Raw genomic sequence first — 116,854 nt, 5'->3', positions numbered from 1 at the left:
CATTATCCTATGGCTGTTCAATGTCCATCTCAAACCCTGACCCCTTGGCCCTCTCCTATCTCATATTTCTTATTGTCCATGGAAGATCTCTATTTGTTTGACCTTCCAACCCCTGCAACAAAACTTGTCTAAAGCAGAGCTTGTTATCTTTCCTTCCAAACCAGAGCCCCTTTCCACTTTCCCTATTACTGCTGGCAGCTCAATTAGCCTTAAGACGGCACAGTCATCGCTCTTCATTTTTCTCTTTTCTTGGCATTTACTCCCTCTTTGGGTCCTGCCTGTTCTTTCTCAGCAAGGACTCCAGATTCCGAGTTCTCTGTTCTCACACACCACTCCTGATCCAGGAGCACCGTCTGTGCTGGGAGCCCCAGAAGGTTTCCTTCACGACACCATCAGGCATCTCCATTGCCAGTTCCCTGATACAGATGTGTTCCAAAGTGAGTGTTGGGTGCTGGATGGATGGCCCCCACACTGGCTTCTCCTTGGGGAGAGGGGTCTTCTCTGTCCTATCTTCCCAAGGTGGACACAGTAATTTCGAGGTTCTTCTTGATTCTTCAAGTTTCTTTCATCCTCAAAACCAATCTGAAAACATATCCCTACTCCCCTACCTACACACCATCCACTCTCTGTCCCTTTCTCCTGATTCTGGACCACTGTCCTTCACTGAGTGGCATCCACATGACAGGTGCGGAAGGGGCCGTGATGGGGAATCACTGGTGATCTCAACAGCCTGCTTGTGGGAACAGATGGTCCGGTTCATTCACCTTCTCCTGCTGCTGGACTTCCCAGCCTTTTTCTTCACCTCTGTCTAGAAAACACTTCAGAGTTCCTATTCCCTTCAGTGTTCATCCTATGATGCTATCTTCCAAATAAATAAACAAAAAGAAAGAAAAATTTCTCCCCAGAGGCAAGGCCAGCTCATTTTCCTCACCACCCACCCGCAAACTCCAACCCGAAACCTATCTAAAAGTGCTCCTCACACGAAGAATGGGGGAGAGGACTTTTGCCCACTTTAGCATGCTTTTTGGGTATAACTGTACATCCAGGATGAGGCTTTGGGGTCCCTGCACTCTCCCCTTCCACACTGCTCAGAGTCTATCTATGTTGACTGATGTATGCAGGGCTAAGACTCTTCCTGAGAAAACAATTTGGGATTTGGACGTACACAGGTGACACTGATGGGGTCTTCATGGAAGCCAGATTGTGGTGAGGAACTCCAGTCACCATTGAATCAATCTGGACATGGGACCTGAGCAGCTGATGGAAAGGACTCTACACAGGGCGAGACCTCCACTGTGTGCACTCAGTCTGCCCAGCCTTGCTGGTGGCTGGGATGTTCTTCCACAGAGAAAAGGCTGTGTATATGCACAGTTAAATGAGCTGCAAAGTCTTAGGGTTCAAGCAATTCTGCTCCAACATGCTGTAAGGGAATCACAGAAGAGAGGAGCCTTTTCCTCTCCTGTTTTGCAGATGCTCAGCAAAGAGCCATCCAGAGCAACAGGTGGTGGCCACACTTCAACAAGCCACCTGAGCAGAGTGACAGTGGGAGCACCGCCAAGAAGCAAGCAGCCTCAGCAGATGAGGAGAGCAAAGAGATTCATGAGAGCATCATGACACCCCAGGCACTGCCTGAGATGGATGGGAGGAGCCATGGGAAGGCGAGGGGGTGGGGGAGGGGGGGATGATGGCCTCAAGTTCCCAGAAGTGATCTCTCCAGTACCAGGAACCAGGCACACAGATCACTGTGACCTCGTTGCACCCACAGGCAGTGAGGTGAAGGAGCATTCAGATTACATAAGGACTCCTCCAGGTCAAAGTACATCAAACAAGTCCGAAGAATGAAGTAGGGAGAAAAGAAAAACAAGACGACAGGGCTTCCAAAGCATTGAGCACATTTGAGACAGCTGAGTACAGACAGTGCTTGGTCAGAGGCTCAGTTTGGTTGGGGTTGGATGGGAGAGGAAGGATGCAGCAGGAAGTCAGTCCCTGGTTCTCCCCCAGCCCACCTGGAGCCATCACTGTGCTCAGAGTCGTGGGGAGCTCAGGGCGGTCCAAAAACAGTGAACGCCTTGGAGACTGGTGACTCCAGTTCCTCCTTTTCATCGATGGGCAAATGGGCTTTGCACAAAAGGAAATAATTAAAAGTAGCATTTGGATAGCACATCACACAAGGCCCCCACTAGTCCACGTAATTCTCACAATATCCTCAAGAGATATGGCTGTCATCGCTTTAAAGCTAAGAAATAAAGGTTCAGCAACATTAAGTAATACCCAAGGTGCCTTGGCTTCCCTGCACACCTGTTAAAGGACAATGGAATATTACTCAGCCATAAAAAGAAACGAAATTGAGTTATTTGTAGTGAGGTGGATGGAGTTACAGTCTGTCATACAGAGTGAAGTAAGTCAGAAAGAGAAAAACAAATACCGTATGCTAACACATATATATGGAATCTAAGGAAAAAAAAAAAAAGGTCATGAAGAACCTAGTGGCAAGACGGGAATAAAGACACAGACCTACTAGAGAGTGGACTTGAGGATATGGGGAGGGGGAAGGGTAAGATGTGACAAAGTGAGAGAGTGGCATGGACATATATACACTACCAAACGTAAAATAGATAGCTAGTGTGAAGCAACCGCATAGCACAGGGAGATCAGCTCCGTGCTCTGTGACCACCTAGAGGGGTGGGATAGGGAGGGTGGGAGGGAGGGAGATGCAAGAGGGAGGAGATATGGGAACATATGTATATGTATAACTGATTCACTTTGTTATAAAGCAGAAACTAACACATCATTGTAAAGCAATTATACTCCAATAAAGATGTTAAAAAAAACGGGGGGGGAACTTGGTGGGGGTGGGGAGTGGTGGTTATGAGAACTTGGTGAAATACTGAGCCAGCCCCTTTATCAGTAAATATGATGCATATGAAAACATGTTCAATATTTTAAAAAATTATCAAACACAAATTGGGCAGATTTTTAAGAACTGGAAAGTGCCATAAAATAGTGAGAAAATATGAGATTCAGAACAATTCAGGAAATACCTGGTCCAGTGTTTGGTGTGCATGAGAATTCATTTAAAAATATATACATGGGACTTCCCTGGTGGCACAGTGGTTAAGAATGCATCTGCTAATGCAGGGGACATAGGTTGGATCTCTGGTCCAGGAAGATCTCACGTGCTGCGGAGCAACTAAGCCCGTGCACCACAACTACTGAGCCTGTGCTCTAGAGCCAGTGAGCCACAGCTACTGAGCCTGCGTACCACAACTACTGAAGCCCACACGCTTAGAGCTCATGCTCCGCAATAGGAGAAGCCACCACAATGAGAAGCCCACGCACCACAACGAAGAGTAGCCCCCGCTCGCCACAACTAGAGAAAGCCCGCGCACAGCAACGAAGACCCAATGCAGCCAAAAATAAATAAATAAAATAAATAAATTTATAAAATATATATATATATATACATGTGTGGGCCCCATCCATAAACTACTGAATGGGGATTTCTCGGGGCGCCTCCCTATACCCACCAAGCTGCCCAAGTGACTCTGCTGTACGTGGAAGTCTGAGAACTAATGATCTAGGTTATAGTTTACCTTAGTTTATAATTATCAAGACAAATAATTAACTAGTTTGTAAAAGTCACGTTTCTTGATTTCTGTCAAGTTTCTCTCTGATAATAATAGTGGATCTTCATGAGGACTTACTCTCTGCCATATATGTATATTCTGATTTCGTTTTCATAAAGAACTCTGCAGGGTGAGTAGTATTATCCTCACTTTATAAAGGTAGGACCTGAAGTTCAGGGAGATGGAGTGATTTGGTTGTTATCAGGCATCCTGTTAATATGTGGCAAAGCTGGGCTCTGCCTCCAAGCCCGGGTTAGTTCCATTGTACCCAAGACATCCCTCCTCCTTTGCCAGAGGCTAGGTTGGGAAGAGCAGGAAGAGTGTCACGTGACTCCAAAAAGAAACTGATGAGTTCTATTCTCAGCACAGGTGCGGACATTTCTCACAGCCACAGATAAAGTCTTTTGAGAAGAAGCTGGTGAGGAAAGATGAGGAGCGTGGATGGCCTCAATAATGTCCAGAAGGAACAGGGAGCTTGTCTGCAAAAGAATGATGAGAGATTCGAGAGGGAGTTTGAGGTGAAGGAGATAAGAGCGGAGGGAGAAAGGGAGGCAAGCTTGAGGAATGTAAGTAGTTTGGACCTGGAATCTGGGGAAAGTGAAGGAGTGAGGTGCTGTGAAAGGGAAATTGGGTAGAAGGGAGAGGAACAAACTTCCAGAAGGAGGGGAGGGGTTCAAGGATAGGGCTGCTGTGAATGAAGGGGGTGGAGTATGAGAGCAAGAGAGGGGTGAGGGGGTAGGGAAGGGGGAGTAAAGGAGTGGGCTCAGTATTTCTAAGCCAAATTCAATCAAACGTATAAGTAATAAATTTCAGAGACACGCTCTGGTCCCACAGTTCTCAAAAGTTTGCTCTCAGGGTTTCTTTACACTCTAAAAAATTACTGAGCAGCCCAAGAGCATTGTTTATGTGGGTTACAGGTATCAATATTTGTTGTCTTATAAATCAAAACTGGCACATTTTTAAAAGATATATTTATTAATTCATTTTAAAGTAATAATAAGCTCATTCATGTTAATATAGGTAATATATTTTTATGGAAAATATATTTTGAAAACCGAGTGAGCCAAAGGTCATTAGTATCCACGTTTGCACATCTCTTTAGTGTTTGACTTAATAGGAGATGGCTGTCTCCTCACACCTGCTTTGACGTTCAGTGTTGCCATATGTTGTTTTGGCTGAAGTGTATCAAACAAACTCTGGCCTCACACAGACATGTAGTTGAAAACTGGGGGAGTATTTATTAACTCCTTTTCAGATAATTGTGGGCATTCTTCTTTGACACGACCTCACAATTCAACAAATGGCAGTTTCTTAAAGGTTATTTGCGATGTGGAATCTGAAACTCTATCAACGAGGTTTTTGTTCCCTCCTACTTTTAAATGCATTGATCTGATTTGCATCCTGAGTGGATGTTTCACCCAAGCGTGATTTGTAACATCACGCATTGGTCACTTGGAAAATGTTAGCTCACTGATCTCTGCAGATCTTCCAAATGTACAATAGAAAACTCATTGTACACTCGGGAACAAGTGAGCAAGGCAGAAGCAAATGATTTTGAAGTAGTGTGGACCTCACAGGCCCCCTGAGAGGGTCTCAGGTAGCCCTGGAGTCCCAGACCACACTTTGAGAATCACTGCTGTTGTATATTGAAAAGTGTCCTGAACTGGGGATCAGACAACCCCAGGTACTAGATCATACTCTACTTCTCATTAGCTTGGACATACCCCTGAACTCCTCTGAGCCCCTTCAACCAAACTGGGTGACTCACTATCTCTTAAAAATTCCCCATGAATCCCTCCCACCAAGTCTTTCTTCACTCTGTCTGAAATATACTCTTCTCCACCAAGTTCTCCAATCGCCACCTGTCACCCTCCTCCCCTCTGGAGGCCCAGCTGCTTAGCCAACCCTTCTGTGACGTATTTCTGATTTTCCCTCCTTAGGTCCTCTGCTGCTTTTGTTTGGACCTCTCTTGGGGATCTTACCTCATTTTGCTCCAAAGGAGACTGTCATATTGAGTAAAGTAGTCAGAGAAAGACAAATATCATATGATATCACTTATATGTGGAATCTTAAAAAATGGTACAAATGAACCTATTTCCAAAACAGAAATTGTCACAGATGCAGAAAACAAACTTACAGTTACCAAGGGGGTAAGGGGGGGGTGATTCATTGGGAGACTGGAATTGACATATGCACACTATATATAAAATAGATAACTAATAAGGACCTACTGTAGAGCACAGGGCACTCTATTTGGTGCTCTGGTAATGACCTATACGGGAATGGAGTCTAGACGAGAGTAGATATATGTGTATGTATGACTGATTCACTTTGCTGCGCAGCAGAAACTAACACAACATTGTAGATCAAGAATAAAAAATTTTAATTAAAAAAGAATGAAAATGACCAGAGTGCTTGTCTGGCCCCTCCAGCCCCCCTCCCAACCGCACTGTGTGTCCCTGGAGAGCGGAGACCACCAGTCATTCATGTTTGTGTCTCCTTCAGCTACAAGCCCAGTGCCTGATGTGGAGTAGGTGCCCTGTGGAAGTGAAATTAATTGGGTAGCATGTTTCAGAAAGATCTATCTGTAAGGCTGAATGGATATTTATGGGCGAAGAGGCAGGGACGAGGTGACTGGGAGGTGAAGGAAGAGGAATGACAGTAAATGGAAATAATGAGAAGACTGATGGAAGGAGACAGAGAAAAGAGGTCAAAGTACGCACCTAGAAGCTAGCTGAGGAGAGGGGATGGCACCAGGGCCTGGTGAGAAGATAAGAAGAGCATTTTAGGGTGGATTTAGACGATTGAGGCGGGTGGGATGCTTGGGAAATGGCATTCCACTGGATTAAGAAAACCAAAGGATGCCTGGAATGACAATCTTGAGAGGCCGGTGGGCAGAGAGGGCTGAGTCCCGAGCAGCCCTGGGATGGATGCCTGCGTGAGAGAGGGGCGTGAACAGCGGGTGTGGGAAGCCGGTCCACGTGGCCATGTTTCTAATTCTCTCTGCTAACAATTTCAAGGATGTTGTTGGCTCCCAGGCACCCAGAAACCCCTGCCAGCTCCCACACATCTGGTGAGGAATGAGCCCACGCGAGGCAGAAGTGGAAAAGAGCAAGACACTCAAAAACTCTATTTTTTTCTCTTCAAATATTTGCAGAGAGGGAGTATGGCGTAGGCACGGGAAATACGGTGCTTGTGGCTCACACTACATTAAAATTCAGATTGGCTTGTGCACTATCCCCGGCATAACCGCTCTGCACTGATATTTTTATAACTCTTAATATCAAACAAATTGCCTCTTCAATGAGACAGTTTAATGTGACAGGGGCTGTGCCCACCACCTTCCTCACGCCGGCCCCATAAAGATCACCGTTCTGTTACTGGGGACAGAGGAGCCATGAATTTCTTATCAAATATATGGCTGGATTATGCAGAGTAAATCTTGGACAGTATTAAAGGGAACACGTTGTTTTAATTTCTTTTCTCTCCCCCACCCCCATATCCCCCATTGCATCTCTTCCTACTAATAAAATCAAATGAGGGGCCTCCAGATTGAATCCGCCATGAATCATCTGTTTTGGCTGAGGTCCCTAGTTTTGTCACATTCATGCCTCTTCCCCAGTCATCAGTGGATGCTTTCCGCCCCGCCCACCCTCCATAGATGTCATCTCTCTCTTTCATGATCTGAGAGAAAGAGATTTGAATGGATTTTCCCACCATGCTGTCAACTGCAGGGTCAAGAGTGTCCTCTTGTTTGGGCAGGTTTTGCCTCAATGGCAGTGGCACAGAGAACCACAGATGACATTCTACTCTGCATCCCAAGCTCGTTCCCTCAGAGACCCCCTTTACTACACCGTGAACTCCTACGTGATTAGGGAAAACAGACTGAGTTTATTAAACAATTGGCTTTCCCTTCCATGTATTAATCAAAGACCTAGAAAAATGTCAATCAGAGCAATCCATTTGAGATAATACGTAGAAGTATCATAAGTTGGTAGAAATCAACCCAAAGCAAAGAAATTGACATTGTATTAGCCCAAGATGCTTTACAGTGAGTAATCCACATATTTTTTCAAATATCGAAAATAGTTCATGGACTCCTCCCTCCTCACATTACTGCCTCAGAGAGCCACTCCGGACACTGAAGTTTATAACAAGTGATGTAAAGTGTCCTCAAAGGCCCCAAGAAGTAGACTGATTGGAAGTGTTGCATCCGTAGAGATCTCACTGCAGTACACGTAAATTTTTATTTGTTTATAGTAAAAGTGCTGATGACAGCACGAACTCAAAGAGCAAATGATCAGATTGTTTTGCCTCATCTTTCAGCCTTCCACGCTCCAGGCTGACAGACAGACGTAAAGATGGACACCTTGTTTTCCAAGGAAAGGTGATGAACCTTCACCTCAAAAGTGCCTATCACTTGGGTTACCTGTGTGGGGTCACTGAATTCCAAATTTTTCTGCAACATCTTTACACCTCAAATTCCTTTCTTCTTCTCCACTCATATGCTACTAGACCCTCATCATACTAGACTCTTAGGATGATCCCACCATTTTCAAGTTTTACATTTTAGGACACTTTGAAATTAGTAGGTTTTTAAATTATGTAATTAATTGGGCTCACATTTTGTTTGCAAATGTCTTACAAAGATTCAAGCTAAACAACACGTTTTCTTCAAATACTGTGTCTTTGTTGGTTCTTAGAGAAGCTGGAGACTTGTTTGCCTGTCTTGCTGGCAGAACATTCTCAGATCGCCCTGGTTTGTAGATTCCGGTGGTCTTTGAAACCCTATAAAGTTCTAGAAGAGCCGATCCAGGGTGAACTCTCAGATCAGGCCCACTGGAGTTGTCAACTTTTAAAATATGTCACATCTTATTCTTATGAAGCCAGGAAGGAGCAGAGATCATTGCTTTTATCACTGACTATGATAAAAATAGGATAATTTGGATCATGCCAAGGTTGGCATATCTTTATAATAGCAAAAATTTAGAAATAATCGAACAAAAACGCGTGCCTTAAAGAAGTCGTACACAGAACATACAAACGTAAAATCAATAAACTGTATCCATTTAAAATTATATCTTAGGAGAATATTTAGTATCATAAAAAGGTAGGTATGTGCAATATTCAGTGGATAAAGAAGATCCAAAACAATGTGTACAACACGACCTTTCTTTTCAAACTAGGATAGATACCAAACGATAGAATTAAAAAGTGATTTTTATTTTCTTGCTCCTGCTTATCTCTATTTTCTTAATGTTTGACAGACTAATAAGTGTATTGTTTTTAAAATAATGGAAAACATCGTCTGAAAAACTGGCACCAGTGCACATCCCATGGGAGTTGAAAATGGAGGCTTGAGTTTGCGAGACATTCTTGCCTTGGTGCAATCACTTCCTCCATAGATAGTACTTAGGGACTAACATGAGCCAGCCCTAAGGTAGGGCAGGAAAACCCAGGACCTACCACCTGCCCTCAGGGATCTTACAGTCGGCTACGCAGACAACTAGAGGAGTTAACCCCCTGCCTTGGAGGTGAAGCCTCGGGCTTGTCGCAGCCAAAACCCCCCACTGCCTCCCATCCTGTCCTGAGTCGTGCCTGTGACCCTGTGACCAGGACGTGAAGCTGTTTGAGCTCCCATGGGATCTGGGTATGACTGAAGTAGCCCGGACCTCAGAGGCGGGTGCCCACGTGCACCCACCCATCCAAGGCCGCCCGTGCCCTCGAACAGCCACCTGCCCACCCACGCTCTTCCGTCTCCTCCCCACCCCTTCCGCCTTTGTCTGGTTTCTTCCCAGGCACCCCCAGAGACCTGCTGCTCCAGCCCCAATCTGTTGCTTGTGCCCTTCTAGGAAGGTTTCTGCCCTTTTCAGCGCCACATCCTGGGGGAGAGAGAAAGGCACCCCGAGGCTGGAAGTTCTTCTGGGGGAGGGAGTTCCCTGGAGTCTGCGACAGATGGGGGAGGCCCCAGTGGGGCGCACGTGGATGAATTTCTGGGAGGAAACCGTGTACCATCCGCTCTCGCTCGCTGCCATCCAGTGTTTTCTTCCCCCAGTGAGTCTCTTAATTTTGCTCATTTATCTTAAAGAGCTCCGTAAGCGCCGTGGGCTCCGGTGGGGGGCCCCGCACGGGGGCTCCGACACCCGACCCCCACGCCTGCCTTCCAGAGGAGCCATCCAGCGCGGACCGAATCTCATTTTCCTACAAATAGTTTGTCAGAAGCAGCAGGGCAAGTAATAAATCACCGAGAGCGGGAGCGGTGAGGGAAGGGGGGAGGCTGGGCGAGGGGAGGGCGGGGCCGGGGGCGGAGGGAGGGCTGCGGGCGCAGATGCAGGCAGCCTGGCGGGAGGGGGCCAGAGGGAGGGGTGGGTGGGGATGGGGGCACCCAGGGAAGAAAAACAAACAGAAAAGGAGGGAAGGAGATAGAGAGAGACAAAGAGTAGAAAACGAGGGAGGATGAGGAACGGAGAAGGAGCGAGGAAGTCGAGGGAAGGGAAGTGGGGGGGGTGGGGGGAAGGGAGGGAAGGAAAAGAGAGAGCAAGGGATGAATCAGGAAGAGGGAGCGATGAAAGTAAACGAGACGAGAAAATGAATTTCCAAAGGGGTCGTGAGATGTCTGGTCAAGAGGTAGACCAGAAAAAGGGTGGTGAACAGAGGCGCCCCTTGCCCTCCTCCACCTTCTGTGTCCTGCGCTGTTGGGGAACCTGCGGTCTGCCTCCTTGGCCTTCTCCCCACCTCTGTCGCTGCTGCCTGCTCCAGGTGGACAGATGCAGGATGGAGGTCAAGTGGGGTCATCCTGGTCCACTATGTTAGCCAGCCTAGAGAGAAAGTCTCCAGTCACTGCATTGAGAGTGTGTGTGTGTGTGTGTGTGTGTGTGTGTGTGTGTGTGTGTGTGTTATAGAGAGGAGAGGGGAACCTGCATCCCGGCTATTATGATGATGCTATGTGGCCTTAAGCAAGCCGCTTGACTCCTATGTGCCTCGGTTTCCAAATCTAGAAAATGGGAACGATAATCCCTATTTCCAGGCTTGGGAGGACTGGAAAAAGTCACCCACATGGAAAGGCATCTAGCACAGAGTGCAGGCTGTTGATTAGGAAAAGGAGCCTCCCTGGAGTGTCTGTGGTCGGTGAACTTGGCCTGGTGGGGCCTTCAGACTCTGCAGTGCCTTGCCACCCCCGCAGTCTGTGATCCCCAGCCAGGCACTCCGATCCTTCAGCTGTCAACACAAGCACACTCCAGTGCTTTCTGCTTTGCCTTTGGTCTCCCCTGGGAAGCTTTGAACACTAGTGAGATCATCATTGTCAGGCTCTCTGTGCTTCTGGTGCAAGGGCAGCCAGATAAGGAAGACCACGGAGCTGCCTGCCCTCCACTCCATCCCCAACACCAGTTTCTGCTTCTCCTCCCATTCACCTCCTCCTCCTCCCTGGCTGCTGGGATGGAGCCAGCGACCTCGGGGAGAGCTCTCCGGGTACCTTTACAGACGGGAAGAGGGAAGTGGTACCTGTGGGGGTCCCCACTGTGAAGGCTGGGCTCTTGTCTGTGTGGATCACAGAACTACTATCCCCAGCCCCTAGCACAGCAGCGGCACATAGTAGGCTCATAAAATGAATGAAATTCATCTAATATCATGAATATGTATTCACTCATTCACGCTTTATGGCAGTAAAGAAGCTGTTGTTATCACATTTTATGGAAAGGGCAACTAAGACCCAAAATCACCTGTCCAGGAAGGGACAGAGCTGGGGTTTGACCCCCAAGCAGTCTGTCTCCAAAGCATGCATTCCTTCCACTGCAGCCCAGGGCTGGGCATTCTGCCCATCAACATTACTCTTCAAACAGCTTATGTTGATCAAGGGCCTCCTGATACCCAAGGTCAGAGATGGCAGAGAGCCGCAAACCTGCGGTGCCTGCCTTGCCTTCTCCTTACCCTTGGGATCCTGGAGACGGGACCCCACAGGGAACTCCATTTGGGGATGAATCTTTCCTTTCTGGATCCTGTGCCATTGGTGTCGTCTTCTAGCCCTGGGCATCAGGCTATGCCACTCTCACACAGACACTGAGACCCCAGGCCTCTGCCCAGCTTGGAGCTTTGAGGATGAGGTCATGTAATCCAGAACCTCTCTGCCCTCAGCTCTTAGGACCTGGGTCACGGTTGCTCTGCTCTCGTGCCCTCTAACCCTCCAGCAAAGTGAGCGTCCTCTGGGGACCTCACGTCCAACCCCGACAAGGAGCACAGCCCGGGGAAAAGAGAACCGGGGTCTGCCGTCTGCCATTTACCAGCTAGATGACCCTGGTCAATTATTTTCACCTCTCCAGGACTCAGGTTCCTCAACTGGAAAATGGGGATTGAAAAAAAAATCCATGCCTAACTCCCAGAGCTGTCATGAGAATCCCTTAAGGCAAAAGCTGGAAAGCACTTTACAAATGAGAAGCCCTCTTACTCTCCACTTCCTCCTGATGGCAGATCCCCAGCTCTCCTTCCTGACGGCCCTGCCCTCCCAGCCCGATGTGCACACGATCCTCAGTTCCATGGTCTGAACCCTGAGGACCACAATGTCTCCCAGCCTGCCCCTCATGAGGAATCATGGCACAACACCATTTAAAAACCCAGATGAAGCCTCATACGTGAATCAACTTAAAGAAGGCAGATTAAAGCAGTGGCTAAGAGCTCTGCTAGGATTAAAAAACCAAGCTTTAAAATTCCAGCTCTACCGCTTATTAACAGTGTTAACCTTAGACAATCATTTTCCCTCTCTAAGCCTCAGTTTCCCCATCTATAAAATGGGATAATAATAATAACCATCTTATAAGGTAGATAATGTATATTAAGCACCCAGTAAATGGCTACGATTGTCATTTCCCCTTATTTTTGTCTTGACTCCTCAACAATAAATCAGTTGCCAAACTTTGTAGCCTCTGGCCTCTTTCTCAGTTTTTCCAGTGCTGGTGCCTTAGTCCACATCCTTCTTCTCTCCTCCTTCAGCTGTGCCTCTCCTCTCAGCCTGCAAACCACCCACTCAACTTTGGTCTGGCCTCATGACCAAGGTGAAAACCACCTTGGGTTCCCAGGGTGCCCGACAACAAAAAAGGGGGAGGTGAACACAGCAGCCATCCACAATGATGAGGTGGTGAACAAGGTGGGAGAGGAGAGGTGACCTGCCCAAGGTCATGGGGGTGCTACCATCAGAGCCACTGCTAGACTCCCGGACTCCTGGGGCCCATCCTTTCCATTATCCCCACCCAAAGCCCTGGTAGGCTATTAAATTCCTCACAGCCCAGAACTGGCTTCCCATCTTATAGAACCCTCTGCCTCAAAGCTCTTAGCAAGGTGCCCCCAAAGCCTGACTCTATCCCAGACCATCTTCTCAGCCCCTTTCACTCACCCTCACTCTCGGCTTCCTCTAATGTGCTGCCCAGCTTTCACCTGTCACCCACACAATTAGTTCATGGTTCATTCACGACTGTGCCGGGCCTCCCACTGGCTGCAGGAACCAGGAATGTGTGCGTGGTCTCTGCCCTCCAGGAGCCCCGGTGTAGTGCGTGAGCACCCAGCCTTCCAGCCCAAACCCGCTCCTTCAGTCCCTAAAGCCCGCTTCCTCCAGGAAGCTCTCCCACTGATGGAAGACTGCTTCCTAAATCCTCCCAAATGGTGCTGTTCCTATCTGGAAATTCTCTACGTGTGAGATATTTTTATCTCCTGTTTAAAATCGGACTTTTCTCCCTGTTACTATGGCTCACATTTTTTATTAAATTAAAGTTTTTTTCTGTGTCAGTATTTTAATTGCATTTGATAGGATGTCTTTCTTTATAAAAGCCAAACAAACATTTGTAATAAAACTTTTATTATCTAAAAAACAAAATTAAAGTTCTTAAAATGCTGTCTTGTCTATGTTTCCTTAATATATAGAAGTCCACATCACTGTCGGACTGCATTTTAAGCACTGAGGCACACCTCAGTTCCCTGTGACTCGTGGGGAATCAAGACTCAGAAGGCCACCGGTGACAGGGGCAGAGGTGGGCAGTCAGACCTGCCTCGGGGAGAAGGGGAAAGGTACCCACAGAGCCGGCTCCAGAATCTCGCTGATGCCATCAGAGAGAGGGGACAAAGCGCAGTGGAGAAGGAAAAGACCATTTCTGGAATATTACTCAGCCATAAAAAAAGGAATGAAATAATGCCATTTGCAGCAACATGGATGGACCTAAAGATGATCATACTAAGTGAAGTAAGTCAGACAGAGAAACACAAACGTCCTCTGATATCACTTATATGTGGAATCTAAAAAAATGATACAAATGAACTTATTTACAAAACAGAAATAGACCCACAGACATAGAAAACAAACTTATGGTTACCAAAGGGGAAAGGGGGGTGGGAGGGATGAATTAGGAGCTTGGGATTAACAGACACACACTACTACTATATATAAAATAGATAAACAACAAGGTCCTGCTGTATAGCACAGGGAACTATACTCGATATCTTGTAGCAACTTTTAATGGAAAAGAATCTGAAAAAGAATATATATATATATATATGTATGCATGTGTGTGTGTGTAACTGAATAATTTTGCTGTACACCAGAAACTAACACAACATTGTAAATCAACTATACTTCAGTTTTTTTAAAAAGGCAATTTCTGGATGTGGAGAATCCGGAGAGAAACCACCGTCAATTCTGCTCACCTTCAACGTGACCGTCCTTGGAGGAGCAGCTAAAATGCCATGCCCCGCCCAATAGCTGCTCTGATCCCCACCTGCACTGGCTCTCCTCCTACGGAAACACCCCACTCTGTGTACACCTGCCAGGGGTGCTTTGTGGATTCTCTGCCAGAGTTTTGCACACTTAACATCTGTGCACAGCTTTGCTTTCTCTCTGCAGTTCAGTTGTGCAAATTCTTCCCGAAGAGAGGCCAGGGTCTATCAACCTTTGTAGCCCCTCTCTGCACAACATCCACCTTGACTTAACCCCTGGTACTTAGTAGGTGCTCCGTAAATGTTTGTTGAAGGGAAGCAAGGGAGAAGGGAAAGAGAGAAAGGAAGAAGGAAGAGAGAAGAGAGAGAGGGAAGGAGGAGAGAGGGAGGAGCAGGAAGGGAAGGAGGGAAGGAAGGAGGATTTGGATACGTTCTCGGGTGGAAACAATACTCTATCAACAAAGCCGGGGGCTCTCTGTACCTCACCTCTCCCTCCCAAGTGCCGACAAGGGGACCTGGGGAACAGATTGAATTTTCGATTGTCACCCTTGGGGTATAGATCCCCTGTCTCCCAGCACCCTGTGTGGAACCCAACACTTTATGGATAGCGCTAAATATGTGTTTCTGATGAGAAGTAACAGCTGCAAACTCATTTGGATGATTAAGATTCTCAGATCAGCAACCTTGAACAGGATCCAATGAGATAGAAGAAATCCATCAGCACAACCTCCTTCGGGAACAGGAGGTTGCTGGGCAGAGGGGGACGGCCAGCGGCCAAGGTCCTCTGGCCAAGAGGCCAGTGGGGCTTCCAGGCAAGGACAGAGCCAGGTGATGGCTGGAAGGTGGGGCCTCTGAGTCTAGAGCGAGAGGTATTAAGAATGGAGTCTGCTGAAGTGCAATTGAATGGAAATGTACTCCCACATTTCTCTTTTTGTTTCTGAGAACTGGGGGACCTCACATTGCCATGGTCGTTTCTCCCAAGCAGAGGAGGAATTCACTGCACCATGCAGAGGTGAGTGGAAGCCCAGGAAGGGGCAGCAGACTTTGCCAGAGCCTTGGATTCTAGTGCCAGAGATGCTAAGAGCTGGCAGCATGGCCTTGGACCACTTAGTTAGCCAACCTTGTCCTCATCCGGAAAACCTGTTTTCCCACTCAAGGTGGTCCCATGTCCCATCTTCGGTCTTTACAGACTCTGTGAGCCAAGAAGCTTCAGTGGGATTTGGAAAGATGTGTTTTTTTTCTTTTTTTTGCAGAAAAACCTTAGGCTGCACCCCTTATTTAAATTCAGAACTAATTCCACTTCCACTCCACATACTTCTGGTCTTTCCTCAAGTGTTGCCAATCGAATGAGAATATACTCTGCTCTCAAACTCACTCAAGAACCTGGTTACTCTTTGTCACACGTTCAAAATGTCTTCACCCATTCATTCGTTCATCAAATGTCTTATTGAGCACATACTGTAAGCAAGACTACAAGGGAAACAAAGATGGGTGACATAGCCCTGTCTTTAAGAAGCTTCTTTACGGGAGAAAGAACTTAAGCAAATAAATCAATTATTGTATATATAGCATCATGCATTCCATACAAAATAATGCCCTCTAATGTCAGAGTTGATCAAAATCTTAGAGGTCACCTAGCCTTTAAAATACACAGTTCCTCATGTATCAGCCTTACAAATACGATCACATCATCATCTTTGCATCCAGCATTTGGAAGGCCTAAGTTCTGTGATCATAAGAAAGAGATCAGAGCTTCTTTATCAAATCATCTAAGAGAAATGCCTGCCCTTCCTGGTGCTTCCACTACTCTCTCTATCTGGCTGGCCTTTTAAATCCAGAGTTTAACCTCTCCAGGCCTCACTTCCTTCCCCTGCTAAATGAGAGGGCTGAACTACATGACTTCTGAGACCCTTCCAGCTCTAACATTTTACGATCTACGATTAAGACTGAGATGACATTGCTCAACCGGCTGTCCAGAGGGTGACCCACCACCTTTCATAAAAACAATCATCATTAACCTATCTTAATTGGTCAATAAAACCATCACAGTTTTATAGCATGAAACTTGGGAACTGCCGAGGCCAATGCTACTGAGGAGACAAGTGGAAGTTCAGTCTTAGAAACAAAAAGAGCCAACGAATAACTGCCAGAGCCGTACTAGTCAAAGTGACACAGATTCAAACTTATTTGGGCTGAAATGAGAACAGCTAAGGGAGAAACTGAGTGACACATGAAACGATCTCAGGGTTGGAAGAACCTGGGCCAATCAGATGGCGGAGGGGGCTTTGTGGGATAGGGTTGGTACCCAAAGAGGAATCCAGAGGGCTTTTCCCCCCAACACTACACAGAAGTCACGCCTTCGTCATGAACCCAGTGACCAACTCCTTCCCAAGCCTCTGTATTCAAAAAAATATTAGGACTCACTGAGGGTTTTTTTGCTGTTGTTTTGTTTTGTTTTTTAATTTAGCCCCTGCCCCAAGACTGCTGGGGGTAGCTTTTTAAATAGAAGATGATTTTTAGCTTGTCGTAGAACTTCCCTAGCAGGGAAGGAACATTGTAAATGAATTAAATCACCGAAGCGTGTTCCTGTCTGGCTACTCCTGGGTCCTTAAAAGACCACCACTGTCACCCCTGGGGCCAGGCAGTCTGTGGTCAGTGAATAGGGGCTGAGGTCTGCCTTTCAGCCTCATCTGAAACCGCTCCCCACCCTTCCTCAAGCAGCATAATCTGCTCAGTATCTGCCTCACTTAGATTTGAGGACCATCTCTCAGCTCTGACTCTTCATTTGCCCCTTGGACTTGACAAATGTCCAGAATTCTGCTGAACTCTCAGCTCACCCTCCAAATTGTCCTATTGTGTGCCACCCTGATCATAATAAAATGAGAGTTATCATGCGTTACCACCCACCTACTATGGATTTACATACTATATCTTGCTAAATCCTGACAACACACCCCTGTGAGATCAGAATTGTCCTCACCGTTTTATAGCTAAGGAAACTGAGGCTCGGAGAAATGAAATAACTTGCCAAGGTCATATACAGGTAATGGGTGGAGCCAAGATTCAAACCCAGGTGGGCTTGCTTCCAAAGTGCTTTCTCCATCATCTTGACCCCGCCCCATTCACACCCTGGCCCTCCCTCAAGGAGAAATGCGATAGGTACATTCCTTGTAAATTATCAACAACTTCACCTTGTCCACGGGGAGAGACGAAATGGTGACAAGAGGAAAGTGGAGGTCGATTGCTGTGAGAGACTGACCCAGTGGTGAGTCAAAGGGCCCAGAAAAAACCCACAAGGGGACAGCAATGGGTTTGGAGTTCACGGAGGTAAGGAGCCAGAGCAGTGCATATGAAACCAAGTGCAAGACACTGGAAGCTGCGCTGAGAGGTGGTTTTAGCACAAGGCACATCCTGCCAGGGGGAGGGCAGTTCATTACAGATGCTGCGTGTGGCTGGACAGGAGGAGACCTTGCAGGTCAGACACCCAGCTTCCATCATCCCATGTTAGCTCTGCCAAGAAGCCTCCCAGCTTAGCACAGGACGCCAAAGTCACTCCATTCGTATAGATCATTAGATAGAGACCCTATATGGTAACTACCAGGTTAAAAAAGAAAAATATATACTAGTGGGGAGAGGTGGGGGAGGGAGAATACAGGGGTAGGGGAGGGGGAGGTACAAATTATTGGGTGTAATATAGGCTACAAGGATGTACTGTACAGCACAGGGAATATGGCCAATATTTTGTAATAACTGTAAATGGAGTGTAACCTTTAACAATTGTATAAACTTTTTTTAAATAAAAAAAGAAATTGAAAAAGGAAAATATATAATTTAGACCTGCAATCTATACACCTACCATCTTCTCACATAAAGACAGTAAAAGTGTTGTTATAATGTTCAACAATCAGCCCTGGAATACTCCAGGTAGGTCCCGCTTTAAGAAAACTTGTCATACAAAAAAAAGAAAAAAGAAAGAAGCGTGTCATACAAACGTGTAAAAGCATGAAGCTTGGTTCTGGAAGAAGGGATTCTTCAGGCTTCCTGCAGGTTTTGAGTTGCCTGAGTTCAACTTAGAGCTGAGTCTTCCAGAACACATCTACTGTGTAGAGTGAGGAGGTCTGCAAATGTCCAACCCTACAAAGCGTGGCAGGCAGTGGCTGTGATCTTCTGCCCATGCCCCTGGGGGTGTGCTTTTCCACTTAACAGAGCCCTGCTTATCCTTCTGTTGTGGTATCATTAACCAGAAAGGTTCCAGTAACTTACATTCGAACGTTAAGTGAGGATTTGACTGTTTATATGTACATTTGTAATCAATGCTCATGTTAGTATAAGACATTACAACACTGTGTTGTATGTGGATTCTAGATGCTTGATTAGCAATATATAATACTGTTAACGTTTTAATGAGGGATAATAAGATAGATGGTCTTCCCCAAGTCCTCACATTGAACAAAGTACCGAATATGTGAAAACATTCGCCAAAGAGCACTGACTTTCCAAGCCATGAGGATGGAATCCCAGGTCTGGTTCTTATGAGTTGTGACAGTGTTCAAACCGCTTACCCTCTCTGAGCCTCAGTTTCATCCCCTGTAGCTCCTGCAAGGGGCCCGCCTCCTAAGCTCCGTCCTCCCCACACTCTCCTCCTGCCCAACCCCAGCGGAGCTGACCTTCTTGGGGAGCCACGTCCCCCGCCCCGGGCTTCTTCCCACCACGCGTCTGCAGTGCCTGCTGCCCACTCTGCCCGCTCACTTTTTCTCAATTCTCAGCCCACTTGGCATCCGTCGTCCTGCAGATCTCAGTTCAAGCATCATTTCCTTAGAGAAGCCTCACTGCAGAAACAGCCGGGTCCAATGCTTCCGTTAAAGACCATACAGCACCGCATTTATCACTCATGCAGATGTATGTGCATCTGCGTGACGCTTTCATTCGTGTTCCTCTCCTCCACTGGACTATAAGCTCCTGAGAAGAGAGGCTGTCTGTTTGTACTCATCACTGAACCCCAAGAAGTAGAATGTAGGGAAGGCTCAATTAATATGTGTGGCGGGAAGGACTAAAGCCAATCAACTGATATAAAATGGGATGACACCACCTAATCATCATCATCATAATAATAATAGAAGAACAGCTTATGCCCACCACCATATGCCCTTTCCCAACATATGACCCTTATTTTCAGGTAATATAAACTCATTATAAACACCTGACCTTACAAATATTTCATTCCTTCTGCCAGCTGCCCACTGCCCGCCACTGATCTACCCAACCAGGGTGTCCTGTGTGAACAGCACCCTAATGTCAGGCATGAACAATTGTCCACCTCCTGCTGTTTCTCCACCATGTCTTTTCTCTTCCTGAGCATGTTGTTTTCCTTACCTCTTTGCCCGTCTCCTTCAGGAGCTAGTGCGGAAGACCCTAAACCATTTGATCAAATCAGCAATGGTTTAGCGTCTTTAAAGAAATCTGCGTGTTTCCCTCCTTCCCTCTCTCGTCTGCCTTTCCTCCTCCTCAAACCTCCCTTTCTTATCCCCTTCTTCCTCTAGTCATTCTATTTCTGAGCCAAAAATTGACCTTAATCATGACTGATAAATGTAAGAGCAGTGCGCAAGTGAACCATCTGAATCACTGAAAAGGAGAGTGGAATTAGATGCCATAAAGAAACCAACCTGAAAAAGTGCTTGAATATTCTCGCCTACTTCCCCAGAGTTCGTACAAAAGTTTACACCTTCTGCTTTCCCCAGGCAATTCTATTTCTTTCCGAGTTAAGTATTCAGGGCAAATGCAGATACAGTATATTCAACTTTCAGACGCATTGTTTAGTTACTAACATGCCAATCATATTATATGATAGCTCCTTTCCTTGTAGATGCGCAGGATCTCAGCTACACTGTGATTGACTGATGCGGGAATTCTAAAGATTAATAATATTTCTTCTATGCAAAACGTCCAGATTCCTGAAATCCTTCATAACTTTCATCCTCCCTTCTGAGAAGTTGGAAGCAATCTGGTGATCATGGGGAAGATTTGTTGAAGGTAAGACCACCCAAATTTTAAATTTTATTTATTTATTTATTTATTTATTTATTTATTTACTTATTTATTTATTTATTTATGGCTGTGTTGGGTCTTCGTTTCTGTGCGAGGGCTTTCTCTAGTTGCGGCAAGCGGGGGCCACTCTTCATCGCAGTGCACGGGCCTCTCACTATCGCGGCCTCTCTTGTTGCGGAGCACAGGCTCCAGACGCGCAGGCTCAGTAATTGTGGCTCACGGGCCCAGCTGCTCCGTGGCATGTGAGATCTTCCCAGACCAGGGCTCGAACCCGTGTCCCCTGCATTGGCAGGCATATTCTCAACCACTGCGCCACCAGGGAAGGCCCCAAATTTTAAGAGTGCTGGTAATGTCGGGTCTCTGGTCTGGGATCTACACAGAGCTCCCAGCTGTGCAGGGCCTGAGGTCCATGACAAATAATGTTCATGAAAAGCCTCCGGGAGCAGCAACAATGATACTTCCAGAACTCTGTCTCCACCCCACTGAGGGCACCCCTGTCCCTGAGCCTTCTGTCTGCCTGTCTCTTGGGTAGAGGTGACTTCTCCTCTCTCACCACCTCTCCTTACCACCACTCAGTCCTCAAGGGAGCGGTCACAGTTTAATAAAAATCACAAGGCAATGCAGCAACGGCAGCCATCTTTCATTAAGCATCTCCAAAGCATGTGCCACATCTTTTGCAAACACTGTCAAGCAATCCATAAGGTAGGAATGACTGTCCGCACTTTGCAAATGAGGAAACTCAAGTTAAATGACAGAGGCTGGGTAGGGCAGCTGAGGTCCCAATGTCTCCCCCATCCCTCTTCCCTCTAGGCCCCTGCACCTCCTGTCTCTCCCAGTCCTGGGGGCTGAGGTGCACATTTTTGGGTTCCTTATCCAAGGGGGTACTTTACAACAGAGTCCAGAGTAGACAAAGCCCAAATGGCGAGCACGGCACGCATACAGAAGGGAAGCCAAGGTGAGCCCTAGAGAAAAACTATCAGGGGTCCAGTCACAGGGGTGACAGCCCATAGCCAGAAAGCCAGCCAATAGATCTGGAGCTAGAAGGCAGGGAAAGGTGAGAAGTAAGGAGCAGGCATCTCCAGGTGCAAGAATCAGGATGGGGCTGAGAAGCTTGGATCTCTAGCGGCACACACTTACTCGGTCATGTCACAGATTTCAGGGCAACTGGGACACCCAAGGAGGCAGAGTCCACGGCCCCTCCCAGGAAGGAGCAGCCAACTTCTGAGCATGGAGGCACACACACCTTTATACAGTTGTGAGGGCTCTGAGATGTTATATCAATGACCCAAGTCCAATTTTAAATGCACCGGGGAGATTCACTTGTTAAAGTTCCATGAGTGGAATAAAGGAATTTAAGACGACTAAATAACCAGCCACCCCCAGGCATTCTGGACTGCAAGCTTGTGTTCTGGCAAAGCAAGCCTTCTGGAAGTGGGATGCCTGGGCTGACCCCAGTCGATATTTTAATCAGCCCACCCTGGTTTCTGATGAGCAGCGAACCACTGATTATTGCCACCGATGGCTGCTGTGGCCTATTTGTCATGGTCTCCGGGGAAGGAGAGCCACAATCTTCTTTACAAACTCATTTCAGCTCCTAAACTTTTTCTCCTCTGCCCCCAATCCCACACCCTCACTTCAGGAGGTGGGTGGTCACCATCCCCTAGAGTCTCTTTGTGGGCTGACAAGCCATTTTAACTTTTCACAATCCTGCTTTTTCTTTTTCCACAGGATGCCCAGATGCACCTTCTTTTCCCCCCAAAATAGGGAACCTCTGGCTAAAGAGGCGTTGGAGCACAGTGATGGCCCGAGGCTAGATGGGGGTCCCAGCTCTGCCACTTATGAGCTGGGTCAGCGTGGTCTTGTGGCTTGACCTCTCTGAGCCGCAGCTTCCTGATCTGCATAAGGCAGATAGAAACAGCACCCACCATGTAAGGTTCTCAGGATTGAGGAAAATCAAATGCATTGTACCTGGCAAGGTAGCTGTGACCATCACTACATCAACCGCAGTCCCCCTCCACCGACTATAATAACGTCTTCCATGTGGTTTGTACTTCACAATTGTCCGAGGACTTTCAGGAGCCTCTTCATGGGGGCTGCACTGAGCCCCTCAGCTTGCACAATGCTTACATATGTGTGGCCACATTGAGGTCTTATAATACCTGTGCGGTTGGATACTGTAGCCCTCAATCTACCATTTAAATCCCTTTCTCTTAAATATGTATGCGGTATAGCATGTTTTGAAGCAGATAAACAAAAAAGAGATTTAAATCTTGTTTACAAATATCCACTGGGACCTGCAACAGTAAGCTAAGGAATTACTTGGGAGAGGAGCATGAAATAATAGAAATGGTTCCTGTCCTGGGAGCTTATAGGTAATTTGGCAGAGATGCCCAGACACCAGACACACACGTACACACACACACACACACACACGTGTACACACATGCACACCCTTCCATGCCCCACAGCAAGTAGTCCAGACCAGGTTGTTGAATGGAAGTAGGTTCTCCAGGGAGGTGTCTGCCCTCTGGTTCTCTGAGGTCTCTGTGAGGTCTGTGGATTCTGCCCCCTGTAGATTTAGCTGGAAGACAGGCAGAGGGTTTGTAACCAAGCAAAAGAGGTTGGAGAAGGAGAAAGTACCTGATGTCAAACGGACACTTCCATTCTCACCCCTGTGCCACATGTATATTCCCATTATTTTGTTTAGTCCTAGAACAGCACAGCAAAGTATTGCCTCACCCTGATCCCCCTTCAAGAGTGAAGGGCTCATGTGCCAGCTCTCAGATCTCTCTGGAATTACATTTGGCTGAAGAAAGCCAAATTCACCCAAGGTCAAGCCCCACATCCCATGAGTGGTCAATATGGGGCTTTAAAGCCCTGGACCCTTCACCCCAACTCAGGACAACTCTGCAGGGCTATCCCAGCGTTAGAGCTCTGCGTGCAATATACCACAGTCAGCTTCTGTCTCTGCCTAATCCTGCTTCCTTCCCTTCCTCCTAAGGTGCTGGTCCCAGAAACTCTCCACAATAAACTTCCAACATGCTAGTTTCTATATGAAGAAATAGAGGCTCGGAGAGGTTTAATAACTTTCCCCAGGTCACACAGCTTTTAAGTGGCAGAGCTGGTCTCAAGCCCAAGTTAGTATGACAGTAAGACTCTTATTTTCAGTGCATAAGATGAAATGTCCCCCATCAGTCCTTGAACTCTAAAGCTCCCTGAAAGAAACAGGATGTCTACTTCAGGCCATGAGAAGTCCAAATGAGATCAGGTCTTAAGGTTTAAAACAGATTATAACCCTTATCCCCTGACCCCATGGAGAAGCCATCATTGACCATCTATATAGGAAGGCTCATGCAACTGACAAGTGCAGGGGGACCTAGCAGGATGCCCTGCAAGAGAGGAACAAGGCCCCAGGGCTGGTTCCCACCTAGCTGCTCACTATTTGTGTGACTTTGAACAAGTTCCCATCTTTGGGCTTCAATTTTCTCATCTACAAAGTAGAAGAAATAGCTCTGCCCTAAAATTGTTTGAGGGATTAAATGACATGATAAATATTTGTAAACTATTTTGAAATGCACGATATTTTCCAGTTCAGTAGGAATGCAAAGCCTTGAAAAAGTGACGATAAAGGGCGTTTACCCAGAAACCCAAGGCCAATTCCAACAGTCTCACAGTTTGCCTGGCCCAACCTGAGTCCCCAGGGTTTCATGAGAGACTGTAGATGCTCTCAAGAGAACCTCAAACGAACATTCACCATCCATCCTGGAGCAGCATGCAACCCTGGGACAAGCAAGGTTTCAGGACACCTGGATTGCAGTCCTGGTTTTCTCAAAAATGAGCTCTGTAACTTCACATGCCACCTCCCCACTCTGGGTCTTGTTTCCTCTTTTTTGAAACGAGATGTTGGACTGGACACTCCTTAGTATCCCTTTCCTCCGAGGCGTGTAGAATTCTATGATATCCAGTGCCTTCAAGAGAAAGGATTCTTCCTCCTCCACTCCACCCTCATTCCTACCAACTGCCACCTCCACACTTCACCCTGGGGGATGACGCCCTTGCAACCCAGGTCGGGGGCCAGGGATGGCAGGAAAGGGAAGATGAAGACTGCCAGCAAACCCAGGGTCACTCAGAGTCTCTGGAACCCATGGGCAACATTAGCCAACGCCGGTGACTCTCTCCAGGTGGATGTATGAATGCTGCTTACCTAGATGCCAAACCCTCACCAGGCAGGTCCAAGCGTGCACTGAGGCAGTTGGCTCCCATGTGCCGTCTGGTGGTCCATTTGTATCAAGCCTCACAACACACTCAATTGTTTCATCCTGCAGAACATCTCAGGAGCTGCATCCTGGTCCTACAATGAGTCAAAGCAAAGACACTTGGGAGAGAAAACATACTGGGAAAGAGATAAGTGAATATACGCCAAAGCTCAATAGACTACAGTTGTTCCAAAAGTCAGTTTGCAAAGTTAATGACCAAGATGTTCTGCCCTGGGTAGGGCCTCCCACCTCATCCCCATGCACCTTGGCATGTGGGGCAACAAGTAAGTAAAGCAGCTGTAACTCTCACCTTTTGGGGGGTTGGTGCCCTTCTTGCAAAGTCTCACCCTGAGAGACATGTGCTTCCAGAAAAAGAGGGTGGGTGGCTTGGTTTGCAGGGGTGGAAAATGTTTCCATGGCAAAAACTCATCACCTACATGTTGCAGCTTATAGAGAGAAGGCTTTCACTTGACAAAAGTTATCAAAGTTACTCTAAAGTTTCAGGAAGAAATACAGAGTATTGGTGACATTGAGAAAAACTGGAAGAGCTTTAATTTCATTCATTCTTCATTCATTCATGCATTCATTCACTCGAAAGTACTTGATAAGTACCTGCTATGTGCCATTTACTTGACTGTCAACCAAAATTGTAGGAATCCCTATGTGATTTTGAAATTAACTAGAAAGGTGATAATGAGTGACTTTTTGTAATCAATTTCTGAAGAAATTGTGAATTTACTTTGGTGCAGGTATCATGGCAGTGGGACCATCGGATATTTTATATTATCCATGCTGCTCCCATCCACCCGCAGAGGTGATATTTATAGATGATTCTGTGTGGTTGCCAGAGGAAACATATCCTATAGGTAAGCGCAAAGTCATTTGCTAGTTTCAGGATTAACGCTCTAGTCCAGAGATGGTCAAGTGTTCACTGAATGTGGCAATCCCATTGACTGGCGTCGTGTGTTAAGATGTATTCTGGGGCCAATGTGGAGCAGTGGGAAAGAACGCCTTGGGACCCGGCAGGGAGAGAGATGGGTGTTTGGCGTCCTGGCTTTTCCATCTCGAAGGCTGTATCCTAGAATCCTTCAGGTCTGCTGATCAGAAGAGTTCTCCAGCTATCCATTGTCTGCTAAGAATGCATTTATGCCGAGGTCTAGGCTCTTTTTCAGAGGTGAATATCTGAGCTGGAGAGATGAACACACGACCTGAGCAAAGTGCTGAAGTGCTGGAGCCCAGACTGTCTGCTGCGTCCCTCCTTGGGCAATGGAGCCAGAAAAAGGAGCAAGCTCTGCCCTCCCAGCAGAGAGCAAGTGTACAGCACGGTGTGGGATGGACAAGCCCTGTGGATCTATTCCCCTGGGACTTGAAAAGCCAGCTCCCCACATGTGGCCGGGAGCTGATTGCAGAAATTGCAGCTCCTTATGAGTTGGCTCTAAAGACAGCTGCGCTCCTCACCTTGTGTCTGCATAATTAACCAGCAGTTGTTGTTGCTTTGTAGAACACGGGCCAGGCCACCCCGGCAGCGTCCTGTGGGGACGTTCCAAGTCTGATTGGCAGACAATTGGCGGGCAGGCAAAGCTTCTGCAATGCTTGGCTGGAGGGACTGAGGACAATCCACTGTTTTCTTCCCCATCTCACATCATCCTAATCGTCCTTTCCCCTCTCCCTCCGGGCCCTCCCAGAGTACCCATGACCAGCACTGCTGGACACGGACCCCACCACTACCCTGAGGTGGTCCAGCTCAGCCTTGATTTCCACTTCTGGATGGGAATTTGGATTGAATCCCTAAAACCACTGAATTCTAGTGTGTCTAAGCTAGAAGAAACCTTAAATATCTTGAGGGCAATCTCACCATCATGCAGAAGAGGAAGCTTACCCTTGGTATAACCAAGGACACACAGCTGGCTGGGGCAAGGCTGCGCTGACTCCCAGGGCTGGTCATGGCCACATTCCACTCCCGTTTGATCCTCCCCAAACCCTGCAAGACATTCAATCCACAGAAATCTGGACCCTCATGATCTTCCTAGATAAGCCTCACTGCTATCTTAACCCTCGTTTCTGTATGTTCAGCACCAACCTCTTATTTTTTTAATTGAAGTGTAGTTGATTTACAATATTGTGTTAGCTTCAGGTGTACAGCAAAGTGATTCGCTTTTATATATATATACACATAAAATTTATATATTAGGTTATATATATTAAACATATATATTAAATATATATATTAAAAAGAATATATATATTCAATTAAAAATTTTTTCATTATAGGTTATTACAAGATATTGAATATAATTCCCTGTGCTATACAGTAGATCCATGTTGTTTATCTATTTTATATTCAGTACTGTGTATCTGTTAATCACGTACTCCTAATTTATCCTTCCCCCACCTTCCCCTTTAGTAACCGTAAGTTTGTTTCCTATGTTTATGAGTCTGTTTCTGTTTTGTAAATAGTTCATTTGTACTATTTTTTAGATTCCACATGTAAACGATATCATATGATATTTGTCTTTCTCTGTCTGACTTACTTCACTTAGTATGATAATCTCTAGGTCCATCCATACTGATGGAAATGTCACTATTTCCCAGCACCACTTGCTGAGGAGACTGTCTTTTCCCATTGCATATTCTTGCCTCATTTGTTGAAGATTAGTTGACCATAGGTGTGTGGGTTTATTTCTGGGCTCCCTATTCTGTTCCATTGATCTATATGTCTGTTTTTGTGTCAATACCACACTGTTTTGATTATTGTAGATTTGTAATATTGTCTGAAGTCTGGAAGGGTTATGCCTCCAGTTTTGTTCTTTTTCCTCAGGATCAGCACCAACCTCTTATTTAAACTCCAGAGCTGTTTTTTCAGATACCTAAAGATCCCTCAGATGCACATGATAGATCCCTCAGATGCACATGATAGAACCCTGTTGTCTTCCTCTTTCTTAAAGCTATACTGTCATCTGTGTTCCTGCCTATAACTGTTAAATTCTGGGTGTGGATCTGTTCTGGGAGAAAATGGGTACCTGATCCTCTGGTCACAGCCAGGTAGCCACAGGGGAATTGCTGTGCAGGCTGCACCTCAGACACAAAGATAGACATGAGGCCCCCGGGATGATCGGCATCCCCTGGTGGAAGCTCAGGGAGTGGGCAGAGAAGCTTAGATGTCTGACAGCTGTCCACATTCAGGGACTGAAGATCCCTTTCTCCCCATGTGGCTCCATCTATCTCAGGGGAGGGGTGCTAGAACCTAGTTTTGCCCAAGTGTGTAGTGAAACCCACATCTCTCCAAAGTCCACAGTACTAATTAACTCTACGTGATAGCCTTGCTAATGTTTAAACGTGACCCCAGGTACCTCCAGACCAAATATCTCCTCTCCTTGTGTCCAAGCATCCCCAGATCCCAGTACTCATGGGACCTAATCCCCAGACCACCCCAGGCACACAACCTGGTTAAGCTCCTGGAAGGGAAACCCCATGTACAGTGCTCGGAAGAAACCTGAATAGGGGGGAACCATAGTGTCACCTTCCATGTCCCAGCAGTGATGACCACCCTGGCAGCCTGAGGTTATGCCAGCTGTCTGGGCAGCCAAGTCCACAGGACCTCTTCCCAATTTTCTTAGAAAATGGGGCTCAGTCTTCATCAGCAGTGTCTCCTTCCTACCCTCGGCCAGGACACCCCGCCTTGTCTTCTCACAGCCTCTTCTATACTTTTTTCAAAGTCCTTCCCAAATCCCTCCTCTTCCGTGAGGTCTACGCTATATACTCCTCACTTGGGATTAGGGGTGGGTGACTTCTCCTAAACACTATTTGTAAAATAAGGGGCGATCACTCAGGTCTCTCCCAGCCTATCTATGCGGTTAATCAATTGCCTTCTGGGTTAACCAAATCACAGCTTCTTGTTCATCTTCCTCCTCAAAGCTATGATCAGGCCTGGGCCAGTGATATTGGTTAATAAACACTTGCTCGTTAAGTTGAATTGATGCATATCGAGCCATGGAATAGAATGGGGAAGGTAGATGTTGATAGGGAGTGGGTCTATCTTTCAGAAAGAGACAGAGTAGGAGGGCTTTTCCCAGGAAAGTGACTCAAGGGGGTCCAGGGCTGGAAGAGATGACAACACTCAAAGGGAAAGAGGAGAGAGCCCTTATCATGGCTGTGCCTCTTGTTTGGGATTCAGGGTTTGGGTAGAGATAAAAAAGAGATTGGAAGACAAAGGACATGATTGTCATTAGGCCAGGAGCTTTGAAACCAGGGTTTTCAAGGCACCCACATCCACACTCTGAGCCTCATCTGCAAAACGAGACACTTGGAACTGGAGTCTCAAAGAGTGGGCCGAGCTTATTAAGAATGCAGAGTTCCAGGCCTACCCTCGGGACCGAATCAGCATTTAACCAGATCCCCAGGTGATGCTGTGTGTGCTGAAGCGTGAGTAATGCTGTCCTGGACAGCCTCTCTGTGACTCCAAAGCAGAAACTGTCAGAACATGAGTGTCAGGCCCGCAACAGTGCTCAAATCCTGCTGCACCCCAAAATCATCTGGGAAGGTCTTAAAGTCTCACGTCCACAAGGGCTCTTTCTGGGATGACAACTTATTCTGTATCTTGATTGGGTCAGTGGTTCTATATGGGTACATATTTATCCAGACTCATGCACTGTACCCTTTGAATAAGTATATTTTGTTAGATTCAAATTATGTCTCAGTAAAGTTGAATTAAAAAGAAAACTATCGCTGAACCTAAATCTTTCACTTACAGTAAAGCTGTAAGAAAGAACACTGTATTCAAGGATATCAAGGATGTCTCAGGACATCATCCACTTCTTCCTCTAGAGAAGGGCTATGCTCAAGCGTGAATGTGAGATGGCATGTTTTCCAAGGGGACAAATCAGTGTTTCTTTACCTGTTTTTAAAAATATTCTCACCTGTCACACCCACCACACGCACACAGTCCCGAGGCTCCAGCCCATACAAATTAGGTCAAAATTTCTGAGTATTTTTTAAACCTTTCCAGGTCATAGTAGTGGATAGCAGGGCTGAGAACTACTCTAGAGCCTCTTGCGTGTGTCAGCCGCCAATTCTTGTGGCTTCAGTGGGATCCCTACACCACCCTGAGTACCCAACACTGTGCAGACGGAGGAAGCGGGAGAGATGGGGGAAAAGCCTGTGGCACTTCATGTCCCTGAGTAATTTACAATCTGGTTTGGGGTGCAAGACAGGGGGCTGCATAAAAAAGAAGTGAAATTGTAACTGAGGCAGGGCCACTCCCACAACTGGAGAAGTTCATGTCCCCCACAGGGGTGGCAAGGGCGGGGCAGCCCCTGGATGTGGCAGGTACTCACCTGTCAGGTAACTTTTGAGCGCCCTCCCCTTGGCTCCCATCCCACTCCTGCTTTTAGGGATGAATAAGTGGAGACTCAGAGAAGTTAAGCAGCTTCCCCAAGGTCATGCAGCTAGGAAGAGAGGAGGGAGGCCTTGAACCCAGGCCAGATGTCATGCTTCCCATCAGGTACAGGCTGAGATCTCCCCAACCTTATCAATTTGCCAGAACCAATCAATTGCTAAACTCTGTGGTGCCCTGACTCAGGACATGGGAGCAGCAAAATAAGCCAGAGCGGTGGTGGTGTATGTTAGGGTGTCTCCAGGGGGCAGCTACCCAGCTTGCAATCACAGGGGCTTGCAGCTGATGGGAGGGCACAGGTGCCTGGTGCCTCCTCGGGAATAGGAAGTGCCATGTGCGAGGGGAATAATTCAGCTCCAGGAGGTGAGGGCACAGCGAGCCCCACTGCCCCTCCTCCTTTGCCAGGGCAACGTAGGATGTCAGACAACACTGTGGCCGCCTCATTATTGGGCTGCTCGGCCATTGTCCCCGGGACAATGGTTTCCGGCCCCGGCTTTGTGTGGGGCTGCCAGCCGAAGTTATTAACCACAGGAGCTGCCTTTGAGGGACATCCAAGGGAGGGGTGAAAGGTCACCCGGAGCAGCGAGGGGAGCGGAAGTGGGAGGAAAAGAGAGCACAAAAGAGAGGGATGAGCCCCCATCCCTCTCCCCCTCCTCCTGAAGGAACCCCGAACAGAGCTGGGCCCAGAGGGAGGCATGGGGGGGGGTGTCAAGAGGAAGTTTCTGCTGCTGCTGCAGAACAGAGAGGAGCCTGGGATGGCTGGCCATCCTGATGGGCCTTGGAGGTGGGAGCACAGAGGGGGACACAGGCTGCATGGGGCGAGGACTAAACCTGGGCGACCGGAAACAGGAGGAGGTGGCAGAGGCTGGGCCTAGGGCTTCCCCACTCCCTCCTAAAGCAGGTGTCTGCTACCCAGGACATCTGATATCCACGTTACCTGCCTGCCTTGCTCTGGGCGGTAGGGGAAAGGACACCATGGTTTAGGGCTGCCTGGGCAGGTGGCCGTGGGAATTAGGCCATAGATAGAGCTGGTGACCACCTGCCTTTCATTGGACAGGGAAACTGGTACCCAGACAGGAAGAGGACTCCATGTAGGGTACAAACCCAGTGATGGGCAGAAGTGGAACTTCCTGCCCTGGGGAGAAGGCCTGAGGGCCTCTAGCATTCGCCTGGAGCCTCCATCCTCGCCGCAGACTTCTCCAGTTTCCTGAGATCCCATGGCAGCCCCAGCTTCCTGGATAAGGCCAAAAGGCACGAGCCCTCCTAAGATGCCAGGCCCGGGGAAGACAGCCTTGTCCTGCCTCTCAAATGAGACTAAGGCAGAGAGAGCTGCTCCCAGAGCTGCTACCGCCCGAGCCAGACCCCCGCTCTGCCGGCCCAGCAGAGAAACATCTAAGAGTATGCGAAGTCCACATGGAGCTGGGAGGCACCAGAGTGCAGCCAGTTTGGGGCAACGTGCAGTTGGAAAGGCCCCAGGAAGGCCTGCATCTTGTCTGCTTTCTCCATTTCCTCACCCAGATCCCATTTCTGGTCCCCTGAATCAGACTCATCTCCCTCTCTTCTTCCCCTCAGTGTGTGCCCCCTCCATGGAGACCTCCTGGTCCGGCCCCACCCCCCGTCAGCATCTCTCCGGCCTTCCTCCTCCCAAACTCCAGCTCCCCGCACACCCCACCCTGATTCCAGACTTCTGCGTGGCGCCCCCGTCCCCTCAGGCCACCAAGGGCTGACAGCTTGCCCTTCCGTCCCCTCTCCCTCCCACCCAGCATACCCCAAGGAAGCCCAGATGAGACCACCCAGCTGTCCCCACAGATGCCCTCCCGAGCTCTGCTGATCTCTGGCATTCTCTCCCTGCCCTGCTCTTGGAGCTCCTCCTGGCTGGGTGAAGGCTGCCTGGTGTATCCCATAACTGCCCTCTCAGAAGCCAGACACTTGACCTTAGTGGGATAAACAGCCAGAGGGAGGCCTTCATTTTAACAAACCCATAGTGAGCACATCAAACTAAGGTAAATGTGGAGTCTCTCTCTCTCTTCTTACAAAGACTCATACATACATGCACACGTTCACACATACTCTCTCACACATACGTACACTCACACACAGCTGCACCACAACCCCACAAACGTTGCCTATATTCCCGTGGTCATTCCAACCATCCTCTTTGTCTCTCCAGAGCCCAGGGCACTATCCCCCTGCCCTCTGCCCTGGGCCCACTTTGGCCCTCTCCTCACCAACACCCAAGAAGCCCAAACTTTCCAGAATTTGGCCACAGAGGAAAATCCAAGCCGACAACTAGAGGAAGAAGTGGGGGGAATAGAAAGCAAATGAAATGTTAAAAAAAAAAATTAAGCAATACTTGCATTCTCATTAGTAGGAACATGTGAGATGAAGCACATTATGTTATTAGGCATTCTCTCGATTCAGTAAACACAAGCTGAATACATTTATAAATATCAGCATTAAGTGAGATTTAACGGGAAGCTGTTTATCTTCCGCCTGTCAGGCAGGAGGTGACGCTCTCCATGTATCACTCGCAGGCCGTGCAGTCTCCACTTGCCTGCCCCGGGCGCCTGGGACCTGCATCCCAGCAAGTGACTGGGTGACTTGAGGACACTCGACACCGCTCTGAGTTCAAGGTCGTGAACTGCAGCGTTAAGAAACCTGGGCGGCCTCGTAAGGCCGTTGGAGGATCAAATTGGGTGCTGTTCAGCCGGCACCCGGTGTGCAGTAGGTCTACAGGCAGCTTCTCTGCTTTCTCATCTCCAGCACGGAGCTGGAGGAAATGTCCCTGCGGCCGCGGGCACCGCCAGCCTAGATGGGAAGGAGGCGGGTGACAGGTGCAGGGGATGGCAAGGCAGCCCAGGGGAAGATGTGCACTCGGGGGGCCTCAGTGTGTATTATCCTGGCTCTGCTGCATCCACGTGTGGGACTTTGTGTAGATGATTCCATCTGCCTAACCCTCCATTTCCTCCCTTGTATCCTGAATGTCCCTCTGACGCCCCAGCCTAGGTGACAGTGGTCCAATGAGGCCATATGCAGTGAGTACCAAGTGTCAGAGAACAAGGTCACTGAGACCAAGAAGGCTTCATGGAACGGGGGACCTGAATGTTGGCGACATGTGGTCCCCGCTCCTCTGTGATGCCTGCAGCCTGCCTCCTCCTTGCCTGGACCCCACCTCTCCCCGAGGCTGTTCACTGGCTCCCAGATTCCGAAGACCTTCCCAGACCACACAGCATTTCCTGGAGCTGTCAGCTTCCTGTGCAGAGCCTGACATCAGGTCACGTCTAGGCACCCATCCCATACTCTCTCTCTCTCACTCTCATAAAATGAATTATATTACATCAGATAAAGCAAAACCTGCACTCCTGGTCTGTCTCGTTGTGTATGAACTGCTATGTCAAGAAAAGGCACAGCAATAGGCCGCCAACAAAGAAGTGCTGAATATGTGACTGACCAAATTTTCAGCTATTGGGTGAGGCTTCCTTTATTGAAAGAAGCCATAAGGTCCCAGCAGAGTCCTTGAGAACAGAACATATACTTGGACTCCATATGAACCAGGACATAATCAAAGGTTTCTATTTCCCAACACATGACAACCCCTGAACACTACCTCTCTCCCCTCCTCCCTCAACTGAGCCCTCCAGACCCCAAGCATCCACCCCGGAACAATATCCCTAAAGTTATCCCGAGATGCTTTGCCGCCAGGCAGTATTTCCATGGTGCATTGTGAGACAGCACCTCACCGCCCCCCCCCCCCCCAACACACTTCAGGCAGGTGAGCTCATTTGAGGCCCTCTCTGCCCATCCCAGGGATGGTCATCAGAGGCCAATGCTATCCTTTCTAAAAAGAAAGTAAATAAAAGCAGGCAGCATGTAAGGGGACCACACACTGGGCCCCAGGGAAGTCCCTGAATGTCTCAGAATGTCTGCCTCCTTGTCCATGAAATGAAGGGTCACCTCTCCAGTCTTCTCCAGCCCTGAATCTTAAGCATCACCATTACTATGCTCCCTGGCTGTGCCTGGAATGAAGATCCTGGGGAGCTGAGCTGCTGAGAAGTAACATCAGCTGCTTATTTACAGATCCTTGAGTGCACGTGTATTGACTTTTATGGCTGAGATAAGCACGCAGGCAAATTCCATCGTTCAACCACATTTATAGGAAGCTAACAATGTGTGAGGTTCTCTACCAGAGATTCTGAAAAAATTGCAGAATTAGTGTGGAAATCATATATCCCCAAACAAACAGCATATGAGAGAGAGGGTGCCTTTGGGCCTCATTGCACCTGAAACCAGGCCTAGAGTTATCTATATGCCTAAGTTGTCTGCTACACATGCTCTTGCTATTGTTGCTGTGAGAGTCTCAGCCTGCAGAATCAAGTGTAGACCAGACTTTCTCAGGGCTCGATAGCCTGAGTCTAAAGCTGGGATCACAATAATGGCAATAAGGCACATGTCACTGGATGGGTCACACCCACTCTTGTGGGAGCCTGTCCACATTCAAAGTGCCATAGTATTTCTGGAAACCTCAGAACAAGTACACAGAAACTGACATGAATGTATGGAAAATAAAGACCAAGAGGGTGGTGGTGTTATTACCCGCAATAGGGAAGCCAAGAAGAGAAACAGTTGTTTCTTTGATCAGGGTATGTGTGTGATGTGTGTGATTGGGTGTGTGATGTGTGTGTGATTGTGTGTATGTAAAGAGAATGTGCTGTGCTTGGGATTTATTACCTTTGAGGCTCTTCAGTGATTTCCAAGCAGCAATGCTTGCCCTGAGCTCGAGAGACAGTCGGGCCAGAGAGACATATTTGTTATCTACTTCGAAGAGGGCACTGAAGCATGAAGGTTGGGAGTAGACCAGAAGAGAGAGTGAGTTGAAAGAAGAGAATACGACCAAGGCCCCAACATTAAAATGCACTTTGAATTGGAGATGGGGAGAGAAGGAAAAGACATAGAAGATGGTATACCTGCAATAGTAGGGAAGACAGAAGGATCCGCAGGTGTGCACAGTACCCGGATGTCAGCTCAGCAGAGGGATTCAGGGAGGAGAGAAAAGGTAACCATGACAAATACTGCAGGGCAGTCACAAGGATAGGGACTGAGAAATGCCATTGAATTTGACATTGATGACCTTCAGGGGAACCATGTGAGTAACAAGGTGTGGAAAGAAACGTAACTACAAAAAGCCAAGGAATGAGTTGGCAGAGAGAACATTTGTGTTCCCACAAAAGATATGTTGAAGTCCTAACCCTTGGTACCTGTGAATGTGACCTTATTTGGAAATAGGGTCTTTGCAGATGTAATCAAGTTAAGATGAGGTTGAGGTTAGGGTTAGGGTTGAGGGTTAGGATTAGGGTTAGGGTTAGGGTTAGGGTTAGATGGGCCTTTAATCCAATATGACTGGTGCTCTTATAAGAGAGAGGAGAATGTCATGTGAAGACCCGGACACACAGAGGGCAGGCAGCCATGTGGATAAAGGCAGAGATTGGAGTTATGCCACCATAAGCCAAGGATTGCCTGAGTGACCCGAAGCTGAAAGAGGCAAAGAAGAATCCTCCCCTAGAGGTTTCAGAGTAAGCATGGCCCTGCCAATACTTGGATTTCAGATTTCTGGCCTCCAGAACCATGAGAAAGTAGATTTCTGTTGCCTTAAGCCACTCAATTTGTGGCACTTTGTATGGCAGCCTTAGAAAACGAATACAGGCAGTGAGTATAACTATAAGAATTTGTTCATGAAGAGATGGAATTGAACACTTTTAGTAAAAGGAATGCTCATTTTTCATGGAAATCCTTGAGTGTGTTCACAGACTAAGAGAATGGAGTCCATAGAGAGGGAGAAGTTGGAAACTCAAAACAATGAAAGAATTATGTAACTATTATATCTCCAAAAAAAAAAGGAAGAATAATTAATGAATGAAGTGTAGAGGAGGCAGAAAGAGATTGAATCGAAAACCCAAGTGACAGAATTGGCCTTAAAAAGTGGGAGGGAGGCACTTTGTCTTCTGAGGCCAACTGTCTTAGCCTCAATTCTATGGAAAGCAGAGCCTGAGGCAAGGATTGAAGTGCTCACACTTTATATAGGAGAAATGTACAAGCCCAGGACAGTGAGGGTTAGGAAAAATCAGAAGGAAGGGAAGGGAAGATGTGAAGCACTTGATGAAATGCATTATTGTGCAACTTCACAACAAGCTGTGAAGACACACAGTGGGGCACCCATGAGGCATGTTTGCTTAACATGCTGAACTTCTCCGTAAGAGTTACAAAGAGAAATCAAATCTTGAAGTATCCACTGAAAGGAGGAGAGGAATTTATCTGACCCCTCTCCAGTCTCTCATTTCCCACCAATCAAGATTTATCCAACAGTGAGCAAATGCCCCTGAAATTCTGAATTGCCTCATTCAGTCTTTGCCTGCCAAAACACCAAATCTCGTGGTGTGATCAAGTCTGTAAGTGGACGGATGACTCAGAATGGAATGGGCACCAAACAAGAGAGAGAAAGGAGGAATCCAAGAAAGCACACAAAACTTGTTGCTAATATAGGCATACCTTATTGCATTTCACAGATACTGTGTTTTTAGCAAATTATCGTGGCAACCCTGCATCAAGCAAGTCTACTGGCACCATTTTCCCAACAGCATTTGCTCACTTCATGTATTCATGTCACATTTTAGTAATTCCCACAATATTTCAAACTTTTTCATTATTATTATATTTGTTTTGGTGATGCGTGATCAGTGATTTTTTATGTTACTACTGCAAAAATGACACACTGAAGGCTCAGATGATGTTTAACAACAGAGTATTTTTAAATAAAGTTGTGTACATTTTTAAAGACATAATGCTATTGCACACTTAATAGACTACAGTAGAATATAAACATAAACTTTTACATGCACTGGGAAACCAAAAAATTTGTATGACTCATTTTTTGTGATATTCACATTATTGTGGTGGTCTGGAACTGAACGTGCAGTATCTCCAAGGTCCGCCTGTACACCAAGAAAAAGGGGAGAATGGATGAATGGAAATACAGAAACTTGTTTTTATTTTATTGAGAAAAGGTGAAGAAATTGACATTGAATGGTTATTGATGAGACATAGCTCAAGTAAACCATGGGAAAGGGAGGGGTGGGGAATACAGCTGAGATCCCTCAGCCTTAAGGAAGTAGGAGAAATCAATGATAACTAAGATAAACCTTATTACAAGTGTTATATTATGGAATCCTAGAATTTATTTTCTTTTTAATATTTATTTATTTATTTTGTTTGCACCGGCTCTTAGTTGCGGCAGGCAGGCTCCTTAGTTGCCGCATGCATGTGGGATCTAGTTCCCTGACCAGGGATCGAACCTGGGCCCCCTGCATTGGGAGAGTGGAATCGTATCCACTGTGCCACCAGGGAAGTCCCTGGAATCCTAGGATTTCAGAGCTGGACATTAGAAATCACTTTGCTTGCCTCTTTCACTTTAAAGATAAGGTAACAAAGTCCTGGAGAGAATTAGTGATAAGTAATTTCATAAATTTACAGTGCTTGTTAGTGGAGGAGTCCTTCCTCAGTAATGAGCATTTTGTGCTTTTTTTGTGGACAGTTTTGAACCTGATAGTCCAACTCTCTATCTTCTTAGTTACCCATGGCGGTGGGAAATCCTGCGAGTCAAGAGGTTGTAATCCAGACACTTCTCCACCTGGTGGCATCTACCTGAATTACAGGTAGAGTCTAGCCAATGGGAAGAAACAGCTGAGGACAGTCTGGGAATCCCAGAAGGACACTTGAAGTGCCCAGACCTCCTTCACAGACCCAGACCAGCTTCTCCTGGACTTTTTTCTTCCTTGGCCTTAGTCCTCAGAGACTCGGCATGTTTGCTGTCCCCGCCTCTCCCCCAACCCACACTGTGGTCGCCGCTCTGTAGCTCCCTTTCCTGTAAGAGGAAATCAGAACCAAGGAGAAAGAAATTAACAAAACTTGTGACATTTGTCCAGCGCTGGTCCTGGCCTCTAATTCTTTGAAAGATGAACAGCCACACACAGATACGAAGTGCAGGGACTGAGACTCTATACCTGATGGACCTTCTCTCTCTTTTTCCTTGACTCTGAAAGGTGAGTCTTACCAACCTCAACCACTGCCTTCCACTCCCATTGCTGTCATTTGTTCCAACTTCTCTCTAGGAAAGGCCATGTGATCTCTCCCCCAGGATGACTCCTTGTCTCATCCAGAAGGTCCAGCCAACGCAGAATAAAGCAACTACTGGACTCAGAGGAGCAGCCCTGATATCTCCAGACTAGCTTCTGGGAGGACAGACTCCCTTGGGGAATTTGACCACAGTTACATTTAAAATGCCAAGAAGGAATTGATGTGTTAATTCACCAAATCTCCACATCAGGGCTAGAGGCAGGTTTAAAACTCAATGAAGTCAATTGAGGACAAAGAAAGAAAGAAGATGAAATTCTATTTTTTTGCTCTAGCAGTGAAAATATTCTCTGAGCCGTCTGCTGACAAAACACACTTACGGCCAAGAATAGAATTTCTCAGAGCAGATAGAAGAATGAGTATAGTCTTAGTTATCTAGAGATGTGTAACAAAGTACCACAAACTTAGCAGCTTAGAGCAGCAAACATTTATTATCTCACACAGCAGCTGAGGGTCAGGAATCCAGGGACTCTGCAGCTGGGTGGCTCAGGCTCAGGGTTTCTCAGAGGTTATGGCCAAGCTGTCAAGCAGGACTGCGGTCATCTAAAGGTTGGACTTGGTCTGGAAGATCCACATCCAAGATGTTTCCTTCACATGGTTGTTGATGGGCAGAGTGGGGGCGGGGCTTAGCTCCTTGCTACACCTTCCATTTCACCCTCGGTCTTCTCTTCTTGGGTAAAATATCCTCTATCCTTTTAATTCATCCTCAGTAGGTATGGTTTAGAGTCCCTTTATGCTCCCTTGGTCCCCTTTGTTTCTGTTTCTCATCCTCCTCCTTTGAAGGTCATTAGAACTGAGCCCACAACCCAGGTATGGTGGGACTCAAAAGGAACGCGGAGGGAATATCAGCACTTTTATCTTGGAGGTGCTATTATTACGAATGCCACCTGAGACTATAATCTTTCTGTCAACCCTGCCTCTGCTGCAAATTGTACCTGCCCTAAAGATCTAACCTTTGAGTGTCATGCTTTCTGCTTTTTGGGTGACAGTAAGCTAATCGAATGGCCCAGGGTTTGCTAACAAGTCCGATGGGCCTTTGGATTGATATTGTCACACTCTTCTCAAGACAAGCACCTCTAGAGTCACAGTGTCTTCATTAGAGGAGACACCTATTGAGGGTCATTTCAAACAAGCTGTTCTTTCAAGTGTTCTTGGTCCAGAGGCCAAAGCCTGGAGATTCAAGGGTCTTGCCCAGCCACTTGTCTTTCAGATAGTCTTCCTGGTCACTGACCCCTGGTCTCTGGAATCAGAGGGTCTGGGTCCATATCCTGACCCCAACACTCATAGTTAGGGGACTTGGGTATGTAAGCCCATTAGAGCCTTACTTTGCTCACCTGTGAAACAGATCAACGCTCACCTCATCAATTGTTTATGAGGGTGATATGAGATTATGCTACTGGAAAGTGCCCTGTGGGTGTTGGTTGCTGCCATCATTCATGGCAGCCTCCCCACCTCCCCCGATTCAGCAAGGCACACATGGCAAGGGAGATGGAGAACGGGGGACACTCACCCCATTCCGAGGTGCATGGCTGGGAAAATGCTAATGAAAGACTTGTATCTTCCATGTGCTTCACCATCTGGTAGAGAAGAGGAATGAGGTACTAACATTTTTGCACTGAAAACAAACCTCTAAAGGAAATCCTGAGCTTACCCCGCCCTTTCCTGGGCCTAGAATGGTGTTGACTGACCGTCTGTCTGTCTGGGCTGGCTCCAGAAGGCAAAGGAATCCCCTGGGCTCCCAGTTCCAGAAGCTTCACATGATAAATTGAGTGGGAATGTTGCCTGATTTCCTCTGGAGCATTGCAGGAGGGGCTGATGTCATGACAGCCCCTGGGTTTACACTCGGGAAGATTATTGAGACACGAGCCAGTGAATAAGAGGTTCTGAACCCTTCCACATTCCGGTCTATGTCTCTTTTCTCCTCTGTCTTTTCTTAAAATTTATTTATTTATGGCTGTGTTGGGTCTTCGTTTCTGTGCAAGGGCTTTCTCTAGTTGTGGCAAACGGGGGCCACTCTTCATTGCGGTGCGCGGGCCTCTCACTATCGTGGCCTCTCTTGGTGCGGAGCACAGGCTCCAGACGCACAGGCTCAATAATTGTGGCTCACGGGCCCAGTTGCTCCGCGGCATGTGGGATCTTCCCAGACCAGGGCTCGAACCCGTGTCCCCTGCATTGGCAGGCAGATTCTCAACCACTGCGCCACCCGGGAAGCCCTCTCCTCTGTCTTTAACATGGAAGACTGAGTCTAATTCTGAGCCCATTCATTCATTCACTATTTGTTATCTTCTCTGTATCAGACACTACATGGAAGAAATCACAGCAACCCCCAATATCCCACCCCATGGTGTCTGTCTCCTAGTCTAAGGAAAAGAAAAGGGATTTGTAGAAAAGGAAGAGCTGGTTCACAGAAGCTGGGAGGTAAATCATCAGAGTCAATCTGGGAAAAGGGATAACAATTTAGCAGAGATAAAGAAGCCTGCTCTGCATCTCCTGTTCCTTATCTTTAGGGACAGGGCCAGCCACATAGAGGAGGGTGGACCCTACTCTTGTTTCCCTGGCCTTGAGACATTAGGGCATCCAGAGGGAGAAGCAGGGTACAGACCTGGTGATGGAGGAGACTCAGGTGAGTGGGGCACTGAGCGGGCTGGTGGGAGATTATGGAGAAAACGTCAGGTCTTGAGGAAGCCAGGTCCACGAGATAGAGGCAAGTGTAGACTCAGAAGAAAAGACCTTGATCTAGAGTCTCCCAGGTCTGTGTCTTATCTTCTCACTAGAGCATAAGTACCTGAAACAGAAGGAGTCTGGTCTTTCCAAGGTGGAGCTTCCTCTCATCCTGAGAAAAGATGGGCCTGAGTTTAAGCCATCTACGTGACCGTGGTGAATTTCCTTGATGCTTCGAAGCATCAGAATCTTCTTTTGAATACTAATCGGTAAGTGTCTGGCATTGACTGGCGGTTCACGCCCTGCTTCCCTCTGAACTCCCGTGCCCTTCAGATGAAGCCTTCCTGCAGTTTTACCCACCCTCTGCCCGACATCACAGTTCTTTGTGTAATCTCCAGTACAATTCTCCTGATCAGCGATCAGTTCCTTCGGGATAGGAGCTGTGATTTGTCCCGAATTACCAGAGGAACTCAGTCCAGGGGCCGGCAGACATGGGTGATTGGAAAACACCTGCCTTCCTCGTGGATTCAATACGCACACACCAAGGATCAGCCCTGAAGCTGCAGAGACTTCGAGGACTCGCCTTGGCTTCAGGGACCAAGGCAGATTCGGTCTGTAAAGGCCTTTGAAGAGGGAAGCTGGGGCCACGCCCGCGCAGGCTTAGTAAGTTGCGGCCCCTCTGCTTCCATTGGCCCGGGGCCGAGGCAGGCTCGGCGGCCAAGGGGCTGGAAAGCTGGCAGCTCCCCGCCCGCCTTGCGGAGTCCCGGGGAGCAACGCTCAGGGAACCGGGGCGCAGCCGGCTCTGTCCCGCCTTCCAGGGCACCGCGCGATGATGTTCCGTTAACCTCCTGGCTCATTGTGATACTGAGGCTGCATAAAGGGAAGGATGCCATGCAAATGCAGGCCAGTGTAGCGGAAGGCTAAGTACCTTTAATTAAAAGGAAGGCACCTGGAGACCCAGCCGGTGGGAAGGGAGCAAGTCTGCCGCGCTGCTGGGGGACGGGGGAGACGGGCCCACGAGGGGCTCGCCCTTTGCTCGCGGCCCCTCCTCTCGTTATCTCTCCTCTCCAAACAGAAGCACTGGCGGCGTCACCTTGCCGCCTTAGGGGCAAGGCCTGGGCGCCTGGAGAAGGAGAGGGGTTTTCTGTCCTTTGCAATGGTTCTGACTTCGTGCCGCTGGCCCAGCACCCTAGGGCCAAACTTTCAGACCCCAGTCAAAGTTGTCTGGAGGAAATAATTGGCCCCAAGTGATCAAGCAAGTGAGAAATAGAGTCAGGCCCCCAGGACTGCCAGTGTCAGGGCCATTCTGCTGCCAGCTGGAAATCCCAAGTAGCCATGAGGTCAAGAGTAGCATCTAGGGGAGCCTTTTAGAGCCAACACTATTTCAACATCTTCATCATCATCATCCTTAAAATTTGCTTTTAAACCCTGGGCCAAATGCTTTTCTTATCTCATTTAATCCTCACACATCCATGTAGGTGTTCTAATTAGCCCCATCTCAGCCACTGAGACCCCCAGAGGGCTAAATCACATGTGTAAACCCTACAGTTGGTGGCAGAGCAGAGCCTCCAAGACTAACCAACTCCAAAGTTCAAGGTCTCAGGTCCTTTTCTTTAGGGGTGAGGGCAACCGGGAACACTTGAAATGGCATACACACAGTACCTTGCATAGCACCTGACACATAGTTTGTGCTCCCAGAGTAGGAGCTCAAAAATTGCAATGCTCTTCGTCCCGTGCCCAGACCTCCCTTCACATGGCAGGGGATTATGTGTTCCCCTGGAGGATGATTCTGGAGAGCCAAAACATGGGATGCAGAAATCACCTGCTGAGCCCTAAGAGCCAGGGTTATGGGCAAGGGTATCTCGGGTACCTGGGTCCCAGCCTCTAGAGCAACATCTTTCCTGCAAAAGTAAGATGGAGAAGGGTAAATGCCGGTCACTGTCTCTCCCTCCCTCTTTGTGGAAAGGGAGGATTAGATCCTCTTTGTGCGGAGGATTAGAACAAAGCCAAACTGGGATCTCTAAACCCATCATGAGTACCTGGAGCCCAAGGTGGCCTGGATGACTTCAAGCTCCTTGATTCAGATTCACCTCTTTTTTTTGCACTCACTACATACGAGGCACTCGAGCATCTGGCAGTGCACTAAGCAAAGGAATATTCCTTCTTCACCTGCCTGTTAAAACTGAGGTTGCTGCGGCCACCAAGCTGAATGCTACCTCATCATGCCCTCTCCCTCAGAATCACTTCTAGTGAAAAACATAAACGGCCTAAGCAGGTTGGGATCCCTTACAGTCACTAAATGCCTGTGAAATAAAACCTGACAGTGAGTTTTACCTGAGTGTCACCGCGGTCCAAAGCCCTGTAGGACCGCTCACTCCTAGAAGGACGGTAATAAACGCAGTCTTGTTGTGCAGGCCAGTATTTCACAGACCTCGTTTCAAGATCATCTGCAATCATGTATGATAGGCGTTACCATCCCCATTTCACAGATGAGGAAACTAAGGCTCAGAGAGGTTAAGGAGCTTGCCCAAGGCCACTCAGCTTGAAAGTAGGAAACATGGACTGTCCCCCCCGACAGCTCAGTCTAACTCCCCAGAAACCCACCCCTCCAAGCTCTCTCTGAGCTTAGCAGGCTTCACCCAGGGTTCGGTAGCCCCAAATCCTTGTCCAGTGGCCTGTTGAGGATCAGTTCTGTGAAGGAAGATCTTTCTCCAGGAGGGGACTTCTTGGGAATTCCTGGACACAGTCACAACAGGAGGAACACCTCTGGATTTCCTAAAAAATCAAAGTTAGTGATCAACAGTCTTTGTGCCCCAAAGCAAATGCTGGAGGACAATGGTTAATGCCAAAGTGTCCCCAAGAGTCAAACAGTCATGGTCTTGTCGATGTCTGCCACTCCTTGTGGGGCCTGAAGCCAAGGTGGGCTTGTTGCTTCCTTCTCCCCGGATCTCAGAGGAAGCTGGAGTAAGTGGGTCTCATAGAAAAGACCCCTCCTTCCCTAGGACCATGGGGACAACACCCACCCCAGTTCAGGCCCCTGTAAACTAGGGCCCCCAAAAGGTTCTGGCAGTGGTGGAATGGGGTGTGGTGGCTTGGCAAGGGGACCTGCATGTTTAGCACAATAACCTGATAGTGTGGCTTGTTCCAACCCAGCAGTGCTCACATGGTCCCATGTCCCCTGGGCAGGAGGTACTGTGACCTTGCCCAGAGATCTGGAGCCCTCGATGGAGGAGCTGAATGCCAAAGAGGAGGAAGGGGGTCTGGCTGACTCCCACTGCCCCTGGGATGGAGGGACAGGGAGGTCACTCCCTGTACACCTCCCACTGACCCTGACCAGGACCTGAGCCCAACTCCCACCCAGATTCTACTCAGAGGATCTATAGCTGCCCGGAACAAAGAAGAGAGAGGCAGACAACATCCCCACGGAAAACGTTAAGGGCTACTGAGTTTCTGCTTCCACCACTAATTGCCAGGAGCCAATGAGGGGCATGCACGGCTGAGACTTTTGTCCAGAGTTTGTCCTGTTAGCTGCTGTGCGTTCAGTGCCCAGCAGCACGCTGTCACAATGAGGTCATTGTGTTATCCCTGCCGCTCACATATGCCCCATCAAATACTCGTACTAACACAAATGTTTACTGAGTTCCCCCTGTGTGCCAGGCACTGTTCTAGGTACAGAAGACATCGAAGCGAGAAAAATGGATGGGAACACCCTGGCTTCATGCCTGTTACCTGCTCCTGGGGGAAGACAGGCGATAAACAAATGAATAAGTGACATACATACTATGTCAGATGGTGGAGAGAAATAAAGCAGAGTAACAAGGAGAACGAGTCGGGGGAGAGGGTTGCCGTAGGGGGACTGGACAAAGGTTCACTGAGAAGGTGATTTGAGCCAAGACTTGGAGGTGAGGCGGCAAGCCCTAGGCTCACCGGGGAAGGAACAGCAACGGAAAAGTCCAGAATGAGAGCTAGCCTGGCATAGGTGAAGCAAGCAAAGAGATCAGTGTGGCTGCAGCAGAATAAAAGAGGGGAAGAGAAGGAGACATATGAGGGAAGTGATGGGGTGGCAGGTGCCAATAGAGTAGGGCTTTAGAGGACAGTTAGGAATTTTGTCATTTTCTCTGGGGAAGCTGGCGAGCCACTGAATGTGAACTGGAATATATTAGAATCTCGTACATATATATGTATATAATATGTAGCAATATATATTATATATAGCAATAGATACCATGTAATATGTATTATACATAGTGTTATACAGTAGATACACATAGCAATACGTAGGTATTAAATGAGATAATGGATAAGGTAGCATTTATTCACTGCAAAGAGTTGTATCAGGCCTTCCTCACCTTCTGAGATGGCCCACACTCTGTCTGTGGAATGTGTATCTCTCTAAATAAATCCACTTCTTACCCATCACTTTGTCTCTCTCTGAATTCTTTCTGTGATGAGACATCAAGAACCTGAGCTTCATTAAGTCCTGAGACCAGGTGTGTGATCTCAGTTGGAAGACTGTGGGTTTGGGCCGGGTTCAAGTCCCAGTCAGGGTTTTGGCCGGCTTTGAGTCCCGGCTCTGTGGGTTTGAGCCCCAATCTGGGTTTAGGCTGGGTTCAAAAAAAAAAGAGTTGTATTAGTCTGTACTATTATTACAACGTCTAGGGTTTCAAAGTGCTTCCACGTACACTGGTTCATAAGAGCCAGTCGATGAGATTAGCAAGGAAGATGTCCTTAAGCACTTTGTATTGAAAATGAGAAAACATGGTATAGAGATATTGAGTGTTTTTCACTCAGGACACTTCTCCAGGAGATACTCCTCTGCACTGGTACTTGAAAGCCAGTGCACTTTCCACCTCCCACTTAGTCCTTCTTTATAGAGTTGGGGACACCAAGGCCCAGATAAACCAAGTGACCTCCCCAAAGTCCCACAGCCTTGGTCCCAAGTCTGGGACCCTAAGCTCCTGACTCTCAGCCAATCCTCTTTTGTTACTGTCCTACATAGAGGCAGATACCCCTCGTGTAACTTTCCACCCCCTCCTTTGTCGTGGTCACTGTTTCTTTGTCACTCAGCCACAGGGGTGCTACCTGTGTCCAGATCAGGGTGGGATTTGAAATCCAAAATCCTGGGCAACATTACATGCATGCCTCCTCCCCAGCCCATCAATGACAGCCTGGGTCCTGGACCAACATCTCCATTCTCTCTTGTCTGATCTGTCATCAGACAGAAACGTCCCCTTGGCCATTGGGAGGTTTCAAGAACAGAAGAGTCAGATCTGCCTGCACTTCGGGGGACCCAAGGTCTGAGCCCTCCAGAAAACATAGGAAGATAGGATAGGGCTAGCACTTATATTCAATCTGGTCTTCACGGGGCTGCAGCTTATCACCACCAGACCAAATATGAAACTGAGAGTCAACAGGTAACCATGACAATACTTCTACCACGCCATCCCCATCATAGCTTCTCTCCACCCTGACTGCTCCCATTAGCCCGCAGGGAACTATCGTATCACAGCCTGCCGGAGCCTGCAGCCTGGCCTTCTCCAACCCATTCTCACCCTGCACCAGGAAGAGCTTTCCAAAACACGAGTCTGGCCGCTCCTCCCCGCCCCCACCCCGCCCCCGCTAAAATCCCTTTAGACACGCCCCTTTGCTTTTTAGGATAAAGTCCCGCAGTCCTTAACATGCCTAAGGACTCTTGTGATCCAACCATGCACACTTCCCAGTCCCATCTCTCAGCCCTCACCATACCTGTGTGCACACACACACCCCTTACAATTCCACTTTGCTTCTCACTACAGTGAATTCGGTTCCCTAGCTGTGCCTGCCCCATCTCCCCTCTCGCCCCCAGCCTCCAGACCTTCACATGTGCTATCTTTTCTTCTGCTCATGTCAGCAGAAAAATTCTACTTCCTCCCTTTCCTCTGTTTGCCTGGTTGGTTCTGCCTCTTCCTTCAGGGCTCTGCTAGAGGTCCCTTCTGAACAGCCAAGATTCTGTGAGATGTCCTCCAGATTCTGGGCTGCCCATGCCTCCAGCTCTCCACTCCAACCCCATCACAGCAGGGAGCATGCCTCCCTGCAGAACCTGTCTATTTGTTCCCTGAAGACATGATTCTTGTTTTGGTCACCACTGTGTTCCCAGGCCCTGGCATTGTGCTCAGCACTTAATAGATGTTCAATAAATATTTGTACAATGGTATTATATTCAGCATCATAATTGCTTCAAATTCATCATCCCTCACATTTCTTAACAGTTTACAAATCACTTTCATACAAGTCTGCTGATAGGATGTGAATATTATATGCATTTTTACCAAGTATGAGAACCTGAGAATCAGAGTGGGTGAGTGACTTTCCCAACATCACACAGCTCAGAGCAGGACTGTATCATAAACTCAGGTCTCTCACAACTCCTCAGGCTCCGGAATGGAGAGGCCGAGTCCCAACCGTGGGAGTCCAGCTCTCTCTTGAATCTTGAAGGAAAGACTATAACACTAAACTCAGTCACCCAATTTGACCTGTGAAGGTGGCCTTGGGATCCCAGGGGGCTAAAACCCACCCTCTCTTTATTCCCTTATTAGACTGAGGCAGTCCAGAATGCTCTCGGGATGAAGAACATTCCCCAGTCAGGACGCCCACCCAGAGCTTCTGTACACTGTGGTCACTGCCTGGAGGATGGCAATGACCCTGGATCCGGAAACCTCACAGGCACCTTCTTACTCCGCCCATCCTGCTTACCTTCCCTCTTGAAAGGGACATTCAAGAGTCATGAAAAGAGAAGCCAGACTAGGCTTGAGGGAAGCCAATTAGTTCATCCCTATTTTAAAGGTGCCCACCCAGTGTTCCCACAATCCCATTTCTCATTTTCAATTTCTCCAGGAAAATATCCACGTATGTGCACAAAGAGTTCATTGTGGAAGAGTTTTGATATAACAAAACAGATGAGAGATAAATATCCATCAAAAGGAGGATAGTTGCTTGGACTCTATCGCATTCACATTTTGGGTTCTGATGGAGAAGTTCAAAAGGACAAGGTAGAGCTATATGTCTTGAAATGCAAAGATGTTCCAGACATTGCTGAGTGAATATAAGCAACTTGCAGAGCACAACTTACTTCCAGGATGCTACTGCACATCTTAAAACACACACTCCCCCAAAACAGAGGCCATTATTTCTATAGTTACGGACATAAGGTATGAATAGAAAAGGTCTGGAAGAACAAATATTGAATAGATAACAGGGTTACCTCGGGCTAAGTGTTGGAAGAAGGGAGACATTTATCGTTATTGTTTATTTATGATTTATTATGTGTATAAGCTAAAAGTAAACTAAATAAAAACAAAGAAAACTAGAGAAGATTCTGGCTTCTCAATGAATCAGAAAAGTGGCAGTTAGCTCAGACATCCCCCACTGGGAAGCTGAGGCCCATGCCTGCCCCTCCAGGAATGATGTCTTATGTTCTGGACGCCACCCTCGGAGCCAAGGGAACAGTGTCTGGGAGGAGAGTTCTCAGGCTAAATAGCTCGGCAGCCCCTTCAGGGAGCAGAGCTGGTCTGGTCCATGTGGGCAGTCTCAGGGACCCTGGAGTAAGTGCACACCCACAGATGGGGGTGGAAAGGGCTGAAGCAGCTCACAAGTGCCTGGGGACCCTGTGCTCTGATTGTCCCAGGAACCGGCAAGTTCAATTCTTCTCCCCAGTGCCCTCGCCCCACTGTCCTTTGGAATCTTTCGGTGTCTCCTGGTGTCCTGGGTATGGTGACAGTGACACCACCCCAAGGTCCGTGAACAACACTCTCTATCACCTGTATTGTGACTAGGTTTTTGGTTTTTGGCTGTACCACTCAGCATGAGGGATCTTAGTTCCTCGACCAGGGATGGGATCTGTGCCCCCTGCAGTGGAAGCGCAGAGTCTTAACCACTGAACTGCCAGGGAAGTCCCTGTGACTAGTTTTATTTTCAGTTACTAACCATTTCTGAGCATTCATTGTGCTCCAAGCGCTCTGTCTGACCTAAACATCACAACATAATAGAAGAGAAATATCATTATTAGTCTCACTTCTCAGACTCAGAAACTTCTGCTCAGAGAAGGTGGGTACTCAGCACAAGGTCACACAGCCCGTGCAGGACTGTGCCAGGATTCCAGCTTTGAGCGCCAGATTCCCAGCCCCACAGAGAATGGTGACTCCTACCCTTTCTCTGCATTGTGGAGGGGTAGGTGCCAGGATTCAAGGGGCAAAAGATCCTTCCCCGGGACTCTGGGCTCTATCCTCCGGAGTGAGCTTGAGGGAAGTGATTCTACTTGGAAAACTGAAGTCTCAGAGCAACAGGATGACTGTCTGTAAAGAGATAAGGAAAGTGGATGAAGCGAATAGAAGTTATCAGGCCCACAGAGCACTCCCTGAGGTTCAAAACGAGGAGTTTAGGACAAAGAAAAGGAAATGCTACCTTATGTAAAGATGATGTACCTAAAAATGGAAAGAAGTTTTTAAGAAGTTTCAGAAAAGGTATAGGTTTTTTTTTTTAATTGTGATATAGTTGATTTACAATGTTGTGTTAGTTTCAGGTGTACAGCAAAGTGAATCTGTTATACATATACACATATCCACCCTTTAAAGATTCTTTTCCCATATAGGCCGTTACAGAGTATTGAGTAGGGTTCCTGTGCTATACAGTAGGTCCTTATTAGTTATCTGTTCTATATATAGTAGTCTGTGTGTGTCAATTCCCATCTTCCAGTTTATCCCTCCCCCCCTTTACACCCCACCCCCCAGTAACCATAAGTTTATGTTCTACATCTGTAACTCAATTTCTGTTCTGTAGATAAGTTCCTGAGGATCCAATGTAAAACATGGTGACTATAGTTGATAATACTGTATTATATAATTGAAATTCACCAAGAGAGTAGAACTTAAACATTCTCACTAAAATAAGCAAACAAATAAATGAGATGATAGGTGTGTTAATTAACTAGATGGTGGGAATCCTTTCACAATGTGTGCGTATATCAAATTACCACAAAGCACACCTTAAATATCTTACAGTTTTATTTGTCAATTATACCTCAGTACAGCTGAAAAAAACAGAAAGAAAAAAGGAAAATGTATAGGTGGGTGATTAACTCATTCTTGCTTCAAATGTGTTCTGTGTCTGTGCTCTGCTAAGTGAGTGAGAATACAGTCACCGTGACTCCCACCTTGTATTTTTTTTTTTCATTCTTTCATTGACCTGGCCTGTCCGTGGGCCTCGGAAGGATAAATCTCATCACTAGATGTCAAGCTTCCCAATAAGCCACTGGTGGCCCCAAAACTGACAAACAAGATGCTTTTTCTAGTTTGTTCCCTAGTTTGTTCCAATAGCTTTCTTGGAGCTATTACAGCTGTCGTGCCTGTAATCAGCCCATGGGGGAGTAGAGAGAATGCTGGCACAGGTCTCAGATGAATCCAAGTTCCTATCCTAGCTCTACCGCCCAGCAACGGGGTGACCCAGAGCGGCCTCTATGCCCATGTTGCCTCAAAACTCAATTTCACTGGGTGTTGTGGAGAATAAATGGGGTTATACGTAAGGCACTCGACAGTTCCTGGCATTTAGTAATACTTAGTAAATAATAGTAGAGGTAGCTGTTGTTCTTAGAAGGAGACACCGTGTGTAGAGTTCCCTCAACCTGATGGTGTGTCTACCCTCTTATGGGGACCAAGGGTGGCCACACTGCTACGACACTGGAGCATGGAGACAAAAACAGGGGACCAAAGCCCTGCTCCTCCAAACGCAGGGAAGGCAGGGGCTGTAGGGTCTGCGGGAGAATGAAAGAGGTCTAAATGGGAGGAGAGTTTTGAAGCCGGCCAAGGCCTAAAGCATGGCAAGTCGCCCAGGATTACTCAGATCAGAATGCGGGAAGCCTTCCAGGGGGCAGGCAGTGAAGGTTGTGGGCAAGAGGCAGGTTAGAGCCCCCAAGTCTTCTCTATTCCTCTGCTTCTCCCCTCTCCCCCCACCCTACCACCAGGGTCTCTGGTGCTTTCATCAGGGCCCTGGACACTGCCAGGCTCTGTTCTGTGATTTGTGCCAACAGCAGGAACCTCTGGCCTTCCAAGGCCACAGAGAACAAAGCCAACCCTGAGTCTGATGCAAAGCCCAGGACCTGGGTTTTTTCCTTGGCGCCTCCCCAAGAACAGCTGTCAGGACGGCAGCCCACTCCAGCGCCCTGGCGCGTTGGCCTGAGAGGATTCTTGTGTCCTGACCCCCGCTGCTCTGGGCTGGACTCAGGGGCCCGGCCAAGGGGAGGGCATTCCTGCCTGGTGAGCTGCTCTTTTCTCCTGGGGCAGGAAAGTTTTCTGGCCATGGGAGTCCGACCTCACCCTGGCCACTCCCTGGGATCCAGAACCTTCCTTCCTGACGGGATGTGGGGTAGGTGCTGGGGAGTGAGGGAACTAGGCTGGGGTGAGCAGAATTTCCAACATTAAGGCCAGGCCTGGGTCTCTAGTGCTTATTTGGACATCGAGTCTGCCACCTACCAGCTGGGTAACCTCAGATCTGGTACTCACTTTCCCTGGGGCTCAGTCTTCTCATCTGCAAAATGGGTTGCCAAGGGGCCTAGGTCATTATTTGTAACTTTTAAAAAACTATTAAAAAAGAAAAAACAATTGACCTGTGTTATCCCCTCTATACATTGCTCCTTTCCTCTCCCCCTGTTACCTTTCTCTCTGCTTCCCCAGTGGGGTTCTTTCTTACTCCACCCCGAAAATACCACGTCCCCCACAGCAGCCCAGGTGGCAGCCACTAGGGGCTTTGGGGTGGGCAAAGATCTCCAGAGACCTGTGCCCAGGACACATCTCCAACCCCAAAAGCAACTGGACAGATGCCACGGGTGGCTTTTTCCAAACTGCTTTCCACTTTCCTTTCACCTGCCAGGACCTGTATTTCTATTTCTGTGTTTTGAAAGCCTGGGGGTGGGGGGAGGAGCGCGGGGTAATTAATGATTGATTCTCTGACACAGCCGCCAGGAGGCCTCAGGGCAGGCTGTCGGCCATTTCCTGAGGTGTGGGACTGGGTAGAAATCCCGTGTGGCTGGGGCACAATTGGACAGGTCTGTCGGGGGGAGAGGGTGGTGCCCTGAGCGCTTCTGCCTTCTGCAGATGGTGAAGTCAGGGGGTCCGAAGCTCTGCCCCGGCGCTGGCCCTCCCCCTCTGCCACTGGTTCTGCTTCCCTCTTTCTGGGCCAGGGACTATTCATCGCTCCCCTCACAGACACCCCCGTCCCACAGAAGCTCCCACACCCACCCTGCACCCGACGCACAATCACACGCTCACTGGCCCTTTCCTGCTCAACGGCTCACCTGTCCATCACCCAGCAGCTCACACAGCTGTTTGAAGAACTCACGGTGCTGCTGGGAAAGGATTAAAGGAACCAACATCTACAACAAAATTTTAGAGGAGTGTTACCTCTACCCTTCTTGGAAGTATCGCCCTGCCTTTGTTGTCTGATAATAATTAACTTTTGTACAGAGCTGCAGTTTTCAAAGGGCTTTTACCATCATAATTCTATTCACCGTCACAACAAGGCTATGAGGTGGGTCTCACCCTCCCCACTCCTCACTCGCACCCACATCCTACAGAAGAGGAAACTGAGGCTCAGGGAAAGGGAATGGTCCCACTTCACACAACCAGGGCTGAAACTCTTGCCTTCTAACTCAGAGCAGAGAGCTGCTGTTTCCTCCCCAAAGGATGCACTTTAGTCCCGGAATTGTTTACCATGTAGGGGAAGGTGACATGGCAGGTAAGCAGGGGGCAGGGATCTCCCCCAAGGCTGTTGGGGGCAGGGATCTCCCCCAGGGCTGGCCTCTGGGCAGTTGGCACAGAGAAACTTCTGAGACTTTATATCAAAGGGGAGGAAGAGGTCCTGGGTCCCCTCTCCTGGGATACAGGGAGGTGAGGGGGAAAGAGAGGCCCCTGAACCAAGCAGAGGTTCAAGGGCCTGATCCAGAAGGAGGCAGGATTCCACCTGCACAGTTAAACACCCAGCCCAGAGACAGTGTCAACTCTGAGCTGCTTATTAAAAGACCCCAAACCCCTTCCTTCCCAGCTCTATCAGCTAACATGACCAACTCATACTGGTTTCCCTGGGACAGTTCGGTATTTTAGCACCCAGAATTCCACATCTAGGGAATGTCCTCAGTCTCAACCCTAACAAACCCTACCACCAGTTCGGTGGATTTCAGCTGAACTGTGGAAAGAAAGACCATCTTTTGAAACTTCAGTGGATCAACTTAGAATTTAAAAATCACAGAATACTCACTGGGGTTAGGCAGCTACCTGGGATGTATATTAAACTCTTTGAATATTGAACTGCAAGGTAATTCATTTCTACAAAGAAACACTTAGATCTGTGGCCAGATCTGTCAAATTTTTAAAGGAAACCAGAGTTACTCTCTCTTCTCGATTTATTTTCATACTGGCAACGAATTAAATATTCTTGGAAAAACACTGAGTTTAAAAAATCATAACTGGCTTTCAATCACAGGTTGCCAGGTGATAGTCTCAGCGTGAAAGCCTTACGGACATCAAATCTGAGAAGAGGGCAGAAGAAGGTGTTTTAGTTTTTAAAAGCATGTCCTCAATTTCCCATTGCTCTGAGTGTCATAGTCAGGATGCTAAATTTATTTGGAAAGTTTAATTACATCAAAGGAAGGCTTGAGATGTTTATGCTTAACTAAAAGGATCATGAATTTTTCTTGTTTGCATAAAAACAGTGATAAAAGGCATTTTTAAAAATTATATATATATATATATATATATATATATATATATATATATATATATATATATATATAATTATATACGTATCATTTCAACCTCTACATTTGCAAAGGGTTGGGATACTGGTTAATAACCGTTCTCTTGGCCTTAGTTGAAAATAATTAGGTCCTATTCCAATCCCACTGTAATTAGAAAGCAGGACCAGACCAAGAGGCAGTGGAGCTCCCCGTGTTCTTACTGCCTGTTGGCTTGTTGGCTTTGGAAGAACTTCTCTGTGGAGCCCCCTACTGGCCATCAGCGGTCACCTGCATTCTGGGGAAGGGGTGCTTTTAAGGTGTGTGGGTGTGTTTTTTTCATATTAAGTTTTCATATTAAAATGAATTTTTAAAAAATGAACTCACAATTGGGACCTGACTGTTTTGATAACTTGCTGTTTTTGTCCTTTGAGAAGTTTTGCTAAACGGGGGGGAGGGAGGAGGGGACCTTGTTTTGTTGAACAGGAGGGAAGCATTGGCAAGAACGATGCAGAAGTTTTCAAGGTTATGGGTACCTGTCAGCCCCTCAGCTTGGGCAGACTCTCTGAGGTTTGCAGAACTGTTTGCATGAGGGCTTGTCAGGCTTACCCTGGAGCATTGCCTCCGCAGTGGGAGGGGAGCCTGGGTGGACAGTCTCTGCCGTGGCCCCCGCACTCCACCGCTCCCCTACGGACAACAGGGCAGGCACCAGAGCAGCAAACTGGCCTGTGGGGTCCATGGGACCTACATCAAGGCCCACTCTCATCCCAGCACCTTTCTTCCCTCTCTCTCTGGAGTGTGTGTGTGCGGGGGGAGGTCTGACCAGAGAAGTGGAATATCTGGACATTTTGAAACCACAGAGCGATTTTAAATAACAAGTTCTGAGACGCATTTAAAACAATAAAGCACGAATTGTTTTTTTGTTTAGAGCCACATATGGGGTGGAGGACCCATTTTGGAACATTCATAGTGTTTTGCTTGTCATAGAATCATTAATTTCTGCTAAATCGAGAAACGAGCAAGGCTGGGTGGGAGGAGGAAGTGGATTAACCTGAAAGAGAGAGCTTTTTTTTTTTTAATTAAGAAAAATTGTGTGTATTCACACACCCGCGCACACATCCCTCTGAATCACCCCAGTTGCCTCTGCCCCATCCCTTCCCTCTCACTCCGGCAGCTCTAAGCCTCTGTACCCCAGAGCTGTCCCCACCCCCCCACCCCGCCCAGGCCAGGGACATCACTCCTCTCAGATATAATCCTGAGTCCAGAGCACAGCCTGAGATTGGGGAGTATCCAGGCCTTGCCCCACCGGCCTGCTGGCGCTGCAGGACATTTGTTCACCAACACAATCTTCCCTGTACCCGCTTCCCCCGACAGAAGAGAAGACCTGTGAGGAAGGGAGGGGGCAGCTTTCACCCCCACTAAGGGCTTCTCATTCCCACCCCAAGGGAGCCCTTCTTATCCACACCCAGGCCCACACGGCCCCAAGGCTGCTGATTCCTGCAGACAAGAAAGGGTTCAGCTCTTCCTGTCCCTTTCTAACACCCTTCCACGTTGAGTTGAAACCTAGGCCCTCATGGCCCGTCCTCTGGACTCTTCTCCCAAGTTCAAAATCCTCAGGGAGCAAGGAAGGAGGCTGGCGGCTGTGTGTTTAGAAGGAGAAAGGTGTTCCTGTGGAATAGGTTAGGTGACCATTTTCATTAACTTAACAATGTGAGGTGTGGATCCTGGCTGGTATGGAAGGAATGGGTCCAGGGGCTGTTCAGGATTTTGCCCTGGAAGAGGTCCACACCAGTGGTGAGAAGGTTAGACCATCTTGCCTCCAGCCCTGAGAATAGGCATCTACCTTAAGAACCAGGCATATAGAACAAAGTGCCCTCCCACAAAAGAAAAGGTGATCCCCTGAGCAGACTAGGGGTGAGAGGAGGGGACGCAGGGTGCACAGAGGTGGCATGTCTCTCACTTCTGGTGTCACTGACCCCGGGGGGACCCAGAGACCCTCATCCTCAGGCCCTGAGGCCTCCATCGCCCACTCCTCAAATCTTTCCAGGCCTGCTGAGTTAGGGCCCAGCTGCCTCCCTCTCCTTTCTCTCCACTGGAAACAGAAGCTCCAGCGAATGTTTCTAACTCCTGAGTCCACTCAGCCATGTCCCCCTTGCAAAATCCTCCCCTTCCTGCACCCCCCTGCACCCAGCCAGCCAATCCGCGGCCTGCGAGCCTCTCCAGACCCATCTCTCCGGGCCCTGGCGGGATAAAACCGGTCGGCGATGCCGGGTGGATGGGAACAAACTTCGGAAGGAGGAGAGACGCGGGGCCCAGGGCACCCTCGCGGGCGGACCCGGGCAGTGAAGGCCTGTGGCCGGCCGGCCGGCCAGGTATGCCACCCAGGGGTTGACTGGGAGAAAGGGGTGATTCGAGAAGGGAGAGGGTCCCAGGAAGCCCGGTAGCCTTTTTGCTCTCAAGTTAAACTGGCTAAGGCTGGGGCGGCAGAGGTAGAGGGCACCGGGCTGGAGTTTGGGGCTGCTCAGAGGATGCCAACGCCGGATCCTCCGGCCGGGCGCATGTGTTAGGCCGGGCTGAGGTTGGCCACACTTCACCGAAAAATCCTGCGACTCCTGCCTCGCGATGAGAGCCTCAGGGGTAGGGCCTGGGGAGGAGGTGTAAGGCAGCGGGCAGGGAGTCTCATGTCCCTGCCCCTGGGTTTGTGCAGGGCAGCGGCGTGGCGGTGGGCGCAGCGGGGACCTGCGTGGTGAGGAAGCCCTGAGCCCTCGGCGGGCTGCGAGTGACTCCCCGGCGATGCCTCACAACTCCATCAGATCGGGTAAGGACGCGGAGTGGCCGGGACCCCCGAGCCTTCGCGTCGCCGTGCGTCCGTGCGTACGCTCGGGTCGGTGGGGCTGGGGAGCGTAGGCTCGCGGCTCGCTGGACCCCGTGCGTGGGGGGCGCAGCTGGGGACGCCTCCGGCCTGGCTCTCTCCGCGGCTGCCGTCTCGCCGCTCTCGGGCCCTGAGATCCCTCCCGGCCCTGCGGAGCTGCCCTCCGCAGGCCTGGGTTTCTGCGGACCACCCGGAGCTGCGAGGCCCTCTCCGTGGGGTCAGAGGGGTGTCCTTCGCGCCCCAGCCGCGTCTTGCGCGGCCCATGAGAGTGGGCATCCTGCACGCTCTCAGGCCCTACGCCGCGGCCGTGCTGGACTTGAAGCTCCCCTGCCCCCGACCTGTAAGCCCTCGTCCCCGGGTGCGCGCAGCTCTTGCCCGTGGCTCCCGGGCGGGACCGTGAGCCCAGCGCAGCTCTCCAGCCAAACGGAAAGGAGCCCGCGGTCCGGGGCCTGGGAGCCGAGAGCTCACTGGGGGGCTCTCGGACTCCTTCTTGCCCAGCACCGGGCAGGCGGCGACCCGCGCTCGGGGCGTCCGGCCTGCGAGGACTAAGCCCCCCAACGGGCCGAACTCCCCTCCCCACCGGCGTCCGGGCCCAGGCCCTTCAAAAGCGCCCAGGGTCCCTGGCCGCGACTCCCGCTCTCTCCCACCTCCTGGCCCAGGCCGGGGTGGTCTGTGCCAGGAAACAGCCGCAGGGTCGGGGCCGGGCGGCGCGGTGGGCACGGCCGGCCAGGCGCTCAGCAAGTGTGGACAGCGGGCAGAGGCGCGGCCTGGCCCGCGGTGATGGATGGAGCTGGGCCGGCCGCGGGAAAGGCGATTTATGGGGCCAGGGCGCAGCGCTATCGATTTGGGCCGGTGGAGTGAGAGGAAATCAATATTTCAGATGAATTCTCGGCGAATATGAAGTCCCGCTCGGCAAACGGGACATTTGTTATAATAAGGAGGGTCGGAATCGGGCGCGGCGCGCGACTGAGATCTCAATTCAGCCCGGAGCGCCGCGGGTCCGAGCTGCGCCCGCGCTGCTTCGGGTCTGGGGGCCGAGGCTCCACCGGCAGAGGCGCAGGGGCCCCCCCGGGACGCCGCTAGGTTTCTCCTTCGGGTTCGCTCTACCACCGGAGACGGAGTCAGCGGCACGCTCCCTCCCCACCCCGGTGCCCCTAGGAGCCTGGGGCCACCGCCGTCCTGGCCGCCCTCTGCGGGCGTCAGGCCTCCAGGGGCGCGGAGTGGAGACCTCACAGCCCTTCCCCGGGAGCGGCGGGGTCGAAGAGCCAGGGGACCGAGGGGAGCGCCTGGCACCCCTTACCCCGCCCCCACCCGCGCCCGGGCGCCACGCAAGCTCCTTGACCACATTTTGAGGCCAGGACCAGGTTTTAGTCCCTTAGCCTTTAGCCAAACGCGGGTATAACGAGAGACGTCAATCCCCTCGCCTCGGGATCATCAGGACGGTCTCCGAGGCCGAGCGCGCGGCGCCAGGTGCCAGATCCCACGCCAGGCTGGTCCCGGCCGCTTCTGCTGGGCTCTGGGTTCCTTTCTCACCCCGAAGCCCCAACCAACCCCCGACCTTCCCCTGACCTTTGTGGCGGTGATGGGAGTGGGTGCTCCCGGATCTCGAATGTACCGTGCTGGACCAGACCCTTTCCTCTATGTCGCTGCTCGAGAAATAAGACGATGTCACGGTCCCTTGGGTTGGCTTGATTTCGTTTTCGCTACCGATTTTCATTACAGAAGCACTCGTTAGAATAAAAGGAAAGAAAGAAGGAAAGAAGAAAGGACACAATTATTTTCACTTTATTTTTAATCAGCAACAGACCCAGATCAGGAGACACAGCTTTTCCATTAGCTCCGAGGCAATTCGTCCTTGGGTTTGGGGAGGGAGCCGTCCACCCCTGGCAGGGCCTGGGACAGAGGTAATTTTCTGTCTAGAGGAGTCAGAGGGGCTTCTTCTATCCTCTCCCCAAAACAAATAAAAAAAAAAAATCTGAGGCAGAGGGAGGATAAGACTTTCTCCTTTAATTTAGTGCTAACGAAACAGAAGAAAATTGCCTAAAACGTAGCTCAAAATGTTCAAGACTGTCCCCTGTTTCTTTTCTAAATCCTCTCTAGGCAAACCTGAGCGAGAGACCCTCTGTCTTTCTAATCAGTTGACACCATTGCCTATATTTAGAGCTAAATTCATAAGCTGAGCCCTCCTGTTTTTATAAGCCCATTTCTCTTGTGGGTCTCAGAGACTTCCCTCTTTTCCCCAGGCACTTCCATTTCTGAGTTCGGCTTTGCCTGGGCCTTGCCTGGAGAGCGCCCCTTGAAGCATCCCCTGGAGCAGAATCCCGGGCGAAGGCGGCCGCGGGCCTTTTTTCGCGGGAGCGAGGCCAAGCGCACGGTTTCCAAAAATCCGAGATGCCCGAGAAAAGTTTTGCGCGGCCTCCGCCTCCCAGGCCGCTTTGGCTCACCCTCTGCGGCTCGCTCTCGGCTGATCTTGCTTCGCAGAGAGCTCTTTAAAGAAAAAAAAAATTATATATATATATATATATATATATATATATATATATTTTTTTTTTTTTTCTGAAGGGATGTGGAGAGCGAAGAGTGCATGATTCTGACCTGCCGATGGTCAGCAATGGAATGGTCTGTAAAATCTACTGGGAATTTTGTAGCATCAGGGAACAAAGATCCTCTAAAGCAAGAATGTTTTTTTTTAAATAGTCAAAGATGTACAAGAAAAGCCACATAAATATTAAAATGTAAACAATACTGTATCCATGAAGAAGAGAGTTTAGTAAAAAGCAAGCAGGTTGTCATTAAAAGTTATGCGCAATAACTTCCGAGAAACCCTCTTCCCCAGCTCCTGAAAATAGGTTATTCAAGAAGTCAAAGACTTTAGATCAAGGAGGAGCATATCTCTTAACTTCCTTAAATCACAGACGTAAAACCCCTGTTCCCTCCTCTTGGTTTTAAAAAGGGGGCCAAAGATCTATTTTCTGCCCAGGTTTCTTGCCTGGGTTGAAAATAAGATCTCAAGATGAAAAACAGTCTTGAGGAACTTGAAGACCATAAAGAGGTATTGGGGTTCCTCAATTCATCTTTGTTTCAAGATGGTCCGTCCTCCCACCCTCCTCAATACAAGTTAATTAGGAGATAATTTAGCTACCTTGTGAATTAGTTTTAAGATAAGTATCTTTTCAAGCTTTGTCACTTTAATTGCCCTACTGATTGATAAGAAGTAATTATTTCTAATTGACACTTTTTGATGTTTATTGGAAGCATTTATTTGGGACATTTTGGGGGTGGAAGGAAAAGTTAATTAATTTTATCAGTCTGTGCCCGAAAGGACTCTACCTAATTTTGCAGAAGCGGACAAAGGAAGTGAAGAAAAACAACACAAAAATCAATCTCGGAATTTTAATTATTAAGAGATATTTTGGTTCAAAGGAAAGCATCTACTATTTTAATAACATGTCAAAACTTTCTATTTATGACCTCAAATCTTGAATTTTAATGTGGCACATGTTTCATGGGTATGCATTTTCCCAGGGATATACTCATGATCCCTTTATATGCTGACTTCCTTTTGGAGGTTACTCAGCTTTGTAATTAATTTTTGTGAATAGTAAGATCAGTAGAACTCAGTACACTCAGAATAAATGCCATCACTTTTTGTAAGAGCTAACTGTAAGAAAGATTTACTAATAGTCATCCTTGTTCTGTAATTATTGATAGAGTTGGGTATAAAGGTGAAACTTTACTTACAGTGACATGCCTTTTCATACCTAAACCTCAAACCTCGGAGTAAACAGTTTAATCATTCACATCCTCCAGAATGTGTTACCGTGAAAGAAAAGAAGGGGAAGACTAAAGAGAAAAAGAAAGACACTGAAAGGAGGCAGTGGGGGAGGGGAGGGGAGAGGGGAAGAAGGTGGCTGGAGAGAAAAAAATGAAAGAACTTATTTCAGAAACGATGGTAGCCAGGTGCACAGAAACTTTGCCATTCATTATAAGGAAATCAAAATTCTACCTCAAAACATGTCCTTTTGAATGTAATCTCAACCACAGTCCCTAAGCCACCCCTAACCATCACTGGAACCCCCTAGTTTTCTATGCATAAAAGAGGCAGGATCTTTGGGGACCAGCTGGTCTGGATTTTGGGTGTCTAGATGTCAAAGTTTGGATTTGGTGTCCATGAAAAGGAAGCAAGAAAATACACATTGTCCGCTGGCGGCTTAAAAAGAGATTGAAGTGTTGTTTATTTTTATTGTTCAAGCCCCTGTGATCTTCATTCCTAGTTGTGTACCCACAAGTCTTTTCGTGGATTGACTTGTGACTCACTGACATAGGAAAACATTTCCACATTAACCCAAAGTGGAGACACACGCTCCCGCAAACCCGTGCACGCCTGACATCAGAGCGGCACCATCAGACAAGACGCTCTCCTGTGCCCCGTTTCTTCAGCCAGTGCCTGTTTCCATCATTTACGTATAAAATCTTGTCTGCTTTTAATGATGTTTCTCCCAGATTACGTGGAGCTGCAAGAATGAGGAAACATTTTAAATGAAAAAGAAATTCAAGACGTACAAACAGCAGATAATATCGCATACCAACCTCACTATTAGTGAAACTGAAAAAAATATATAAATAATGCAAAAAAAAAAAAAACCAGCAAGGGAGAATTTAGTAATGGAAAATTCCCCCGCAATTAAATGAAACAGTAATTTAGTGGAGATATGCCTGGATGAATTAGCATTTATTAATTGGTTCTCATAAAAACAATTTGTGTGTGTGTTTGGGGGGGGGAGTGTTTGAAGTATGGATTTTTTCATGGGAAAAGTTCCTCAAATATTCATTTCGAGTTATGTAGTGATCACAGTCTATTTCGTGAAAAATCCCAATTCTCTCACTGGCGAATTTCACCTGCACACGGGGAGTGCGGGGGTAAAGGAGAGGAACCCCCTTTAGATCGAAAGAAGGAAGCTGGTTCCCTCTTCTCTTGGGACATTTCCAGGCGTGAAACCAGTTGGCAGAGTCGGCTACGCTTAGGAACATCCAAACCGGGTCCGGAGTAGGCTCCCAGGTGACCCATCTCCTCTGGGACACAACTGACTGAGGCAAAGGGAGGCTGCTTTGGGGCTCTGCCCCTCCCCACCCCAGCTTGCTCCAGCATCCTTGCCAGCTCAGGCAGGAACTGCAGTTTGTAATCTCAGCGAGGCGCTTGCTAGGGTTGACTGGTGCGGGCATGTGTTTACTTTCTCTCGCCACAGTTGGTCTGTCTTCAGTTCTAAGCATTTTAAAGCTGCTCTATTTATCAATCCAAGAGGTGCCGACTTCTCAGTTGCGTTGAGAAAGCTTTGAGCTCCGAGGTTCTGAGTACACAAAGAGCCAAAAGATAAAAGACACAATTTCGTTTAAGAAGGAAAAAAAAAAAAAAAAAAAAAGATGATCTTAAAAGGAGAGGGCAGGGGAATGTGCCCCCATTTCAGATTGCAGTTTGCTTTTGTTTTAGTTGAGACTTGGGGAAAGACTGAGTTACCAGCCCCCAGGAGCCCGCACTCCCTTCAGAGATAGAACTTGGGGGGTATAATGCACTCTCTAAAAAGAAGAGAATGCAATCCCACACTCAGAGCTCTTTGGGAGAGTGATTCTTTCTGGAACACCTTAGCCCAGGTTTTTTTGGAGACGGGGCTAAAAGATAGTCTGCTTAGGAAGTGTGTACAATGCCTGCTTCCAACAGAGGTGCTAGGTGTTTCTCTCTGGGGGAAGGAGGACAGAGAAATACAGTCCAAGCGTCTCCTGGTTCCTGAAAACTTCACCCTCCCAGGCCAATCTCAGTTTCTCCAGTCTACAGTCAGGGACCCTGGGATAGAGTTTCTGGGTCAGGGTAGAGTGGGCTGGGGTATCCACCCTTCCTTATGTATCTGAGGTCATGGCACTTTTAAGTAGATCTTTGACCATTTGTAATTATGTCCTGAGGTCCAGAGTTAGGGCTGACAAGCCTGTTTGGGTTTCTGAAAACCCCTCCAGACCTCTCCCTTGGCCAGGTGGCCCAGATGAGCAAATGTCTCTTACCTGGACTATGGATCAGAAAAATCTTCATGGGAACGTTTCTATTTTAAACCCACAATTCATGTCACTGAGTCTGGGCTTTACCTTGACTGGGGCTCCTTCCCAGGAAGAACAAAGGGCCTGGGTAGAACCCAGTGTCTCCTTGCTGAGGCATGTCCAAGATGAAGGGGAGGCAAGTTCAGGAGTCCCCCAGGGATATATGGGTCCTGTTTCTGTGTTAATTCCTGAGGATCCTCCCATAGTCCTGGATGCCATATAAAATGCCAAGGATTGCCAAGGCTCAGCACAGCCAGCCCACAGCCGCTCCAGCTCTGCCCATGCCACGTTCGTATCCAAAGACAGAGACCCAATACACAAAGTGCTGAGCACGCCCTGGCACTTAGTGAGCCCTCGGTAAATGGAAGCTCTGATTATTATCTCCAAGGGCTATTACAGGTGTGGGATTCTGCTGGGAGATGGCACATCCATTGTCTCATTTAATTCTCAGGAGTCTACCAGGCAGGTTTGTTATGGACGTTTTTACAGCAGAGAAGAGAACTGATGCTCAGTGAGGCTGATCTGACTCCAGCTGCCTTTCCACTGCCCCCCTTCCCAAAGTCCAGCTCATCAAAACTCCCTGTAGCACTAGATGGGTTCACGCTTGCAGCTCCATTGGGAACTCGGGCCAGCATCCTTGGTGAGGAGGCTCAAGGGCTCCTACCGATAGCAACAGGTAGGACCTTCAGTCTGTCAGCTTGGTTTCTTCATCAGTGTCCCTAAGGCTCCAGCTCAATTAAAACAGGCTGTCTCAGTCTTCCCATCTGCAAAATGGGAGCAGTGGTCCCTATCTGGTGTCCCTCCTGGAGGTCCTGTGAGGTGGAAGGAGATGGTCAGCCACTAGAAAAGGCAGAGAGAGGCAGCTTTCTTTCAACACATCCCCCCAGGCTGCTGTGTTTCCACCTGCACCAAAAAAAAAGCAGTTACCCACAGGCACCTCAATAAATTGTAGGCCAGCAGTTATACTATACTCCCTTGGTATCTACAAACCACACTGGGCCTCCCTGACTGGGTGCATTTCAGAGACTTTGGAATTAGTGGGTGTGATGGAAACAGCTCCAGAGTTACTGGGAAGACCCGCCCGTGAAGTCAGGGACTGTCGCCAGGTGCCCCATCCACAGGCAGCAAGTGGGGAGCACTTGAGGTGCTGGATCTCATTTCTCCAAGTTTAGGTTCATTCCCTCTGCTGCTTCCTGGGGGTCCCTCTCACTCAGGGGTTCAAAATCAAGTCGTCTGCTCCTTTGGAGCCTCGGCTGAGGTTCCACTTGTACCAGTACCTGGAAAGGGGGTAAATTTTCATGTTGCCCCTTTAGGCTGTGGACAGTATCCCCCCAGCTCCTGGCTGGTTGCATTTCTTGGATGCAAACCCATCTTTTTTTTTTTTTTTTTTAAATCAGGGTTTTTCAAGCTGATTTTTTTTAAATTTATTTATTTATTTATTTATTTTTTTTGGCTGTGTTGGGTCTTCGTTTCTGTGCGAGGGCTTTCTCTAGTTGCGGCAAGCGGGGGCCACTCTTCATCGCGGTGCGCGGGCCTCTCACTATCGCGGTCTCTCTTGTTGCGGAGCACAGGCTCCAGACGCGCAGGCTCAGGAGTTGTGGCTCACGGGCTTAGTTGCTCCGTGGCACGTGGGATCTTCCCAGACCAGGGCTCGAACCCGTGTCCCCTGCACCGGCAGGCAGACTCTCAACCACTGCGCCACCAGGGAAGCCCCCCAAACCGATCTTTGATTTAAGCAGAGAGCGAGATGGAGAGAGAAAGACCACTTTTTCCCTCCCTTGTTTTTAAACTGTTCTTTCTTCTCCTGTCCTCGGCCCCAGTGCTCATCCGTGTTCTCTTCTGCACTTGTTTCCCTAAGTGGCCTTGGAGTGACCTGAGTCATTAGTGCTAATTAGCCCACTGCGACGTATTGTTGCTGTCAGACCAGCACAGCAGAGGAGTCGGGAGCTGGTTGGGTGATGCATTTAAGAGAAACAGCTTAATCTACTGTCATCGTGTGAACTGCGTGTTTGCCCACTGTATGTGCTGCGTTTGATTCCTCAGCTTCTCTGGGAGAACTATTATTCCTCGGATCAACTCAGGGGCGGCCGTGAGGCATCAAGAGGGCGAGAGACTTTTGAAGTCACTGTGAAGCCAGGCCCTGCGGCCACCTCTCCATCTCTACAGGCGGCAGGAGGGGCTACGCCTCAGAGGCTTTGCCTGTGAACCAGACCTTGCTGCTTTCTCCCTGTGTGACGTTAGGCGAGTCAGTTGTCTCTCTGGGCTTGAGTTTCCTCTGTATAAAACACAGGGATATTGCAGGGTTTCTAGGAAATACTGAAAGTGAAACCAGTATCCTCCCCTGGCACATAGCAGCTACTCAAGAATTTTTCCCTGCTCCAGTACGGGGGTCCCCAGGGAGGAGGGTCTCCCAAAATTCTCCAGCACAGATGTCCAAACATTACATTGTCTCAGTATTTCCTCTGAAACTCTCCATTAGGAACTTGAAACCCAGCGTCAAAATTTTGCTCCAATTAAGATTTAGGACAGACCTTTTAATATTCCACCTGGATAAAATAATAGGCCTACAACCTAGGGGTGTTGGATTCAATGAAAGAATTCATGGGAAGTGCTGACTTAGAACCCTGTGGCTATGATCACCTGCTACTCCAGCCCAGTCTGGAAAAGGATTCCTTATTTCATTTTACCAGAAAACCCAATCACAGGGGAAGCAGTAGGCTCATGATAGAATGGGCTGCCCGTGGACTTTATGTTGGAATCCAGAACATTCTAGGGTTTTGGTAGAATTGGTCTTAGGAAAGATGGGCTAGAGTGGGCATGCATCTATGTTATGTGTGTAGCTGAGACAGGACCACAGGGAGACGTGCCTTGTGTACTGGTTCTTAATTGACACAGAACCATATGTCTATTTAAAAAAAATAAAACTCCACAAATCTTCTGCCTTCTTCTCTCTTCTCTCTCCTTCCTTCCAGCCCCACCCCTACCTCCTGTCTTGTATTTTCCAGCTTTGTGAAATAATAATCCAGCTTTGGCATGATAGCAAACCCTGGTTGACATTTAAAAGTCTGGCATTAGCTGAGCACCAAATCCCTGACTCCAGCTCTGTTTTGCTCTTTCCCTCGAACCTGAGATTGTTCTTGATGACTGTCAAAATGGAGGTGGCAGGAATGGGGTGATCTCCTGACATGTCCTCGGGCGCCTGGCTGTGACTTCCAATTGGAGGCAGAGGCTGGGAGGGAGGATGCTGGGGCAGGAGAGGAGCTGGAGTCAAGCTGGAATCTGAGGGTCAGCGGTTTCATTCAATTTCACAAGCCCTCATGGATGCCACCTGCTGTGTGCAGGGCATCACACCAGTGATGGTGGCATCCACTGCCAGGTTATTCCAGGTAAATGACAGGGGTGAGAGGCACCTTCTCAGGGCAGGGAGCTGAAGTCATGAGATTCCCTTTCAAAGGCAGCAGACCCACAGCGCCGAGAGGGGAAATAATCAGACAAAACAATTCAGTGGCGGGAAGAGGACTGCAAATTAACAACCCAGGTGGTGGGAGCACCAAAGGTCATTTATCACCAACAGCCGCCCCGGCACAACCATGTGGACACCGATAACAGATAAAACTCATCAGGCCTTCTGGAGTCTGGTTGATCCCTGGAGCACTCACCGTTCCAGAAAGGCAGCATGTGAGGCTGTGTTGGATCAGCCAACTCCACGATGGTCTCCACTGGGGCTCCAAATGGCTGGCAAGATGTTGCAGAATTGTAGGTGTAAGTGCCATGGAGACGTGCCCACTTGGGCCAAGTCAGAACCCTTGCTGGACACGTCCAATGCTTAATCCCCTTGTCTCCAGAGATTTGCAGACTTTATAAGACATCTCCCTTTAGACAGTGTGACAAGGCCTGTGTCCTTCCAGTCCCTGTGTTCTCTGGTGATATGACAGTGCCCCAAAGATCCAGAGCCCTACAAGCCCCTTGTCTCCTGCTGGCCTCAGAGCTGGTTGGTTGGACAGGTACCCCCAGCTGAGACAGACCTTCCCTGGGGCCTCAGGATCCACCCTCTTGTGAGTGTCCCCGTCTTCATAGTCCTGCTTGCAGCCACACAGTCGCTGCCCTGATGGCTTTGTCACAGTTGCTTTCCTCGGAGCCTGGCTGGGTCGGGTTGGCTGGAAGGCGTCCACCTCTCCGGGAGAGCCCAGGCAGGAGCGCGTTATGCCCCCGCCCACACGGCTCTCTGTCCCCACCTCCCTGGAAGTCACTCGTTGTCCCGCCGTGTACACGCGATTGCACACAGCCTTCTGTGGTTTGCGGACTGTTTTGTGTGTGTTCATCAGTCTGCCCCATGTAGATGTTGCCCATCTTGAGGCCCGGGAGCCTCTTTCCCCCCTGGATGGAGGTGGCTGAAGAGGTGGGGCCTTGAGAGCCCAACACATGTGGTTTTGAATTCCCATTCAACCACGTGCACCTGTGTGACCTCAGGAGCCGTTTCCCTCACTGGTGAAGTGGACCCGTGGTCGCTGGCTCAGCGGGCTGCCTGGAGGCCCGACGGACCTCATGTCTGTGATGCACACAGCCCAGCCGTCCTCAGCCCGCCCTGCTCAGTGCCACCTCCCCCTAAAGCCTTCCTGGATTCCTTTCCTCCTCCCCAAGGTCCCTAGCACTTTAGTTTTATGCTATGTTTTGCAGCCTACTTTGTGTAGGAATGCTCATCTCTGTGCTTCTCACCTTCTAGACTTGAGGATCACGTGTCACAGGAGCCTTATAGGTTTCATTACACCAAGTAGTCTACCTAGACCCGGAGTTGTTCAAGGCCAGAAAGGTGAGGCCCTGACACCACATTTTACCAACAAGGAAACTGAGACCGGGAGAGCTGTGCCTTGCCCCAGACCCCATGAGTATAACCAGGGCTCTCTGTGACAGGGTGCTGCCTTTCAGTGGGTGGCACGGGGTAGAGGGAAGGCTGACCCAGGCGGATGAGAAGGGGCCCCTACAGCTGCTGACGGAAATGGCAAAGCCCAGTAAGAACTGCCAAGACACACAGACACAAGTGCACACACATATACACTCATACACACACTCAAACGTATGCACATACACAACACACACTTCCATACACATCAACGTACAGAGATACACTCTCACACGTTCACACATACACACAACCAAGGCTGGGTCAAGGGTGAGGCACAAAGCCACCCACGGTGCAAAATTTAAGGAGCCCCCCACTCTCGGGCTTATTAAGGGGCAGGATAGGCCCTGAAAGTAAGCGCCTCCTTTACACACGTGGGTGACGTGTACACACACATGCACATGTGCATACAAGACTCACCCTCTCACACACATAAACACACGCGTGTGCACAGAACACTGTCCTTGGTCTGGGGGCGATAAAAAATGCGGCCAAAGAAGTCCATACTCTCAGACACCCCGAGAGACACAGCCATGAAATTATAGGAGCAGCTGATGATCCCGGCTGAGTGCTCTGTCTTGGGAATCAACTGTAGTCGGTCTAGCATGGGGTCACTGACTTGTGACCTCCCTGTTCTTGAAACCTATGGTTTGAGGTCTGGGCAGAGAAACTCCCTGTCCAGCCATGACCCCTGCAGGCCCCCCACTTGAGTTATGGGACGTCAGTAGCCAAGGGGCCTGGCAGAGACCTTGTTTTCAAATGAGAACCAGGGACAGGTGACCTGTCTGGCCAGTGTGGGAGCCACTGGCAACACTTGGGCTCTGGGGTTTATGGTGACTCTTCCCAGATGGGGACAGAGTTACCAAGAGGGCAGACAACAGCAGCAGGACTTGCCTGTTCTAGAATCTGGCCTCTTGGTCCACCGAGGATTACAACATGGAAGGCAGGTGGCTGAGGGCTGTCACCAGTGGGATTCTCTGCTCAGACCACGGGAATGTCCTCGCTCCGAATCCCCGGGGGCCCTGCCCAGGGTCTTTAGGAACATGCACGCCCGTGCACTAAACCCACGGGGGAAACGTGAGCAGGAACCGCGGTCTTGTGGACACACAATGCCATGCTTGTTGCAGCACTGCGGGAACTGATCATTACAAACAACGTGGTGCATCAGGAATACTTTGTGCCTTTGATCAACAAATACTTGTATAACTTGCATAAATCGGTGATTCTCAAGCAATGTTTTCCCGCCTGGTGGGCAGAGGTGCCCACCCATTGATATAGTGAAATAGAGTAATGGTGGCAGGAAAAAGTACATTTGTGGATAAAATACCTTCGAGCTAAAGGTGCATTTTTTTTTCCTATATGATGGCCACTACCGCATGTTTTCCTTAAGACCTAGGATCGGATTTAGCAGAACATTCTGATTTTCGCTATGTTGAGCTTAATGTTTTGTGGTGTTCTCGGCAGAACACTTTGTGGGGCCCTCCAGATGCCCCGTTCCCTGGGAACAGCTGGACTGCATGTGAGGCTGGAATTGCCTGATGTCCCCATAGTGGCTGCGACGCCCCAATTCTGTGAAATGATGTGGTCCCCATGCCTGCGTCGGAAGGCATCCGGAGCATTTCCATCATGGAGGATTACGTTGCCACCATCCAAAGAAAGGAGCCACATCCCTGTGCCCCCTCCTCTCATCTTTACTTTTCCCGACAAACCCCCTCCTTCCCAGGCACATGGTCCAATATAGCACGTGAGCGTCAGTCATTCAAGGAACCCAGTTGCTTTGTGGGTTGTAAAGACATACACAGAAAAGGTGGGCTACTGGATCCGGGTCTCCTGTCACTCAGCTTCACTGGGCCTGCATCCACTCGCCCATCACACTCTGAACAGTTGCCCCTGTGTCTCATTCTCAACTTCCTTCGTGCACACCTAGAGCCATAACACCTCTGCCTGAGATTTTCTCTGAAGATCCTGTCACCTCTGAAATTTCCATCCCAATCACATGTCTTATTCAGCTCAGGCTGTTATGACAAAATGCCACAGACTGGTTGGCTTAAAATACAGACATTTATTTCTCAAGTTCTGGAGGCTAGAAGTCCAAAGTGAGGGTGCCAGCATGGTCAGGTTCTGATGAGGGCTCTCTCCCTGGCTTGCAGACAGCTGCCTTCTCGCTGTGTCCTCATATGGGCTTTCCTCAGTGCATGAGCCTGGAGAGAAAGAGAGCTCTGGTGTCTCTTCCTCTTCTTATAAGGGCACTAATCCCATCATGAGCGTCCCCTCAACTCACCTCCTCAACCATGCTCAGTTACTTCCAGTTCTTATGACGTGCTCTCCCAAGTCATGCATCCCCTGATCACAGAAACCTGGAGTTCTAACTCCAAGTTGTCTCAAAGGGCATCATTCCTCTAATATTCAGTTCAGTAAGTAAATATCCACCGAGCCCTTCGGTATGGCAGGCATGGAGTTAGGCTTTGGGGTTACAGGGCTCAAGAGACCATGCTTCTGCTTTCATGCTGACATTCTAGAGAGAGAGGAAAGCAAATTGGACTTTTAGCCACAAGTGGGGAGAGAAAGGAAAGGCCTCAGTCCAGAGAGACACAAAATGCTGAGCTAGTGGGAGAGGGAGATGAGCTGGGCTGTGAGTGGGGGTGGGGTAGGGGGAGCCTGACCTGAGCCAGGGGCAGGAATCCACCAGGGGACTCAGGAGGGGCCAGCAGGAGCAGAGACGTGACATCCTAGGAGTGTGGACAGGTTCCAGGGCCCAGGACAGCAATCTGTGATTGCTAGATGATTTACATTATCAAAATGTTCTGATTTCCCGCCTTTCCCCGCCCTGTTCCAGAAAATCCGAGCCTGGTGATTTTCCGAAATAATCTTAGAGTCCTGCTTGCCCTTCCTTTTAATCCAATCATTAACAGGCATTTGTGGGCAAACGGCTGGTGTACAACACGAGAAGTTTCGATCCCACCCCTCTCACCCTATTTCCCACTATTTCCGTATGCAAACCCATGTTCCAGCTAAGTAGTCTTGTTTCCAAAACACACCATGTACATCGCCACCTCTGTGCCTTTGCCCCTTCAGTGGCAGCTGCCTGGAACATCGTTCCCATCCCCACCCCCTTGACAAAGCCCTGTTCAGGTTCTACTTCCTTAACCAGACCCTCTCTGATACCCTCACTTTTAATGACCTAGTGAGGGCTCCATAAATCTCCATGATGGTAGTTTTCACAGAATTCTCCAATAACATGTTTCACTGTCTTACTAGTTAACCTAACTTGTACATTTGAATTTTGTAAATGAAGTTTTCCCAACAAGAAGTACACTTGATCTTTTCCCATGATATTGCTGTAATTACTCTTATTTTCTTTATAATAAGTGGTCATTATGGGACTGAGGAAAGAAGGATAGAAGCCATTTAGGGAAACCGAGGCAGCCATCGAGGCCTGAGTTGCCCCACCTGGACACCTGCCTGGTCCTGGGGCATCTTGCTGGCCTGGGCTCTGATACAGGGTAGCAAGGCTGGGCAGAAGTGACCACTGGGAGTGGCAAACACTGGCAGGCCTGGGCAAGACTCACCCGGTAGCGGGCCTTCCCGGTAGACACTGGGTATCAGCTTGGCAGGGCGGTTGACCAGATTTAGGATCCATCTATGAGGACCAATAGTTACAAGCTTCTGTAGATTGGGAATAAAATTCCCCAAACAATATCTGGCCCACAGTAGATATATGCTAGATGCTTAATAAATATTTGCTAAATGAAAGAACCCTTTTGAAAATTAGCTTTATAGAAATATTTCTCAAGTGTGGTCTCTAGCATCAGAAGCTCCTGGGGCTCCGTTAACCAACGTGGGGTCCTGGAATCTGCATCCTTCACAGGCTCCCTGTGATTCTGCTGTAGATCAGCATCGGAGAACCACAGATCTGGAGTCAGCCCACCTTGAGTCCCAACCAGAGGTCAATCCCACGTGGAGTCTCTCATGCCAGCCTTCTGAAGAGACAGCCCTTCTCCCTGCCCAGCACCCCCTCCACCCAGAGATTTCCCATCTGGCAGTAGACAGGAGTGGGTCGGACTCAGGTGCAGTCTCGGGTCTGCTCATAACTGGCTGTGCACAAGCCATTAACCTTCCAAGATGGTGTCTTCATCTACAAGATGGGTTCAAAGTGCCAGCCCCTCCCCCTGCCATAGAATGATTGTGAAGATGCATCCCCGATACAGCCAAGGCCCAATTGATATTTGCTGAATTGAATTTCGGAATCACGTACCTGACAGCACTTTGAAAGGGCGCTGCAAATGTTGGCTGAGTTCATAACCAACCTTTAGACTGGATCCAGAAAGTTCGTGAAAGGAGGAGAAGCCTGGAAGTCCTGGTGGACTTGGGGGAAACACGGCCTGGCTGGGCAAGAGTGATGGACGCCTACAGGAAGCTTTGCTGTGTGATGTGTTCATGCTCTTGCATTAAAGAAGAATTTGCTGCTTGATGGAAAGATCGGGAATGGAGCGGGATGGCGGCTCTGTGGGAGGATGGCGGTGTCAAGGGAAGCAGGTGCACCTAGAGAGGGTCAGATGTTAGAAGGCGATTGCTCTCTGCCTGTGACCGAGCCTGCCTTATACTGGAAAGTCTCTTGGAGGGGCGGCCAGACATCCAGGAGAGGAGCCCAAGGGGGCTTCTCCAAGCCTCCTGTGCCCAGTTCTGAGCTAGAACTTCGTTAATCTGTGCATGCGTTTGCTGGGGCTGCCGTAACAAAGTACCACAAACTAGGGGGCCACGCAACAGACATGTATTGTCACAGGGTTCTGGAGGCTGGAGGTCTGAGAACAAGGTGTTGGCAGGGTTGGTTCCTTCTGAGGGCTAAGAGGGAGAATCTGTTCTGTGCTCCCCTAGCGTCTGGTGATATGCTGGCCGTCGTTGGTGTTCCCTGGCTTGTGACAGCATAACTCCAGTCTTCACATAGCATTCTCCCTCCCTGTGTGTCTCTCTCTGTGTCCAAATTTCCCCTTTTAAAAGTCACAGTCACATTGAATTAGGGCCCACGCTAATGACCGCATCTTAACTCGATCATCTGCAAAGACCCTATTTCCATATAAGGTCACATTCCAAAGTACAGGGGCTTAGGACTTCCACGTGTGAGTTTTGGGGGGACTCAGTTCAATGCATAACAATCTGAGTGTTGCAGGTGGTGGGTCTAGCTCAGCCCCCCGTTTAGCCCTTTAGCTGCTTTGGGTCTGAGTAACACTAGTTGTAGAAGCCCTGGTTTGGGACCGACAGAGAGAGGAGAAGCGACACGTGTTCTCGAGAGCCTTTCTTGTTTCTCACAGCCCCATGCTTCCACAGAGGAAGGGACTTTGCTTCCCAGACCCAGAACCCCCAGAAAAGAGCTTCAAGACTGGGTTCACCACAGAAGAAAATCAAATGACAAGCAAACTGATAAGAGAATCAGGACTCTTCCAGGGTGTGCCTGGGCTCGGAACACTTTCTATCCAATCCCCACCACCGTTTTCCTTCACTGTGGCCAAGATGGCCCCAGCTGAGATGGCACTGAGGTCCCAAAGGGCCCCCCTGGGATGTGGAATGAATGGAAACTTGGGTCAGAAAATGTGAGCTCCGCCCTGGTTCTGCCATGAAGTGAGTCTGCGGCATCAGGCAGGTGGCCTCCCCTTCCTGGCCAGCGACCCTCTCAGACGTGCCCTGCAGCCTTGCACACGTACACGTCCCCTCAGTCGTACGTCATCAGAGCATCTGTCTCCACTGTCATGCAGGTCCCGCACAGCCCGAGGGCCCATTGTGTGCCACTTCCCTCATCTTTCTACAGGTGGCCTCAGGGCCACCCCCTGGGGCTTTCCTCCATGGAAGAGTTGCCCAAAGTCCCCCCACAGAGCTCTATCTGCACCCCTCCTGGTAGTTCCTGGCCTCTATTCGCAGACCGGAGGGCAGTCCCGCAGGTGTGGACATTAGGACTAAAGGGACAGTAGAGATGATCTGTGCCCTTCAAGCCGGATGAGGAAACTGAGGCACAGACAGGAGGGTCCCAGAGCAGGCAGGACCCCGGCCTCCTAGTTCTCAGCCTCCCGCCCCCCGTTTCCTCCCTGAAAGCACAGCCTGCAGGCTGAGCCTGCTCCTCTGGGCCTTCCTGTTTCTCAGGCAGCCGTGCACGGCTGTCACAGTGTATAAGCCGCTTTGCTACCGTGCCCGGTTCTGGAGAACCAGCTGTCCGCACGTGCGGGAGCCACAGATACGCAGTTCTGTCACAGATTCTGCTCAGTGTGTCGTGCTCACAAGAGCGGTTGTTCTTCATTTGTCCCTACCTGTTTGTCTCCTCAGGGTGGCCAGGCCCCGCTCCTGCCCCCGCACCAGGCCTGAGGGCTCCATACCCACCACACACACACACACACACACACACACACAGAGGGACAGGAACAGAGAAACACACACAGGGACAGGAACAGACACACACACACACACACACAGGGACAGGAACAGAGAAACACACACACACACAGGGACAGGAACACACACACAGGGACAGGAACAGAGAAACACACACACACACACACAGGGACAGGAACGGACACACACACACACAGGGACAGGAACACACACACACAGGGACAGGAACAGACACACACACACAAGGACAGGAACAGACACACACACACACACACACAGGGTCTGGAACAGACACACACACACACAGGGTCAGGAACAGACACACACACACACAGGGACAGGAACAGACACACACACACACAGGGACAGGAACAGACACACACACACACAGGGACAGGAACAGACACACCCACACACACAAGGACAGGAACAGACACACACACACACAAGGACAGGAACACACACACACACACACACAGGGACAGGAACACACACACACAGGGACAGGAACAGACACACACACACACACACAGGGACAGGAACACACACACACACACACAGGACAGGAACAGACACACACACACACAGGGACAGGAACGGACACACACACACACACACACACAAGGACAGGAACAGACACACACACACACACAGGGACAGGAACAGACACACACAGGGATAAGAACAGACACACACACACACAGGGTCAGGAACAGACACACACACACACACACACACACTCATACACACAGAAATGTGCACACACACCCTGTGGGTATTCCATGGGGTTGTGAAAAGAATTGAAGGAGATAGTGCTTGTGAATGGATTTCAATACTTTAAGGTTCTTTAAGGTGTCAGGGATGATCAACCTGTAAGTTTCTCAAGGGCAAGCTCGGTGTCTTCTACTCAGAAACCATCTCCCCACATACATATAGCCTGGAATATTATTAGACATAGAGTGGGAGCTCATTGAATTGAAATCTAATGAACTGAAAATTGCTTTAATATAGAATCATAAAAAAAAAACAGCATTAATATCCGCAGGCCTCTGACCCCAGGGGGAGTTGAAGGTACAGAGCAGTGATTTGTGCAGATGCTGGGCTTCCAAGGGCAGGTTCAGTGGGTGCTGACACACCTGCCTCATGCCCACTCTCTTCCAAATGCAGAGGCCCTGGCCCTTCCCACTGCAGCCCAGGGTGCGTGATGCCAGGAGTCTGGAGGCATCTAAGACGCTCAGTGGGAGGGAAGGAGCCAAGAATGACCTCTAGGAAACCTCCAGCAAGCACTGGCAAGTTCCATTTGCAGCCTTTGACTGGAAGTTCGTGTTTAATCAGTTAATTCATGCTTTCAATAAGTATTTATTGACCATCTAATGAGAGGACATAAACTCTGGGCAATCACCAGAGGAACTTTTTTAAAAACACAGACACCATGACAAGAGATTATGGTTGACGTGACCAGAGGTGGAAAGTTTCTGAATGCCCCAGGAAGCACCGCTCTCCTCTCCGCGATGCAAGCTTATACGGTCAGATAGGACACTGCAGCTGCCCTCGAGGAGCTAGGCGTCCAGGGGACAGGCAGAGCACTGGCCCCAAGAAAGGCCAATAATGACACTCAGATGGGGGGCTGTGAATCAGGGCGGTCAGTGGAGAAGAAGGTAGGGGGTGAAGGTTCCTGAGAGGTGATCCAGGGAGGCTTCTGTCCTTGGAAACATGATGGCCAGGATGCGTTTCAGCCGCCCCCAAGCCACATACGCAGAGAGAAGCCTTCCCCTCTTCAGGAAGAGGAGGGAATATGTCTCCAGTTTGGGAAACAGGGATGGAGGAGAGATGGTGCCCAATATTCATCACAGGGAGAAAGTGGCCCAATGCTGCTTGGTGTCCTGGACAATCTATGGGATCTGAGAAGCTTGCAGAGGCCTCCAGAAATCTTTGAGACAGCCCCAAAGGGTAGCCCAGCCTGGAAAGCCTTGGGCTGGGTGACCCCTCAGGGCCCAGAACAGCACATTTCGTCCCACTTGCCTCCAGCTCTCAGCCCCCTCATTTCCGAGCCTTCCAGACTTTCGGGACAAGTCAGGGCCTCTCATCAAATATTTTTCTGAGGGAGCTTAGAGATCCACTGACATTTATAGCAGCTCCAACCCTGGAAATCCACTCCCTGGGTCCCTTCCTGGGAGGGAAGTGACAGAGTTAATCTAAGGGCTGGGGGAGGTGGAGAAAGGCCTTGAAACCACACAGTAAAGCCAACCAGATTAATAGAAGAAGAGAGAGGGGGGTAGACCATTAGGAAGACAAAGAGAAAATCATGCTGGAGCAATAGAAAGGGAAATCTAATATCAACTAGGGAAAAATAAATGGAGATTAGGGCAAACAAATTAGCTTTAATGGGTTCATTGCTAATACAAGAATAACAGCCGAGCTGCGAATGCCTTTGAGGGGAAGATGGGATAAAGAACCAGAGCAGTCATGCAGGAGATAAAGACGATGCGGGGAGGGGGGACCAGCCAAAGGAGTGAGGGGCGGGGGGAAGGCAGAGAGGAGGGAAAACTCAGGGTGAGTGGGTGGGAGAGAGGTGCAGGGGAGGGGTCTGCTGTCTTGGACAGGAGTGGAGGGGAATGGGGAAGGGGCTGAGAGGAGCAGGGGCCATCAGCAAGGGATGGAAATAAAAGCCAGCAAGGCAATGGGAGGAGACCGAGGACAGAGGAAGAAACACCCGAGCCGCAAAGACTGGGCAGAAAGGGAGTGCGGATGGATGGAAATCAAGAGAATGGAGGAGGATAAACCAATGTGGAAGAGGGAGAAATATAATGTAATTCAGTTCATTCTCTGGCTAAAGAAAATCATAAAAAAGGAAAAATTCAGCCCCAACCAAATGAAAACCCAGAGAGGCTTCTGAAGTGGGCTTTGCAATGCACCCATGCTTGGTAGGTGATGTGAAGACACATTCGCCCTCAGCGGAGGGTCTGACTGTCCATCTGGAATAACCACACGCTGCCAGGGGCAGTGCCGGGACATCCGGGAGCCCTCAGCTTGAGTCTCAGTTCTGCCCCAGTGCAGCCTTGGGCAAAGTTACAGACAGTCTCTACTCTCATCTCTCCATCTGTAAAATGGGGATAATGTGCTGTTATGAGAACTGAATGAGAAGATGCACTTCGAGAGCCCAGCTGGCTCCAGAGTGAGCCCCTCCCACCATGCTGGCTGTCAGTCTTATTCCGAAGCATTGACTCCTGGGAGAAGGGGGGTGAATACTGAAAGTAGCCCTTCCTCCCTTCCTCCTTCCCCTCTTTCCTCTTTTTTTAAGTCCAATCTTGGTAAAATACCAGCCAAGTTTTGTTCTTTCCCACCTAGAGACTAATCCAGGGGAACCCTCCTTATCCCCCCTCTGTCTCCCTCCCTCAGTCCCTGCCAGCCCTCTCTACCTGTTGGACATGAAAAAATAGGGCTGAACCCTCCTACTCTCTGGGCTGATCTAAGGCAAGAGCATCCAAAGAAGCCAGACTTCTTATTCCAAGGGCTCTGGGGGACCCTCAGACCTGCCAGAACTTCAGAGTGTAGGAGGCTGGAAGCTGGTCCTCATGGCCTCACAACCTGGGGGCCTCTTGGACTGAATTAAAGTGCATGGAGGCCCCACAAGAGGGACAGTGGCCAACAGGCCAAGAGAACAAATCAACAAGAACAAGCCCAGGAATCAATGAATAACCACCTAGCAGGGAACCCAGGAGGGGAGAGAGGAACTGGGATTACTTCCTGCCCCTCAGGGCATTCCAGAACCTTGCCCTTTGCTCCATCACTAAGGATTTTGGAAGAGGAAGAGCAGAAAATGACCCAGGCAGGAAGATAGGGTAGATGGGGTGGGAGAGCTTTGTCACTTGCTGAGAAAGTAAGTTCATTAAATTGAAACCATTCCCAGAAAACTATAACATCCAAGAGAGCGGAGACCCACCTGTCTTGATCTCTATGTATCCCCGGAGCCTGGAGCCGTGCCTGGCAGGGGAGCAGTGATGGTCAGGTGGTGATGGAGAATGTTTGTCTGAGTGCTATATGGGCATTGTGTTATGTAGATCACACAACACACCTAGGAAGAGAGGCGGAGAGAGGTGAAGTCCATTGCCAAATTCAGAGGTGGAACAGGGGTTTGAACGTCAGCAGTCTGTCTCCTGAGCCTGCTCTTCTAACCTTGACCTACACAGGTTCAGTGCATGAAAGTAAATGAATAGATGAACCGCAGCCACTCATCAGGGTGAGAGGACAGATTTGCAAGCTGCTTATCAGTTTGGGCTTCTATGAGGGACTGATAAGTGGGCCACGTGACAGGGGGTAGAAAGCTGGAAGATGGTACAGGGTCTTCTTCTTGTTGCATGTGGTTCTTGTCAGTGTTGCTTCAGCAGCAGGTGATCCAGAGACCAGCAATCCCGGAACCAGCCTCCTGTGCCCCTCAGATATACCAGCAGCAGCCAGGAGGTGCCATCACCTCGGAGGTTCCAAGCCCCAGCTCCCTGGGCCCCTCCTCCAAATGTCAAGGTTCTGATAACTCCAGCCTCTTCCTTTTCTTCCCCAGTCCTACGAATGGTGGCTTCTTCCACAGTTACCGTCTCAAGGTTACCCCAGTGCTCCTCTGCGCTCTTACAGCCTCCAATGCCTAGAAAAGCAAGTCCCTCCATTAAAGCCCCTCTGTTGAGATACCTAGAAACAGGTTTGTGTTTTCTGACTGGCCCCTGACTGATGCGCTACTTAAATGCTCTACTTAAAGGTCTGAAGAAATAGGATTCCAAGACTGGCTTGGTCGTGTACTTGGCCTTGAACCCAGAACACAGTGCTGAGCTCCCTGGCAGTGAGATCTGGGGTAGCAAATCTTTTTACTGAGGGGACCCTGGCAGACATCAAGGGGTAGCATCACCCTGCAGCCCTGAGTCAGAAATGTGTCAAGTGGGCCTCTGAGTCTGGGATGTCCGAGTTCCCAGGTGGGATAGCTTTTGCTACTCAACTGAGGTCCTCCCTAGCTGGAGCTGTCTCTCGTGATTCTTTCCCTCGGTGCATGCCGAAATCTCGCCACCGGAGCTATAACTTCCTTATCATTCTCCATAACCCTCTACAGCCAGGCTTAGAAGGAAAAGGCTTCCCAACTTAGAACCCAAAGACTCAAGTTGGTGACAGTTTTCTCATCCGTGTAAACTGGTGACAGTAGCGTTCATCTCACAGAGTGCTCCTGCCAGACCAACACGGCAGTGTGTGGGCTGTAACGCTCCCTGCAAAGGTGTAACCCCGACAAGTGTCACACACTTAACGTTGACCTTGAAGGTTGGATGCAAAAGCCAACAGGAAGACCCCTGCATTCATCCCATGGCTCCTGCAGAAGGAAGGCAAACCTCTCTTTTCCTGTGCCATGATGTCTGGACTCCTTTCTTTTTTTTAAACAACTCATGTCTAAGACTATATGTCTTTGAAAGAGACAGAATTCTGCTGAGGGCAAAGAATGTGTGGGCTTCACTCAGCTTGCTTTGGACCTGCTTTCTTTCCTCCCTCCCTCCCTCTCTTCCCTCCCTTTCCTCCTTCCTTCCTTCCTTCCAGTAATTAACTTAACCAGCATTTAGTGGGTACCTACTGTGCATCAAGCATTACACCAGATATTAGGGTTTCAGAGATAAAGAAGCCAGGCAGAGGGAACAGCATGTGCAAAGGCCCCAGAGCAGGAGGGTGCACCAGTAGCCCCAAGGTCATGCACAAGGCCCGTGAGGGTGTGAAGCGGAGATTGTGGTGGAAGGTGGCATGCGATGAAGCTGAAGGGCAGGTTTTATGCTTGCATGGCAGCTGGTGTCGTGACCCACCAAGACAACCCTAGAGGCGGTGCCTCTATCACCCAGAGATTTCCGATAGGAAGTTGACTATAAAAACAGAGGAAAGATCTGGGCTGGAGATACCTGGATGCCCACGATGCCATCAGTACAGGGGTGGTAAGTGAAACAATGAGAGTAGGTGGGATCACCACGGATGATGGTGTAGAGTGGGCACAGCGCTGGGATTTGAGAGAAGCCTGGGGAAAAAATAGATATCACAGAACAAATGAGGGAGGAGAACTGCATTAAAGAGAAACACAAGGAACCGGGACCAAGGACCAAGCCTTGTATGGAAGCCACCTTAAGAGGGAGAACTTAGCACCCTCCACCACCTGCCGTTCACCTAGTTCCTAGCATCCGAGCACCTGCTAAGCATGAGGCGTGTCGTGAGGTGACCCCTGAACAGCAAGGGAGGAAAGGAAGGAAATAGGAACAGCCAAGTATGACTACTTATTGAGAAATTTGGTTGCAAACAATAGGAAGGAAAAGTTTCATAGTCAAGGGGAGGTTTTGCTTTGTTTCCTTTCATTTTGTTTTGTAAGCAGGGGCTGGGGAGGCAGCATAAATGGATTTAATTGTGTTTGTAGGTCCAGGGGATGGACCTGGTAAAAAGGGAGACGTAACTCACATAAAAGACATGGGAGGATGGTGTATGGAGTAGGGTTCCAGAACAGGTGAGAGGCTGAGGCATCAGTGAGAAAGGGATGAGAAGCACGAAGCAGCAGCTTTACCAACCGACTGTCTCTCTTCTCCGGTTACCCTGGGGAGAAGTGCAAGGCACAGAGACCAAGGTCATGCAGCAAGTTGAGGGTAAAGCCAGATGCACAATGCTGCTTCTCAGTGTACTGGCCCCTCTGTCCTAATCCAAGGGCCTAATGTGCCCAGGCAACCTATCACCTCATAGATGCTGGAGGGACCCGGAGTGTAGACTTGGCGTGGAAGGTGGGACAAGAGGTTGGAACACTGGGTTTCCATGGTCCTGGAGCATTTTCTTCAGGAGTGTTTTGAGGCAGAGGCCCTGGCCTTTATTCCAGAAGGCACCAAGCCAACGGGGGCTGCTGTGAGGTTACAGCGGGAGATCACAGGCCTGCAGGTGAGCATGCTGGGGAGACAACATCACTGAACTGAGATTGTCAGAGACTGGGTAGTGCTGGCACCGCCATTCCTTGTGGGGCGAGAGTAGGCGTGGTGGCGAGATTTACAGGACATCCCAGAGCAGCTGCTGAATCCCCCACTAGAGTCCTGCCAAGGCTCAGATGCTCACCTTGACACTCTTTGGGGCTGAAACAAAAATCCCCAGGTAGTTAAGTGGAAATTTTCACAGCACAACACATTGAACCATTGTCACTTTCGGACGGGGCAAGTGATGTGAGGAATCAGACAGAAGGTGAAAGGGGAAAGTATCCAACGATGGGACTCGAGGGTCCCGCGGTGGGGAATCCACTCACCAACCGATACAATAGCCCCTCACATTTGGAAAGCATTTTTCTGCCACGTGTATTTACTGAAACATTAATTAAACTTTTGTGACAGGTGCTAGGTAGACAAAGATGGGGCCCCTGCCCTTGAGAACTCATAAAGGAACCTAAACAGATCAAGGTGCAGTTCGGTGCAGCCAGTGCTGTGACTGAGACTTGGGCAAAGGATTATGGGCCACAGGGACTTCCCTGGTGGTCCGATGGTTACGACTCTGCACTGTCACTGCAGGGGGTACGGGTTCAATCCCTGGTCGGAGAACTAAGATCCCGCACGCCGTGCACATGGTGCAGCCAAGAAAAATAAAATTAAAATTAAAAAAAGGATTATGGGGCACAGGGAAATTATCCTACATCTCGAGGGTCTGGGTATCCATACACGTAACAAGAGTTTGGGGCAATGACCTCTCTCTTGTCCTCCTACTCTCCCTCCTCCTCAGAGCCCTGGAAGGAGTGAAGAATGACCAAAGAAAGGCCTAAGACCTCCCCAGATGGTCACTTTTCCAAAGTATACATTTTTGGACAGCAGGCTTCAGCCAGAGCTTTGCAGACTCCCTCGCTGTAGACTCAGTGCTCTCTGCCCCCAGGCAAGTTGGCATCCCCTCGTGTGCGGACTTCACACTCAGAACCCACTTGGGTCCGGCCAGGCCGTCTCGTCTTCCTCCTCCACCGTCCAGACCACACAAAGGGCCTTTGTTCAGGAAGCGTCAAACCTCTTCCTGGGTGACACCTTTCCCCCCTTCCCACTCGTTCCTGGCTTCCGGCCTCAGAGCCCACCCTGTACACACGGATAGGTGGTCAGCACTGTGGGCGGTCGGGCCCTCCCTGGGGCAGGAAGGAAGGATGCACCCACCTCTGGGCGTTTGATGGTGACTCGCCCAAAGGCGTCTACTCCCCCGCACCGGACACAGGAGGGACAAAAGCCCTTCCGTGATGGGGACTGAGCTCCAAACCTCAAACCAGAGGTCCCGTCTCCCTCTGCAGCCAGCAGGCTCTTTCCAACTCCTCCACCCTGATTCTCCGACAGCCACAGGAAATGTCTTTCCATTTCTTGAGAGCACCAAAGTCTTGTGTGTGGATTTCCTTCCTGTGGAAGCTTCTTCACCTGGCTACCTCCTGGTCATTCCACCCTTCAGCTTCCCTCTGACCACTTACGGGCTCCCCTAGCATCTGACTTATCTCTTTCAAGAAACTTCTCCCTTAACATGGTGATTTCGAATTTATCTGATTGCATCCTTCCACAGATTGTAAGTTCCTCGAGGGCCAGGTTTCTTGTCTTGTTCAAGGCGATCTCCTCAGTGCTTTGATTCATGGTAGGTACTTGGTATATCTGTGTTGAGATCAAAAGAGATGAAAACTGTAATATACAAACAATAAGAATTATTATTCTAAGAAGATGGGGCTAAGGTGGGAGGTGCACATGTAGTTAGTTATTCTCTGAAATTTTCTTTGCCAGCCATTGGCCTAGGTCAGCAGCAGACACTGCAAATCATGTTATTTAGCTCCCATTCAGTGGATGGAAACACTATGGTTGAAAAAAACCCCAAATTTCTCAAATGATAAAATTAAAACAGGAAGTAAATGGAGTGTAACCCTTAAAAAATTGTATTAAAAATACATGGAGAGAAAGACATATATCATATGATATCGCTTATATGTGGAATCTTAAAAAAATGATACAAATAAACTTATTTACAGAACAGAAATAGACTCACAGACTTAGAGAACGAACTTATGGTGACCAGGGTGGAAGGGCGGGGGGAGGGATAGATTGGGAGTTTGGGATGGACATGTTCACATTCATTGCTATATTTAAAATAGATAACTAACAAGGACCTACTGCAAAAAAATTAAAAATAAAAATAAAAAAGACTACATGATAAAAAAAAATATACGTGGAGGGATAAACAAATTAAGAAGAAGAAGAAGAAGAAGAAGCAGCCTTGGCAAAAGAAGAAATTACTCCTCAAAAGGAGATTTAAAGAATTTTTTAGAAGAATTTAAGCAACTTTACAGAATAAAAGAAACTGGTGAAAAAAAAATTAAAACAGGCAGAGTCAACACAGGAGTCTGGCCCAACACCCTTTGCACAGTAACACAAAGAACTCAGAAGCCAATAAAATAAAATAAAGCACCAGAGACTTCACAGTTTAGGAGCCAGAACTATGAATACATCTTTCCCTTCATACCGATGCAGGCTGATCTAGTAAATAACCTTTCAGGAGGTTTCCTGAGAGTTTGGGTATCTAAGGATCCTGAGCAGCCCTTCAGGAAGATTCAGGACGATGGCCCGCACGCTTCAATGGAGAAACAGGGTAGATTTGTTTTTAGGCACAATTCCCAGTTCATGCCACCAAGAAATGGCGTTTGGTTTTTTAAACCTATTACCTTTCTAGGGGTGAAGAACTCCACCCGTAGGAACCCTCGTTTCTAGATGTAGAGAACCTAACACAACATCTAAGCTCGGTGGATCACGTGGAAGCCTAAATTCTGGAAAATGGGGACAAAGCTGGGAGGCCTTGTCTGTTTGGGTGGCTGTCTGGCGCCCCCTTGTGTTCAGTGTCTGGACCCAAAAGAGCCGAAAAGCAGCACGGATGGAGTGAGGGTCAAAAATGACTGAGCTATTTTCCACCAACAGCCTGTGGCCAATGAGAAGCCAGAGAAGCGGGCTCAGGATTGGATGCAGGCCCCTCTGCTGACCATCTGGGATGTCTTCCCAGCCCTGGTGGAAACACACTTGCTAGGACAAGCTGCCTAGAACGGGACGGGTGGAAGCAGTGCCCAAGGTCACCCAATTGTCTCCACCAGGGAGATGGTTCATCATGTCCCTCCTGCTGGGTGTTTGGCCAGCGGGCTTTTCCTCTGGACTTAGTGCCCAGGCCAGAGGCGCTTATAGACTCTTTAAAAATAAAACAACAAAAAAACAGATATTCACTGCTCTGCTGAAAATAGCTTGGGCCCCTGAGGAGACATTGCAGGGGCAGTTTTGAACGTGCTACGTCAGTGGGCCATAATGGGCACGGTGTGCCTAGCATAGGTACATCCCACCCTCGGCCATAAATAGTCCTTAACGGGCTGACGCAGAAAGCCTGGCGTTGGCTCTTCCTCCTTCCCTGCCCGCTCCCCCTGACTCCCACCCCCGGGGCTCTGCCATCCCAGCCAGATCACCAAATCATGCCCCTGGTGTGAAAAGACGCCCTCGGCTCCCGGGCAGTGGCACCTCCAGTGTGGAACTGCAGGCTGGTGCCAAGCTTCCGGGGTCAGTTCTGGCCATAGAATGGGGCTCACCCAGCAGCTCTGATGGGAGCCTTAATCCCTGGTTAGATCCTGGCTCTTCCTCATATAAGCTGAGTCACATCAGTCACATAAATTGTCACTGAAAATCTCTAAGCCCCAGTCTCCTCATCGGCAAAAGGAAGATCTCAGGCCTGAAGTTAGCCCAACCTGTATCCAGGGATTTTAGAGAGTTAAGTATGTTGATAAATCGAACAGACACCTTCTTGCCTCTAAGCCTTTGCACATGCTGTTCCCACTGCCTGGAACAGTTTTCCTCCTCATCTCCTTCTCTAGTCTGACGTCTCTTTATCTTCAGTCTCCACTTAGACTTCTTCAGAAACCCGTCTATGGTCCCCTGAGCTTGGGCTTGGTCCCCTCCAGGGGTTCCCATAACCCCCTGCATGTCCCCGGTCCCAGCAGTGACCATGTGGTACGGTCATTGGCCGGTCTAGATCCTTACTTGAACCCTTTGAGCCCAGAGCAGGGATCACATCTGCATTACTCACCTCGACATCTGCAGGGCCTGGTGCAGCATTTGGCACGTAGTACGCACTCAATAAATATGTGTTGAATAGGTGGATGGGCTCAGAATGAAACACAGGCTGGGGCCAGAGGGTAGAGGCCGAGTCAGGAAGGCAGCTAACGAGACAGGCGCACATCACAGCGTGTCCACGTTCTGCACCACCGCCCACAGCCCGACATGTCAGTCCTGGAAGCCCTGGAACGTGGGCCAGTGAGGTCTCTGCCTTTGCCCTTTCAGTGCTCCTAACATTGCTCGGGCCATTCAGGCCGGGAACCCACGGACAGGGCCCACTCTGTCCAAGCTCAACCAGAGAAGCTCTCCTTTTATTGTTTTGTGTCTGTGTTTCTCAATGTGATTGTGCTGAAAAATCTGGCCCTATGGTTCAAAAGAAGAACAAGAATCAGAAACTTAAATACCACTGATTTCATCCTATGCCCTCATTTTATAGATGAGGAACAGAGACGCAGAGAGGACAGGGGAATTTTCCCCAAGGTCACACAGCTTAGTATCAAAGTAGGAAAAGCCTGAATCCTCAACTCTTTTTTTTTTTTTTTTTTTTTTTTGAATCCTCAACTCTTTAGATACTTTCTAGAGGGAGGGAGGGAGGTGGTGGGCTTGTTATTTGATGTGAGGTGCTGAGGGTCTGAGAGGAGACCCCCCCCAAAAGGTCCCCAAATGTCCCCCCTCTGTGGCATCATACATGCCCCTCACCCCGCCAACCCGAGCTAGCCCTCCTCAGAGGTGGGAAGCAGGGTGGGGTGCACCGGGAGCACCAGAGGGTGTGACCAACGGTGGGAGTTCAAGTTCAGGGGCTCTCAACATCCAATGTCCACACGCAGGCTGATTCTCTGCCTGGTAGCCCTGACAACTGTCCCCTGGACTATTGTGTTTCAGGCCACGGAGGGCTGAACCAGCTGGGAGGGGCCTTTGTGAATGGCAGACCCCTGCCCGAAGTGGTGCGTCAGCGCATCGTGGACCTGGCCCACCAGGGCGTGAGGCCCTGCGACATCTCCCGCCAGCTCCGAGTCAGCCATGGCTGTGTCAGCAAGATCCTTGGCAGGTAAGCACGAAATTCACCCCTCACCACCCTCCCTTTCGGGGACTCGTGGGGTGTCCATCTTGGGCCCCTAAACAGGACCTGAACAGGATGTGGTGGTGCTTCTGGGCTTCCCCCATCTGCTGCCCTTCTGTGGTTTCCTGCCCTTCCTTCCTCATTTGTCCATTTCTCTTTCCTTTCATTTCTCCCTCCCCTGTGGTCTCCTTTGCCCCATGTCCCATTTTCTATAGACTTCTTTGTTCCTAAAGCAGAAGAATCTTCCCCAAAGGACCTCCCCCTGCTGAGACCAAGGGAAGGGAGCCACTGGGGAGGGGACACGCGATCAGAGTTGACTCCCGAGGTCTAACCCCAGCTTGAGGGACGTCTGAGTTTGTGTTTCTCAAACCGTAACTCCCAGAGTATCTGCCACAGGGTTGCTTGAGAAAATGCAGATCCCTAAGCCCCAGGCCAGGCCTACAGCAGCCTCTCTGGGAGCCAGGCCCGGACGCTGTGATTTTTATGAGATGACCAGGTGACACTTACGGACGCTAACTTCAGAGCAGCAGTGCACAGCCCTGGCCGCACGGCAGAGTCACCTGGGGAATCTTAGTCTGAAAAAGAAATTGATGTCTAGGCTCCAGCCCACCCCAATTAAGGCAGAACTTTAGGGGAATGAGTCCAAGTTTCGGTAGAGTGTTAAGCCCTCCTCGAGTGACTCTAATTTCCTGCAGCCAGAGTTAAGAACTGCTAACCCAGAGGTTCAGGAGGGACCAGGAGCAGCGAAGCTCCGGACTGACGCAGCCGCGTAGTCTAGTCTGGAGGGTCAATTCCGGCGGGAAGTGCCCACACGCGGGGGATTCGGGGCTTCGTGTCAGCTCAGTGTACGCGTCTCCCTTACCCAACCTGTAAGTGGATTCACGAGGAGTTCTGGCTCAGAAAGACCAAAGCCTGATCTGTAATTGAACGTGGAAAGCCCTGCTTTCCTGGCCGAAGCTGTCAGGGCAAAGCGTGGTCCCAGGCTGGGGTCAGGAGAGGGGTTCCCAAGATGGGCTGCAGTATCCCACGAAGGGGATGAGCGCCGGAGGGTGGTGACACATAAAGGGAGTTTTAAAAGCCAGATTTTATTTCATGGCAGAAGAGACCAGAGTTTCCCCAAGGAGGGGAGGCAGGCTATCCTGCTGAGGGATGCGGGGAAGGGGAGTGGAGACCCTGGGAGAATAGGCTCAGCTTAGGGAGCTGGACGTGGCCAGGGCTCCAGGCCAGACTGGGGTTCCAGAGTCCACGAGGAGCAGCTTCAACTTGAACTGTGTAACCTGGTGGAAAACCAGTGGCTGGGGGTATGGGGTGGGGTGGAGGGGTGGAGGGGTTTTATGGAGAACAAAGGTGAAACCAGCAAGACAGGGCAGAGGGCCCAATGACCCCCGCTGGCTTCCTGGGGAGGGAGGGGTAAAACCAGGATGACCAAGGAGAACAGTAAGTCATGCTTCAGCCAAGAAAAGCTGGACAGAGCAAACCGCCACCGTGAACCTGTATGCACCCGCAGAGCACATGCGTCAAAGTGCCCTTTCTAAGAAGGGAGGTGTTTTGTGCCCCATAAGGTGGCTCCTGCAGGCGCTCAGACGCAGGAGACTGGCCAGAGGGACGACGGGAAAGAGAGAAGCCAGGTATCCCTGGGCGAGGTCTATCGAAGAGAGTTCTGGTTTGGCAGCGGCACAAACCTACCCATGCAAGGGAAACAGGCAGTGCCGGGAACATCGTGTTGGAGGCCGGCCCTGGGGGCACGATTCACCCCCCACCCCAGCCCCTCCCCAGAAGCCTCGGAGGGGAACGAGAGTCTCTGGCTAAGTTCCTGCCCGAAGACCCCACCTGCTTACTGGGTACTTCTTTGGGGTTCTCTATTGGAGTAGGTACTACGAGACTGGCAGCATCCGGCCTGGAGTGATAGGGGGCTCGAAGCCCAAGGTGGCCACCCCCAAGGTGGTGGAGAAGATCGGGGATTACAAGCGGCAGAACCCGACCATGTTTGCCTGGGAGATCCGAGACCGGCTCCTGGCCGAGGGCGTCTGTGACAACGACACTGTGCCCAGTGTCAGCTCCATCAACAGGTGAGAGGGACAGCGCAGCCAGGGGCCGGGGAGCCTGGGCTTTGGGGGAATCATGACGGAGACCTGGCTCGAGTGGAACGGAGCCTGGGAAGGGGCGGCATGGTGAAGAGTCAGTCCGGAAGGGCCCCGGGCCCAGGGCAGGCACCACCCCTCCAGCCTCCTCACTGCCACGGGGCATCCCACCCTCACCCCTCTCCTCACCGCACCCCGACCTCGCCCCGTCCCCAACCCAGACTGTACTCACTGCAGTCTCCTTCCCCACACACCACATCCTCTTTCATTCGATAAAAGAAACTTCCTCTTGCACTGATCCTTTCTTGAGCGAGACACAAGACCCCCTAACTGGGCCCTCATCCAAGCACCCACTCATTTGTTTAGTCATTCAATTATTCACTCACCACCTCAATCAATCATTCACTTGCTCACTCACTCGTTCATTCACACATACGTCACTCACGTGTAGGCCCTGGGGATGCACAATCCTTGTGCATGTGGCCCTTACAGCCCAGTGGGAAAACAGACACTAATCGAGCCCTAATAAAGTGCCCATGCAAACAACTGTAAGAAATGCAGCTCTAAGTTTGGCTAAGGAGAGAAATATGAGGGTATTGAGCTGGCAGAGGGTGACTTTGTTTAGGGAGGTTCTGAAAAGATGCCTGGAGTAAGAAATAACTAATAAGAGTTAACTAGGTGAAAGGAGATCTGAGACAGCACGTGCAAAGGCCCTGTGGCTAATACGATCTTATACAAGAAGCTGAAAGAAAGCCAGTAGGTGGAGGGAAGGGGAGCATGAAGTCGGCTGAGGTGGAGATGTGAAGAAAGGCTGAAGTTCAGAGGCTGGTGACCGTGCTACGTATTCTTGCCTCTGACCTAGAAGCAGCGCGAAGAACCTTGGCAGATGTTAAGCCCGAGGCTGACTTGCATTTCAGAAAGTCTACTCTGGCTGCAATAGAAAGAAAAGATTAGAAAGGGTCAAGAGCAGAGAGGGGTGGGCCAGTGAGTGACCCTGGAGGGAGAGTTTGGTGGTGGCAGTGAGGGATGCAGAGAGGGAAGGATGCTGGAGAGATTTACAAGGTCAAACCCACAGAACCTGATGACAGGCTCGTTGGAGGAGGGAGGGAGGCAGATGCTGAGCCCCACGTGCATTTCTGCCTTGAGTGACCAGGGGGACTAATCGTGAAATGGGAACACTGGGAAGGACCAGGCGTGAGGAGTAAGGTCTCGGGTTTGAGTGTGGACAGGCTGAGGTTGAGGTGCCTTTAGATACCCAAGTGGGATCTCAAAAAGGCAACTGGATGTGGGGCATCCAGGAGCCCTGTTTCCTTCTCTTCTAAGGGCCTTTCTTGTCTCCCTTACAGAATCATCCGGACCAAAGTGCAGCAACCCTTCAACCTTCCCATGGACGGCTGCGTGGCCGCCAAGTCCCTGAGCCCAGGACACACGCTGAGTGAGTACCGAGGGTCCTGCAGGCACACCCAGCCCCTTGCACACACACACCCATCTGCGTACACACCCAGAGTCACACACAAACACGTCCACACAGGCACACCCAGGTGTGTAGACTGAGTCCTTCCGTTGGGACACAGCCTTGCTCTGAAGTATTCAGGGGTGGAACCACCTCAGGCAAGAACCCTGGCACCAGCGGTACCCCTGACCCCTCCACGGTGGCAGCAGGGGCTCTGAGGGGTGTCAGTTCCACGTCCTGACCCTCCGTCTCGCCCCACTGCAGTCCCCAGCTCAGCCGTGACGCCCCCAGAGTCTCCCCAGTCCGATTCTCTGGGTTCAACCTACTCCATCAACGGGCTCCTGGGGATCGCGCAGCCTGGCAGCGACAGCAAGAGGAAACTGGATGACAGTGAGTGTTGTGGGAACCAGAGGGCAGGCTGGGGGGCGCAGGAGGGCGGTTTGCTGAGGCTCTGATGGGACACAAGCCCCCTTCGGCCCAGGGCTTTCGGGCCTGTCTCGAAGCCACCCTGAGGCCCCGGGAGCCTGGTCCTTTCCCTCCCCTGAAGCAAGTGTGCTCTCCAGCTCTGGCCTGGGGGATGGGTGGACGGGCCCCTGAAAGCTTTCTCCCTGCCTGGGGACACGCGCCAGGTGACCAGGACAGCTGTCGGCTGAGCCTTGACTCCCAGAGCAGCGGCAGTGGGCCCCGCAAGCACCTTCGCACGGACGCCTTCAGCCAGCACCACCTTGAGCCGCTTGAGTGCCCCTTTGATCGGCAGCACTACCCAGAGGCCTACGTCTCCCCCAGCCACACCAAAGGCGAGCAGGTGAGGAGCCAGCCGGGCGTGGGAGGTTAGCAGACAGGCCGGGGGAGGGGGGGTGGGTGGGTAGGGGCGGGGGGTGTGCCGGAGCAAGGCACGGGCTCTGAAAGCTCCCTCATCAGCCTGCGGTTCTAGAAGCAGCTAGGAGTTGCTTGCTGGGCTCAGGTGCGTGCTTCCTGCAGCTCCAAGGCCATCACAGGCTTTGTTTCACCAGACGCTAGCTTCTTCCTCCTCATCCTCCCAGCCCTGTTGCCTTCCCTCACCCACAGCCTCTGAGCTTAGGGCAATGCAACCAGCCATGCCATGCCCCTGCCGCGGTGACTTCCCTAGACGGCGGGGTCAGGTCGCACAGCAATAAAGCCACAGCTCCGGCCTCTACAGCGTGCCCTCTACCAGCACCTCCAGCCCCGCCTCGGGCCACTCACGCCTGCCCACCCCTGCGAGCCCTGCTCACGCTCCCCACCACGCCCCTCTTGTTCACACCCCTCTGCCCCAGCACACGGTGTGCCCTCCTCGCACAATGCCTTTCCTCCCACCTCTCCACCTGGAAAAATACCGCTCGGCCATTATGACTCAGCTCAGGCAGCACCTGGTCCACAAATCCTTCCTTGCTCCTCAGACACGCTTCATCTCGCCCGCGCCCCTGCTTCTGCACGTCCGGGTTGCTGCCCCCCAGAACTCACGGGGTAGTGTAATCGCCTAGTGGACAGAGATGTAAAGACACAGCAGATTTCTTAAGGACAGGGCAGCATCTCAAAACATCTTCTTTTATCTCCAGCACCTAACATTGTGCCCCTCTTATAACAGACGCTCCATAAAGGTAGACTGAGTGAACGCATTGAGAAATCCAGCACAATAAACTACCAGCTACAAGGGAAGTTTTATTTCCGGTGCTCAGGGCAGGTGAAATGGCTTATCGTGGGTTGGCTTCTGTGAAAAGCTGGCAGAGACGTCCAAGGTCTCCCACAGAGCCCAACAAAGACTCCACACCTCTGTCTGAACTTCCAGGCCCGCTGGCCTCTCGGTTCATTATCTTTTATCGACACTGCAGTTGCAGTGTCTCCCTGCCTCACCCCACCTGGTCAACCAGCTGAGGATTCTCCAGGCCGGTGTCTGCAAACCACTCTCTGCACACGCTGTCATCGGATCCAGGAGTGAGGCGTGCCCGTACATCTTTAAGATCTGAGTAGGCCAATGGTGATGGTGCCAATAATCAGCTGAACCGTTGCCAGTGACCGTCTGGGCTGCTGGGCCGATGCCAGCAACGCAGCTGGGCAGGCAATCTGCGTCAGCGATTTTATCAGCCCGGGCTGTAGCAACCAGGAGGGCTGCAGAGAAGGCTGGCCGTCAGCAGACCTGGGGAGAGGGCCCGGGCACTCAGCCGCAAGGCAGCACATGGCTCCCGGGGCAGGGCAGGGCGGGGCGGGGCAGGGGGGAGCCGAATGGGGCCACAGCGGTGGGCCTGCGGGAACCCGCTGTGTGAGACAGAACCTGCACAGCCCAGTGTCCTGGTAGAGTAGAGAAACCCTGCTGCTGAGACCCGCTGGGTCGCAGAGCCATTTCCTGGCTCTGTTCCTGAGCCCCCCAAGGGGCCCTGCTTGATTACAAGGAGCCCGGAGACCCAGCACCAAGCTGGCACATGTACGTGGGGAGTCATGCAATGGAGAGTCTTGAGCCAGAGGGACCGCAGGGCCCACCAAGTCCAGTCTTTCCATTTGTGTGGAGATGACCCAGGGCCAGAGAAGGTAGAGAGGGCTCGGGGAAGCGAATGGCTGTGGAGCTCCGACCTGCCGGCCCTGGTTTCATTCAGATCCGTTCACTTCACCTGCTTTAAATACGATGCTCCTATGGGAGTTCTTATTTGAAGACTGGAAAAAGAGAGCCTGAAAAGCATGGAACTACTCCAACCCCTCACCTTACAGATGAGGAGACAAAGGCTCAGCCGTGTCCATAATTGGTTCATTCCCTCCCTCAGCCAATCATCTACTCCCTCATTCATTCCCCTGCTCGGTGGTGAGCGGCAGGGAGAACCCAGCCTGTGCCCGGGGCTCCTTACCTTTCCCGCCCTTGGCGCTGTCAGCACTGCTGAAGGAACACTCCATGTTCCCTCACTGGGCACAGGAAGGCCCTCTGGCCTAGGGAGCCAGGAGAGAAGCACAGGTCCTCACACCTGACCTCAGGATGGGGCGAAGACATGGCCATCTCTTCCGTAAAGTCAACAAGGGGCAAAGCATTCAACAGAAACGTCCTGTGGCCTCATTTCTGGTTGCTATTTTACCACCAGGCGTAGTTAGGAGTCTGCACAGCCCTTGTTCCTCTACTTTACAAGTGCATCAAGAAGCAGATCAACAGAATGTGAATATTATGAAGACAGAGACTCAAGAATTGGGGAGCCTATGACTCTTCACATAACTCTGAAATAGCTATTTATTGAGCATTTGTGTTACCAAGCATTCTGGGCTAAGCATTTAATGTAGGTATATAAGATCTCATTTAATCCTTAACATCAGCCTTGTGAAGCAGATTCTATTATCCCTGTTATACAGGTGAGAAAGCCAAGACTCTGAGAGGTCAAGGAGACTAAAGCTACTTGGCTGGTCCTTGCAGATCCAGGGCTCAAACTCACCCAAGTCCTAAAGCATTGTGCCCTCTGCACCCCAATTCAAGTTCAATCCCAGTAAGAAATCCAGTCATCATGGGGATGTTTAAGCCATTCAGTGCAACGTCACCAAAATGTCTGACTATATAGGTTGGTTTGTTTTCCACCGAATTGCCTAAATTTTAGAAAGTTATAGGATTTTGAGAAAGTATTTGGTATCAAATCAACATATCCATAAAGCATTTTAAACTTTTCTTACACTCTCTAGAAATTAGGCATTTTGTTCAATTTCATTAAGCCAGGCCCTAAGCAACTCCATCCTGCCTAGAAGCAGGAAGCCCCCTCGGAAGGCATGGAACCAGAGCGCCATTTAGTCAGTAATTGCTGCTACATGATAATGGTGCCCTTGTGGCCTCCAGAACTGACTGCAGCTTCCAGAAGTGCCTGGCACACAACCAGAAACTGCTGTGGCTCCTTGGAGAACCCAGCTCGATGGAAATCACTGAAAGCGATTGCCTTTAGAGGAGCCGTTATGCAACCACGGAGCAAGCCTTGATTTCAGTTTTGCACACTAATTCACATAGTGCATTTGTGACGTGTGGGATCCGTGTATGGGGAGCAGGTGTGTGCTGTCTCGTGCCCTGGTGGGAGGGAGTCATGGTGAGGGGTGATGTACCCTTGCCTTTAATTGAACAAGTTCTTCTTGGAGGCCATCTTAGGAGATGGCCTGCTCATGTGAGGGGAGGCCGAGTGAAATCGAAAATGAGGTCATAACTAAGAAAACCCCCAGGTACCTGATAAAGAATTTTTTAAACAAATTAACCCCTATAATCTTCAAGCTGAATGTGCACATTTATATTTGCTTGGATATGGGGCGGGGGGAGAGAAATCCACCTATTCTGCTGGGGTATCGGGTGTGTCATTATATTGAAGGAGGAAATGCCTGGGTCAGGAACTGCTGTCCTCGATTTAGTCTCTGTCTCATACACACCTGGGACATTTACCTCTCTGGGCTTCAGGCTCTCGGCATATAAAACAGACGTAATATTGCTCAGCCATGTCACAGGGCTGCTGGGGGCAACGGATCAGGATAACACAGGCAAAATCTAGTGTCCGCTCTTTGCAAGTGTAAGAAGTGGTCATGATGTTATCCACTGCAGAGCAGCGGTTGAGAGCATGGGCCCTGGAGCCAGACCCCTGGGGTTTAAATCCTGGCTCTGCCCCCTATGAGAGTGTGGCAAGTTTCTTGACCTCTCTGTGCCTGCATTTTTGATCTGGAGAAGAATAACTTAATGAATGGAGCGAAGCACCCTGAACAGTCTCATGTGCCAACTTCCCCAGGCCTGCATCCTGTTCTCTGTGGGCCCAGACAGGGTGAGCAGACGAGGAAGGAACCCAGCGTCCAGGCAGGGCATGGGCCTGGGAAGGAACTGCTCTGTTCTGTGCCTGGCCTGTGCACCACCAGCCGGCATTGAATTCCGGGGCTGCAGAAGGGAAGGTCCTGAGCCTGGGACTGGGAGAAAAACAGAAGGGCTGTGAGTCAGAGAATAAGAGCCAATTAAGCAGGCTAAGTGGAGTCGAGATTGAGCGGGAAGAGGGGACAGAGGAAGGGAGTGTTTCCTGGGGAGACTGGGCTGTGGGGTTTCTAGGTGGGCCTGCGACCCACGGCCTCTGTGCACTGACTTCTTTTTGTTCGCCAGGGCCTCTACCCGCTGCCCTTGCTCAACAGCGCCCTGGACGACGGGAAGGCCACCCTGACCCCTTCCAATACACCCTTGGGGCGCAACCTCTCGACTCATCAGACCTACCCCGTGGTGGCAGGTACGATGCCCGGAATCTCCTGGGCCATGTGGCCCCAGCTGCCAGGATGGGCTGGAGGGCAGAGCTGGCGGATGGAGAGAAGGAAGGTGTTACGGCCCTGGGCCTGGAGAGGAGAGGGGGGCTATGCTGGCTGGGCCTCCAGGTGGGTCCAGAGGGTCTCGCCTTCTATCCTCGGCCCCTCTCCTCCGCCTGCCCCTCAGCGCGGGGCACACGCAGCCAGCAGCGTCTACATTCACAGAGGCACAGCAGGGAGGTAGAGCTGCCCCCTCCCCTCCTCCCGAGACCTGAGGGGCACCGCGTAGCCCCGCCCACCTGCTCCCTCCACGCCCAGCCTCAGGGAGGAGCCCGGCCACCCGCCCCGCGCCGCCGCACCCCTCCCGCACCTCATGGCTTGGTTTGTGCATGTTCCCACCCCATCATCTCACACCCCTCTCTCCTTGTCTCCCTCCCTCCGGCAGATCCTCATTCACCCTTCGCCATAAAGCAGGAAACCCCCGAGGTGTCCAGTTCTAGCTCCACCCCTTCCTCTTTATCTAGCTCCGCCTTTTTGGATCTGCAGCAAGTCGGCTCCGGGGTCCCAGCCGGTGCCTCGGTCCCGCCCTTCAATGCCTTTCCCCATGCTGCCTCCGTGTACGGGCAGTTCACGGGCCAGGCCCTCCTCTCAGGTACGACAGGGAGGTCCCGGGCTGTGCAGCGATCGTGGGGGGAGGGAGGGGGGTCCTCAGGGCCGGACGCCGGTCCCCTGCTGTGGGTCCAGCCCCCTCTCTGGCCCCCAGTCCTCTCCACCATCACCCCCATTTCCTGATTCCTCCGGCAACTTTTGGAGGTGCCAAGATGTGCCCCTTCTGAGCCTGCAGAGTCAGGCCGTCGGGGTGGCAGGCACTCTGGGGGTTCCCGGCAGATTTCCAGAACCTCCACCCAAGGCCCCATGGAAAAACAGGGACCCTAAGGCCAGGAGCCAAGCTCCGTAAAGCCCTGAACACTTGGTCTGGGTAAAAAATACAAAAGAAGGAAAAAAGAAAACTTTGGAGGGAGAAAGGCATTGGCTTTGGGAGCCAAATTCTGGATCAAATTTCTAAAGACAGAGGGTAAGCCCCAGTTGGGTCTCCAGAGTGTAACTCTCCTTGTGCCCAGCTTAAGAGTGTCACCCTTGGAGGACACTCAAGCAGAGTGACTCACCAACCCAAGAGAGGGGGGATCAGGGACCTCCCACCAGGGACCTCATCCAACTCAAAACATTTAAAGCTGGAAGCATCTTAGGGGCATTTGGAGCAAATCTCTCCTTACACTGATGGGCGACAGGCCCAGAGAGAAGGGCCTGGCCGAGGCCCCTGAACAGGACCATGGTGAGGGCTCCGCCTGCATGCACCGTGTGGGTCAGACCCCAGCAGAGCTGGGTCTCCCTGGCAGAAGGACATCAGCCCATCTAGCCAGGGTCTGAGCAGTGGCTGAAAAAGTCAGAGGTGTTTGGCTTGGGCAGGGAGAAGGCCTGAGGTGGAGTGAGGGGTAGGGATGGGGGGCAGAGACCCATCACAGTCTTCAGATATCTGAAGGGCTGCCACAGAGATGAAACTGTTTCAGATGTGGGTCCAAGGCATTGAACCAGGACCCACGGGGGAAGCCAGGGGTGGGCCAGCCCTTCTGGACCAGTGGTTTTCAAACTTGCTGGACCTCGCAGCACTCTCCTGAAATGAAACCTTTGACAGAAGCCAGGTATCCAAACCAGACAAATGAAGAACTGCTCTGTCTGAAATAGGGGCTCTGCCCACGGAAAGCCCTTGGACTTGAAAATCACTGCACCAAAAGAACCAGACCTCTGCCCATCCAGAGGGACCACACGGTCCTCTTATTCAAGTTCATTGACCCTTTCTTGTAACTGTTTGTATGTTTTATGTCTGTCTGGCACCTAGGATTTTTTTTTTTTCCTCTGTGCATCCCTGCGTCTAATGAGGGAGGTCCTCTTGGAAGAGGTGGGCACAGAGGCAAAGGATTCATAAAGGAAGCCCAGTGTGTGGGCAGAGAGGCAATGTGTAAGGGTCTGAAGCAAGGAGGAAAGTGTTGACTCAGTGCAGAATTTCAAAAGAGGGTGAAGTCAGCGGAGATGGGTCATTTGTTTTGACCGAAGTGATTAAAGAAGAAAACTCTGTGAGCTGAGTGAAGTGATGTCAGCCAGAGAAAATGGGATGGGGAGGGAGGGAGGGGGGGAAACAGAAGAGACTCACATCCACTGTGGGGTGGACCGGCCCAGTCACCGGGCAAGACTGCCTGCCTTGTGCACGTGGTGGGCCGGGGCCAGGAGGGCTGGGATGAGGCAGGTAAAGGATGAGGGTGTGGGTGAAGCATGCGGTGATGGGGAGCAGTTCTTCACTTACCATGGGAGCTGTGGAGAGGCTTGGCGGGACCAGCCAGAGAGGAGCGGGAAGGACAGAGGGCAGTGGGAAACAGATATATCAGAGCACAGACCTGGGTGGTGGTGTGAAGTGTGGTTGGAACAGCACGGTGCACAGTCCCTGCCCCAAAGCTCCCACAGTCTGTCCCCTCCCTGCCACCCTTTTAGGGCTTCAAGCGCCCCCAGCCACCATGCAATCACATCAGGGGTGATGCTTCCAGCTTCTGTGCGCTCTTAGTTTAATGGACGTGCCCTCTCTCCGAGCCAGCTGCAGGACTGGGAGGTCATGCCCCCCCTGGGGCAAAGCAGTGGGCAGCAGACACCCAGTGGTCATTTAGACAGCTGGCCCCCGGAGCCAGGCCCAGGTGAGGCCGATGTGCAGGGTGTGACCCTCGTGAAGTCTGTGGAGCCCAGCCTGAGGGCTGAAGAGGCCCCCCCCCACCCCCGCCCAGAGGCAGGGGCTCTGAGAAGAGCAGGCAGTGGCCAGGCTTGGAGGGGCTGGGTCCAGCAGGTTGCCAAGAACAGGAGGCAAGTCAAGGCCGCAGTTCACAGAGCTAGGCCCGCCCCATGGGTCAGGCACAAGGCCCATGATGGCAGTATCTGTGCTGAGCCCACGGGTTGGCCTGGAGCTCCTGAAAGAGTGTCCCCCCCGCTGCCGCCTCTGGTCAAGATTGGACCTAAATACTTCCCATGTGGCTGAGCCACAGTGAGCGGACTGGGGGGACACGACAGAGAGAAAGCAGCTTAGGAGGGGAATGATCTGGGAGTCCCTGGAAGTCCAGTGGTTAGGACTTAGCTCTTTCACTGCCGTGGGCCCAGGTTCAATCCCTGGTTGGGGAACTAAGATCCCGCAAGCCATGAAGCACAGCCTAAAAAAAAAAAAAAAAAAAAAGAGGGGAATGATCTCAAGAGTCTGGGGACTGGCAACCTATTCAAAGGAGGAAGAGATGAGCTTGAAAAAAAGGAAAGGATGCCCCGGTCTGGGGTCGCAGCACACTGGCCGAGAGCAGCACTGAGGCTGTCCTTGTCCTGGCCGTTCCAGGGCTGAATCCTGCTCAGCTGATGAGAAAGCCCTGACTTCGGTTTTATCATCAAAGAGCCCCGTTACCCGCCTCCATCCTTTTGTGCAAAATTATATTTAATCCTGCCAAAGAGATTTCTGGATTGCCATAAATTCTCCTTGCTATCAGAGCAAGATAAGGAGTTGAAAAGAGGTCACATAGAGGGCAGACATCAAAGGGAGTGGATAAAATGGTCTGAAATCACCTCTACCCTCAGAATTCCTCCAAGTTCTGGCTCTGATCCTGGCCTCTACCGATATTTAGAACACTTACCAGTATTTCTCGGGTGCTAGTGTTCTCTTCTAAAACCCTGTTTCCCAGCCAGTCAACGTAGACCTGTGTCTATGTCAGCTTCTTAAAAATGGGACTATATTGGAAGTATATTTGAGTACAGAGGAGATGGAATTACAAACCAAAGATAAACTTGTGGTGAAGAGCCTTAAAAATCAATTAAGTCCATAAAATAGGCTGTGAAAGAGTGCCTCCACCTTCTGGCTTCTGTGGTTTCATTTCTAAGAAGGTTGCAAAGTTCTTGGCTTTGGGAGAAAACCACATATTTAAGGAATTGAAGCAGAGTCTTGTGAGACTGGTGGGAAAGTTGATGGTACGGAGTCTGGGTGAAGGCCGTCCTGAAGACTGTCTCAGCAGGCTTTTCAAGGGGGCCAGGCTTCAGGGGAGGAAGCCTTCAGGAGTTTGCTCCAGCATCTGATTCAGAAACCTCCGTCCCACTGGGAGAAAGTTAGGTGACTAAGGGGAGACGAAGATTAAAAATCTCAGAATACAGGGGAGTGAGGCTGGTGAATTCAATTTCCCAAAGAGCAGTTTGGGAGCTAGTTCTCATGGGATGGGACCCATGGGGGCAACAGTGACTAAATTAAATTGTGGCTTAAGGGGAGCTTGTGCCCTGGTGCTCTGCCCACTGAGCTGCAAAGCTCAAGAAGCAGCAGGACCAGGTGATGGAAAGGGACAGGATAAGAGTAGAATGAAGGGGAACGTGGGACCACAGGGCTCCAGGGCCGGAAAGAGCTCTGTAGAGCACCGAGGCCAGCCCTAGCCAATAGGTGGCCTGAGAGCCAAGATATACCACCAACCCCAATCACAGCAGACACAGATGCAGCCTCAGAATCCTTCTCAACACAATGCGCCAGGAAGCCCCCTACCAATCAGTCAAATATTAATTAAGGTGAGCCCAATTTCTAATCTATCATCTAGCCTAGCTCCTCATGAGACAGACGGGAAGGTACGGGTCAGGAAAATTAAGTACTTTGTTCCTCAGCCACAATCTGGACCTAGATGTCTGTCTGTCTGTCTGTCTCTCTCTCTCTCTCGGAAGTAGGGAGGGAAGAGGAAAAGGAAAAGGCATCAGGCCTGAATTAGCCACCACCCTCTTCCGTCACTCTCCTACTCACGTCACGTACACCCTGTGTCCTCATCCTGCCCACACAGGCTTCATGTCACTCCTTGCCTCTCATGGGCTCTGGTACCTGACCAGGGGCTTCATCCAAGGGTCCAAGGGGCTGAGTCTGAGAGCTGATCGTACTGCAGTCTTTTTCGAAGAAAGATCAGATTTTTCCTTGGTATATCTTCTGCCTACTTCTCCCTCTCCTTCTAAATATACTAAAATTTCCCTTTCCTCAGCTGTGTGGCCAAGCCCTCATTTGTTCAGGCCTGTGTCAAGTGAACTGAACCCATCTGTCGAACTCCAGTGGGTTCCTTTCTCTTTGGTCCAGCACCCACCACTGCTGGACATTATACTCAAACAAATTCGGAAATTAGAGGGTGTTGTTCATTTTTACCAAAACATTCACACAGTATTAAATAATGAACCGATGGCTCCTTTCCAACAGGATGTATTCTATAAGGTTTCCCTTGACATGTAACAATTTATAGAATGTGTCCATTGCACGAATCAGTGTTCATCTGTGGCATGAAACCTTAGCTCTGAATTATGCTGATAATATTCTGGTAATAGTAATAAGGTGTGTAAGCCCACTCTTATTTTGTATCCCATTTTGCATGTGAAGAAACTGAGGCTTGGGGTATGTAGGTGGCTGGTCTAGGGCACTTGGAAAATTAGTTGTAGAAGTGGAATGAGGGCCAAAGTCCTCTGGTTCCTAGACCCTTCCCTCCAGAGGAAGGGCAGAAGTCCTGTAGGCCTGGTCTTGTTTGTTGAACCCCCCCCAGACTTGGACTTGGCTCCAATGCCCATCCCAGTCTATCCCCATCTTGACTTAGCGCCTAGCCTTGCTAATTTAGCATTCTTGCTTACTGCTGTATCCCCAAGTGCTTTGAAAAGTGCCTAGGATATCAGAGTTACTCAATCAGTATTTGTCAAGTGAATGAACTGTCTTCAGGGAATCTCTAGAAATAGAGGTAAGGAGGGAGTTACTGCTGTACTGACAACTTACAGGGTTCCATGCGAGGTACCTTCCCTTCCATTGTTACTAAGCACCCCCTGAAGGGCCCGACATATGAAGGACCTCGGGGGGGACGGATGGGAGGAAAGTTGGACAAACAGTGCCATGGAGGGGGTGGACTTGGTAAGTTGGTTGACAGAGGCTCACAGAGAGCCTATGTAAGTCCTAGGAGAGAAGGTAGCTCCCAGTGTGGAAAAGGTAAAGGCATTCTGGTAATGGTGATAATCTAACACAGAGGTTCTCATTCAGAGGTGATTTTTGCCCCCCTGGGGACATATGACAATATCTGGAGACATTTTGGGTTGTCACACTGGTTGGGAACTGCTACTGGCATCTAGTGGGTAGACCCAACATCCTATAATGCACAGGACAGTCCCTCACAGAGAATTATCTCTTCCCAAGTGTCAGTAGGTCTGAGCTTCAGAAACCTTGTAAACATCACCAAGAACTAGGACGACCAAATAATTTCATCATTCAAACTGGGGCATTTTGAGAGTGGAATGGGCGTTATTCATAAATATGCTGGGACAGTGTTCATGACCTGGGCAGAACAGGATGTCTTGTCACCTGGCCAAGAATCCTTGGATGAGGCAGAATCTCATGGGCCTGCAGGACATGGGGCAATGGAAGAAGGGACAAGGGTGAAGCATTGTGATTGTTGGCACGTGGTGTAGACGGAGAGAAACTCAGCAGGTCAGGTGGGGTCTCCAGAATGGGAAGGTTTGACTACCTGACGTAGAGGAGAGGCAAAGCCAGGGAAATCAGGACTTCACAGAGCAGCCTCTGTGTCACCAAGGCCAGAGTATTACCCACAAATTATAGATAAACAAAGAGAGAGATGGTTCTTTTCAGGAATGGCGTGAACAGATGTCAGTGGTTCACGGGCATGTGTAAACACTGTCTGTCAGCCCACATCTCCTTTCCAGGTCAGGAAAAGGCAATATGTTTCACGTCTCTTGCAGTTCTGCTAGGTTGTATCCACCTGAAAGGCCAGGTCCAGTAGCAGGAACCTCCCTCTGGCTCAGCGGCAAAGAGTGCAGTGATTGATTAGCAATATCTGCCACAGGTTTGAAAAAGGAGAGTGATGGGCCAACAGGCCACACCTTTGCCATCCCTTCATAGGGCCTTGTTCCTGGTTCTCCTCAGAGCTGGAGATGTGAGCTTTGAGTCCAGTGGCCTCTTAACATTGATTTAGGTCAAGCTGTGCCGGCTGCTATGTGGATGCCATGGGAGACCACAGAGACCCAGAAGACATAGCCCTCAGCCTCCCTCCAATACCATGACATTTTTATGGATGAATAAGATTTGTGTAAATAAAATCATTGGAGAACAGGGAGCAATAGAGGACTGCAGTTACCAGGACACCCTGCATGGTGGAGCCTGTGGCCTGGTGAAGGCCAGCAGAGGAGAGACGAGCCTGGGCTCAGAGGAGGAGGAGGGCGGGGGAGGAAGTGGGTTTGGAGAATGACTTGGGAGAGAGCGAGAATGGCAGAGGGAAGGCTTGCTGAGCCTCAGGGGAGCCAGACAGTGAGTACAGGAGCCCACAATGGCCCACCTGATGACACGTTGCTGTATTTTTCCAGGGCGAGAGATGGTGGGGCCCACGCTGCCTGGATACCCACCCCACATCCCCACCAGTGGACAGGGCAGCTATGCCTCTTCTGCCATCGCAGGCATGGTGGCAGGTAAGGGGAGGGGCTGGGCAGGAGGGGAAGCATTGCAAAGAAGAAGTGGTGGCCCCAGGTGGAGCAAGAGGGGACGAGAGGTGAGCTGTGTGCCCCTCGCACAGGCTTCCCAAAGGGCAAGGAAGGATTGACTGAGAGGTGCATCTTCTTATAAATGCCTGGAGAAAAGACTTCAGTGCAGTCCTGGCTACGTAACTCTCTCCAGCTCAGCCCCCTTCTTCCCGGATGCTCCTGTATTACCCACCATGATGAAAAGGGAGGGGCTGAGACAGACTGGTGTTCAAATCGGAACTCTGCCATTTCTTCCAGTGATTCAGTGAGCCTTGATGGAGAAGCTGCTGGGGGCCATCGAAACACTGTGAGCTAAACTTAAGCCTAGCCTATGAGCAACCCGTGGTCTCCCAGTTATTTAACTCTGGTGAATCCCAGTTTACCATTTCTGTAAAATCTGAGTCTGCATGGTGTTGGTGATGTTGGTGATGAAGATGGTTGAAATACATCCTTCTTCACACCTCACACTCACTCAACCCTGCACGGGCAGGACCCGTGGCCTGAGAACTGCAAAGGTACTATAAAGTGTGAGATGAGCTGGGAGTACTTCTCCATCATCACTTGGACTGTCCTGGAATCCTCCCTGCCAGTCATTGGGGTCTCTTTGTCCACCAGTGTGGTCATCACCCAGCAGTGACCCGGGGTATCAAGGTTTGGACAAGTGAGGACAATGAGAGTTTCTCTGGGCGAGTCTCAGTCTTTTAGGAAACATATAGGAAGGACCCCAGGATGGAGAGGGTAGAATAGAGCCATTTGCACTGCCCAGAGAGGCCTGAGGACCTGGAGCTTCTGGAAGGGGCTCTGATCAATCAGGGCATCTGTGACCTTCCTGCCAGCCCTGGACCAGCCTCTCTGGCTCTGACTCCAGAGACTCAAGGCATTCACCCAGGCCTGTTTCCCTCCCCCACTGGCAGGGTTTATTCTTTACCAGCCACCCACTCGGGTGCCCTGTTCGAGGCAGGTGGGCTGGGCTCTCCTGGGCAGAGGGAGGGGAGGGAGGAGTGCGGGAGGGAAGGAGGCTCTGCTCTCCCTGGGAACCCGCTGAGCTGGCACTTGTTGCTGCTTGGTTGCCCTGGCGATGTGCTTAATGCAGCGTTGAAAATACAGAATACTGACTCCTCTCTCCCTCCTGGCCCCAGACCCCCTCCCTCCCTCCCTTCCTCTTCTGGAGCGTGAAATGAGATTGGTCCAGATAAAAAAGGAAAAGATTTGGTTATTTTTTTAAGAGTGTGGATAATGGGGCCTCTCAATCAAAATCCCAGGCTCCAGTCGGCTCCCCCCCATTCCCCTTCCAACCTCTCCACCTTTCCCTGCCGCCTGCTTAGAGGAGGAGGAGGAGACATGAAGCACAGGGCTTTTCTCTTAATTATGGATCATTCCCGGGGGCAGGCCCAGGGCAAGGGGTTCCTGGGGCCCAGAGTCTGACCTGTGAGGTAGCTGGAAGGCTTGGGCCTCTCATCAAAGGCCCCCAGGTTGTTTCCATAAAGACCTCACCCTGAGTGGGTGTTGTGGAAAAAAAAATAATAACACAAGTACAGCATGGACTGCAAAGTGAATTCCGAGAGGGGGCTTGCCTGGCAAGGTGGATGGGCTCCCAGTAAGTTACATGCAAATCAGTTTTCAGAAAATGCAATGTTATTTAAATGCGTCCCTGGTTCCTAATAACTCCATGGTGCAAATGAATTCTTAAGGAATTTTTTTGTAGAAAAAGTATTCGTGTCCATCTCTTACCAGTGGTTACAATCTCCTAGTTGACTGAAGCGAGATTCCTTCCATTAAAATCAAACCTTCTTTGAGTACCTACTGTGTGCTAGGTACATACAAGATGCTCAGAGTAAGGCATACCAATGACATTCTTCAATCAATTGTGGAAGGAAGGAAGAGATCATTTGTCAGGCACTTTCTGTGTGCCTAGCCATTCATAGGTAGACGTTTATTTCTCATTTAATCCTCACCATAAGACTGGGAAGCTGGTGTGATCTTAGTTTTATGTAGATAAGGAAACAAGCATAGAAAAGCGAAGTAGTGTGCTCGGGGTCATAACCATACTAAGTGGCTGGGTTGTTCAAACACAGTTTTTTTGATTTCAAATCTAGCATTCTTTCAAATCTAGCGTAGTACACCACACTGCTTCCCACCATACCAGAAATAATGGCATGTGTTATAGGAGAGTGACATAGGAACCAGACCAGGGCACAGATTTCCCTTATCCATTCATCTTTTGTTGTGTCTTCTAATTGTTGTTGCTGTTGTTCCTGTCTCACTGATACAGTTAATGACCCTCTAACCAGTTCTGGAGCTCCACCCACAGCTCCGATAGATGGATCCATCCATCAATCTCTCCATCTTTCCATCCATTCATCTTTACACACATTTTTACATACATCCGTGTCTCTTCTCATCTATTCTTCCATCCTTCTATCATTCATCCTTCTATTCATCCTTCCTTCATCCATCCTTCCTTCCATCCATCCATCCATCCACCCATCCATCTACCCATCCTTCTATCCATCCTTCTGTCCATCCATCCATTCTTCTATCCTTCCATCATCCATCCTTCCTTCCATCCATCTATCCATCCACCTTTCCATTCATCCATCCATCCTTCTATCCATCCTTCCATACATCTTTTCACGTATCCATTCTTTCATCTATCTGTTATCCACCCTTTCAACCATCCTTGCATCCTACCATCCATTCACCACTTTTCACTTAACAAATAGTGGTTGAGAATCTATAGTTTGGGATGCTGGGGATATAGCAGTGAACAAGACAGGTCCCTCTATTTATGGAGCTTACAGCCTAATAGTGGAGAAAGAAGTGTAGTAAAAAAGTCAGTGAATGAATAAACAGGATAATTTCAGATAGTGATAAGCACTGGGAAGACAATAAAATGGAATGATGTAATAAAGAGCCACAGGGAGAGAAGGTAACTACTTTAGATGGGGGGATCAGGAGAGGCCTCTCTGAGAAGGTGTTCAAAGTGGTCAGCCAAGTGATAAACTGGGGCAGACCGACCCCAGCTCAAAAGAACAGCAAGTGCAAAGGCCCCAAGGCAGGAACTAGTTTAGCATGATCACACAAAGAAAGAGGGTGAACTATCCAAGAACAGTGAGTGAGTGGCAAAAGCACTACAGAATGAAGAGATGTTGTTTGTGGATGGGTCGAATTTTGAAACTACTCAGGCCCCTGGGAAAACAAATTGTAGACAGTCAAAAGAGGAAGCACAGAGACCAACTGACCAATTGAAGGACAATTGCAGTAGTTCATACAGGACATAACAGTGGTGTGGGCCATGGAGGTAGCAGGGAAGGAGGAGAACAGAGACACAGGATGTATTTTGGTGGTAGAGCCAACAGCACTTACTAGTGAATTGGCTGTAGGGGTTCAATGACAGGAGAAACAAGGATGAGTCCCTGGTTTGGGGCTTGGGAAACAGCATGGATGATGGTGACAAGTATATATGTGGGAGGTTAGAAGAGGAAGAGGTAGAGTATTTGGCATGTGGAAGTCAAGAGTTCTATTGGGCCATATTAGGATTGAGACACCGCCTAGATAACCAGTTTAATACATCAGTAGGCACATGATGTGTGTCTGAAGTCAGAAAAGAATCCTGACTAGGGCATAAATTTCAGCCATTGTACAAAGCTGTTATTTAATGCCAAGGGATTACACAAGATCACTATAAAGAGAATGTGAATGGAAAATCACAGAAGGCTCACAAATGAAGCCCTGGGATTCTTCAACATTCAGAGACATAGCAGAGAAGGAACGAGCAAGGCCAGTGAGTCGGAAAGGCCCTTGGGTTAGGAGGCAAACCAGGAGAATTGACATCATGAAACCCAAAGGCATGGAGGGAGTGATGAACTGAATCAAAGTCGGCTAAGAGGTTGAGAGGGGTGATGGACACGGAAGTGACCACTGGAGTGATCGGGGTAGAGGTTGTGGAGATTTGAAGAGATCAGCGTTGGCCTGATTGGAGGGGGATGAGGAGGTGAGGGCAGAGACCATGGAGCAGAGAAGGGCTGGTAGCTGGCAAGGAATGTGGGGTAAGAAGAGGATTTTTAAAAGAGAAGATGGCAGAGCATGTATGCTGGCTAAGGGAGTGATGAATTGGAAAGGGAGACGTTGATGAAGAGTAAGGAGAAGGGATAAACTGTAGGGACCAAATCCTCAGAAAGGGGAGTGAGGCAGGATGCAGAGCAAAGAGGATGGGTTGGCCTTTCATGGGTGCAGGGACATTTCATCTGCTTTGGCTGCAGGTGGGCTGACAGATCTGATAGTGGGAGGATGCTGCACCCAGGGGGTGTACCACCTCCTGAGCCCCGTACCCTACTCCAACTTCTAAGTGACCGAAGCAGATAGGTACTCTGTAAGTGTGTGTTGGATAAGTGAATAAGTGAGCAAGTGAGTGAGTGAATGCATGAAGAAGTAACACAGCGAGAGGGCAAACACATTGGATTTTCCACCTCTCTTCCTGTCCTTTGGAGCCGCTGAGGTTGGCATTGGGTGAGGTGGGGTCAAAGCCCGAAGGCGTTGTGGGCAACCAACGTAGAATCGGCTTCTTCCAGGGTGCACTGAACCCAGCAGTAAGCAGGACAGGTCGCGTTGTGAATACAAGAAAAAGTACTGGGGGCTAGGGTCCTAGCAGGCTCTAAAGGAACATGTGGCCTTGGGCAAATGTCCCTCTCTGGGCAGCAGATTCTTCATTTGTGAAATGAGTGGTTGGATGAGATCATTTCTTTTTTTTTTTTTTTTTTTTTTTACTATCTTTATTTAATTAAAAAATTTTTTTTGATGTGACCATTTTTAAAGTCTTTATTGAATTTGTTACAATATTGCTTCTGTTTTATGTTTTGGTTTTTTTGCCACGAGGCATGTGGAATGCTAGCTCCCCGACCAGGGATCAAACCCACACTCCCTGCATTGGAAGGCGAAGACTTAATCACTGGACCGCCAGGGAAATCCCTGGATGAGATCATTTCTTAGTTTCTGTCTTTCTATATTTATCCCTTTGCTTTTTTTCTCCCTCCCTTCTTATACATGTATTTGTTGCGAGCCTGACCTGTGTTAGACTTAGTCCCCGCCCCTAAGGAACTTCCTGTTACTACTGCCTATCGCTGACTCCTTGGACAAGGACCCAGTAACCTTCCTCTGCTTCAGGCTCTTCCCCCTCGCTTCCGTTCCTGCTGTGCGATTGCCTTCTTCTCTGGCAGGGTAGCAGCCCCTACTGACCCCAGCTCAGGCTTTAACACTGGTTGGATGACTGGTGTGAGGATCTACTGAGCTTTATTTTAGCGCCTACCTAATGAGAAAATCATAAAAGCTGGCATTTCTTGACTGCTTCTTATATTCCAAGCATGGTGCTCATAAGCATTTGACGTGTGTTGTCAAATTGAATCCTCACCAAAACCCCATGAGATAGGGACAATAATCTGCCCCATTTTACAGATGAGGAAACCAAGGCTCAGAGAGGTTCAGTGACTTGTCCAAGGTTGCACAGCTAGGGAGTGGAGCATGGAGATTTGGCTCCAGGCAGGCCAGCTCCAGAGCTAGGTGGCTTCGAGCCTCTCTTCCAGACTCTGGGAAGGAGATCAGGAAGGAACCACAGAAAGCACGAGGCTCACAACAGCAGATCAGACTCTGGAAGATGGTGTGGATTCACCGTAGCTCAGGGTTGGCGGGAACCTGGCTTTGTGGATGAAATCATCTCCTAAGTACATAAATGGAGGATCTGGAATTTCAAGTTAAGAGCCCTCAGGTCAACTTCTGCTCTGCCATTTCCCAACTGTGTGATTTGAGGCCCCCTTCTCACTCGTGCTATACTCCAATTTCCTCTTCTATAAATTGGCACTACTGATGAGAACTTCATCGGAAGGTTATGAGAATAAAGGGGCTTACTGTGTGGGAAAGTGTTTTGCCAACTTTACGCTCCGTCCCAAGCCCCAGCAGTAATTGCGGTGGTCTGCTTTGTTATTTAAGGGAATTCTTAAGTAATTTTTTTGGTAAGTAATTCCTTTGGTGAAACCAAGAATCCACTTGCAGAAAGAGGTGATCTGATTTGCTTTGTGTAAATCGTACACTGAATTTGCTTGAAGTGGCAGATTTGAAATGAGACAAGCATCTCTATGGAGCAAGTCCCAGGACACAGATGCCTTCCCCTCTCCTTCCCTTCATCCTCAGCAACCCCCACACCACCAAACACACGCCCCTCCCTAACAAACCATATTTAGGGAGGCTACAAAGCTTATCCTTACTGAGTCCTTCCATGACCCCTAACACCTCTCACTCCCATTGGCCCTTCCTGGAAAGACCTTTTTACAGAAGGTCCAGGAAGCAGCAGAAGTGGTTAGAACCTGGGCCCTGGTCACAGCACAGCTTCCAAATTCCACCAAACCCTCCAGCTGTGTGAGCTTCTGCAGATCCCCAAGCCTCTGTTTCCTCATCTGGAAAATGGGCACAATACTAACATCTACCTCCTGGGGTTCCTGTGAGGGCTGATCTTGATGGGGCAGTACCTCCAGTCCCTGATGGAAAAGGCACTGCCTCAAATGATGCAGACTGAGGGGCCCCCGAAGGACTGATGGAGGAGGACTTGCTCAGTGCCAGCCCTGCAGACCCTGGTCCCCCATCCCCAGCCTTCCATTGGTGCGTCCACCTCATGGGTCTCTCACCTGTGTGCCTCCCACAGGAAGCGAATACTCTGGCAACGCCTATGGCCACACCCCCTACTCCTCCTACAGCGAGGCCTGGCGCTTCCCCAACTCCAGCTTGCTGAGTAAGTTGCCTCTGGGGCCGCCCAGGCCCTCTGCTCTGCGGGGCGGGTTGGGGTGCAAGGCTGAGCCAAAAGTTGTCTGAGACCTGGGAGGCCCCAGTTAGACGGAGGGCCCGGGAAGACAGGTGTTTTCTGTAATCCAAGCAGATAGAGGGAAGGCAGGGTTCCAGGTTGCCTGGGAGAAGAGGCAGAAGGAAGAGAGACTTCCGTGCCTCACTCTCTCTCTTCTCCATCCCAAGGCCATGTCTATTAAATCTTTGTTTTGTGTAAGATTCAGGGCTCAGGCTTTGGGAGGGCAGTGGTGAGTGGACTCCAGAAAAGTCTTGGAGGGGGACTCCCTGCCTTCGGGGACTTAGAGTTCCACAGCTGCAGACGCTGTCGCAGGGGTGCCCCGCGGGAGTGCCAGCTGCCCTTCTGCTGGGGAGCACCTTGATTGCAAACAATGCCATCCTGTTGCCCGCATTAACCATCTAAGCGACTCAGAAATACCCACGATTCAGCACCAGGGCCCTTACACAGAAATCCTCTGTTCCACCGCATTCCCGTTATTTGGCTTGAGATATGGACAGCCTTCGGGATCGAGGAACAGAGAGTGAGCTGTGGGACTGCTCATCAGTCCCTGTCTCCCCCTGGGCCTGGGCTGGGTAGAGAAGCTTTTCAGGAAACCAGGCCCCTTAATGGGGAACGTGAGGGGTCCCACTGGAGTCTCCGTGAGGGATGGCCTTAAGGGTCTCGGAGCAAACCTGAACCGGACAGAAGCCGCAGTGCAGTACGGCCAACCGCAAGGGCGCTGTCGCAGGCCTGGCAGGACCGTCCGTTCCCAAGATGCCCCCTCTCCTCCTGTTACCTCCTGATGTTCCAGAAATGACTAGGAGGCTGGCTGAGCTGGGTTCTGTTTGCCAGATAAGTTCAAGCCACCCTTCTGTTCAGTTTAGCCGGAAAGGCTGAGGGCCTTGAGACATGCCCTTCCCATGGAACTTTCCCGGGCTGCCCATCCTGCAGGTGTGCAGAGCTGCCCGGTGCAGGCCCTTGACCAGTCAGGACCCAATCCCCCTGCTTCCCAAGAAGAAGATCCTCTGACCTCGCACCTTTTGGGCAAGGATGGGGAAAGCCCCAGTGATCTCCCCGTGTGTACTTGGTTCTTCAGGGTTCCAAATGTAACTGCTCTCTCTTGCCCTCTCCCTGACACAAGGGTGTTGAAGGTCAAAGGAGTCATGGGGGGAGGGGCAAGAAGCCACTGTTCTCCTTCTGGCCAGAAACTCAAAGGTGAGGCCAGAGGAGGAGGAAATAGGGCCAGAGAGGAGTTAATCTTTGATGATCAGATAGGCCCGAGGGATCAATGATTAACTTGTGCTGTCTTAAAGGTTGGCAGAGGCAGGGAGAGGCTGTGGTGCAGTTTCCCCTTCTGACCAGCAGTGTTGTTGTTCTTTTTTCGAACGTGTCCAGGTTCCCCGTATTACTACAGTTCCACATCAAGGCCAAGCGCGCCACCTACCACTGCCGCGGCCTTTGACCATCTGTAGTTGCCATGGGGACAGTGGGAGCGACTGATCAACAGGAGGACTCGGCCTGGGACGGGCCCCAGAGAGTCACACAAAGGAATCTTTATTTATTACATGAAAAATAACCACAAATCCAGCATCACGGCTCCCTCCCTGTGTGGTTGATTTAATGAACCATGAGAGACCGGACGACGTTGGAGAAGACCACACTGTCCTCCAGGACTCCTTAATGAGGGGCAGGAGTCCCAGGGGGACAGAACCGTCCCATTCCAAAGAGACAAAATTGGAGGAGAAATGGGGAGAGAAGAGGGGACAGCCAGAGGGGCTTGAGAGGGATGGCACATGGGGCCCACGACGGGGTCAGGGGCACACAGAGGCATCTTTGTGGCTCCATCACCAACACGCTCTAGCAGCCGTGGGCTGTAAGCGCTTCCATCCAGCCCACAGGCCACAGCGGGTGCGAAGGCTCTCCCGCACCGCCGCCCTGAGAGGCACCACCTTCTCTGCGCAGCTTGCTTGGCTCTTCCTGCCCCTCCCTCTCGGCCACAGGCTGAACACTGGGTCCAGCCAACCAGGAGCTCCACCCGGTGGTCAAGGTGGTCATCTGCCTTCCTTGTACCTGCTGCTGTGAATGTAGGAGCTCCATCCCAGGTGCTCCCCGCCATGGAACCACCCCTTGGCAGCCAGACCTCAGCCCGGCTGAGCCTATTACAGCTTGAGACAGACATTCCAAAGCCCCCGGGCTCCTGGGGGTGGGGTGCAGCCCTGCCCAGGGCAGAGCCAGGCACAATGGCCGGGGACCCGCCTCCCCCTCCCAACAGCCCTGCCAAGCCCACGGCTACCCGAGAGACCCTAAGACAACCCCCCCAAAGCCAGCCACAGCGGTTTCCTCTCTGGCTCCCACCGTTCCTGCCCTCCCCTCCCCAGGCCTGACTGTAAATACTGTAAATGAGGCTCTGCTTGAGTCACGTTGCCCTTTTCCTCTCAGTGAACTGTCTCCCTGCCATGTTGGGCTTCTCCCCTTGACGCTTCTTTCTTTTTTTTAAAGACAACCCACCATTGCCACATGACTCAATAAACCATTACTCTTGGTCTCCAGCTTTGGGGTTGGCTGGGGAAGGAGGCACCCCAGGACTGGGTTTTCTCCAGAGAACCTCAGAGCCCAGTGGCCAGTGAACTCACTTTGGAGCCGGGCATTGAAAGGACCACGAATGCCCAAGAGAGAGAGCCCCTGACTTAGCATTCGCCCTCTGCCCCAAAGAGGTGTTCAGCACCGGGCAAATCACGTATCCCAAGCTTTGATTGTGCCAACTCTGAGTAAATGCGAGCATAAAATAAGCACGTGGCGCAGTGCCTGGCCAATCACAGACTCCCCACAGGTAGTTGCTGTTGTTATTAACAGGAAGCCAGAGAATCAGCCAGGAAGGTTGGTGGCAGATCCGGGAACAAGCTCTACACTGGAGCCCACATAAACAGCTCTTAGGATCCCTGAGGTGTGAGAGGAAGGAAGGGAGAAGACAGTTACTGGGCTCTGCTGGCTGGAGGCCTCACATAAATTAAGCTGCCATTTGCCCTATTTTACATATGGAGAAACTGAGGCTCAGAAAAAAAATGAAATAACTTGCTCAAGGCAGGAAGTAGTAGATTCAATCAAGTCCTCTTACCTTAAGTCCAGCACTTTCACCCAACAGCACAGGGCTCTCATCAGGGATGCCAGGGGGTTCTAGACCCAAGGGAGGTTCTGAGACTGCCACCGAGAGTTTAATTTTTTTTGGTTTGGTTCCTAAGTATTTGGCAAGACTGTGCAGTCAAGAAGCTGAGGGCAGGAAGGGGTGAGGGAGCTACTATAAGGACTTAGGACAACCCCCTTCTGTGAAATTTTAGAGAACAAGTCACAATGGTGACTGCCAGGTCTCTGCCCCCAAGAGGGTGCCTGGCCCACCAGCGGCTGTCTGGTATCTCCGTGGACCCTCTCCGTGAGGGACCCAGCTGGAGCCGGGGGCAGGATGCCCAGATTAATGCCGACAGCTGGGCAGATAACAGCTGAGGTTGAGTCACGTGGAGGAGGGGCTACCTCACCCCCACTAGCACCCCAACCAGGGGCTCTCAGGCTGGGAGGGCAGCGGCTGAGAGATGGGCCTCTGACCTCCCTGGTCCTCCCAAAGGAGAGGCGAGGAATGCTCGCTGAGGGTGGCATAGACAGAGTGGAACCCCCCCCCCCCACAAAGAAGACCAGTCCCCATGACTTCTGAGCGGATCTGACATGAGGCTCAGTTTTCAATAACAGGATTTTCCTCCAGCCACGCGCAATGGTGGCAGGACTGCATCCCACTGTATCTGAGGCTCTTCATGATCCCGAACCTCTGGGCTCCTGAGAGCCCTAAGACAGTCCCCACCCAGGAATCACCTTGAGATGGATGGTGCCCCACCAGGGTCTGCAGAGCGATCCTTCGTATTCACAGCCAAACCCTTTCTGGGGACACTGGTGCCCTGGCAGCCTCTCCAAGGCCTGGATGACAAAGGGACCTGGGCTGCGCTTTTGCTGGCTGACCGTGGTTCAGCTCTCCCCTTCCTTCTCGGAGGTGCGCTGAGCCCCCCAGGACTCGCTGCTCAGAGCAGGTGTCGGTGAGTGTGTGGCATGGCCCAGGTGCAGCAGGTCCTGGCCAGTAGCGCTCCGGACACTCCGTCCACAGTCAAACCACAGGTCCCCCTTCGGGGCTTGGAAAATATAGCCGTCTGTGTGCTTGGGGAGAGAGATGATCTCAGGTGCCCTGACATCAGGGGTGGTGTTGGGACAAGTTGGCGAGGTACCTGACGGGGTCGTGGTGAAGAAGGAGTACGAGGGGAAGGATGGGAGGACAGGTGTTGGGCCCTGGTTTTTCTGAAGGCATATGGGAGTAGTGCGTGTGTTGGCAGGAGAATTGGGGACGAAGCCTGGGCCCGAGGCGTTCCCAGGGCAGCGAGGGCCCCGCCTCACCCACCCCGCCACGCCCCACCCCCATTGCACCCTGGAACCATCCCTCTCACTGCCTGTGTGGAGAGTCTTCTTCAGCTTTCCAGGCCCTTCTCCCCGGTCTGTCATCCTCACCCTCCTCCAGTGCCCCCTGCCCTCCTAGCATCGGCCAGGAGAGCCCAGGGTGCCTGGAGCTCAGCGGTCTGTGTGGGCCAGGCAGCCCCTGCACGGTGGTGGGTTTCCTGCAGGGAGACACAGAGCAGCTAGAACCCTACCTGGGCCCACCAGGTGGGGCAGAACCCATCTTTCTAAGGTGGATTGGAGCTGCTGTGACCCTCTGGCCCCTACCCCATGGCCTGCGGCGGGGGGAGGCAGGGGCAGTTGGGGGTCCTGCTCCAAGGCCAGCCCCTCCTGTCTCTTCGCCAATATTCTTGGCATTGGTTGTTACTAAAAAACATGTACCTTCTGCCCGTCGTGTGCCAGACACACGCTCAACCCTCACAACAATCTCAGGTGAGAGGAGAGCGTGGCCACAGTCTACAGATGGGGAAGTAGGAGGCCAGAGAAGGTGAGGGGCTTGCGAAGGTTTCCCCTCTCCTGCTGCCCTCACCATCCTCCTGGCCCCCTCCCCAAATACTCCCAACTTTTCCCACCAGAGTCTTCCGAAGGCTCGTCCTTTGGGGGTGGGCACAGGACAAGGGGGCTGGAGACCTCGGGGTCCCGAGTCAGTGCCCTGAGCTTCAGGGAGGATTGGGGCTCCCTCCCTGGCCCTCCCTGAACTCCCCCATCCTCAGAAGTTAGAATAACCCTTCTCCCATAGGCTTAGTTTCTGTCTGTTTACAAAACTCATTCGCATCCGTTTGTGTCTCCAATTCTGAACATCGGCCCCATTTTGCCCTTGGGGAAACTGAGAGCAAGACATGACTTGATCTTTCAAGGTCATTCAGAGGAGCTGGGGCCACAGCCCGACCCCTAATCTAAGGCCAAATCTGCATCCCAATCTAAGTCCTTGAATAGCTGGATGTGGCCAGGATTCTGCAGAGACCTCAGGCTCCCATCACTTTGTAGGGAGAGACAGAGTTATGTCGCCGCCTGGGGCACTGCCACACACTCCCAACTTGGGGAATAGTCCTGGATAAAAGGCCCAGAGGTCAGCCTGCAGGTCGGGAAGGAGCACTGGGGCTGGAGGAGAGTGCTGGGGGAGCCTCCATCCTTGACCCTTAATGTCCCCCCAGGCCGCCCCTCCTCCAACTTTTAGGGTCATAAAGCATTCCCACCACAGGGGTCTGATTGTTCCTCTGCCTCAGTTTGTGTGACACCCGCAGACAGGGAGTGACCCAGCCTGCTACCTGCCGCTGTGATTGTGATGAAAGCATCCCGGCCCACAAAGGCCGCCTCCTCTCTCTCCCTCGCACCTTTCTCTTTCCTTTTCCCACCTCTTTTTTTTTTTTTTTAACATCTTTATTGGAGTATAATTGCTTTACAATGGTGTGTTAGTTTCTGCTTTATAACAAAGTGAATCAGTTATACATATACATATGTTCCCATATCTCTTCCCTCTTGCGTCTCCCTCCCTCTCACCCTCCCTATCCCACCCCTCTAGGTGGTCACAAAGTACCGAGCTGATCTCCCTGTGCTATGCGGCTGCTTCCCACTAGCTATCTATTTTACGTTTGGTGGTGTATATATGTCCATGCCACTCTCTCACTTCGTCCCAGCTTACCCTTCCCCCTCCCCATGTCCTCAAGCCCATTCCCACCTCTTTTAATTTCTTATTCCACTCCCTCTTCTGCTGGGTCCGAAGCAATTATTCCTTTGAGAGACCTTTGTGTCTCCAGTGAGTGTTCAGGAGGACTTAGAGTTTCCCCGTGTCTGCTCAGGAAAGGCTGGAAGCACTTCTCCCTCCTTCCATCCCTTCTGGTTTCTTACTCTTCTCATTACTTTATTCTCTTCCTCTGGCTCTTGGGGGCTCTCGGGACACGGATGCTGGAGGTCCTTATCTCCTGATGGCAGATCCCGATTCCCTACTCCTCCCTGCTTGAGCGCATGCACCCACCCACACCACCAGCAAGCCCACCGCCACATCTCTAAGCCCCTCAAACCAAACCAGGTGCCTGGCTTCCTGGACAAAGCTGGAGGAAGCAGGCAAGGCCGGTCCCGGCCCCGGCAGCATCCGCCCCTGGACATCACCATTCCTCCTTCTCTCGCTGAGCGGCAAAGGCTAAGCCCCAGCTGCTGAGAGGCTGCCCTGAGATTTGGGGCGAGGGCTGGGGGAAGTGGGGCTTTGTTTTGGGGGAGTAGGCAGGTCAGGGCCCAGCTCCTCCGCATCTGTACCCAGTGGCAGCCGGCCAGGCTGGGGAGTGAAGCGCTGCCTCCGGCTCTCCCAGGGAAATGTGATTTCCCCTTGAGTGAAGCAGACTGTGCAGTGTGGAAATTGGCTCTTTTCTGAGTGAGTGGCGTCTGTTGTGGAGTCGGGGGCGGGCTGGGGCCCACGGGAGGCCGCGCTGGCCCCCGGAGTGAGCCGGGAGCAGTCATGTGCTGAGAACTCATTAGGGATAAATCAAACTAGTACCAGCGTGAAGCCAACACCCTTCCCCCCGCCGCGCCTCCCGGTCCCCCCTCCTCTGAGACTTCCCACTTCCCCTCCTCCTCCTCTCCGGCCAAGGCACCCTCCCCCGTGTAACGGGAGCCCAAGCCCACACGTGCGTGCCCACAATCACACACACAGCCCTGCCTGCTGCCCCAACTCCGGGGGCCCGGCCTTAAACGAGAACCGCTTTCATTTACAAATAAATCTTTTTGTTTGTTTTAGATGTGTTTGCTTTTTACAGGGAGGAGGACCTTAGTTAGCTTCACTAACAGCCCAGGCCTGGGAACTCACATTCCCCTCCACCCCACCCTTCCACTGCCATCAGGCCCCAATTTTCACGTCCTGCTCCTGCCTCCTGGGGGGCCCTGAGTGGAGGCCCCCAGCTGTGGGCAACGCTGGTTCCCCCCCATACACCCCCTGGGGAGAGGAGTGCACCCCCGGGGGCCCGGCCCAGAGAGCATCCCCCAGCCCACCCACCCGCCTCCCCGGGGGACCTTGCTGCGGCAAAGACATTGTTCATCAATACGGGTGAGCTCGGTCTGAATGGAAACTTACTTCTCCATCAAATGGAAGAAGTAAGAGAAAGAGAAGAGGGTAAGAAAGAAGGAAGTGGGGCAAGGCCTCTCGGCCGCGGTGAGGACTGAGGTT

General features: G+C 50.3%; 1 protein-coding gene and 1 long non-coding RNA gene across 10 annotated transcripts; one reads left to right on the top strand and one right to left on the bottom strand.

The window, feature by feature from the left end:
- Positions 1-36,793: 36,793 nt before the first annotated feature.
- Positions 36,794-58,996, bottom strand: LOC309643841. Of its 2 annotated transcripts, none has more exons than XR_014254095.1 (2): positions 58,058-58,996; positions 36,794-49,189 (listed from the first exon to the last, which is right to left on the bottom strand). It is a non-coding gene; the product is annotated as an uncharacterized lncRNA (long non-coding RNA). The 2 variants fall into 2 exon arrangements; XR_014254096.1 differs by lacking the exon at positions 58,058-58,996 and adding an exon at positions 52,183-53,630.
- Positions 55,877-111,761, top strand: PAX8 (paired box 8). 8 transcript variants are annotated; one of them, XM_082426822.1, is made up of 12 exons: positions 55,877-55,988; positions 56,324-56,434; positions 85,853-86,018; positions 87,902-88,099; positions 89,458-89,546; positions 89,829-89,954; positions 90,194-90,369; positions 94,663-94,783; positions 95,321-95,448; positions 102,234-102,335; positions 109,078-109,164; positions 110,608-111,761. In XM_082426822.1, the coding sequence occupies exons 1-11, from the start codon at positions 55,892-55,894 to the stop codon at positions 109,162-109,164; spliced, it is 1,401 nt and encodes a 466-aa protein (XP_082282948.1). In that variant the 5' UTR covers positions 55,877-55,891; the 3' UTR covers positions 110,608-111,761. The 8 variants fall into 8 exon arrangements, with proteins under 8 accessions (XP_082282948.1, XP_082282945.1, XP_082282947.1 ...); XM_082426819.1 differs by having other exon boundaries at positions 95,242-95,448; XM_082426821.1 differs by having other exon boundaries at positions 87,899-88,099.
- The last annotated feature ends 5,093 nt before the right edge of the window (positions 111,762-116,854 follow it).

Source organism: Balaenoptera physalus, assembly GCF_965194825.1.
Source record: "Balaenoptera physalus genome assembly, chromosome: 15".
Lineage (NCBI taxonomy): Eukaryota > Metazoa > Chordata > Mammalia > Artiodactyla > Balaenopteridae > Balaenoptera > Balaenoptera physalus.
The sequence above is the reverse complement of the archived record's forward strand: the minus strand, read 5'-3'. Positions and strand labels throughout refer to the sequence as shown.

What these genes read in the sequence shown, in the direction of transcription:
- PAX8 (XM_082426818.1), top strand. Translation starts at nt 55,892, where the DNA reads ATGGGAACAAACTTCGGAAGGAGGAGAGACGCGGGGCCCAGGGCACCC. An exon ending in GCCACACCAAAGGCGAGCAG is followed by an intron (nt 90,370 to 94,662) that starts GTGAGGAGCCAG and finishes TTTGTTCGCCAG; the next exon opens with GGCCTCTACCCGCTGCCCTT. An exon ending in CATCGCAGGCATGGTGGCAG is followed by an intron (nt 102,336 to 109,077) that starts GTAAGGGGAGGG and finishes TGCCTCCCACAG; the next exon opens with GAAGCGAATACTCTGGCAAC.